The sequence below is a fragment of the Mustela lutreola genome, chromosome 13 (assembly GCF_030435805.1).
Source record: "Mustela lutreola isolate mMusLut2 chromosome 13, mMusLut2.pri, whole genome shotgun sequence".
NCBI lineage: Eukaryota > Metazoa > Chordata > Mammalia > Carnivora > Mustelidae > Mustela > Mustela lutreola.
This window is the reverse complement of record NC_081302.1, coordinates 90068302-90211839: the sequence shown is the minus strand read 5'-3', so window position 1 is coordinate 90211839 and position 143538 is coordinate 90068302.

Below are 143538 nucleotides of genomic sequence, written 5' to 3'. Positions count from 1 at the left end.
AGGCATTTGTCTTGCTCCAACTGATGGGTTTCACTTATGACAGTATCTCTAGCTCCATCCATGCGTCTGCAAATGGCAAGATCTCATTCTTTTTATGGCTGAGTAATTTCCCACTGTGTGTGTGTGTGTGTGTGTGTGTGTGTGTGTGTGTGTGTACATATATCATCTCATTAATCAAATTATCAAGAAATACTTGGATTGCTTCCATATTGTAATATTGTAAATAATGTTGCAAGAAATATAGGGGCTCATGTATCCTTTTGAGTTATTGTTCTCATATTCTTCGGGTAAACACCCGGTAGCGTGATTGCTGGATTACAATGAAGTTCTATATTTAACGTTTTGAGGAACAGTCATACTGTTTTCTAAAGTGGCTGCAGCAGCTTGCATTCTCACCAACAATGTAAGAGGGTCCCCTTTTATCCACATCTTCCCAACATCTGTTTTCTTCTGCTGGTGCTGCCAGCCATTCTGATAGTGTGAGGTAGTATCTCATGGAACTTTTCATTTGGATTTTCCTGTTGATGGGTGATGGTGAACATATTTTCATGTGACTGTTGACATCTGTATTTCTTCCTTGGAGAAATGTCTATTCATGTCTTCTATTTTTTTAACTGGATTATTTGTATTTTGGGCGTTGCGTTGTATCAATTCTACATATTTTGACACTACCCCATTATTGCATATGGTATTCACAAACATCTTCTCCCATTAAGTAGGCTGTCTTCTATTTATTACATTTTCATTGTTCTTCTGCTGTGTGGTAAGCTTTCATATTGATGTAGTTCCAGTAGTTTATTTTTGCTTTTGCTTCCTTTTCCTTAGGAGGCATGTCTAGAAAATGTATGGTTCATGGCAGAGAAGTTGCTTTCTGTGCCCTCTTGTAGGATTTTTATGATTTCAGGTCTCACATTGAAGTATTGAACCTGTTTTGAGTTAATTTGTCCATCTGGTGTAATAAAGCAGATTAATTTCATTCTTTTGTGCATAGCGGTCCAGTTTTCCCAAAACCATTTGTTGTAGAGCCTGTTCTTTTCCCTTTTAATACTTTTGCCTGTTTTGCAGATGACTACTTGGGCACGTGATTGTGGGTTTATGTCTGAGCTTCTATTCTGTTCCCTTGGTCACTGTGTATATTTCTGCACCAGTCCCATACTGTTAGGATGACTGAAGCTTTGTACTATAATTTGAAATATGGAATTGTGACGCCTCAAGCTTTGTTTTCAATCATAACATTGTGTTGGTGCTTCAGTATCTTTTGTGATTTCATAGAAATTTTTAAGGTAGTTTCTTTGAGTTCTTTCATTTTTTAAAAAATTTAAATTCAATTAGCCAACTTATAATACATCATTAGGTTCAGATGTAGTGTTAAATAATATATCAGATGTGTATAACACCAAGTGCTCATTGCATCATGTGCCCACCTTAGTGCCCATCACCCAGGTACCCCCTGCCCCCATCCAGCAACCCTCAGTTTGTTACTACAGTTAGTTACTATTATGTTTTTTTCCCATCTCTGATGACTTCTCATTCTGTTTCCCTTTCCTTTTTCTATGGTTCTCTGCCCTATTTCTGATATTTGACAAATGAGTGAAACCATGTGATAGTTGTGCTTCTTTCATTGCCATATTTTACTCAGCATAATATCTTCCACACCCATCCAGGTTGATGTGATGATAAATAATCAACCTTTCTGATGGCTGAGTAATATTCCATTGAATATATGAACCACATCTTCTTTATCCATCCCTCTGTCCATAGGTATCTGGGTTCTTTCCATAGTTTAGGTATAGTGGATATTGTTACAATGAACACTGGGGTGCAGGTGTCAGTTCTTTTCATTACATCTCTATTTTTGTAGTAAAAGCCCTGTGGTGCAATTGCTGTGTTTTAGGGTAACTTTACTTTTAACTTCTTGAAGAAACCCTGTACTGTTTTCCAGAGCGGATGTAACAGTATGCATTCCCACCAGGAGTGTAGGAAGCTTCCCCATTTTCTGTATCATCACCAACACTTGTGGTTTCATGTCTTGTTAATTTTAGACGTTCTTCCTTGTGTGAAAGGACACCTTAATGTGGTTTAGATTTGCGTTTCCCAGAAGCCATGTGATGTGGAACATTTATGCATATATCTGTTGGTCACATGTGTGTCGTCATTGGAGAAATGTCTGTTCATATTTTCACCTATATCTAGACCTTACATTGGGCTAAGGCCCTGAAGCCTGGAAGATACAATCATCCAGAAATGTGGAGATCTTCACAAGGTCTGAGTTAAAATGGAGTTTTAGGGTGTATATGAAGCTCAGGGATTGTGTTCAGAGTGTGCATGAAAGTGTAGGTTCACTGACATTGTCTCAGGTTTGCATTCAGATTTCTCATGCTCTGAATCCAGTCTGGAGTGAAAAAGGGAATTTCCTTTTGTGTGGCAGGCTGATCCTCTGGTGTTGTTCAAGTGTTCCCAATACCCGGTGCTTGGGAGCCAGGCCTCTACAGATGGTGCTCTCAGAACTCCAACTAGGGTTATGGTTAGGACATAGGAGCATGGAAGGTCCGAACTGCCAACCATGTGGTGAGTGTCCTGGAGGGCTGAGTTGAGGGCATGGGCTAAGGTGAGTGTGCGGCTCAGGGTTTCAATCCATGAGCCATTGAAAGTGGGAGTTCAGTGGGATGGAAAGAGATGGGCCTTCATATTTCTACTGACCTCTATACTTATTGGAGTCCATTATGGAAAGATTTCCTTCTGGGTGGGAGGCTGAGTCCTCTGGTATTGCTCAGCCATCCCCAAATCCTGGGGCTTTGGAGCCCTCCCTTAAGAGACAGTTACCTGAGAGCCCAACATAGGGATAGAGTTAGGGTCAAGGGGCATTGCAGGGCCAAAGAGCTGGCAGTGTGTGTGGAATTAAGAAATGAAAGATGAGTGTTCCCGTTCAGGTCAGGCACAGGGTTTTTAGCCTAGAGGCCACTGAAAGTGGTGGTTTGCTGGGATGGGCTCAGATGGGCAGGCATTTTCTCCTGATTTGAATATTTCTAGAAGTCTACATGGCACACTTTCCTCCTGTGTGTTAGGCTGAGTCCTGTTGTATGGCTAAGGTGACCCCAGTGCCTGGGGCAGGGGGCCAGGCCCCTAGGAATGGAATGCTCAGGACATGTCAGGCTCAAACTGCCACCCTGAGAGGAGCGACCTGGGGAGCAGAGTTGAGGACGTAGGTCAGTGTGAGTGTTAGGATCCAGGTAGTGAATAGGGGGTTGCTGAGAGTGGGATAGTCTCACGGGGCCACGAAATATTCTGGTATAGTTCAGGTGTAACCCATCAGTGGGGCTTTGGTGTGGATCCTCAGAGGACAGAAGACTGAAAGTATAGCCTAGGGCTAGGGATAGAGCACAGGGGCATGGCTGGCCTGATCTGCTGGTGCTGAGGCGGGATGCCTATGGCAATGAGTTGAAGGTCATGGTCAAGTGGTGCATTACACTCTGGGTTTGTGCCTGAGGGGTGGCCGATGGTGGAGGTTGCTTCATGGGCTGTTCAGGTTTCTCCCATTCTGAGGGTTCTGTGCAGCTCCAAACAGAACAGTTTCCTCCTGGGTGGCAGACGGAGTCCTGGTTTGGGGATCAGGGGTCCAAATATGGAGGAAATGGGGGCCCAGCCTCTGGGGAGGAAGACTGAAAACCCAACCTAGCGTTAAGTTTAGGGCCAGGAGCATGGAAGACCTAATTTGCTGGCACTGAGGAGGGATCCCAGGGGGCTGAATTGAGGGCAGGGGTCTGGTGGCATGACAGGGTCCAGGTTTGTGGTCAGGGGACAGCTGACCACAGTAGAGGAGGGTGTGCTCAGGGGGACATGCAGTTTCTCCCACTCTGAGGGTTCTACTCAGCTTCAATTGGCACGGTTTCCTCCTGGGTGTCAGGCTGAGTGTCAGCCCCCGCATTTGTTGACAATGGTGTGCAGAAGGTGGGGATGGCCTCAGGTGGGGCATGCAGGTTTCTCCCGCTCTGAGGATTTGGCACAGCTCCAAACAGCATGGTTTCCTCCTGCATGGTGGGCAGAGTCCTGGGGTGTCACCAGGGGTCTTTAATATTGGGGGCTTGGGGTCAGGCCTCTTGGGATGGAAGCCTGAAAACCCAAATTAGGGATAGGGTTAAGGCCTAGGGGCATGGCAGACCTTATATGCCAGTGCTGAGGCAGGTGCCCTGGTGTGCTGAGTTGAATTTGAGTTTCAGACAGTACGTTACACTCTGGGTTTGTGTCCAGGCATTCACATAACCTGGGAGTGACTTCAGGGCTCCATGGAAGTTTCTCCAGCTCTGAGGGTTCAGCGCAGCTCCAAACAGCACAGCTGTGCCCTGCGTGGCAGGCAGAGTCCCAGCATGAGTATCAGGCATCCTTAATCTGGACTTAAGGACCAGGCCTCTGGGTGCAGAAGCCTGTACACCCCACCTAGGATTAGGATTAGGACCTAGGGACATGGCAGGCTCGATCTGCCAGCACTGAGACACGATCCCCTTGGGGCTGAGTTGAGGGCATATGTCAGGCGGTGCCTCAGAATCCGGGTTTGTGGCCAGGGGGGCTGCAGATGGTGTGTGGGGGGGGGTCACTTTAGTGGGGTATGCGGGTTTCTCCCTCTCTGATGTTTCTGTGAAGCTTCATATGGCACATCTTCCTAGGACATGGGAGGCTGAATTCTGGGATAACACTCAGGGGTCCTTAATGAGGCTGGTTTGGGGGCCAGGTCTTTTGGGATGGAAGCCAGAAAACCCAAACTAGGATTAGGGTTAGGGCCTAGGACCATGGCAGGTTCTCTGGTGGGCTGAGTTGAGGGCACATGTCTGGAGGTGCATCAGATTCCAGGTTTGTGTCAAGGGGTTCCACAGAACCTGGGGAGGTATCTCCCATTCTGAGGGTTCTGTGCAGCTCCAAGCAGCAGAGTTGTGCCCTCAGTGGGAGGCATAATTCTGGTGTGAGTCTCAGGGGTCCCCCGTCTGTCTGGGTTGTGGTCCAGGTCTCTGAGAATGATAACCTGTGCACCTCACCTAGGTTTAGGCTTAGGGCCTCGGGGCATGGCAGGCCTGATCTGCCATTTCTGAGGCATGATCTGCTCAGGGCCAAGTTGAGGATTTGTCAGTCATTGCATCAGAGTCCGTTTTTGTGGCCGGGGGGCCACCGAAGTTGGTGCTGGCTTTACGAGGGAGTGCAGGTTTCTCCCACTCTGAGAGTTTGGCACAGCTCGAAATCGTCTGGTTTGCATCCACATTGTGGACTGAATACTGGGGTGTTAATTGGGGTTCTTAATCTGGGGGGCTTTGGATCCAGGCCTTGAGGGTGGAATCCTGAAAACCCAAACTACGTTAGGGTTAGGGCCTAAGGGCATGGCAGGCCAGATCTACTGGTGCTGAGGCGGGCTCTCTGGTGGGCTGAGTTGAGGGAAGGCATCATGCAGGGCCTCAGTCTCTGGGTTGGTGACCATGGGTGCCACCGAAAGTGGGCGTGGCCTCAGGGAGGCATGGAGATTTCTTCTGCTCTGAGGGTTGGGCACAGCTCTAATGTCACAGTTTCCATCTGGGTAGCAGGTGGATCCTGGGGTGTGGCTCTGGAGTCCTCAATCTGTAGATGGAAGCCTGAAAACCCAACCTAGTGTTAGGTTTAGGGTCTGGGGCATGGCAGGCCTGATCTGAAATCGCTGGGACTGGCACTCCAGGGGTATGAGTAGAGTGAGGGTATGGCCATGTATGCACCAGGATTTTAAACTGCTTTCTCATGGGGTTTGGACCGTGACCACTTGAGATCATGGGCCAGGCCCAGGTGGCCGCCCTGCATGTCCGTGCTGCCAAAAGCCATTTCAGTGGGGGATTTTCTGGATAATTATCATGAGCGAGAGGCTCATGAGAATTGGCCGGCATTGGGAGGCAATTTGGGATGCACTCACACCCATTGTTTAGAGTGCTTTCTTCCTAGATGCTCATTATGACCATCCAGGAACTTGGACTGGTCCCACGGGGCTCCCCTGCGGTCCCCAGCTGATGGGAGATTTCCGGAGGTAGAGTTGTGGGAGGGTCTCGGGCTGAGAATGAGGCTTCATGTTTGTGGTTCCTTTGGGTGCTGAAGGTGGGGGTGGCCTCAGGAGGGTATGAAGGTTTCTCCCCATCTGAGGGGTTTTCTGCAGCTCTAAACAGTAATGTTTCCTGATTTGTGGCAGTGGAGTCCTGGGGTGCAGCTCTGGGGTTTCCAATCTGGAGGGCTTGGGGACCAGGTCTCTGGGAATGTAAGCCTGAACCCCCAACCTAGGCCTAGGTTTAGGTCCTAGGGGCATGCACACCCATTCTGCCAGTGCTGAGGCTGGCCTCCCAGGGGACTGAGTAGAGGCCAGGACTGCCAGCATTCTGGGGCAACTCTGAGCATGTTTGCCTCTGGAGTTTAGAGCTCTTTCTGGCATGGTTTGGGCTGCGAACCCTCAGGAAAATGGTCCAGATCCAGGCAGCTTCTCTGAGGGCTCCCACCTCTGGATGCAATTTCAAAGGAGGTTTCTGGCCATTTCACATGAGATTTCTTCCCAAATCGATATTGATTTGGGCAGAATTTTTGTGGGAATTGGCCGGCAATGTGGAGTGATTTTGGTCACGTGTGCTCCTAACGTCTGGATTGCTTTGTCGCTAGGTTCACGTAGCAGCCACCCGTGACCATGGGCTGGGCCTGCACAGGTCCCTGAGAACTCACACTGATGAGGGCAGAATTGAGTATAGGGGTCAGAGTGAACACCAGGCACTGGTTTTTTGGCCTGTGCAGGCTCTGATTGTGGTGGTCACCTCAGGAGGCATACAGTTTTTTCCTGCTCTGAAGGTTTTGCACATCTCCAAAAGTCACAGTCTCATCCTGGGTGGCAAGTGCAGTTCTGTGGTCTGTCTCAGGGGCCCCCAGTCTGGAGGGACAGTGCCATTGTGGCTTGAGACCTGTGAGGTGTTGTGAGCTGGATTAGGAGACTCGTGCCAGTTCGTGAATCACAGATGAGATTGACTTGGTGTGTGTTTTGAACATAGAATGTGTTCCTTCATCTAACAGTGTTTATCCCATTGGGCCTACACGGTGGGGGTAAGGCAGGCGTCTAGAGTTATGTGGCTGTTTGAGGTCAGATAGTGACTTGGATGATGTCTTTTCCTTTGTCAAAGGTGATGTAAACTTATGGATTCATCTTTCCATCCCAAGAGTTCCAGTGAGGGCAGAGAGCACATTCAAAATGATTCCAAGGAGGCTCGGATGATTTAAAAGGGAAACATGACCTTCTAGTTTTACTAAATAGATACTTGGACAGCTGTATTTTCTCTGCAGTTCATGGGTGGTGAAGTCAGAAGGAGAATCTTTGGGAATTCCCCCAGAGAGAGGCATCCTGGTGGCTTCAAGGGGCTTGGCATCAGGAACCCTGGGGTGAATATCTGGGGCTGCTTGCCTGATACTTACTGAGTCAGGTTATCCCACAGGTTTTCCATTCCCTCCTAGGGAATTGCAGGAAGGTAACGTTCTGCTTAAAGCAGGACCCTCCTGCACTGTCAGTGGGCATGCAGATTTTTGCAGCCTCTTTGGAAAAGAATATGGAGTTTTCTCCAAAAGCTAAAATCTGAACAACACTAGGACCTAGAAATTGTACTCCTAAGTATTTATCCAAAGGACACAAAAGTGCACATTCAATGGGGTACAAGCACCATGATGTTTATAGCAGTATTATCAACAATAGGAAAACAAAGGAGGGAGTCCCTCTGTCCATTTTCTGATGAATGGAGAAAGAAGATGTGAGAGATTGATCGATCTATCTATCTATCTATCTATCCAATAGCATAGGACCCAGCCTCAAAAATAATGAAATCTTGCCATCAGCAAGAATGTGGAAGGATCTAGCGTGGATTTAAGTAAGCAAAACCAGTAAGAAAAGAACAATGGCCTATGATTTGACTCCTATGGAATTTCAGAAAGAAAACAGATGAACATAGTGAGGGGAGAAAGATAGGACAATGAGGGAGCAGTATCAGCCTTAGAGCACAAACTGAGGGTTGCTAGAGGGCAGGGTTTTTGGCAGGAAGGGTTAAATGGGTGACGGCTATTAGGGAGAGTACTTGTTGCGATGAGCTCTGGGTGTTCTATGCAGGTGAGAAATCACAAAATCCGAACTCCTGAAGCAAAAGAATGAACAGTGCATGGAAACGAATTGGAATGGAAGTCAAGGAAGGAAAGAAGAAGACCATGTTCTACTTCATGAGGAGTGGGGCAAAAATGGAGGGGTTATCGCTGTCCTGTTCTACTAATGATCATTTCCAAACATGGTATGGTACAATACACTAGTTTCTGTTTGCATAAGGAACCCTCAGAAAGCTTGCAGGAAGATTCAGATGTCAGAGCATATCCATGATCCATTGATATGTCCCTTCCAGTCTGCCCAGGTACAAAGGTAAATGGAAACAAATATGGCAGAAGAGGTAAGGAGGTGTTAAGCATTCAGGAGGTAGCCTTCCCCTTTCTCATGAATGCCTGGACGAGTGTAAATTAAGAAGAAGGATGGGGGATCCCTGAGCTTTGCCGCAGACAGGGGAATTCTAACTATGCCTAGAGCTGACGGGTTTACCAAGGAGAGACAAGCTATTAGCATGGCAGGCCAGAACTGCTGGTGCTGAGGTGAGTTCCCCGAGGGGCTGAATCGATGATGGGGGTCAGGCCGTACATCAGGCTCCGGGTTTGTAACTAGGGAGCTGCACAATGTGGGGGAGTTCTCATGTGGGCATGCAGGTTTCTCCAGCTCTGAGGGTTCTGCACAGCTCCAAACAGACTGGTTTCCTGCTGGGTGGCAAGCAGACACCTACAGTAGCTCCAGGGCTCCCAATCTAGAGGTCTTGGGGGAAAGACCCCTGGGAACGGAAGCCTGAAAATGCAACATAGAGTTAGGTTTAGGGCCTAGGGGTATGGAAAATCTGATCTGCCAGTGTTGAGGCAGGCTCCATGGTGGGCTGAGTTGATGGTGGGCATAAGGTGACATGTCAGACTCTGGGTTTGTGTCCAGGGGTGCCGCAGAAGCTGAGGGTGCCTCGGGCGACATGCAGGTTTCTCCTGCTCTGAGGGTTCTGGACAACTCCAAAGGGACACGTTTTTCTCTGGGCAGCTGGTGGAGTCCTCGGGTTGAGTCTCAAGGGTCCCCAATCTGGTGGGCCGAGGGGCCAGGCCTCTGGGCATGGAAACCTATACACCATACCTAGGGTTCGGTTTAGGGCCCTGCGGCATGGAAGGCCTGATGATCTGATGAGGAGGTAGGCTCTCAAGTCAGCTGGGCTGACTTGGGGGCGGGCATCAGGCAGCATGACAGAGCCTGGGTTTGTGTCCAGGGGCTGTAGAAGCTGGGATAGCCTCAGGGTGACATGCAGGTTTCTCCTTGTCTGAGGGTAATGCGAAGCTACAATGGCATGGCTTCCTTCCGCGTGGTTGGTGCAGTCCTGAGGTGTCACTCAGGTGTCCTTAATCTGTGGGGCGTCGGGGCCAGGAATTTTTGGTTGGAAGCATGAAAACGCAAACTAGGGTTAGGGTTAGGGCCAGGGGGAATGGCAGGCCCAATCTTCTGGCACTGAGGCGGGATCACTGGGGGGCTGAAACAAAGAAAAGGGTCAGGCAGGGAGTCAGAGTCTAGCTTGAGGGAAGGGGTCCGGCAGAGGGTCAGCCACCGTGTTTGTGACCCACTCGATTGCTGAAAGTGGGGGATGGCCTCGTGGGTGGGGCATGCAGGTTTCTCCTTCTCTGAGGCTTTTGGTCAGGTTGTAATTTCATGGTTTCCTCCTGGTGGCAGGCGGAGGCCTGGGGTGTGGCTCAGGGGTCCTTAATCTGGAGGGATTGGGGGTCAGTTCTAGGGGACAGAAGCCTGAGAGCTCACCTTATGGTTACCGTTAGGGCCTAGGAGAATGACAGGCCTGATCAGCCAACTCTGAGTCGGGATCCCCAGAGGGGGGTGTGTGTTGAGGATGAGGGTAACGCGGCGTGTCAGACTCCAGATTTTATGGATGGGGCGGGCCGCCAAAGCTAAGGGTGGCCTCAGGGGTGCATGCAAGTTTCTCCCAGTCTGAGGGTTCTGCACAGCTCTGAAGGCCACGGTATCCTTCAGGGTGGCAGGTGGACTCCTACAGTGTGGCTCCGGGGCCCCCAATCTGGAGTGCTCAGGGGAGATTTCCCAGGGTCCGAAGCCTAAAAATCCAAAGGAGGCTTAAGGTGAGGGCCTGGGGCCCTGGCAGGCCCAATCCAACAGCCCTGGGGCAGGCACCCCACAGGACTGAATAACAGGAGTAGTAGGCTGTGCATGGCCCTGGCTCATAGAGGGCTATATCACAGGGTTTGTGTCACGACCACTCGGGATTCAAGGGCAGGCACAGGCAGTGGCCTGCGGCGCTGCCAGATAGTTCACTGGGGTTTTTCTGAACAATTCTCATGGGTTTTCTGCCTAAATCAATATTGATCTGAGTAGAAAGCTTATGAGAGTTGGCCAGTGTTGGGTGGCGATTTGGGCTGTGCTGGCGCCCATGGTCTAGGGCAGTTTCTCCCTAGGTGAGTGTCCTGGCCATCCGGGAGCACTGGCTGGGCCCACGTGGCTCCCCCAAGGGCCCCCATCAAGTGGAGCTTTCTGGGGGCTTTGCTGAGTCAGGGTGTCTTGCTGAACATCAGCCTCCATGTTTGTGGCCCCGTGGGGCAATGAATGTTGGGGTGGCCTCAGGGAGTCATGCAGGTTTCTTCTGCTCTGTGGGTTTTGTGCAGCTCTGAATAGCACAGTTTCCTCCTCGGTGGCAGGAGGAGCCCTGGGTTGTGGCTCGGGACTTCCCAATCTGGGGGGCTTGGGGGCCAGGTCTCTGGGGATGGAAGCCTAAAAAGCCAAACGAGGGTTAGGGTTAGGGCCTAGGAGCATGACAGGCCCGATCTTTTGGCACTGAGGCAGGAACCCCAATTGGCTGAATCAAGGATGGGTGACCAGCGTTATGTCAAGCTCTGGGTTTTGTGACTGAGGGGTCCCCAGATGTAGGGGTAGACTCAGGGAAGCATGTGGCTTTACCCCAGTCTGAGGGTTTTGAGCAACTCTGAATAGCATGGTTTCTTCCTGGGTGCCAGGTAGACTTCTGCAGTGTGGCTCAGATATCCCCCATCTTGAGGGCTTGGGGGACAGGCCCCTGGAGATGGAAGTGTCAAAAGCAAACTGAGGGTTAGTACGAGGGCTTAGGGGCCTGGCAGGCCCGAACTGCCAGCGCCAGGGTAGGCACCCCAGAGAAGTGACTAGCAGGAGGGATTGGCCACCCATATGCCGGGCTCGAAGGGTTCAGGCTGCGACATTCGGGACCCTGGACCAGGCCCAGGCACAGCTCTGTGGGCCCATGACACCAGAAGCGAGCTCCTGGGTTTTTTGTGTCCAATTCTTATAAGCTTTCTGCCCAAGTTGATATTGTGGTTGGGCAGCAAGTTGGGCCATGGTGGCACCCACTCTACAGCTCTTTCTAGCTAGGTGGGTGTCTCGGCCATCCAGGAACATGTGTCAGGCCCACCCGGTTCCCCTGAGGGCCCCCGTGCACCGGAGCTTTCCAGGGGTAGAGCTGAGGGAGCGTGTCTGGCTGAGTGTCACCCTCTGTGTTTGTTGCCCATTGGGATGCTGATGGTGAGGGTGGTTTCAGGGGGGTATGCAGGTATCTCCTGCTCTGAGGGTTTTGCACAGCTATTAATGGCATGGTTTCTTCCTGGATGGCAGGTGTACTCCTGGGATGTGGCTCTGGGGTCTCCAATCTTGAGGGCTCAGGGGACAGGCTCCTGGGGATGAAAGTCTGAAAACCAAACTAAGCTATGGGTCCAGGGCCTAGGGGCATGACAGATCTGATCTGCCAGTGCCACCGTGGGCATCCCAGGGGGCTGAGTAGCAGGAGCGGTTGACCCACATGCACCTGCCTTGCAGAGAGCTTTTTCTCAGGGTTTGGTCTGCAACCAATTGGGACTCTGGCCCAGGCCTAGGCCACAGCCTAGTTGCCCAAACAAGGTCTCTTGGCATTTTCCTGACAATTATGACAATTTTTCTGCCCAAATTGATATTGATTTGGGCATAAAGCTTATGAGAATTGGCCAGCATGGGCGGCTTTATGGGCTGCACGTGTGGCTTGGTCTAGAGCACTTTCTCACTAGGTGCATTTCACGGCCATGCGGGAACACGAGCTGGTCCCACGTGGCTCCACCGAGTAGCCCCACCAGGGGAGCATCCCAGGAGCAGAGTTGAGGGAGGGGTAAGGCTGAGCATCACCCTCTTTGTTTGTGGCCTGTTGGGGCAATGGATGTGCGTGGCCTTAGAAGGGCATGCAGGTTTTCTCTCACTCTGAGGGTTTTGGGCAGCTCTGAACAGCAGTTTTATCCTGGGTGGCAGTGGAGTCCTGGGGTGTGGTTCAGGGGTCCGGAATCTGGAGGGCATGGGGGCCCAGGTCTCTGGGAACAGAAGCCTGAAAAACCAAGCTATGGTGAGACTCTCTAGAGGGTGAATTGAGGATGGTGGTTAGGCGGTATTTCTGGCGCCGGGTTTTGTGGCCAGGGGGCTGCCACAGGTGGGTCTTTCCTCAGGTTGGAATGCAGGTTTCTCCCTGTCTGAGTGTTCTGCACAGCTCCAAAAGGCCCGGCTGTCCTTCTGGGTGGCAGGCGGTCTCTTGGGGTGTGTTTTTGGTATCCCTAATCTGGAAGGCTCAGGGGACAGGCCCCTGGGGATGGAAGCCTGAAAACCCAATTGAGCATTAGGTTGAGGGTCTGGGGGCATGGCAGGCCTGATCTGCCAGCACCAGGGTGAGCACACCAGGGGACTGAGTAGCCAGAAGGGTTGGGCATATGTGCACCTGGCTCGTAGATGGCTTTCTTGCGGGGTTCGGGTTGCACTACTCCAGACCCCATGCCAGGCCCAGGCGGTTGCCCTCTGGCTCCGAGTCACTGGCAGCAAGTTTGCTGGGGGTTTTCCAGCCAATTCTCACAAGCTTTCTGTTCAAGTCGATATCAATTTGGCAGAGAGATCATGGGAAATGGTTGTTGTTGGGTGGCAATTCAGGCCACACTGGCACCCGCAGTCTAGAGCAATTTCTCACTAGGTGCTTATAGTGGACATCTTGGAAACATGGGCCAGGACCATGAGACTCCCTCGAGGGCCCCCACATAGAGGGTATTCTGTGGACAGAGTTGAGGCAGGGGTTCTGGCTGAGCATCAGACTCCATGTTTGTGGCTCAGCTGGGCGCCGAAGGTTGGGGTGGCCTTGGGGGGACATGAAGGTTTCTCCCGCTCTGAGGGTTTTGGGAGGCTCCAAAAGGTACAGTTTCCTCCTGGGTGGCAGGCAGAGTCTTGGGGTGTGGCTCAGGGGTCTGCAATCTGGAGGGCTCATGGGCCAGGTCTCTGGGGACAGAAGCCTGAATAGCTACTCAGCCTCCGTTTTTGCAGCCCAGTGGTGAGTCAAGGGTGGGGGTGGACTGGGAGGGCATGCAGGTTTCTCACCTTCTCCCACTCCCACAGCTCCTAACGACCCGGTTTCCTCCTGGGGGCAGGTGTACTCCTGCAGTGTGGCTCTGGGGTCCCTGGTGTGGAGGACTCAGGCTACTGGCCACTGGAGATGGAAACCTGAAAACCCAATCTAGGTTTAGGGCAAGGGCCTAGGGGCATCGCAGGTGTGATCTGCCAGTGCCAGGGCCCGCACCTCAAAGGGAGCAGGAGTGGTTGGCATCACGTGCACCTGCCTCACAGAGGGCTTTTTTGCAGGGCTTGGATTGCAAATATTGGGGCCCCAGGCCAGGCTCAGGCAGTGGACCTGACAGCCCATGCTGATAAATGCAAGTTCGCTGGGTTTTTCTGGCTAAATCTGATGTTTTTCTGCCCAAATTGATATCGATTTGGGCAGAAAGCTGTGAGAATTGGCCAGCATTGGGCAGTGATTCAGGCCATGCTGGCATATGCAATCTAGAGCTCTTTCTCACTCGTTGTTGACGTGGCCATCCGGGAACATGGGTCGGGCCCATGCGGCTCCCCTGAGGGCCCCCAGGAAGGGAGAGGGCCCCGCAGGCAGAGTTGAGGGAGGGGGATCCAGCTGAGCACCAGTCTGCATGTTTGTGGTCTGGTGGGGAGCCAAAAGTGGGGGTGGGTCTCAAGGAGGGTATGCAGGTTTCTCCCACTCTGAGGGTTTTGCACAGCTCCAAGCAGCACGGTTTCCTCCTGGGTGGCAGGCGGAGTCCTGGGCTGTGGCTCAGGGGTCCATAATCTGGAGGGATTGGTGGCTAGTTCTATGGGGACAGAAGCCTGAGAAACTACCCTAGGGTTACTATTAGGGCCTAGGAGTATGACAGGTCCAATATGCCCATATTGAAGCAGATCCCCAGGGGGCTGAGTTGAGGACAGGGGTCCAGTAGTGCATCAGGGGCTTGGTTTTGTGCCCGGGTGGGCTGCTGTAGGTGGGGGTGGTCTGAGGGAATCATGCGGGTTTGTTCTGTTCTGGGGGTTCTGCATGGGTGTGGTTTCCTCCTGAGTGGCAGGCGAACTCCTGGGGTGTGGCCCTGGGGACCCCAATCTGGAGAGATTGGGGGACAGGTCTCTGGGGACAGAAGCCTGAAAAGCCAACGTACGATTAGGGTTAGGGCCTAGGGCCATGGCAGGCCCAAACTGTCAGTGCTGAGGCGGGATCTCCCATGGGCTGAGTCAAGGATGGGGGTCAAGTAGTATGTTAATCTCTGGGTTTTGTTTCCATGTGGGCCATCAGAGGTGATGGCGGCCTCCGGAAGGCATGTGGGCTTCTCCTGGTCTGAGGTTTCTGGGTAGCTCCGAAGGGCACCCAGGAGAACATGGATGGTAGGCGGAGTCCTTGGTTGTGTCTCAGGGGTTCCCAATCTGGAGGGATTTTTGGCCATGTCTCCGGGCATGGAAGCCTGAAAACACAACCTAGGGTTTGGGTTAGGGCTTAAGGGTATTCTGACCCTACCTCCTGGTGCTGAGGCTGGATCCCCAGGGGCTGAGTCAAACATGGGGGTCAGGAAGCACATCAGAATGAGTTTGTGACTGCGGGGACCATCGAAGTTGGGGGTGTCCTTAGGGAGTCATGTGGGTTTGTTCCATTCTGAGGGTTTTGCTCAGCTTCGAATGGTACAGTTTCCTCCTGGGTGGCAGGTGGACATCTGGGGTGTGGCCCAGAGGACCCCAATCTGGAGGGACAGTGCCAGTGTGGTTTTACACCTGTGGAGGGTTTGGGGGCTGCTTTAGGAGTCTGTGGAAAGCCCAACAGTGCCAGTTCATGCCACTGGAGGTGGTGGGTGAGCTGTGGTGTGAGAGAGCACGGTAGGGGTGGCAATGCTGCTTGCGACCACTGGAGGCTGTGGTGAGCTGCCATGGGAAACCCACCTGAAGAAGAGTCAGTGCTGCCTGCTGGCTCTGAGGGCAGTGGGGAGCTGCTGGGTGAGAGACCCTGAATCCTGAGGAACTACAGATTGTTTCTGCAGGACGGAGTGGTGAGCTGTATAGTCTCTGTTTCTCCAGGCTTAAGAGTGGTCATAAGAAACACTGGAGCCGGGCCCCCACTCAGCATTGTGCCCTGTTTCCCCAGGTTTGCTGGTAGTCTGCTGTCAGGATGGCTCAGGAGGGTCCTCCCAACTGGGCTCTGGAGCCGGGGGAAACCAAACCTGACTCATGGTGCATTTGGAACTGAGGAGTTGAATGTTTGTTTGGAAGAGTATGTTTGTTTCTTTAAAAAGGACAAGGGCATTGGTCGGCTTGAGAAGGAAGTGGATGACCACTTAAGAAATAAGCATATGTCTCTCCTTCTCCCAGGAATTGGAGCAGGTGTGAAGACTAGGTGGGAGACGCCTGCTTATCCACACCTGACAACCCTTCTTCACTCTGGCTCCACAAGACCTGAACTTTGAAAATCAGCATCTGAGTTAGACATGCAGCTTGTCCCAGGACGTCAGCATTCAGACAAAACAGCAGGCCGGTGGGGCACAATGTCACATCCATGCCAGGACAGGAGGTAAAACTTCTCTTTCACCCCAAACCTCCTGGGCTTTTCTCTTGTCTCTGGTGGAGTTCACAATTGGCACACTGGACCAGCTGTAAGCAATCTAGTGTGGGTGCTAGAGTTCCCGAGTTTCTCTGCAGGGAACATCTGGCAGGGATATCATTTTCTCTGTTTATTTCTGGATTACAAAGGGATTTGGACCATATCTTTCCTAGGTAATCCCTTGGATTCGAAAGGGAAGATGAGATTGACTGGTGTGCGTTTTGAATATAGAAAGTATTCCTTCATCTAGCAGTGTTTATTCCACTGGGCCTAGGCTGTGGCCGGCATCTAGAGTGAGGTGGATGTTTGGGTCAGATAGAGACTTGGATGATGGCTTCTCCTTTGTCCAAGGTGATGTATCCTAATGGATTGGTCTTTGCATCCAAAGAGTTCCAATGAGGGCTGAGGGAAAATTCAAAATGATTCCAAGGAGCCTTGGACAATTTAAAAGGGATGCTTGTCTTCCTACGTTCACTCAAACAGCTATATATGGTTGGGCATTCTCTATTTTCTGTGCAGTTGGTGGGTTCTGTGGGTGGTGAAGGAGAGTGTTTGGGAATTTCCCTGGATAAAGGCATTCTGGTGGTTTCAAGGGACTTGGCATCAGGAACCCTGGGGTGAATTTCTGTGGCTGCTTGCCTGATGCTCAGTGAGTCAGGTTATCCCTCAGGTTTTACATTTCCTCCATAGGAAATGGCTGGCAGGGAATGTTCTGCTTAAAGTGGAACCCTCAGGAGCACCTGGGTGGCTCAGTGGGTTAAGCACCTCCCTTTGGATCAGGTCATGATCCTAGGTTCCTCTGATGGAACCCTGCCATAATCTCTCTGCTCAGCAGGGAGCCTGCTTCACGCTCTCTCTCTCTGCCTGCTTCTCTGCCTACTTCTGATCTCTCTGTCAAATAAATAAATAAAATCTTTTAAAAAACACCCTAAAATGGAACGCTCCTACACTGTTGGTGGGCATGTGGGTTGCTGCAGCCACTCTGGAAAAGAAAATGGTGTGTCCTCCAAAACCTAAGAACAGAACAACACTAGGATCCAGCAATTGTCCTCCTAGGTATTTGCTTAAAGGGCACAAAAATGTACATTCTGTGTGGTACAAGCACCGTGATATTTACAGCAGCATTATCAACGATCGTAACATTATCAACCACAGCACATTATCAACCATAGTAAAACAATGGAGGGAGTCCAAATGTCCATTCAATGATGAGTGATTTTATATATATGTGTGTGTGTGTATGTGTGTGTGTGTGTGTATTCATTCACCCACATCTTCTTCTTCTTTTTTTAATTAATTAATTTTTTATAGAATAACAGTATTTATTGTTTTTGCACCACACCCATTGCTCCATGCAATCCGTGCCCTCTCCAATACCCACCACCTGGTTCCCACAAACTCCCACCCCGCCCCTTCAAAACCCTCAGATTGTTTTTCAGAGTCCATAGTCTCTCATGGTTCACCTCCCCTTCCAATTTCCCCCAACTCCCTTCTCCTCTCTAACTCTCCTTGTCCTCCATGCTATTTGTTATGATCCACAAATAAGTGAAACCTTATGATAGTTGACTCTCTCTACCTGACTTACTTCATTCAGCATAATATCTTCCCGTCCCATCCATGCTGCTACAAAAGTTGGGTATTCATCCTTTCTGATGGAGGCATAATACTCCATAGTGTATATGGACCACATCTTCCTTATCCATTCGTCTGTTGAAGGGCATCTTGGTTCTTTCCACAGTTAGGCGACCATGGCCATTGCTGCTACAAACATTGTCTCCCACATCTTCTTAATGGAATAAGAGCAAGTTTCAAAAAGGATGAAATCTTATCATCTGTAAGGATGTGGATGGATCTACAGTGGATTTAGCTAAGTAAAATCAGTAAGAAAAGACCAATAGCCTGTAACTTGGATTCTGTAGATTTTCAGAACGAAAACAGATGAACATAGTGAGGGGAGAAGGCCAATGAAGAAACACACTCAAACTTAGAGCACAAACTGATCGTTGCTAGAGGACAGGGGTGTGGGTGGAAGGGTTAAATGGGTGACAACTATTAGGGAGAGTACTTGCTGTGATGAGCTCTGGGTGTTCTATGCAGGTGGGGAATCACAAAATCCTACCCTTGAAGCAAAGGAATGAACACTGCATGGAAACAAATTGGAATGGAAGTCAAGGAAGGAATGAAGAACACCATGTTCTACTTCATGAGGAGTGAGGTAAAAATGGAGGGATTTTTGCTCTACTGTTTTGTCAATGATCACTTTCCAACACACTGTTGTATGATACACTAGTTTCTGTTTGCATAAGGAGCCCTCAAAAAGCTTCCAGGAAGATTCAGATGTCAGAGCATGTTCATGTTCCATAGATATGTTCCTTCCAGTCTGCCCAGGTACAAAGGTAATTGGAGAAAAATATGGCAGAAGAGGAAAGGAGGTATTAAGCCTTCAGGAGGTATCTTTCCCCTTTCTCATGAATTCCTGGGACAGTGTAAATTGAGAAGGAAGAGGGGGGATCCCAGAGCTTTGCCGCAGACAGGGGAGTTCCAGGTCTGCCTAGAGCTGACCAGGGTCTTTGAGGAGAGCTGAGCTAGTGGAATGGTGGGCCCGAACTGTTGGTGCTGAGGTGAGTTCCCCAAGGAGCTGAGTTGATGATGGGGGTCGGGTGGTGCATCAGGCTTTGGGTTTGTAGCAAGGGGGCTGCAGAACATGCAGGGGTCCTGATGGGGGCATGCAGGTTTCTCTGGCTCTGAGGGTTCTGCACAGATCCAAAGGGACTAGTTTCCTGCTGGGTGGCAGGTGAACTCCTACAGTGTGGGTCCAAGGTTACTAATCTAGAGGGCTTAGGGGACAGGCCTCTGGGGAAGGAAGCCTGAAAATGCAACCAAGAGTTAGGGTCTTGGCCTTGGGGCATGGCAGGCCTGATCTGCTGACACTGAGGTGGGATACCCTCGGGATTGAATTGAGGCTATGTGTCCTGCAATGTAGAAGAGTCAGGGTTTCTGGCCAGAGGGATGGCTGATGGTGGGGGTGGCTTTAGAGGGGCATGCTGGTTTCTCCCTCTCTGAGGGAACTGTGGAGCTCCAAATGACATGGCTTCCCCCTGCATGGCAGTCAGGATTCTGGCTTGTTACAGAGGGGTCCTGAATCTGGGGAGTTTGGGGACGAGGCCTCTTGGGGGGAGCATGTATTCAGGAAGCCTGAATTCAGAAACTAGAGTTATGCTAAGGTCCTAGGGGCATGGCATGCTCAATCTGCTGTTGCTGAGATGGGCTCCCTGGTGGGATGACTTCAGGGTGGGTATCAGGGGGCATGTCAGACTCCAACTTTGTGCTCTGGGGGTGAACTCAGGGTTGCATGGAATTTTCTCCCACCCTGAGGGTTCTGCAGAGCTCCAAATGGCATGGTTTCCTCCTGTGTGGCGGACGCAATCCTGGGGTGTCACTGAGGCATCCTTAATCTATACCGGCATGAATCTCAGAAGTGGCCAATCTGGTGGGCTTGGGGGACAGGCATCTGAGCATGAAAGCCTGTACACCCTACCTAGGGTTAGGGTTAATGTGCTGGTGCTGATGTGGGCTCCTCTAAGGGCTGAGTTGAGGGCAGAGATATGGTATCACAGCAGAATCCGGTTTTATGGCCATGGGGGTGACTCATGGTAGGGATGGCGTTAGGGGGGTTTACAGGTTTCTCCTGGTCTGAAGGTTCGGTGCAGCTCCAAACCACAAGGTTTCCTCCCGTGTGGGAGGTGGAGTCCTGTGGTGTCGCTCAGTAGTCCTTAATCTAGGGGATTTGGGGATGGAAGCCTGAAAACCCAAACAGGGGTAATAGTAAGGGCCTAGGGACATGGTGACCCAATCTGCTGATGTTGAGTTGGGGTCCCCTCAGGGCTGAGTTGAGGGCGTGTGTCCAGCAGCTCAGCAGAATCCGATTTTACGACCGGGGGGCCACAGATGGTGGGAGTGTCATTATAGGGGTAGGTTTCTCCCCCTCTGACGGTTCAGCACATCTCCAAATGGCATAGGTTTCTACTGTATGGCGAGCGGAGTCCTAGGGTGTATGTCAAGGTTCCTTAATCCAGGGGGTTTGTTGCCTGGAATCTCAGAATGGAAGCCTGAAAACCCAAACTAGGGTTAGGGTTATGGCCCAGGGGCATGCCAGGTCTGATCTGCCAGTGCGGAGGTGGGCTCCATGGAGGGCTGAGTTGAGGGCGGGTAATAGGTGGCTCGTGTGAATCTGGGTTTTTGTTCAGGAGGGGCTCAGATGCCGAGGCTTGCCTTAGGGGACACGAAGTTATTCCCTGCTCTGAGGTCTGACTAGCTACAAATGGCTCCATAACAAAATAGGCAGCTGGCAGACTGCCAGAGTGAGTCTCAGGCATCTCCAATCTGGCCAGTTTGTGGGCTAGACCTAAGGCTACAGAAGCCTGTACATACAACCTAGGGTTAGGGTTAAGGACTAGTGGCATGGAAGCTCTGATATGCTGGTATTGAGGTGGGCTCCCTCGGGGCTTAGTGGACATGCATCTGGCTTGTGGCAGAATCCGGCATTATGTCCGGGGTGCTGCAGATGATGCGAGTGTGTGTAGGTGCTCATGCATCTTTCTTTCTGGAGGGCAGGCAGAGTCTCCTGGTGTGGATGTTGAATCCCCTGTCTGGAGGGTTAGAGTTAGGGATATAGGTTAGGGATAGGGTTAGGGTTAGGGGTTAGGGTTAGTGTTATGTCTTAGGGACAAGAATTAGGGTTATGTCTTAGGGAAAAAGGTTAGGTTTAGAGTCAGAGTTAGGGATAGGGTGGGGTTAGGGTTTAAGATTAAGGTTAGAGTTAGGGATTAGGGTTACAGTTAGGCTTAGGGTTAGGACTATGTCTTAGGGACAAGGCATGTCGGATCTGGAAACACAGATATAGGCTCACACAAGCACTGAGTTGAGGACGGGACCCAGGAGGCTCCTCAGGCCATGGGTTTTTGGCTTGGAGGGGCAATAATGGCGGGAATGGCATCAGGGGCGCATGCTGGTTTCTAGGGCTCTGAGGGTGTTAGAGAGCACCAAATGAAATCGTCTCCTTCTGTCTGAGACTCTGAATATGGGTATCAGTCTGATGCTCCCATCCATGGAAGGGATTGGGTGTCATGTCTCGGGGTCCTGGTCCTTAGCACCCAACCTAGTGTTAGGGTTTGGTCCTGGGAGAACAGCAGGCCTGATGTGCCAGTGCAGACTTAGGCTCTATGGAGGGCAGAGTTGAGGACATTGGTCTGGCTGTCCATCAGGCTCTGGGATTGTGGTGTGAGGGTCCTCGGAAGGTGGGAATCTTTTAGGGGCCTGGAGTTTTCTCCAGCACAGGAGGTACTGCACAGGGCCATGGGGTCCAGTTTCCTCGGGGTTGGCAGCCAGATCCTGCATTGGGAATATGGGGTCCCCAGTCTGGAGGGGTAGGGAGCCAGACCTCTGGGCGTGGGAAGCCAGAATACGCAAAGGAAGCTTAGGGTTAAGTCATAGAGGCATGTCATCCCCTACCTGCCAGTGCTGTGGTGACCCAGCTCAATGCCTGAGTTGGGGGCGCATGTCTACAGGACCGTGAGACTTGGTTCCTTGTCCTTGGGGCCGCCAGAAGTGGGGATGGCCTCAAGAAGGCATGCAGGTTTCTTCTGCTCCATGGGTTCAGTACATTTCCAAATGGCAGTGTGTCCTCCTGGGATCAGGTGCAATGATGGTGTGCAGCTCAGGGGTCCCCCATCTCGGGGCTTTGGGGACCAGGTATCAGAGGATTGACAGTGGAACACACAACCTGGGCTAGTGTTAGTATTAGGGTTTGGCTTAGGGATAGGGTTATTGTTATGTCTTAGAGACAAGGCAGGTCGGATCTGCCAGCACAGATATCGACACATCCAAGGGCATAGTTGAGGGCGGGCATCAGGAGGCTCTTCAGTCTTTGGTCTGGAGGATCAAAGATGGAAGAAATGGCCTCAGGGGAGCATGCCGAGTTCTAGGGCTCTGAGGGTGTTAGAGAGCACAAAATGAAATGGTCTCCTCCTGACTAAGAGTCTGATTAAGGCCATAAATCTGATCCTCCCATCGATGGGAGGGATTGGGTTTTAGACCTCTGGGGTCCAGAGCCTGAACACTGATGTAGGGTTAGGGTTTGGTCCTTGGAGAATGGCAGGCCGGATATGCCAGTGCAGACCCAGGATCTCCAGATGGCTGAGTAGAGGGCATTGCTCTGGTGGCCCATCAGGCTCCAGGATTGTGGTGCGTGGGTCCTTTTAAGTTGTGGGTGTCTTTAAGAGGCATGGAAGTTTCTCTAGCCAGGAGGGTTTTGCACAGGGCCATGGGGTCCAGTTTCCTCATGGGTGGCAGCCAGAGTCCTGTGTTGGGAATATGGGGTCCCTAGTCTCAAAGTCTAGGGAGCCAGGCCTCTGGGGATGGAAGCTTGAACACCCAAACTAGGGTTAGGGTTAGGTGGTAGGGGCAGGGCAGCACCTATATGCCGACACTGTGGTGACCCACACGGAAGCCTTAGTTGAGGGTTAGGATCAACCCTGTAGAACTGGTGCGCCTAAAGTGAGTTAGCCAATAGGGCCGCCAATTCTCACAAGCATTTTGCCCATATTGTTATCTATTTGAGCAGAATGCTCATCAGAATAGGCCGGCATTGGGCAGCCCTGTGGATGCTATGTCCTCCATGCTGAGGGCCCTTTGTCGGCACCCGAAGCGAGTTCGCCAGGCTTTTACCGGCCAAATCAATACTGAGTTGGGCAGAACGATCGTGAGAATTGGCCAGCATTGGGCAGCCCTGGGGACCACCCTGTTACCCGTGGCTGAGGGCCCTTTCTTGCTTGGGGAATGTCCCGGCCGCCCGGAATATGCGTCAAGACGATGCGGAACACCCGGGGGCCCTGGTGAAGGGGAGCTTTCCAGGAGCAGAGTTGAGGGGTGGGTAGTAGCCGTTCATCTTCCTCCAACTTTTCGGGAGGCTGGGGAGCCCAGGGATGGGTCTGGCCTCTGTGGGGGAATGAATGAGAATGTATCTCTTGTTTGAAGGCTTCCCTAACCCTAACTTTAACCCTAACCCTAACTTTTATGGTTCCTCTGTGAAGTGAGGACAATACCTTGTCCTGGAAGGGGGCTAGAGGTCCCCAATCAAGAAATTCACATCTCTCTTTGCAACCTGACCTGCCCTTCCCTCAGTATTCCTCAGGGAATATCTTCTCACTTCATGAGTTGACAGCTCTGAACTTAAAAACGAATATTGTTTTATATATTTCAATGCCTTAGTTCATTTATGGCATGTCTTTCAAAACTGCCAGTGGGGCGGCACCTGGGTGGCTCAGTGGGATGAAGCCAGGGTCCTTGGCTCAAACCCTGCATTAGGCTCCATGCTCAGTGTGGAGCCTGCTTCCTCCTATCTCTCTCTTTCTGCCTATCTGCCTACTTGTGAGTTCTGTCTGCCAAATAAATAAATAAAATCTTTAAAAAAACTGCCAGTGGATTTTTAGCAGTCCTGGAGGTCTGCCTGCTCATGGAGGGGATGACCTGGGAGAGGCTGCCTTTGTTCCCATCTCCCTCAGCATGTCCCTGAGCCCTGGAGCCATCTGTCCCTCTGAGGGCTGAGGGATCCAAGACAGCCCATCTTTACCCCAGGCGGTGTCAGCTGTGTAGACTGATGTGTACCAGTAGTGGTGGGAAGCTGGTATGGGCCAGGTGCAGACAATTTCTCCTTCTTTTTCCTTCCTCCTTTTCCACCCAGAAGTAGCTCAGAACAGACTTCAAGCCCTGCATCTCAAGATCACTTGACCCAGACACCCTGCTTTCAGCTGGTGACCTTAGGGGTTTCCTGTTGCTTCTGCCTCCCATACCCACTCCCATGGCCATTCCTAGATCAGGGGAGGGATCCAACCCTTGTATGTACTTGGTACTCTACCTGTCCCACACCCAGCACACCCACATTTGTCTTCCAGGTATGTGCTTGGAAGCAAGCCCATCCATAGGAACTTACCATCCAAACAGATCTAGGTAATGACCACTGAATTAGAGATCCAGGATGCATAACAAACCTGCTCTGAAATGTGTCTCATACTGTATGACAATCTCACATGAAAACAGAAACAATAATAGCTTTCTGGACAGTGAAGTGACATCCATCTCTACTTACACTCTTGAAAGCATAGGTTCTCACCCTGTTACAGTTAACAGGAAAAGTATAAGAATTCAGTGAAATTTGAATTCCAAGCATAGAGTGTATAATTATTGTACAGTTATACTCTCACAAGTATGTCTTATGAACATTGCACAGCAAAAGATTTTTCAAATAGTTTACTGAAAGAAAAACTTTTTTATTGTTTATTTTAATTCAGGTAGAGTTAACATACAGTGGTATATTAGTTTCAGGTGTACAATGTAGTGATTCAGTGATTCTATGTATACTCAGCTGTCATCAAGAAAAGTGTACTCTTAGTCCCCATCATCCATTTCACTCATCCCTCCATCCACTTCCACTATGGTAACCACAGATTCAGCATTTTGCTTTGTATCTTCTTTCTCCTTTATTTATGTATGTTCATTTCTTTAATTCCATGTAAGAATGACAACACAAGGCATTTGTCTTTCTCCGACTGATGGATTTCACTTAGGACAGTACTCTCTAGCTCCATCCATGGGTCTGCAAATGGCAAGATTTCATTTTTTTATGGTTGAGTAATTTCCCACTGTGTGTGTGTGTGTGTGCATGTATCATCTCATTTATCAGTTTATCAAGAGATCCTTGGATTGCCTCCATATTGTAATACTGTAAATAATGTTGCAAAAAACATAGGGGCACATGTATCCTTTTGAGTTATTGTTCTCATGTTCATTGGGTAAACACACGGTAGTGTGATTGCTGGATCATAATGTAGTTCTATATTTAACTCTTTGAGGAACAGTCATACTCTTTTCTACAGTGGGTTCAGCAGCTTGCATTCCCCAACAGTGCAGGAGGGTCGCCTTTTATCCACATCCTCCCAACATCTGTTTTCTTGTGCTGGTGCTGTTAGCCAATCTGATAGTGTGAGTTAATATCTCATGGAGATATTTTATTTGGATTTTCCTGTTGATGGTCGATGGTGAACATCTTTCCTAGTTGGTTTTCTGGGGGAGGGGCCTGCCACGTGGGTTTTCAGTCAATGGTGTTCCCTGCGTTAAGTCCTCCAGTCCCCCTCAAGGGGGTGGGCTCTGAGGAAACCGTTTTTTTTTTTTTTTTTTTTCAGACTTTTGTTCTCTGGAGGTTTTTATGTTTGTTCACTTTTTTTTTTTCCCTCTCGCCCTGACCACTTTTGATGGTTTTTGTAGTTTTAGAGGAAAACAGAATGCACCCTAACCTCCCTCTCAGAGAGAAACCTCAGTCTGGCTACAGGGCCCAGATGAGATCCCCCTTGGCCGCCTGCAGAGCAGGTTTTGAGTCACGGTCCCTGGAGACTCAGGATCTTCTGCTTGTACCACAAACCATGGCAGTGGTGGCTGTCTGGACAGCTCCAGACCTCCAGAGAGGTTCCAAGCAGCGATCGCACACTGAGATTTTCCCACTGGCCGGGGCTGGGAGTGCCTGGTCTTTCTGGGTCTAAGAGCGCCAGGCTTGTGCAGGACTCTCTCAGGAGGGCTGTGGGTCCTGCACATGTCTCAGGCTCTGAGAAGGGGCGCAGGTCCGAGAGCACCAGCCTGGCCCTTCACGCACCTCTCTCACAGGAGAGTTTGGTGCGCACGTCTTAGGCTCTGAAACAATGGCGCGGGTCAAAGAGCGCCAGCTGGGCTTTTGTGTACATCTCTCAGGGGAGGATGTGGGGTGCGTGCATCTCAGGCTCCGTAGCAGGGCTCGAGCATTCTGTCCTATGATGTGACTCCTGGCCCCTCCCAGGAGCCAGACCCCAGGCAATAATGCATGATGGTGGCTCAGGTGCCAAGACCTGGTTTCTCAACCGCACTCCATCTGGCTCAGTGCCAGGGGAGGCTGTCCTGGGACCGGGGACTTAAGCCCCTGTCCCTCGCCGCCCCAAATTCCTACAGTTTCCCCCCACCATGATACTTTGCACTTTTGGAGTGCTTTCAACCAGTCTCCAGTTAATGCTGGTCCCCAGACTCAGGGCACTCTCACTCATATTGGGGGTATTAATTTCGAACCAGTCGCCTCTGGTGGCTCCCTCCCCCTTTTGTTTATCTTCCAATATCAGTCTGCATTTCCCACCGCAATTTACCTGCCCACCGGCGTCTTCTGCCATTATAGAGATCCAGACGTGTATAATTCTGACCTCAGGCTGATTTCATGGGTGATTGTAGTTCTTTGGTTGGTAATCAGCTCACTTTAGGGAACAGGTTGAAAAGTCGCCTCCTCCTACTTGCCTGCCATCTTGTCCCCTCCCCCCAATGTTGAGCTCTTTTATCCATTTCGAGTTTCTCTTTGTGTATGGTGGAAGAGAATGGTCGAGTTTCATTCATCTACACAGAGCTGGCCCAATTTTCCCAGCACCATTTATTGAAGAGACTGAATTTTTTCCACTGTATATTTTACCGCTTTGTTGAAGATTATTTGACCATAGAGTTGATGGTCAATATATGAGCTCTCTACTCTATACCACATGTCTATGTGTCTGTTTTTATGCCAGTACCATTCTGTCTTGGTCATCACAGCTTTGTAGTTACCTTTGAAATTGGGCAAAGTGATGCTCCCAATTTTCTTTTTCTTTTTTTTTAATTTATTTTTTATTTATTTCCAGCATAACAGTACCCATTATTTTGCACCACACCCAGTGCTCCATGCAATCCATGCCCTCTGTAATACTCACCACCTGGTACCCCGACCTCCCACCCCCTGCCCCTTCAAAACACTCAGATGGTTTTTCAGAGTCCATAGTCTCTAATGCTTCACCTCTCCTTCCAATTTCCCCCAACTTTTTCTCCCTTCTATCTTCCCATGTCTTCCATGCTATTTGTTATGCTTCACAAATAATTGAAACCATATGATCATTGACTCTCTCTGCTTGACTTATTTCACTAAGGAGAATCTCTTCCAGTCCCATACCTGTTGCTCCAAAAGTTGGGTATTCATCCTTTCTGATGGAGGCATAATACCCCATAGTGTATATGGACCACATCTTCCTGATCCATTCGTCCATTGAAGGGCATCTTGGTTCTTTCCACAGTTTGACGACCATGGCCATTGCTGCTATAAACATTGCGGTAGAGATGGCCCTTCTTTTCACTCCACCTGTATCTTTCGGGTCAATACACAGGAGTGCAATCGAAGGGTCATAGGGAAGTTCTGTTTTTATTTTCGCACAAGTTCTGTTTTAATTTGCACAAGCCAATATTAGTGGCTTCCCAGGACAAACAGGTGCCATCTGATCTCTTCTGAGCACCTACCTGCACTCAGACCCGTAGACAGATATCCCCAGAGGTAAAAAGGAACAGACAGGCCCCTAGCCACATATCGGATCCATTGCTTTGGTTTCCGGACATCTCCTCTCAGAGGCCTGCATTTCAATACCAGCATATGGCTGTTGCCTGACTCACCCTTCAGAACAAACCTCTTCTACACATGGGAAACTTGCACGTAGGAGCTGTGTCAAAGCCTCAGTTTAGGAGTACCCTTCAGGGCCCCCATACCACCGCTTCATTCCAAGGTCTCCATAGACAAAAACACATTAGGACCATCCCCAGGAGAGTCCATTTCAACTCAGCCTCTGCGGTTGCTCACCCAGATCCAGCAGATCTAACCTGTCTTGTTGCTAGGAGACAATTGGAATGAGAGGAGGGTTCCCAGCCATCCATCCTTAGAACCCTGCTCGGAATCATTGGCCTGGAGCCAACCAACAGGTCTCAATTGTCCTGTAGAAGAATCATTGCAGTTTGGAGCTTCTCACAACACCCATCGTGGGAAACCCCCATGGCCTCGTGATCCCCCCCCTTCATGAAGGGTCCAAAAGGGACAGAATCTCCAACCTGAGCGATCGTCTGATCCTGGCCCTGACTTCAGATCCACGAGATCTCTAGTCAGGTCCTTAGATTGTGCCTGCCATGTCCTCACCCAGAAACCTAAGCCTAGCTTGTGTTCTCAGACTTCCGTCCTCAGACTACGGTCCCACAAGCCCTCCAGTTTGGCAATCCAGAACTACAATGCAAAACTCTGCCTGCCCTCCAGAAGATAAACATTGCCCTCTGGGGCTACCCAGAAACCCAAAATGAGGATCAACCTGCACGCCACTTGGCTGTATCCCAAATATATAAGCTGACCTGGGCACTGATGCCCTTGCAGACACAACCTGAGCCTGTACCTCCTGACCCACCAAGACAGCTGGCCGCACTCTGAGCACATCGGACCCGCCATGGCCTTTGGTCGTCATCTCTTCTCAACCTCGATTTTCAGGCTTCAGATCCTATAACTTAGCTCAAACCACTGCCCACGGTTGAAAATGATGCAGAAATCAGAAATCCAAACCCAAGGCAAGAAACCTTGTGGTTGCCATGTTGTCCAACGTTCAGTGTAGTTGAAAGCAGTGTGGCCCATGAGGCCCTGCCCATGCTCGCGGGCCACATTGGTCACAAACACACATTGAGACCCTCAGCCTGAGCCCAGTCCTCAAGAAAGGCCTCTCAGTGGCTGGACCCTGAGCCCGCATATGGGGCCTGCCATGCCCCTGGCCCCAATTTTTAACCATAGTTCGCTTTGTCCCTTCACTCTTCCCTAGGGCTCTGCTTTGGAATTCCTCTTTTGGGGGACCCCTGAGGTAACAAACCTGAACGGAGTCCTCCCATCCCACAGATTGACGAAAAACAATTGGGATCGAGCCAAATCCACAGAGAGGAAGATTCGTCCATGGCCCATGAGGCCTCCCTGACATTCCACGGCCATCGCTGATACAAAATCCAGAGACAAAAGCCTGACAAGCGCCTCAGACTCGCTGTTTCTTCATATCCTGAAGAGTTCTTCTCATGGTTTGTCGACCGGGTCTGCCATACCTACATCCCCAAACTTAAGCATAGTTTGTGTTTTTAGACTTCTGTCCTCAAAGTCCTGGGCCACACACCCTCCAGGCTGGGTCCCCTGGAGTCACACATTAGGACTGCGCCTACGCAATCAATGGGAATTCTGCCCATTCCATTGTACCAACTGTACAAATTAGGAGAACCCTCCAAAGTCCCTGAGGCCATCCCAATAGTATAGGTTGCCCGCCACAAACAAGGGCTGTCTGACACCAGCTGAGCATCTACCTCCACTCATTCCATAGATGGATGTCCCCAGGGAAGAAGATAGAACCAGACAGGACCCTAGGACATAATCAGATCCATACTTTGGTTTCCAGGCATCTCTCCTCAGAGGCCTGGATGTCAATTCCAGAATATGGCTGTTTCTTGACTCACCCATCAGAACAAATTTCCTCTACACATGGGAAACTTGCACGTTGGAGCTTGGTCAAAGCTTCTGTTTAGAAGAACCGTTCAGTGCCCCAGTGCCACCGCTTCATTCCAAGGTCTTCATAGACACAAAAACACATTAGGACCCATCCACAGGAGAGTCCATTTCAACTCAGCCTCTGCAGATGCTCCCCCAGATCCAGCAGATTTACATTGTCTTGTTGCTAGGAGACAATTGGAATGCGAGGTTGGCTACCCAGGCATCCATCCTTAGAAACCTGCTCGGAATCGTTGGCCTGGAGCCAAGCAACAGGTCTCAATTTTCCTGCAGAAGAATCTTTGCAGTTTGGAGCTTCTCACAACTCCCATCGTGGGAAAAATCCCACGGCCTCGTGATCCGCCCCCCCTTCATGAAGGGGCCATCAGGGACAGAAACTCCAACCTGAGCGATCGTCTGATCCTCACCCTGACTTCGATCCACGAAGTCTCGAGTCAGGTCTGTAGATTGTGCCTGCCATGTCCTCACCCAGAAATCTAAGCCTAGCTTCTGTTCTCAGACTTCCGTCCTCAGACTACTGGCCCAAAAGCCCTCCAGTTTGGCAATCCAGAACTACAATGCAACACTCTGCCTGCCCTCCAGAAGAAAAACATTGCCCTCTGGGGCTACCCAGAAACCCCAAATGAGGATCAACCTTCACGCCACTTGGCTGTACCCCTAATATATAGGCTGACCTGGGCACTGATGTCCTTGCAGACACAACCTGTGCCTGGACCTCCTGACCCACCCAGACAGCTGGCCGCACTCTGAGCACATCGGACCCGCCATGGCCTTAGGTCGTCATCTCTTCTCAACCTCGATTTTCAGGCTTCAGAACCTATAACTTATCTCAAACCACTGCCCACGGTTGAAAATAGAGCAGAAATCAGAACTCCAACCTCAAGGCAAGAAACCTTGTGGTTGCCATGTTGTCCAACGTTCAGTGTAGTTGAAACCAGTGTGGCCCATGAGGCCCCGCCCATCTCGTGGGCCACATTGGTCACAAACACACATTGTGACCCTCAGCCTAAGCCCAGTCCTCAAGTAAGGCCTCTCAGTGGCTGGACACTGAGCCCGCATATGGGGCCTGCCATGCCCCGGGCCCCAATTTTTAACCATAGTTCGCTTTGTCCCTTCACACTTCCCTAGGGCTCTGCTTTGGATTTCCTCTTTTGGTGGGACACCTGAGGTAACAAACCTGAAAGGAGTCCTCCCCTCCCACAGATTGACGGAAAACAATTGGGATCGGGCCAAATCCACAGAGAGGAAGATTGGTCCATGGCCCATGAGGCCTCCCGGACCTTCCAGGGCCATCGCTGATACAAAATCCCGAGACAAAAGACTGAGCAGGTGCCTCAGACTCGCTGTTTCTTCATATCCTGAAGAGTTCTTCTTATGGTTTGTCGATCGGGTCTGCCATACCACATCCCCATACCCAAACTGAGTTTGTGTTTTTAACTTCTGTCCTCAAAGTCCTGGGCCACAAACCCTCCAGGCTGGGGCCCCTGTAGTCACACATTAGGACTGCGCCTACCCAATCCATGGGAATTCTGCCCATTCCATTTTCCCAAACCGTACAAATTAGGAGAAACCTCCAAAGTCCCTGAGGCCATCCCAATAGTGTAGGACGCCCAGCACAAACGAGCGCGCTCTGATACCAGCTGAACATCTACCTCCACTCATTCCATACATGGATGTCCCCAGAGAAGAAGATTGACCCGACAGGACACTAGGCCATAAACAGATCCATTGCTTTACTTTACAGGCATGTCTCCTCAAAAGCCTGGATTCCAGTACTAGCATAGGGCATTTCCTGAGGCACCCATCAGAACAAATCTCGTCTCCACAAGGAAACTTGTGCATGGGAGCTATGTCAAAGGCTTAGGAGAATACTTCAGGGTCCGGGGCCACCGCCGAATTCCAAGGCCCTCATGGACACAAACACACATTAGGACCCATCCTCAGGAAATTCCATTTCAACTCAGCCAACGAGGTTGCTCCCACAGAGCCATCAGATCTAAACTCTCTTGTTGCTAGGATCAATTGGAATGCACTGCGTGGTTCCCAGGCATCCATCCTCAAACGGTGCCCTGGAGTCATTCCATATGGGATGTCCTTGATCTGTCCAACAGGTCTCAATTGTCCCGCAGAAGGAATCCTTGAAGGGGGCATCCCACAACTCCCAACGTGGGAAAACCTCCATGGCCTCGAGATTCCGCTCCCTTCATGAAGGGGCCGTCATGCACAGAAACTCCAACCTGAGCCAACGTCTGATCCTCGCCCTGACTTCAGATGAATGACATCTTGGTTCCGATGTGCAGGGGGTACCTGCCGTGCCCTCGCCCTGAAACCCAAGTCTAGCTTGTGTTCTCAGACTTCCGTCCTCACACTCCTGGCCCCGAAGCCCTCAAGTTTGGAAATTCTGGACCCACAATGCAGCACTCTGCCTGCCCTCTAGAAATAAAAAATATTGCCTAATGAGCTGCCCAGGCAGCTTAAATGAGGATCAACGTACACGGCACTCGAATGTACCCAAATTATATAGTCTAACCTGGGCACTTATGCACTTTCTGACACAACCTGAGCCCGGACCTCCTGACCAACACCCAGACAGCTGACCGCACACTGAGCACATCAGAACCACCATGGCCTTAGGTCATCATCTCTTCCCGACCTCAGTTTTCAGGCTTCAGAACCTAGACCTTATCTCCAATCCCTGCCCAGGGGTGAGTGTGATGCAGAAATCAGAACTCCTCCTACCTATGGCAAGAAACCTTGTGGTTGGCATGTTGTCCAACGTTCAGTGTAGGAGAAACCAGCATTCACACTGAGGCCGCGCCCATTCTTGAGTGCGATGAAGGCATAAACATCCATGGTGACCCTAAGCATGATCCTGTCCTCTACTAAGTCCTATTAGTGACTGGCGCATTAGATGTCATAATGGGCTTGACATGTCCCTAGGCCCCAATATTTAACCAGATTTCTCCTTATCCCATCGTACCTCCCTTGGGCTCTATTCTGGAATCCCTCATTTGGTGTGGCACCTGAGGTTAAAAAACAAAACAAAACAAAACAACAACAATGACAAAAAAACAGACTTATTCCATCCAACAGAATGACCCCAAACTCTTTGGATGGGGACACCCCTCCAGAGAGTAAGACTCGCCCATTTCCCATGAAGTCACCCGGAAATTTCATAAACATGGGTGACACGATATCCAGAGACAAAAACGTAAACAAGAGACTCACACTCGCCATTTTTCCATATCCCGAAGAGTTCTCTTCATGGTCTGTAGATCAGTCCTGCCATACCTATGACCGAAACATAAGCCAAGGTTGTGTTTCAGACAACAGTCCAAACAGCCCTGGCCTACACACCGTACAGGCTCAGGCCCCTGGAGCCAAACCTGAGGACTGTCACTTGCCCTCTCCAAAAGATTTCTTTGGGCCCATTCCAATGGCCACAACCCTCCTAAGAGGATAAACCTCCAAAGTCCCTGAGGCCATCTCAATAGTGGTGGCTTCCCAGGACAAACAGGGGCAATCTGAGCCCATCTGAGCACCTACCTGCACTCAGACACGTAGACTGATGTCCCCAGAGGGAAAAAGGAAGGAACAGACTCCTAGGCACTAATCGGATCCATTGCTTTGGTTTCCAGGCATCTCTCCTCAGAGGCCTGGAATGCAATACCAGATTATGGCTGTTTCTTGACTCACCCATCAGAACAAATTTCCTCTACACATGGGAAACTTGCACGTTGGAGCTTGGTCACAGCTTCTCTTTAGGAGAACCCTTCATTGCCCCAGTGCCACCGCTTCAGTCCAAGGTCTTCATAGACTCAAAAACACATTATGACCCATCCCCAGGAGAGTCCATTTCAACTCAGCCTCTGCGGTTGCTCACCCAGATCCAGCAGATCTACATTGTCTTATTGCTAGGAGACAATTGGAATGCGAGGTTGGCTACCCAGGCATCCATCCTTAGAACCCTGCTCGGAATCGTTGGCCTGCAGCCAAACAACAGGTCTCAATTATCCTGCAGAAGAATCTTTGCAGTTTGGAGCTTCTCACAACTCCCATCGTGGGAAAACTCCCATGGCCTCGTGATCCCACCCCCCCTTCATGAAGGGGCCATCAGTGACAGAAACTCCAACCTGAGCGATCGTCTGATCCTCGCCCTGACTTCGATCCACGAGATCTCGAGTCAGGTCTGTAGATTGTGCCTGCCATGTCCTCACCCAGAAACCTAAGCCTAGCTTGTGTTCTCAGACTTCCGTCCTCAGACTACTGGCCCACAAGCCCTCCAGTTTGGCAATCCAGAACTACAATGCAACACTCTGCCTGCCCTCCAGAAGAAAAATATTGCACTCTGGGGCTACACAGAAACCCCAAATGAGGATCAACCTGCACGCCACTTGGCAGTACCCCAAATATATAGGATGACCAGGGCACTGATGCCCTTGCAGACACAACCTGTGCCTGGACCTCCTGGCCCCACCCAGATAGCTGGCCGCTCTCTGAGCACATAGGACCCGCCATGGCCTTAGGTCGTCATCTCTTCTCAACCTCGATTCTCAGGCTTCAGAACCTATAACTTATCTCAAACCACTGCACAATGTTGAAAATGATGCAGAAATCAGAACTCCAACCCCAAGCCAAGAAACCTTGTGGTTGCCATGTTGTCCAACATTCAGTGTAGTTGAAACAAGTGAGGCACATGATGCCCCGCCCATGCTCGCGGGCCACTTTGGTCACAAACACACAATGTGACCCTCAGCCAGAGCCAGTCCTCAAGTAAGGTCTCTCCGTTGCTGGACCCAGAGCACGCATATGGGGCCTGCCATGCCCCGGGCCCCAATTTTTAACCATAGTTCGCTTTGTCCCTTCACTCTTCCCTAGGTGTCTGCTTTGGAATTCCTCTTTTGGTGGGACACCTGAGGTAACAAACCTGAAAGGAGTCCACCCCTCCCACAGATTCACGAAAAACAATTGAGATCGGGCCAAATCCACAGAGAGGAAGATTGGTCCATGGCCCATGAGGCCTCCTCGACATTCCACGGCCATCACTGATACAAAATCCAGAGACAAAATCCTGAGCAAGTGCCTCAGACTCGCTGGTTCTTCATATCCTGAAGAGTTCTTCTCATGGTTTGTCGATCGGGTCTGCCATACCTACATCCCCAAACCTAAGCTGAGTTTGTGTTTTTAGACTTCTGTCCTCAACGTCCTGAGCCACAAACCCTCCAGGCTGGGTCCCCTGGAGTCACACAATAGGACTGCGCCTACCCAATCCATGGGAATTCTGCCCATTTCATTGTCCCAAACCGTACAAATTAGGAGAACCCTCCAAAGTCCCTGAGGCCATCCCAATAGTGTAGGTCGCCAGGCACAAACGAGGGCGGTCTGACACCAGCTGAGCATCTACCTCCACTCATTCCATAGATGGATGTCCCCAGGGAAGAAGATTCAACCAGACAGGACCCTAGGACATAATCAGATCAATTGCTTCGGTTTCCAGGCATCTCTCCTCAGAGGCCTGGATTTCAATTCCAGAATATGGCTGTTTCTTGACTCACCCATCAGAACAAATTTCCTCTACACATGGGAAACTGGCACGTTGGAGCTTGATCAAAGCTTCTGTTTAGGAGAACCCTTCAGGGCCCCAGTGCCGACGCTTCATTCCAAGGTATCCAAGACACAAAAACACATTAGGACCCATCCACAGGAGAGTCCATTTGAACTCAGCCTCCTCGGTGGCTCCCCCAGATCCAGCAGATCTAACATGTCTTGTTGATAGGAGACAATTGGAATGCGAGGTGGGCTACCCAGCCATCCATCCTTAGAACCCTGCTCGGAATCGTTGGACTGGAGCCAACCAACAGGTATCAATTGTCCTGCAGAAGAATCTTTGCAGGTTGGAGCTTCCAACAACTCCCATCGTGGGAAAAACCCCATTGCCTCGTGATCCCCTCTCTTCATTAAGGGGCCGTCAGGGACAGAACCTCCAACTGGAGCGATCGTCTAATCATACCCCTGACTTCATATCCTCGAGATCTCGAGTCAGGTCTGTAGATTGTGCCTGTCATGTCCTCACCCAGAAACCTAAGCCTAGCTTGTGTTCTCAGACTTCCGTTCTCATACTACGGGCCCACAAGCCCTCCAGTTTGGCAATCCAGAACTACAATGCAACACTCTGCCTGCCCTCCAGAAGAAAAACATTGCCCTCTGGGGCTACCCAGAAACCCCAAATGAGGATCAACCTGCACGCAACTTGGCTGTACCCCAAATATATAGGCTGACCTGGGCACTGATGCCCTTGCAGACACAACTTGAGCCTGGACCTCTTGGCCCAAACAGACATCGGGCCTCACTCTGAGAACATTGGACCCGCCATGGCCTTAGGTCCTCATTTCTTCTCAACCTCGATTCTCAGGCTTCAGAACCTATAACAAATCTCAAACCACTGCACAATGTTGAAAATGATGCAGAAATCAGAACTCCAACCCCAAGCCAAGAAACCTTGTGGTTGCCATGTTGTCCAACGTTCAGTGTAGTTGAAACCAGTGTGGCCCATGAGGCCCCGCCCATGCTACGGGCCACATTGGTCACAAACACACATTGTGACCCTCAGCCTGAGCCCAGTTCTCAAGTAAGGCCTCTCAGTGGCTGGACCCCGAGCCCGCATATGGGGCCTGCCATGCCCCTGGCCCCAATTTTTAACAATAGTTCACTTTGTCCCTTCACTCTTCCTTAGGGCTCTGCTTTGAAATTCCTCTTCTGGTGGGACACCTGAGGTAACAAACATGAAAGGAGTCCTCCCATCCAACAGATTGACAAAAAACAATTGGGATCGGGCCAAATCCACAGAGAGGAAGATTCGTCCATGGCCCATGAGGTCTCCCCGACATTCATCGGCCATCGCTGATACAAAATCCAGAGACAAAAGCCTGAGCAAGCGCCGCAGACTTGCTGTTTCTTCATATCCTCAAGAGTTCTTCTCATGGTTTGTCGATCGGGTCTGCCATACCTACATCCCCAACCCTAAGCTGAGTTTGTGTTTTTAGACTTCTGTCCTCAAAGTCCTGGGACACACACCCTCCAGGCTGGGTCCCCTGGGGTCACACATTAGGACTGCGCCTACCCAATCCATGGGAATTCTGCCCATTCCATTGTCCCAAACCGTACAAATTAGGAGAACCCTCCAAAGTCCCTGAGGCCACCCCAATAGTGTAGGTCACCCGGCACAAAGAAGGGTGGTCTGACACCAGCTGAGCAACTACCTCCACTCATTCCATAGAGGGATGTCCCCAGAGAAGAAGATTGAACCAGACAGGACCCTAGGCCATAATCGGATCCATTGCTTTGGTTTACAGGCATGTCTCCTCAAAAGGCTGGATTCCAGTACTAGCAAAAGGGTTTTCCTGAAGCACCCATCAGAACAAATCTCGTCTCCACAAGGAAACTTGTGCATGGGAGCTATGTCAAAAGCTTAGGAGAATACTTCAGGGTCCCGGTGCCACCGCCTCACTCCAAGGCTCTCATGGACACAAACACACATTAGGACCCATCCTCAGGAAAGTCCATTTCAACTCAGACACCCAGGTTTCTCCCGCAGAGCCATCAGATCTAAACTGCCTTGTTGCTAGGAGACAATTGGAATGCGAGGCGCGCGTCCCAGGCAACCAATCTCGAATGGTGCCCTGAAGTCATTCCATATGGGATGCCCTGGACGTCTCCAACAGGTCTCCATTGACCCGCAGAAGGAATTCCTGAAGGGGGCATCCCACAACTCCCAACGTAGGAAAACCTCCATGGCCTCGAGATTCCACTCCCTTCATGAAGGGGCCGTCATGCACAGAAACTCCAACCTGAGCCAACGTCTGATCCTCGCCCTGACTTCAGATGCATGACATCTTGGTTCTGATGTGAAGGGGGTACCTGCCGTGCCCTCGCCCTGAAACCAAATCTAGCTTGTGATCTCAGACTTCCGTCCTCACACTCCTGGCCCCGAAACTCTCAAGTTTGGAAATTCCGGACCCACAATGCAGCACTCTGCCTGCCCTCTAAAAAAAAAACATATTGCCTAATGAGCTGCCCAGGCAGCTTAAATGAGGATCAACCTACACGGCACTCGAATGTACCCAAATTATATAGTCTAACCTGGGCACTAATGAACTTTCTGACACATCCTGAGGCCAGTCCTCCTGACCAACACCCAGATAGCTGACCACACACTGAGCACATCAGACCCGCCATGGCCTTAGGTCATCATCTCTTCCCGACCTCAGTTTTCAGGCTTCAGAACCTAGACCTTAACTCCAATCCCTGCCCAGGGGTGAGTGTGATGCAGAAATCAGAACTCCTCCTACCTATGGCAAGAAACCTTGTGGTTGGCATGTTGTCCAACATTCAGTGTAGGAGAAACTAGCATTCACCCTGAGTCCCCGCCCATTCTTGAGTGCGAAGAGAGTATAAACATGCATTGTGACCTTCAGCGTGAGTCCTGTCCTCGGGTAAGTCCTCTTAGGGACTGGACCATTAGATTTCATAATGGGCTTGACATGTCCTAGGTCCCAATATTTAAGCAGATATCTGGTTGTCCAGTCGCCCCTCCCCAGGGCTCTACTCTGGTGTCCCTCATTTGGTGGGACACCTGAGGTTAAAAAACAAAACAAAACAAAACAACCACAACAACAACAACAACAACAACAACAAAAAAAACAGACTTATACATCCCACAGAATGACCCCAAACTCTTTGGACGCGGCCACACCTCCAGAGAGTAAGACTCGTCCATTTCCCATGAAGTCACCCGGAAATTTCATAAACATGTGTGACACGATATACAGAGACAAAAACTTGAACGAGAGACTCACACTCGCCCTTTTTCCATATCCCGAAGAGTTCTCCTCATGGTCTGTAGATCACTCCTGCCATACCTATGACCCGAAACATAAGCCGAGTTTGTGTTTTCAGACAACGGTCCAAACAGCCCTGGCCTACACACCGTACATGCTCAGGTCCCTGGAGCCAAACCTGAGGACTGTACTTGCCCTCTCCATCGGATTTCTGTGTGCCCATTCCAATGGCCACAACCCTACTAATAGGATAAACCTCTAAGGTCCCTGAGTCCATCTCATTAGTGGAGGCTTCCCAGGACAAATAGGGGCAATCTGAGCCCATCTGAGCGCCTACCTGCACTCAGACCAGTAGACTGAATTCCCCAGAGTGAAAAAGGAACGAACAGACCCGTACGCACTAATCGGATCCATTGCTTTGTTTTCCAGGAATCTCTCCACAGAGGCCTGGATTTCAATACCAGAATATGGCTGTTTCTTGACTCACCCATCAGAACCAATCTCCTCTACACATGGGAAACTTGCACTTTGGTGCTTTGTCAAAGCTTCTGTTTAGGAGAACCCTTCAGGGCCCCAGTGCCACCGCTTCATTCCAAGGTCTCCATAGACACAAAAACTCATTAGGACCCATCCACAGGAGAGTCCATTTCAACTCAGCCTCCTCGGTTGCTCCCCCAGATCCAGCAGATCTAACATATCTTTTGCTAGGAGACAATTGGAATGCGAGGAGGGCTACCTAGGCAAACATCCTTAGAACCCTGCTCGGAATCGTTGGCCTTGAGCCAACCAACAGGTATCAATTTTCCTACAGAAGAATCTTTGCAGTTTGGAGCTTCTCACTACTCCCATCGTGGGAAAACTCCCATGGCCTCGTGATCCCCCCCTTTCATGAAGGGTCCATCAGGGACTGAACCTCCAACCTGAGCGATCGTCTGATCCTCGCCCTGACTTCAGATCCACGAGATTTCGAGTCAGGTCTATAGATTTTGCCTGCCATGTCCTCACGCAGAAACCTAAGCCTGGTTGGTGTTCTCAGACTTCTGTCCTTAGACTACGGGCCCACAAGCCCTCCAGTTTGGCAATCCAGAACTACAATGCAACACTCTGCCTGCCCTCCAGAAGAAAAACATTGCTCTCTGGGGCTACCCAGAAACCCCAAATGAGGATCAACCTGCATGCCACTTGGCTGTACCCCAAATATATAGGCTGACCTGGGCACTGATCCCGTTGCAGACACAACCTGAGCCTGGACCACCTCGCACCACCCAGACAGCTGGCCACACTCTGAGCACATCGGACCCGCCATGGCCTTAGGTCGTCATCTCTTCTCAACCTCGATTTTCAGGCTTCAGATCCTATAACTTATCTTAAACCACAGCCCACGGTTGAAAATGATGCAGAAATCAGAACTCCATCCCCATGGCAAGAAACCTTGTGGTGCCATGTTGTCCAACGTTCAGTGTAGTTGCAACCAGTGTGGCCCATAAGGCGCCGCCTATGCTCGCGGGCCACATTGGTCACAAATACACATTGTGACCCTCAGCCTGAGGCCAGTCCTCAAGTAAGGCCTCTCAGTGGCTGGACCCTGTGCCCGCATATGGGGCCTGCCATGCCCCTGGCCCCAATTTTTAACCATAGTTCGCTTTGTCCCTTCACTCTTCCCTAGGGCTCTGCTTTGGAATTCCTCTTCTGGTGGGACACCTGAGGTAAAAAACCTGAAAGGAGTTCTCCCTTCCCACAGATTGAAGAAAAACAATTGGGATCGGGACAAATCCAAAGAGAGGAAGATTCGTCAATGGCCCATGAGGTCTCACCGACATTCCACGGCCATCGCTGATACAAAATCCAGAGACAAAAGCCTGAGCAAGCGCCTCAGACTCGCTGTTTTTTCATATCCTGAAGAGTTCTTCTCATGGTTTGTCGATCGGGTCTGCCATACCTACATCCCCAAACCTAAGCTGAGTTTGTGTTTTTAGGCATCTGTCCTCAATGTCCTGGTCAAAACACCCTCAAGGCTGGGTCCCGTGGAGTCACACATTAGGAATGCGCCTACCTAATCCATGGGAATTCTGCCCATTCCATTGTCCCAAACCGTACAAATTAGGAGAACCCTCCAAAGTCCCTGAGGCCATCTCAATAGTGTAGGTCACACGGCACAAACAAGGGCGGTCTGACACCAGCTGAGCAACTACCTCAACTCATTCCATAGATGGATGTCCCCAGAGAAGAAGATTGAACCAGACAGGACCCTAGGCCATAATCGGATCCAATGCTTTGGTTCACAGGTATGTCTCCTCAAAAGCCTGGATTCCAATTCTAGCATAGGGGTTTTCCTGAAGCACCCATCAGAACAAATCTCGTCTCCACAAGGAAACTTGTGCATGGGAGCTATTTCAAAAGCTTAGGAGAATACTTCAGGGTCCTGGTGCCACTGCCTCATTCCAAGGCCCTCATGGACACAAACACACATTAGGACCCATCCTCAGGAAAGTCCATTTCAACTCAGCCACCCAGGTTTCTCCCGCAGAGCCATCAGATCTAAACTGCCTTGTGGCTAGGAGACAATTGGATTGCGAGGCGCGCGTCCCAGGCATCCATCCTCGAATGGTGCCCTGAGGTCATTCCATATGGGATGTCCTGGACCTCTCCAACAGGTCTCAATTGTCCCGCAGAAGGAATCCTTGAAGAGGGCATCCCACAACTCCCAACGTGGGAAAATCTCCATGGCCTCGAGATTCCGCTCCCTTCATGAAGGGGCCGTCATGCACAGAAACTCCAACCTGAGCCAAAGTCTGATCCTCGCCCTGACTTCAGATGCATGACATCTTGGTTCTGATGTGAAGTGGGTACCTGCCGTGCCCTCGCCCTGAAACCCAAATCTAGCTTGTGTTCTCAGAATTCCGAACTCACACTCCTGGCCCCGAAATGCTCAAGTTTGGCAATTCAGGACCCACAATGCAGCACTCTGCCTGCACTCTAGAAAAAAAAAAAATTGCCTAATGAGCTGCCTAGGCAGCTTAAATGAGGATCAAACTACACGGCACTCGAATGTACCCAAATTATATAGTCTAACCTGGGCACTAATGCAATTTCTGACACAACCTGAGCCCGGACCTCCTGACCAACATCCAGACAGCTGAGCGCACACTGAGCACATCAGACCCGCCATGGCCTTAGGTCATCATCTCCTCCCGACCTCAGTTTTCAGGCTTCAGAACCTAGACCTTATCTCCAATCCCTGCCCAGGGGTGAGTGTGATGCAGAAATCAGAGCTCCTCCTTACCCATGGCAAGAAACCTTGTGGTTGGCATGTTGTCCAACGTTCAGTGTAGGAGAAACCAGCATTCACCCTGAGTCCCCGCCCATTCTTGAGTGCGACGAGGGCATAAACATGCATTGTGACCCTCAGCGTGAGTCCTGTCGTCTAGTAAATCCTCTTAGTGACTGGCGCATTAGATGTCATAATGGGCTTGACATGTCCCTAGGCCCCAATATTTAACCAGATTTCTGTTTGTCCAGTCCCCCCTCCCCAGGTCTCTACTCTGGAGTCCCTCATGTGGTGGTACACCTGACGTTAAAAAACAAAACAAAACAAAAACAAAACAAAACAACAACAACAACCACAACAATTTGTACGGTTTGGGACAATGGAATGGGCGAAATTCCCATGGATTGGGTAGGCACAGTCCTAATGTGTGACTCCAGGGGACCCAGCCTGGAGGGCATGTGGCTCAGGACTTTGAGGACAGAAGTCTAAAAACACAAACTCAGCTTAGGTTTGGGGATGTAGGTATGGCGGACCCGATCGACAAACCATGAGAAGAACTCTTGAGGATATGAAGAAACAGCGAGTCTGAGACGCTTGCTCAGGCTTTTGTCTCTGGATTTTGTATCAGCGTTGGCCGTGGAATGTCGGGGAGACCTCATGGGCCATGGACGAATCTTCCTCTCTGTGGATTTGGCCCGATCCCAATTGTTTTTCGTCAAACTGTGGGATGGGAGGACTCCTTTCAGGTTTGTTACCTCAGGTGTCCCACCAAAAGAGGAATTCCAAAGCAGAGCCCTAGGGAAGAGTGAAGGGACAAAGCGAACTATGGTTAAAAATTGGGGCCAGGGGCATGGCAGGCCCCATATGCGGGCTCAGGGTCCAACCACTGAGAGGCCTTACTTGAAGACTGGGCTCAGGCTGAGGGTCACAATGTGTGTTTGTGACCAATGTTGCCCGTGAGCATGGGCGGGGCCTCATGGGCCACACTGGTTTCAACTACACTGAACGTTGGACAGACAACATGGCAACCACAAGATTTCTGCCATGGGGATGGAGTTCTGATTTCTGCATCATTTTCAACCCTGGGCAGTGGATTGAGATAAGTTATAGGATCTGATGCCTCAAAATCGAGGTTGAGAAGAGATGAGGACCTAAGGCCAAGGCGGGTACGATGTGCTCAGAGTGTGGCCAGCTGTCTGTTTGGGGCCAGGAGGTCCAGGCTCAGGTTGTGTCTGCAAGGGCATCAGTGCCCAGGTCAGCCTATATATTTGGGGTACAGCCAAGTGGCGTGCAGGTTGATCCTCATTTGGGGTTTCAGGGTAGCCCCAGAGAGCAATGTTTTTCTTCTGGAGGGCAGGCAGAGTGTTGCATTGTAGTTCTGGATTGCCAAACTGGAGGTCTTGTGGGCCCGTAGTCTGAGGACGGAAGTCTGAGAACAGAAGCTAGGCTTAGGTTTCTGGGTGAGGACATGGCAGACAACATCTACAGACCTGACTCGAGATCTCGTGGATCTGAAGTCAGGGTGAGGAACAGACGATCGCTCAGGTTGGAGGTTCTGTCCCTGATGGCCTCTTCATGAAGTGGGGGGATCACGAGGCCATGGGGGTTTTCCCACGATGGGAGTTGTGAGAATCTCCAAACTGCCAAGATTCCTCTGCCGGACAATTGAGACCTGGTGGTTGGCTCCAGTCCAAAGATTCCGAGCAGGGTTCTAAGGATGGATGGCTGGGTAGCCCACCTCGCATTCCAATTGTCTCCTAGCAACAAGACAGTTTAGATCGGCTGGATCTGGGGGAGCAACCGAGGAGGCTGAGTTGAAATGGACTCTCCTATGGATGGGTCCTAATGTGTTTTTGTATCTATGGAGACCTTGGAATGAAGCGTTGGCACTGGGGACCTGAAGGGTTCTCCTAAACAGAAGTTTGCCATAGAACCAACGTGCAAGTTTCCCATGTGTAGAGGAGATTGGTTCTGATGGGTGAGTCAAGAAACAGCCATGTTCTGGTATTGAAATCCAGGCCTCTGAGGAGAGATGTCTGGAAACCAAAGCAATGGATCCGATTAGTGCCTAGGGGTCTGTTCGATCCTTTTTCCCTCTGGGGACATCAGTCTACGCGTCTGAATGCAGGTGGCGCTCAGAAGGGCTAAGATTGCCCCCTCTTTGTCCTGGGAAGCCACCACTATTGAGATGGCCTCAGGGACTTTGGAGGTTTATCCTCTTAGGAGGGTTGTGGCCATTGAAATGGGCACACAAAATCCCTTGGAGAGGGCAAGTACAGTCCTCAAGTTTGGCTCCAGGGTCCTGAGCCTGTACGGTGTGTAGGCCAGGGCTGTTTGGACCGTTGCCTGAAAACACAAAATCGGCTTATGTTTCGGGTCATAGGTATGGCAGGATTGATCTACAGACCATGAGGAGAACTCTTCGGGATATGGAAAAAGGGCGAGTGTGATTCTCTTGTTCAAGTTTTTGTCTCTGGATATCGTGTCACCCATGTTCATGAAATTTCCGGGTGACTTCATGGGAAATGGACAAGTCTTACTCTCTGGAGTTTTGGCCCCATCCAAAGAGTTTGGGGTCATTCTGTGGAATGGAATATGTCTGTTTTTTTGTCGTTGTTGTTGTTTTGTTTTGTTTTGTTTTTTAACCTCAGGTGTCCAACCAAATGAGGGACTCCAGATTAGAGCCCTGGTGGGGGGCGACTGGACAAACAGAAATCTGGTTAAATATTGGGGCCTAGGGACATGTGAAGCCCATTATCACATCTAATGGTCCAGTCCCTAAGAGGACTTACTAGAGGACAGGTCTCACGCTGAGGGTCACAATGCATGTTTATGTCCTCGTCGCACTCAAGAATGGGAGGGGACTCAGGGTGAATGCTGGTATCTCCTACACTGAACGTTGGACAACATGCCAACCACAAGGTTTCTTGCCAGAGGTAAGGAGGAGTTCTGATTTCTGCATCACACTCACCTCTGGGCAGGGATTGGAGATCAGGTCTAGGTTCTGAAGCCTGAAAACTGAAGTCGGGAAGATATGATGAACTAAGGCCATGGTGGGTCTGATGTGCTCAGGGTGTGATCAGCTCTCTGGGTGTTGGTCAGGAGGTCCGGGCTCAGGTTGTGTCAGAAAGTGCATTAGTGTCCAGGTTAAACTATATAATTGGGGTACATTCGAGTGCCGTGTAGCTTGATCCTCATTTAAGCTGCCTGGGAAGCTCAAGGGCAATTTTTTTTTTTCTAGAGGGCAGGCAGAGTGCTGCATTGTGGGTCCGTAATTACCACACTTGAGGGTTTTGGGGCCAGGAGTGTGAGGACGGAAGTCTGAGAACACAAGCTAGATTTGGGTTTCAGGGCGAGGGCACGGCAGGTACCCACTTCACATCAGAACCAAGATGTCATGCATCTGAAGTCAGGGCGAGGATCAGACGTTGGCTCAGGTTGGAGTTTCTGTGCATGACGGCCCCTTCATGAAGGGAGCGGAATCTCGAGGCCATGGAGGTATTCCCACGTTGGGAGTTGTGGGATGCCCCCTTCAAGGATTCCTTCTGCGGGACAATTGAGACCTGTTGGAGAGGTCCAGGACATCCCATATGGAATGACTCCAGTGCACCGTTCGAGGATGGATGCCTGGACGTGCGCTCGCATTCCAAAGGTCTCCTAGCAACAAGGCAGTTTAGATCTGATGGCTCTGCGGGAGAAACCTGGGTGGCTGAGTTGAAATGGACTTTCCTGAGGATGGGTCCTAATGTTTGTTTGTGTACATGAGGGCCTTGAAATGAGGCCGTGGCACCGGGACCCTGAAGTATTCTCCTAAGCTTTTGACATAGCTCCCATGCACAAGTTTCTTGTGGAGACGAGAATTTTTCTCATGGGTGCTTCAGGAAAACCCCTATGGTCGTATTGGAATCCAGGCTTTTGAGGAGACATGCCTGTGAACCAAAGCAATGGATCCGATTATGTCCTAGGGTCCTGTCTGGTTCAATCTTCTTCTCTGGGGACATCCATCTATGGAATGAGTGGAGGTAGTTGCTCAGCTGGTGTCAGACCGCCCTTGTTTTTGCCGGGCGACCTACACTATTGGGATGGCCTCCGGGACTTTGGAGGGTTCTCCTAATTTGTACGGTTTGGGACAATGGAATGGGGAGAATTCCCAGGGATTGGGTAGGAGCAGTACTAATGTGTGACTCCAGGGGAGCCAGCCTGGAGGGTGTGTGGCCCAGGACTTTGAGGATAGAAGTCTAAAAACACAAACTCAGCTTAGGTTTGGGGATGTAGGTAGGGCAGACCCAATCGACAAACCATGAGAAGAACTCTTCAGGATATGAAGAAACAGCGAGTCTGAGGCTTTTGCTCAAGCTTTTGTCTCAGGATTTTGTATCAGCGATGGCCGATGAATGTCGGGGAGACCTCATGGGCCATGGACGAATCTACCTCTCTGTGGATTTAGCCCAATCCCAATTGTTTTTCGTCAATCTGTGGGATGGGAGGGCTCCTTTCAGGTTTGTTACCTCAGGTGTCCCACCAAAAGAGGAGTTCCAAAGCAGAGCCCTAGGGACGAGTGGAGGGACAAAGCGAACTATGGTTAAAAATTGGGGCCAGGGGCATGGCAGGCCCCATATGCGGGCTCAGGGTCAAGCCACTGAGAGGCCTTACTTGAGGACTGGGCTCAGGCTGAGGGTCTCAATGTGTGTTTGTGACCAATGTGGCCCGCGAGCAGGGGCGGGGCCTCATGGGCCACACTGGTTTCAACTACAGGGAACGTTGGACAACATGGCAACCACAAGGTTTCTTGCCATGGGGATGGAGATCTGATTTCTGCATCATTTTCAACCCTGGGCATTGGTTTGAGATAAGTTATAGGATCTGAAGCCTGAAAATCGAGGTTGAGAAGAGATGACGACCTAAGGCCATGGCGGGTCGGATGTGCTCAGAGTGAGGCCAGCAGTCTGGTGGGGCCAGGAGGTCCAGGCTCAGGTTTTGTCTGCAACGGCATCAGTGCCCAGGTCAGCCTATATATTTGGGGTACAGCCAAGTGGCGTGCAGGTTGATCCTCATTTGGGGTTTCTGGGTAGCCCCAGAGGGCAATGTTTTATTCTGGAGGGCAGGCAGAGTGTTGCATTGTAGTTCTGGATTGCCAAACTGGAGGGCTTGTGGGCCCGTAGTCTGAGGACAGAAGTCTGAGAACAGAAGCTAGGCTTAGGTTTCTGGGTGAGGACATGGCAGGCACAATCTACAGACCTGACTCGAGATCCCGTGGATCTGAAGTCAGGGCGAGTATCAGACGATCGCTCAGGTTGTGGTTCTGTCCCTGATGGACACTTCATGAAGGGGGGGGATCACGAGACCATGGGGGTTTTCCCACGATGGGAGTTGTGAGAAGCTCCAAACTGCAAAGATTCTTGCAGGACAATTGAGACCTGTTGGTTGGCTCCAGGCCAACGATAAAGAGCAGGGTTCTAAGGATGGACGGCTGGGTAGCCCACCTCGCATTCCAATTGTCTCCTAGCAACAAGACATGTTAGATCTGCTGGATCTGGGGGAGCAACCGAGGAGGCTGAGTTGTAATGGACTCTCCTGTGGATGGGTCCTAATGTGTTTTTGTGTCTATGGAGACCTTGGAATGAAGCGGTGGCACTGGGGCCCTGAAGGGTTCTCCTAAACAGAAGCTTTGACAAAGCACCAAAGTGCAAGTTTCCCATGTGTAGAGGAGATTGGTTCTGATGGGTGAGTCAAGAAACAGCCATATTCTGGTATTGAAATCCAGGCCTCTGAGGAGAGATGCCTGGAAACCAAAGCAATATATCCGATTAGTGCCTAGGGGTCTCTTCGTTCCTTTTTGCCTCTGCGGACACCAGTCTACGGGTCTGAGTGCAAGTAGGCCCTCAGATGGGCTCAGATTGCCCCTGTTTGTTCTGGGAAGCCACCACTATTGAGATGGCCTCAGGGACTTTGGAGGTTTATCCTCTTAGGAGGGTTGTGGCCATTGGAATGAGCACACAGAAATCCCTTGGAGAGGGCAAGGACAGTCCTCAGGTTTGGCTCCAGGGTCCTGAGCCTGTACGGTGTGTAGGCCAGGGCTGTTTGGACCGTTGTCTGAAAACACAAACTCGGCTTATGTTTCGGGTCAAAGGTATGGCAGGACTGATCTACAGACCAAGAGGAGAACTCTTCGGGATATGGAAAAATGGCGAGTGTGAGTCTCTTGTTCAAGTTTTTGTCTCTGGATATCGTGTCACCCATGTTCATGAAATTTCCGGGTGACTTCATGGAAAATGGACGAGTCTTACTCTCTGGAGGTGTGGCCCCGTCCAAAGAGTTTGGGGTCATTCTGTGGGATCGAATAAGTCTGTTTTGTTGTGGTTGTTGTTTTGTTTTGTTTTGTTTTTTAACCTCAGGTGTCCCACCAAATGAGGGACTCCAGAGTAGAACCCTGGGGAGGGGCGACTGCACAACCAGAAATCTGGTTAAATATTGGGGCCTAGGGACATGTGAAGCCCATTATCACATCTAATGGTCCAGTCCCTAAGAGGACTTACTAGAGGACAGGTCTCACGCTGAGGGTCACAATGCATGTTTATGTCCTCGTCGCACTCAAGAATGGGAGGGGACTCAGGGTGAATGCTGGTATCTCCTACACTGAACGTTGGACAACATGCCAACCACAAGGTTTCTTGCCAGAGGTAAGGAGGAGTTCTGATTTCTGCATCACACTCACCTCTGGGCAGGGATTGGAGATCAGGTCTAGGTTCTGAAGCCTGAAAACTGAAGTCGGGAAGATATGATGAACTAAGGCCATGGTGGGTCTGATGTGCTCAGGGTGTGATCAGCTCTCTGGGTGTTGGTCAGGAGGTCCGGGCTCAGGTTGTGTCAGAAAGTGCATTAGTGTCCAGGTTAAACTATATAATTGGGGTACATTCGAGTGCCGTGTAGCTTGATCCTCATTTAAGCTGCCTGGGAAGCTCAAGGGCAATTTTTTTTTTTCTAGAGGGCAGGCAGAGTGCTGCATTGTGGGTCCGTAATTACCACACTTGAGGGTTTTGGGGCCAGGAGTGTGAGGACGGAAGTCTGAGAACACAAGCTAGATTTGGGTTTCAGGGCGAGGGCACGGCAGGTACCCACTTCACATCAGAACCAAGATGTCATGCATCTGAAGTCAGGGCGAGGATCAGACGTTGGCTCAGGTTGGAGTTTCTGTGCATGACGGCCCCTTCATGAAGGGAGCGGAATCTCGAGGCCATGGAGGTATTCCCACGTTGGGAGTTGTGGGATGCCCCCTTCAAGGATTCCTTCTGCGGGACAATTGAGACCTGTTGGAGAGGTCCAGGACATCCCATATGGAATGACTCCAGTGCACCGTTCGAGGATGGATGCCTGGACGTGCGCTCGCATTCCAAAGGTCTCCTAGCAACAAGGCAGTTTAGATCTGATGGCTCTGCGGGAGAAACCTGGGTGGCTGAGTTGAAATGGACTTTCCTGAGGATGGGTCCTAATGTTTGTTTGTGTACATGAGGGCCTTGAAATGAGGCCGTGGCACCGGGACCCTGAAGTATTCTCCTAAGCTTTTGACATAGCTCCCATGCACAAGTTTCTTGTGGAGACGAGAATTTTTCTCATGGGTGCTTCAGGAAAACCCCTATGGTCGTATTGGAATCCAGGCTTTTGAGGAGACATGCCTGTGAACCAAAGCAATGGATCCGATTATGTCCTAGGGTCCTGTCTGGTTCAATCTTCTTCTCTGGGGACATCCATCTATGGAATGAGTGGAGGTAGTTGCTCAGCTGGTGTCAGACCGCCCTTGTTTTTGCCGGGCGACCTACACTATTGGGATGGCCTCCGGGACTTTGGAGGGTTCTCCTAATTTGTACGGTTTGGGACAATGGAATGGGGAGAATTCCCAGGGATTGGGTAGGAGCAGTACTAATGTGTGACTCCAGGGGAGCCAGCCTGGAGGGTGTGTGGCCCAGGACTTTGAGGATAGAAGTCTAAAAACACAAACTCAGCTTAGGTTTGGGGATGTAGGTAGGGCAGACCCAATCGACAAACCATGAGAAGAACTCTTCAGGATATGAAGAAACAGCGAGTCTGAGGCTTTTGCTCAAGCTTTTGTCTCAGGATTTTGTATCAGCGATGGCCGATGAATGTCGGGGAGACCTCATGGGCCATGGACGAATCTACCTCTCTGTGGATTTAGCCCAATCCCAATTGTTTTTCGTCAATCTGTGGGATGGGAGGGCTCCTTTCAGGTTTGTTACCTCAGGTGTCCCACCAAAAGAGGAGTTCCAAAGCAGAGCCCTAGGGACGAGTGGAGGGACAAAGCGAACTATGGTTAAAAATTGGGGCCAGGGGCATGGCAGGCCCCATATGCGGGCTCAGGGTCAAGCCACTGAGAGGCCTTACTTGAGGACTGGGCTCAGGCTGAGGGTCTCAATGTGTGTTTGTGACCAATGTGGCCCGCGAGCAGGGGCGGGGCCTCATGGGCCACACTGGTTTCAACTACAGGGAACGTTGGACAACATGGCAACCACAAGGTTTCTTGCCATGGGGATGGAGATCTGATTTCTGCATCATTTTCAACCCTGGGCATTGGTTTGAGATAAGTTATAGGATCTGAAGCCTGAAAATCGAGGTTGAGAAGAGATGACGACCTAAGGCCATGGCGGGTCGGATGTGCTCAGAGTGAGGCCAGCAGTCTGGTGGGGCCAGGAGGTCCAGGCTCAGGTTTTGTCTGCAACGGCATCAGTGCCCAGGTCAGCCTATATATTTGGGGTACAGCCAAGTGGCGTGCAGGTTGATCCTCATTTGGGGTTTCTGGGTAGCCCCAGAGGGCAATGTTTTATTCTGGAGGGCAGGCAGAGTGTTGCATTGTAGTTCTGGATTGCCAAACTGGAGGGCTTGTGGGCCCGTAGTCTGAGGACAGAAGTCTGAGAACAGAAGCTAGGCTTAGGTTTCTGGGTGAGGACATGGCAGGCACAATCTACAGACCTGACTCGAGATCCCGTGGATCTGAAGTCAGGGCGAGTATCAGACGATCGCTCAGGTTGTGGTTCTGTCCCTGATGGACACTTCATGAAGGGGGGGGATCACGAGACCATGGGGATTTCCCACGATGGGAGTTGTGAGAAGCTCCAAACTGCAAAGATTCTTGCAGGACAATTGAGACCTGTTGGTTGGCTCCAGGCCAACGATAAAGAGCAGGGTTCTAAGGATGGACGGCTGGGTAGCCCACCTCGCATTCCAATTGTCTCCTAGCAACAAGACATGTTAGATCTGCTGGATCTGGGGGAGCAACCGAGGAGGCTGAGTTGTAATGGACTCTCCTGTGGATGGGTCCTAATGTGTTTTTGTGTCTATGGAGACCTTGGAATGAAGCGGTGGCACTGGGGCCCTGAAGGGTTCTCCTAAACAGAAGCTTTGACAAAGCACCAAAGTGCAAGTTTCCCATGTGTAGAGGAGATTGGTTCTGATGGGTGAGTCAAGAAACAGCCATATTCTGGTATTGAAATCCAGGCCTCTGAGGAGAGATGCCTGGAAACCAAAGCAATATATCCGATTAGTGCCTAGGGGTCTCTTCGTTCCTTTTTGCCTCTGCGGACACCAGTCTACGGGTCTGAGTGCAAGTAGGCCCTCAGATGGGCTCAGATTGCCCCTGTTTGTTCTGGGAAGCCACCACTATTGAGATGGCCTCAGGGACTTTGGAGGTTTATCCTCTTAGGAGGGTTGTGGCCATTGGAATGAGCACACAGAAATCCCTTGGAGAGGGCAAGGACAGTCCTCAGGTTTGGCTCCAGGGTCCTGAGCCTGTACGGTGTGTAGGCCAGGGCTGTTTGGACCGTTGTCTGAAAACACAAACTCGGCTTATGTTTCGGGTCAAAGGTATGGCAGGACTGATCTACAGACCAAGAGGAGAACTCTTCGGGATATGGAAAAATGGCGAGTGTGAGTCTCTTGTTCAAGTTTTTGTCTCTGGATATCGTGTCACCCATGTTCATGAAATTTCCGGGTGACTTCATGGAAAATGGACGAGTCTTACTCTCTGGAGGTGTGGCCCCGTCCAAAGAGTTTGGGGTCATTCTGTGGGATGGAATAAGTCTGTTTTGTTGTTGTTGTTGTTTTGTTTTGTTTTGTTTTTAACCTCAGGTGTCCCACCAAATGAGCGACTCCAGAGTAGAGCCCTGGGGAGGGGCGACTGCACAACCAGAAATCTGGTTAAATATTGGGGCCTAGGGACATGTCAAGCCCATTAGGACATCTAATGGTCCAGTCACTAAGAGGACTTACTAGAGGACAGGACTCACGCTGAGGGTTACAAGGCATGTTTATGCCCTCGTTGCACTCAAGAGTGGGCGGGGACTCAGGGTGAATGCTGGTTTCTCCTACACTGAACGTTGGACAACATGAGAACCACAAGGTTTCTTGCCATAGGTAGGAGGAGTTCTGATTTCTGCATCACACTCACCCCTGGGCAGGGATTGGAGATTAGGTCTAGGTTCTGAAGCCTGAAAACTGAGTTCGGAAAGAGATGATGACCTAAGGCCATGGCGGGTCTGATGTGCTCAGTGTGCGTTCAGCTCTCTGGGTGTTGGTCAAGAGTTCCGGGCTCAGGTTGTGTCAGAAAGTGGTTTAGTGCCCAGGTTAGACTATATAATTGGGGTACATTCGAGTGCCGTGTAGGTTGATCCTCATTTAAGCTGCCTGGGCAGCTCATTAGGCAATTTTTTTTTTTTTTCTAGAGGGCAGGCAGAGTGCTGCATTGTGGGTCCGTAATTACCACACTTGAGGGTTTTGGGGCCAGGAGTGTGAGGACGGAAGTCTGAGAACACAAGCTAGATTTGGGTTTAAGGGCAAGGGCACGGCAGGTACCCACTTCACATCAGAACCAAGATGTCATGCATCTGAAGTCAGCGCGAGGATCAGACGTTGGCTCAGGTTGGAGTTTCTGTGCATGACGGCCCCTTCATGAAGGGAGCGGAATCTCGAGGCCATGGAGGTATTCCCACGTTGGGAGTTGTGGGATGCCCCCTTCAAGGATTCCTTCTGCGGGACAATTGAGACCTGTTGGAGAGGTCCAGGACATCCCATATGGAATGACTCCAGTGCACCGTTCTAGGATGGATGCCTGGACGTGCGCTCGCATTCCAATTGTCTCCTAGCAACAAGGCAGTTTAGATCTGATGGCTCTGCGGGAGAAACCTGGGTGGCTGAGTTGAAATGGACTTTCCTGAGGATGGGTCCTAATGTTTGTTTGTGTACATGAGGGCCTTGAAATGAGGCCGTGGCACCGGGACCCTGAAGTATTCTCCTAAGATTTTGACATAGCTCCCATGCACAAGTTTCTTGTGGAGACGAGAATTTTTCTGATGGGTGCTTCAGGAAAACCCCTATGGTCGTATTGGAATCCAGGCTTTTGAGGAGACATGCCTGTGAACCAAAGCAATGGATCCGATTATGTCCTAGGGTCCTGTCTGGTTCAATCTTCTTCTCTGGGGACATCCATCTATGGAATGAGTGGAGGTAGTTGCTCAGCTGGTGTCAGACCGCCCTTGTTTGTGCCTGGCGACCTACACTATTGGGATGGCCTCCGGGACTTTGGAGGGTTCTCCTAATTTGTACGGTTTGGGACAATGGAATGGGGAGAATTCCCAGGGATTGGGTAGGAGCAGTACTAATGTGTGACTCCAGGGGACCCAGCCTGGAGGGTGTGTGGCCCAGGACTTTGAGGACAGAAGTCTAAAAACACAAACTCAGCTTAGGTTTGGGGATGTAGGTAGGGCAGACCCAATCGACAAACCATGAGAAGAACTCTTCAGGATATGAAGAAACAGCGAGTCTGAGGCTTTTGCTCAAGCTTTTGTCTCAGGATTTTGTATCAGCGATGGCCGATGAATGTCGGGGAGACCTCATGGGCCATGGACGAATCTACCTCTCTGTGGATTTAGCCCGATCCCAATTGTTTTTCGTCAATCTGTGGGATGGGAGGGCTCCTTTCAGGTTTGTTACCTCAGGTGTCCCACCAAAAGAGGAGTTCCAAAGCAGAGCCCTAGGGACGAGTGGAGGGACAAAGCGAACTATGGTTAAAAATTGGGGCCAGGGGCATGGCAGGCCCCATATGCGGGCTCAGGGTCAAGCCACTGAGAGGCCTTACTTGAGGACTGGGCTCAGGCTGAGGGTCTCAATGTGTGTTTGTGACCAATGTGGCCCGCGAGCAGGGGCGGGGCCTCATGGGCCACACTGGTTTCAACTACACGGAACGTTGGACAACATGGCAACCACAAGGTTTCTTGCCATGGGGATGGAGATCTGATTTCTGAATCATTTTCAACCCTGGGCATTGGTTTGAGATAAGTTATAGGATCTGAAGCCTGAAAATCGAGGTTGAGAAGAGATGACGACCTAAGGCCATGGCGGGTCGGATGTGCTCAGAGTGAGGCCAGCTGTCTGGTGGGGCCAGGAGGTCCAGGCTCAGGTTTTGTCTGCAACGGCATCAGTGCCCAGGTCAGCATATATTTGGGGTACAGCCAAGTGGCGTGCAGGTTGATCCTCATTTGGGGTTTCTGGGTAGCCCCCGAGGGCAATGTTTTATTCTGGAGGGCAGGCAGAGTGTTGCATTGTAGTTCTGGATTGCCAAACTGGAGGGCTTGTGGGCCCGTAATCTGAGGACGGAAGTCTGAGAACAGAAGCTAGGCTTAGGTTTCTGGGTGAGGACATGGCAGGCACAATCTACAGACCTGACTCGAGATCCCGTGGATCTGAAGTCAGGGCGAGTATCAGACGATCGCTCAGGTTGTGGTTCTGTCCCTGATGGACACTTCATGAAGGGGGGGGATCACGAGGCCATGGGGGTTTTCCCACGATGGGAGTTGTGAGAAGCTCCAAACTGCAAAGATTCTTGCAGGACAATTGAGACCTGTTGGTTGGCTCCAGGCCAACGATAAAGAGCAGGGTTCTAAGGATGGATGGCTGGGTAGCCCACCTCGCATTCCAATTGTCTCCTAGCAACAAGACATGTTAGATCTGCTGGATCTGGGGGAGCAACCGAGGAGGCTGAGTTGAAATGGACTCTCTTGTGGATGGGTCCTAATGTGTTTTTGTGTCTATGGAGACCTTGGAATGAAGCGGTGGCACTGGGGCCCTGAAGGGTTCTCCTAAACAGAAGCTTTGACAAAGCACCAAAGTGCAAGTTTCCCATGTGTAGAGGAGATTGGTTCTGATGGGTGAGTCAAGAAACAGCCATATTCTGGTATTGAAATCCAGGCCTCTGAGGAGAGATGCCTGGAAACCAAAGCAATATATCCGATTAGTGCCTAGGGGTCTCTTCGTTCCTTTTTGCCTCTGCGGACACCAGTCTACGGGTCTGAGTGCAAGTAGGCCCTCAGATGGGCTCAGATTGCCCCTGTTTGTTCTGGGAAGCCACCACTATTGAGATGGCCTCAGGGACTTTGGAGGTTTATCCTCTTAGGAGGGTTGTGGCCATTGGAATGGGCACACAGAAATCCCTTGGAGAGGGCAAGGACAGTCCTCAGGTTTGGCTCCAGGGTCCTGAGCCTGTACGGTGTGTAGGCCAGGGCTGTTTGGACCGTTGTCTGAAAACACAAACTCGGCTTATGTTTCGGGTCAAAGGTATGGCAGGACTGATCTACAGACCATGAGGAGAACTCTTCGGGATATGGAAAAAGGGCGAGTGTGAGTCTCTTGTTCAAGTTTTTGTCTCTGGATATCGTGTCACCCATGTTCATGAAATTTCCGGGTGACTTCATGGAAAATGGACGAGTCTTACTCTCTGGAGGTGTGGCCCCTTTCAAAGAGTTTGGGGTCATTCTGTGGGATGGAATAAGTCTGTTTTGTTGTTGTTGTTGTTTTGTTTTGTTTTGTTTTTTAACCTCAGGTGTCCCACCAAATGAGCGACTCCAGAGTAGAGCCCTGGGGAGGGGTGACTGGACAACCAGAAGTCTGGTTAAATATTGGGGCCTAGGGACATGTCAACCCCATTAGAACATCTAATGGTCCAGTCACTAAGAGGACTTACTAGAGGACAGGACTCACGCTGAGGGTTACAAGGCATGTTTATGCCCTCGTTGCACTCAAGAGTGGGCGGGGACTCAGGGTGAATGCTGGTTTCTCCTACACTGAACGTTGGACAACATGAGAACCACAAGGTTTCTTGCCATAGGTAGGAGGAGTTCTGATTTCTGCATCACACTCACCCCTGGGCAGGGATTGGAGATTAGGTCTAGGTTCTGAAGCCTGAAAACTGAGTTCGGAAAGAGATAATGACCTAAGGCCATGGCGGGTCTGATGTGCTCAGTGTGCGTTCAGCTCTCTGGGTGTTGGTCAAGAGTTCCGGGCTCAGGTTGTGTCAGAAAGTGGTTTAGTGCCCAGGTTAGACTATATAATTGGGGTACATTCGAGTGCCGTGTAGGTTGATCCTCATTTAAGCTGCCTGGGCAGCTCATTAGGCAATTTTTTTTTTTTTTCTAGAGGGCAGGCAGAGTGCTGCATTGTGGGTCCGTAATTACCACACTTGAGGGTTTTGGGGCCAGGAGTGTGAGGACGGAAGTCTGAGAACACAAGCTAGATTTGGGTTTAAGGGCAAGGGCACGGCAGGTACCCACTTCACATCAGAACCAAGATGTCATGCATCTGAAGTCAGCGCGAGGATCAGACGTTGGCTCAGGTTGGAGTTTCTGTGCATGACGGCCCCTTCATGAAGGGAGCGGAATCTCGAGGCCATGGAGGTATTCCCACGTTGGGAGTTGTGGGATGCCCCCTTCAAGGATTCCTTCTGCGGGACAATTGAGACCTGTTGGAGAGGTCCAGGACATCCCATATGGAATGACTCCAGTGCACCGTTCTAGGATGGATGCCTGGACGTGCGCTCGCATTCCAATTGTCTCCTAGCAACAAGGCAGTTTAGATCTGATGGCTCTGCGGGAGAAACCTGGGTGGCTGAGTTGAAATGGACTTTCCTGAGGATGGGTCCTAATGTTTGTTTGTGTACATGAGGGCCTTGAAATGAGGCCGTGGCACCGGGACCCTGAAGTATTCTCCTAAGATTTTGACATAGCTCCCATGCACAAGTTTCTTGTGGAGACGAGAATTTTTCTGATGGGTGCTTCAGGAAAACCCCTATGGTCGTATTGGAATCCAGGCTTTTGAGGAGACATGCCTGTGAACCAAAGCAATGGATCCGATTATGTCCTAGGGTCCTGTCTGGTTCAATCTTCTTCTCTGGGGACATCCATCTATGGAATGAGTGGAGGTAGTTGCTCAGCTGGTGTCAGACCGCCCTTGTTTGTGCCTGGCGACCTACACTATTGGGATGGCCTCCGGGACTTTGGAGGGTTCTCCTAATTTGTACGGTTTGGGACAATGGAATGGGGCGAATTCCCAGGGATTGGGTAGGAGCAGTACTAATGTGTGACTCCAGGGGACCCAGCCTGGAGGGTGTGTGGCCCAGGACTTTGAGGACAGAAGTCTAAAAACACAAACTCAGCTTAGGTTTGGGGATGTAGGTAGGGCAGACCCAATCGACAAACCATGAGAAGAACTCTTCAGGATATGAAGAAACAGCGAGTCTGAGGCTTTTGCTCAAGCTTTTGTCTCAGGATTTTGTATCAGCGATGGCCGATGAATGTCGGGGAGACCTCATGGGCCATGGACGAATCTACCTCTCTGTGGATTTAGCCCGATCCCAATTGTTTTTCGTCAATCTGTGGGATGGGAGGGCTCCTTTCAGGTTTGTTACCTCAGGTGTCCCACCAAAAGAGGAGTTCCAAAGCAGAGCCCTAGGGACGAGTGGAGGGACAAAGCGAACTATGGTTAAAAATTGGGGCCAGGGGCATGGCAGGCCCCATATGCGGGCTCAGGGTCAAGCCACTGAGAGGCCTTACTTGAGGACTGGGCTCAGGCTGAGGGTCTCAATGTGTGTTTGTGACCAATGTGGCCCGCGAGCAGGGGCGGGGCCTCATGGGCCACACTGGTTTCAACTACACGGAACGTTGGACAACATGGCAACCACAAGGTTTCTTGCCATGGGGATGGAGATCTGATTTCTGAATCATTTTCAACCCTGGGCATTGGTTTGAGATAAGTTATAGGATCTGAAGCCTGAAAATCGAGGTTGAGAAGAGATGACGACCTAAGGCCATGGCGGGTCGGATGTGCTCAGAGTGAGGCCAGCTGTCTGGTGGGGCCAGGAGGTCCAGGCTCAGGTTTTGTCTGCAACGGCATCAGTGCCCAGGTCAGCATATATTTGGGGTACAGCCAAGTGGCGTGCAGGTTGATCCTCATTTGGGGTTTCTGGGTAGCCCCCGAGGGCAATGTTTTATTCTGGAGGGCAGGCAGAGTGTTGCATTGTAGTTCTGGATTGCCAAACTGGAGGGCTTGTGGGCCCGTAATCTGAGGACGGAAGTCTGAGAACAGAAGCTAGGCTTAGGTTTCTGGGTGAGGACATGGCAGGCACAATCTACAGACCTGACTCGAGATCCCGTGGATCTGAAGTCAGGGCGAGTATCAGACGATCGCTCAGGTTGTGGTTCTGTCCCTGATGGACACTTCATGAAGGGGGGGGATCACGAGGCCATGGGGGTTTTCCCACGATGGGAGTTGTGAGAAGCTCCAAACTGCAAAGATTCTTGCAGGACAATTGAGACCTGTTGGTTGGCTCCAGGCCAACGATAAAGAGCAGGGTTCTAAGGATGGATGGCTGGGTAGCCCACCTCGCATTCCAATTGTCTCCTAGCAACAAGACATGTTAGATCTGCTGGATCTGGGGGAGCAACCGAGGAGGCTGAGTTGAAATGGACTCTCTTGTGGATGGGTCCTAATGTGTTTTTGTGTCTATGGAGACCTTGGAATGAAGCGGTGGCACTGGGGCCCTGAAGGGTTCTCCTAAACAGAAGCTTTGACAAAGCACCAAAGTGCAAGTTTCCCATGTGTAGAGGAGATTGGTTCTGATGGGTGAGTCAAGAAACAGCCATATTCTGGTATTGAAATCCAGGCCTCTGAGGAGAGATGCCTGGAAACCAAAGCAATATATCCGATTAGTGCCTAGGGGTCTCTTCGTTCCTTTTTGCCTCTGCGGACACCAGTCTACGGGTCTGAGTGCAAGTAGGCCCTCAGATGGGCTCAGATTGCCCCTGTTTGTTCTGGGAAGCCACCACTATTGAGATGGCCTCAGGGACTTTGGAGGTTTATCCTCTTAGGAGGGTTGTGGCCATTGGAATGGGCACACAGAAATCCCTTGGAGAGGGCAAGGACAGTCCTCAGGTTTGGCTCCAGGGTCCTGAGCCTGTACGGTGTGTAGGCCAGGGCTGTTTGGACCGTTGTCTGAAAACACAAACTCGGCTTATGTTTCGGGTCAAAGGTATGGCAGGACTGATCTACAGACCATGAGGAGAACTCTTCGGGATATGGAAAAAGGGCGAGTGTGAGTCTCTTGTTCAAGTTTTTGTCTCTGGATATCGTGTCACCCATGTTCATGAAATTTCCGGGTGACTTCATGGAAAATGGACGAGTCTTACTCTCTGGAGGTGTGGCCCCTTTCAAAGAGTTTGGGGTCATTCTGTGGGATGGAATAAGTCTGTTTTGTTGTTGTTGTTGTTTTGTTTTGTTTTGTTTTTTAACCTCAGGTGTCCCACCAAATGAGCGACTCCAGAGTAGAGCCCTGGGGAGGGGTGACTGGACAACCAGAAGTCTGGTTAAATATTGGGGCCTAGGGACATGTCAACCCCATTAGAACATCTAATGGTCCAGTCACTAAGAGGACTTACTAGAGGACAGGACTCACGCTGAGGGTTACAAGGCATGTTTATGCCCTCGTTGCACTCAAGAATGGGCGGGGACTAAGGGTGAATGCTGGTTTCTCCTACACTGAACGTTGGACAACATGCCAACCACAAGTTTTCTTGCCATAGGTAGGAGGAGTTCTGATTTCTGCATCACACTCACCCCTGGGCAGGGATTGGAAATAAGGTCTAGGTTCTGAAGCCTGAAAACTGAGGTCGGGAAGAGATGATGACCTAAGGCCATGGCAGGTCTGATGTGCTCAGTGTGCGGTCAGCTCTCTGGGTGTTGGTCAGGAGGTCCGGGCTCAGGTTGTGTCAGAAAGTGGTTTAGTGCCCAGGTTAGACTATATAATTGGGGTACATTCCAGTGCCGTGTTGGTTGATCCTCATTTAAGCTGCCTGGGCAGCTCATTAGGCCTTTTTTTTTTTTTCTAGAGGGCAGGCAGAGTGCTGCATTGTGGGTCCGGAATTACCAAACTTGAGGGTTTTGGGGCCAGGAGTGTGAGGACGGAAGTCTGAGAACACAAGCTAGATTTGGGTTTCAGGGCGAGGGCACGGCATGTACCCACTTCACATCAGAACCAAGATGTCATGCATCTGAAGTCAGGGCGAGGATCAGACGTTGGCTCAGGTTGGAGTTTCTGTGCATGACGGCCCCTTCATGAAGGGAGTGGAATCTCGAGGCCATGGAGGTATTCCCACGTTGGGAGTTGTGGGATGCCCCCTTCAAGGATTCCTTCTGCGGGACAATTGAGACCTGTTGGAGAGGTCCAGGACATCCCATATGGAATGACTCCAGTGCACCGTTCGAGGATGGATGCCTGGACGTGCGCTCGCATTCCAATTGTCTCCTAGCAACAAGGCAGTTTAGATCTGATGGCTCTGCGGGAGAAACCTGGGTGGCTGAGTTGAAATGGACTTTCCTGAGGATGGGTCCTAATGTTTGTTTGTGTACATGAGGGCCTTGAAATGAGGCCGTGGCACCGGGACCCTGAAGTATTCTCCTAAGATTTTGACATAGCTCCCATGCACAAGTTTCTTGTGGAGACGAGAATTTTTCTGATGGGTGCTTCAGGAAAACCCCTATGGTCGTATTGGAATCCAGGCTTTTGAGGAGACATGCCTGTGAACCAAAGCAATGGATCCGATTATGTCCTAGGGTTCTGTCTGGTTCAATCTTCTTCTCTGGGGACATCCATCTATGGAATGAGTGGAGGTAGTTGCTCAGCTGGTGTCAGACCGCCCTTGTTTGTGCCGGGCGACCTACACTATTGGGATGGCCTCCGGGACTTTGGAGGGTTCTCCTAATTTGTACGGTTTGGGACAATGGAATGGGGAGAATTCCCAGGGATTGGGTAGGCGCAGTACTAATGTGTGACTCCAGGGGACCCAGCCTGGAGGGTGTGTGGCCCAGGACTTGGAGGACAGAAGTCTAAAAACACAAACTCAGCTTAGGTTTGGGGATGTAGGTATGGCAGACACAATCGACAAACCATGAGAAGAACTCTTCAGGATATGAAGAAACAGCGAGTCTGAGGCTTTTGCTCAAGCTTTTGTCTCGGGATTTTGTATCAGCGATGACCGATGAATGTCGGGGAGACCTCATGGGCCATGGATGAATCTTCCTCTCTGTGGATTTAGCCCGATCCCAATTGTTTTTCGTCAATCTGTGGGATGGGAGGGCTCCTTTCAGGTTTGTTACCTCAGGTGTCCCACCAAAAGAGGAGTTCCAAAGCAGAGCCCTAGGGACGAGTGAAGGGACAAAGCGAACTATGGTTAAAATTTGGGGCCAGGGGCATGGCAGGCCCCATATGCGGGTTCAGGGTCACGCCACTGAGAGGCCTTACTTGAGGACTGGGCTCAGGCGGAGGGTCTCAATGTGTGTTTGTGACCAATGTGGCCCGCGAGCATGGGCGGGGCCTCATGGGCCACACTGGTTTCAACTACACTGAACGTTGGACAACATGGCAACCACAAGGTTTCTTGCCATGGAGATGGAGATCTGATTTCTGCATCATTTTCAACCCTGGGCATTGGGTTGAGATAAGTTATAGGATCTGAAGCCTGAAAATCGAGGTTGAGAAGAGATGACGACCTAAGGCCATGGCGGGTCGGATGTGCTCAGAGTGAGGCCAGCTGTCTGGAGGGGCCAGGAGGTCCAGGCTCAGGTTGTGTCTGCAACGGCATCAGTGCCCAGGTCAGCCTATATATTTGGGGTACAGCCAAGTGGCGTGCAGGTTGATCCTCATTTGGGGTTTCTGGGTAGCCCCAGAGGGCAATGTTTTTCTTCTGGAGGGCAGGCAGAGTGTTGCATTGTAGTTCTGGATTGCCAAACTGGAGGGCTTGTGGGCCCGTAGTCTGAGGACGGAACTCTGAGAACAGAAGCTAGGCTTAGGTTTCTGGGTGAGGACATGGCAGGCACAATCTACAGACCTGACTCGAGATCCCGTGGATCTGAAGTCAGGGCGAGTATCAGATGATCGCTCAGGTTGTGGTTCTGTCCCTGATGGACATTTCATGAAGGGGGGGGGAATCACGAGGCCATGGGGGTTTTCCCACAATGGGAGTTCTGAGAAGCTCCAAACTGCAAAGATTCTTGTAGGACAATTGAGACCTGTTGGTTGGCTCCAGGCCAACGATAAAGAGCAGGGTTCTAAGGATGGATGGCTGGGTAGCCCACCTCGCATTCCAATTGTCTCCTAGCAACAAGACATGTTAGATCTGCTGGATCTGGGGGAGCAACCGAGGAGGCTGAGTTGAAATGGACTCTCTTGTGGATGGGTCCTAATGTGTTTTTGTGTCTATGGAGACCTTGGAATGAAGCGGTGGCACTGGGGCCCTGAAGGGTTCTCCTAAACAGAAGCTTTGACAAAGCACCAAAGTGCAAGTTTCCCATGTGTAGAGGAGATTGGTTCTGATGGGTGAGTCAAGAAACAGCCATATTCTGGTATTGAAATCCAGGCCTCTGAGGAGAGATGCCTGGACACCAAAGCAATATATCCGATTAGTGCCTAGGGGTCTCTTCGTTCCTTTTTGCCTCTGCGGACACCAGTCTACGGGTCTGAGTGCAAGTAGGCCCTCAGATGGGCTCAGATTGCCCCTGTTTGTTCTTGGAAGCCACCACTATTGAGATGGCCTCAGGGACTTTGAAGGTTTATCCTCTTAGGAGGGTTGTGGCCATTGGAATGGGCACACAGAAATCCCTTGGAGAGGGCAAGGACAGTCCTCAGGTTTGGCTCCAGGGTCCTGAGCCTGTACGGTGTGTAGGCCAGGGCTGTTTGGACCGTTGTCTGAAAACACAAACTCGGCTTATGTTTCGGGTCAAAGGTATGGCAGGACTGATCTACAGACCATGAGGAGAACTCTTCGGGATATGGAAAAAGGGCGAGTGTGAGTCTCTTGTTCAAGTTTTTGTCTCTGGATATCGTGTCACCCATGTTCATGAAATTTCCGGGTGACTTCATGGAAAATGGACGAGTCTTACTCTCTGGAGGTGTGGCCCCGTCCAAAGAGTTTGGGGTCATTCTGTGGGATGGAAAAAGTCTGTTTTGTTGTTGTTGTTGTTTTGTTTTGTTTTGTTTTTTAACCTCAGGTGTCCCACCAAATGAGGGACTCCAGAGTAGAGCCCTGGGGAGGGGTGACTGGACAACCAGAAGTCTGGTTAAATATTGGGGCCTAGGGACATGTCAAGCCCATTAGGACATCTAATGGTCCAGTCACTAAGAGGACTTACTAGAGGACAGGACTCACGCTGAGGGTTACAAGGCATGTTTATGCCCTCGTTGCACTCAAGACTGGGCGGGGACTCAGGGTGAATGCTGGTTTCTCCTACACTGAACGTTGGACAACATGCCAACCACAAGGTTTCTTGCCATAGGTAGGAGGAGTTCTGATTTCTGCATCACACTCACCCCTGGGCAGGGATTGGAGATTAGGTCTACGTTCTGAAGCCTGAAAACTGAGTTCGGAAAGAGATGATGACCTAAGGCCATGGCAGGTCTGATGTGCTCAGTGTGCGTTCAGCTCTCTGGGTGTTGGTCAGGAGTTCCGGGCTCAGGTTGTGTCAGAAAGTGGTTTAGTGCCCAGGTTAGACTGTATAATTGGGGTACATTCGAGTGCCGTGTAGGTTGATCCTCATTTAAGCTGCCTGGGCAGCTCATTAGGCAATTTTTTTTTTCTAGAGGGCAGGCAGAGTGCTGCATTGTGGGTCCGGAATTACCACACTTGAGGGTTTTGGGGCCAGGAGTGTGAGGACGGAAGTCTGAGAACACAAGCTAGATTTGGGTTTCAGGGCGAGGGCACGGCAGGTACCCACTTCACATCAGAACCAAGATGTCAGGACGAGGATCAGACGTTGGCTCAGGTTGGAGTTTCTGTGCATGACGGCCCCTTCATGAAGGGAGCGGAATCTCGAGGCCATGGAGGTATTCCCACGTTGGGAGTTGTGGGATGCCCCCTTCAAGGATTCCTTCTGCGGGACAATTGAGACCTGTTGGAGAGGTCCAGGACATCCCATATGGAATGACTCCAGTGCACCGTTCGAGGATGGATGCCTGGACGTGCGCTCGCATTCCAATTGTCTCCTAGCAACAAGGCAGTTTAGATCTGATGGCTCTGCGGGAGAAACCTGGGTGGCTGAGTTGAAATGGACTTTCCTGAGGATGGGTCCTAATGTTTGTTTGTGTACATGAGGGCCTTGAAATGAGGCCGTGGCACCGGGACCCTGAAGTATTCTCCTAAGCTTTTGACATAGCTCCCATGCACAAGTTTCCTGTGGAGACGAGAATTTTTCTGATGGGTGCTTCAGGAAAACCCCTATGGTCGTATTGGAATCCAGGCTTTTGAGGAGACATGCCTGTGAACCAAAGCAATGGATCCGATTATGTCCTAGGGTCCTGTCTGGTTCAATCTTCTTCTCTGGGGACATCCATCTATGGAATGAGTGGAGGTAGTTGCTCAGCTGGTGTCAGACCGCCCTTGTTTGTGCCGGGCGACCTACACTATTGGGATGGCCTCCGGGATTTTGGAGGGTTCTCCTAATTTGTACGGTTTGGGACAATGGAATGGGGAGAATTCCCAGGGATTGGGTAGGCGCAGTACTAATGTGTGACTCCAGGGGACCCAGCCTGGAGGGTGTGTGGCCCAGGACTTTGAGGACAGAAGTCTAAAAACACAAACTCAGCTTAGGTTTGGGGATGTAGGTATGGCAGACCCAATCGACAAACCATGAGAAGAACTCTTCAGGATATGAAGAAACAGCAAGTCTGAGGCTTTTGCTCAAGCTTTTGTCTCGGGATTTTCTATCAGCGATGGCCGATGAATGTCGGGGAGACCTCATGGGCCATGGACGAATCTTCCTCTCTGTGGATTTAGCCCGATCCCAATTGTTTTTCGTCAATCTGTGGGATGGGAGGGCTCCTTTCAGGTTTGTTACCTCAGGTGTCCCACCAAAAGAGGAGTTCCAAAGCAGAGCCCTAGGGACGAGTGAAGGGACAAAGCGAACTATGGTTAAAAATTGGGGCCAGGGGCATGGCAGGCCCCATATGCGGGCTCAGGGTCAAGCCACTGAGAGGCCTTACTTGAGGACTAGGCTCAGGGTTAGGGTCTCAATGTGTGTTTGTGACCAATGTGGCCCGCGAGCATGGGCGGGGCCTCATGGGCCACACTGGTTTCAACTACACGGAACATTGGACAACATGGCAACCACAAGGTTTCTTGCCATGGGGATGGAGATCTGATTTCTGCATCATTTTCAACCCTGGGCATTGGTTTGAGATAAGTTATCGGATCTGAAGCCTGAAAATCGAGGTTGAGAAGAGATGACGACCTAAGGCCATGGCGGGTCCGATGTGCTCAGAGTGAGGCCAGCTGTCTGGTGGGGCCAGGAGGTCCAGGCTCAGGTTGTGTCTGCAACGGCATCAGTGCCAAGTTCAGCCTATATATTTGGGGTACAGCCAAGTGGCGTGCAGGTTGATCCTCATTTGGGGTTTCTGGGTAGCCCCAGAGGGCAATGTTTTTCTTCTGGAGGGCAGGCAGAGTGTTGCATTGTAGTTCTGGATTGCCAAACTGGAGGGCTTGTGGGCCCGTAGTCTGAGGACGGAAGTCTGAGAACAGAAGCTAGGCTTAGGTTTCTGGGTGAGGACATGGCAGGCACAATCTACAGACCTGACTCGAGATCCCGTGGATCTGAAGTCAGGGCGAGTATCAGACGATCGCTCAAGTTGTGGTTCTGTCCCTGATGGACACTTCATGAAGTGGGGGGATCACGAAGCCATGGGGGTTTTCCCACGATGGGAGTTGTGAGAAGCTTCAAACTGCAAAGATTCTTGTAGGACAATTGAGACCTGTTTGTTGGCTCCAGGCCAACGATAAAGAGCAGGGTTCTAAGGATGGATGGCTGGGTAGCCCACCTCGCATTCCAATTGTCTCCTAGCAACAAGACATGCTAGATCTGCTGGATCTGGGGGAGCAACCGAGGAGGCTGAGTTGAAATGCACTCTCCTGTGGCTGGGTCCTAATGTGTTTTTGTGTCTATGGAGACCTTGGAATGAAGCGGAGGCACTGGGGCCCTGAAGGGTTCTCCTAAACAGAAGCTTTGACAAAGCACCAAAGTGCAAGTTTCCCATGTGTAGAGGAGATTGGTTCTGATGGGTGAGTCAAGAAACAGCCATATTCTGGTATTGAAATTCAGGCCTCTGAGGAGAGATGCCTGGAAACCAAAGCAATATATCCGATTAGTGCCTAGGGGTCTCTTCGTTCCTTTTTGCCTCTGCGGACACCAGTCTACGGGTCTGAGTGCAAGTAGGCCCTCAGATGGGCTCAGATTGCCCCTGTTTGTTCTGGGAAGCCACCACTATTGAGATGGCCTCAGGGACTTTGGAGGTTTATCCTCTTAGGAGGGTTTTGGCCATTGGAATGTGCACACAGAAATCCCTTGGAGAGGGCAAGTACAGTCCTCAGGTTTGGCTCCAGGGTCCTGAGCCTGTACGGTGTGTAGGCCAGGGCTGTTTGGACCGTTGTCTGAAAACACAAACTCGGCTTATGTTTCGGGTCAAAGGTATGGCAGGACTGATCTACAGACCATGAGGAGAACTCTTCGGGATATGGAAAAAGGGCGAGTGTGAGTCTCTTGTTCAAGTTTTTGTCTCTGGATATCGTGTCACCCATGTTCATGAAATTTCCGGGTGACTTCATGGAAAATGGACGAGTCTTACTCTCTGGAGGTGTGGCCCCGTCCAAAGAGTTTGGGGTCATTCTGTGGGATGGAATAAGTCTGTTTTGTTGTTGTTGTTGTTTTGTTTTGTTTTGTTTTTTAACCTCAGGTGTCCCACCAAATTAGGGACTCCAGAGTAGAGCCCTGGGGAGGGGCGACTGCACAACCAGAAATCTGGTTAAATATTGGGGCCTAGGGACATGTCAAGCCCATTAGGACATCTAATGGTTCAGTCACTAAGAGGACTTACTAGAGGACAGGACTCACGCTGAGGGTTACAAGGCATGTTTATGCCCTCGTTGCACTCAAGACTGGGCGGGGACTCAGGGTGAATGCTGGTTTCTCCTACACTGAACGTTGGACAACATGCCAACCACAAGGTTTCTTGCCATAAGTAGGAGGAGTTCTGATTTCTGCATCACACTCACCCTTGGGCAGGGATTGGAGATAAGGTCTAGGTTCTGAAGCCTGAAAACTGAGGTCGGGAAGAGATGATGACCTAAGGCCATGGCAGGTCTGATGTGCTCAGTGTGCGGTCAGCTCTCTGGGTGTTGGTCAGGAGGTCCTGGCTCAGGTTGTGTCAGAAAGTGGTTTAGTGCCCAGGTTAGACTATATAATTGGGGTACATTCGAGTGCCGTGGAGGTTGATCCTCATTTAAGCTGCTTGGGCAGCTCATTAGGCAATTTTTTTTTTTTCTAGAGGTCAGGCAGGGTGCTGCATTGTGGGTCCGGAATTACCAAACTTGAGGGTTTTGGGGCCAGGAGTGTGAGGACGGAAGTCTGAGAACACAAGCTAGATTTGGGTTTCAGGGCGAGGGCACGGCATGTACCCACTTCACATCAGAACCAAGATGTCATGCATCTGAAGTCAGGGCGAGGATCAGACGTTGGCTCAGGTTGGAGTTTCTGTGCATGACGGCCCCTTCATGAAGGGAGCGGAATCTCGAGGCCATGGAGGTATTCCCACGTTGGGAGTTGTGGGATGCCCCCTTCAAGGATTCCTTCTGCGGGACAATTGAGACCTGTTGGAGAGGTCCAGGACATCCCATATGGAATGACTCCAGTGCACCGTTCGAGGATGGATGCCTGAACGTGCGCTCGCATTCCAATTGTCTCCTAGCAACAAGGCAGTTTAGATCTCATGGCTCTGCGGGAGAAACCTGGGTGGCTGAGTTGAAATGGACTTTCCTGAGGATGGGTCCTAATGTTTGTTTGTGTACATGAGGGCCTTGAAATGAGGCCGTGGCACCGGGACCCTGAAGTATTCTCCTAAGCTTTTGACATAGCTCCCATGCACAAGTTTCTTGTGGAGACGAGAATTTTTCTGATGGGTGCTTCAGGAAAACCCCTATGGTCGTATTGGAATCCAGGCTTTTGAGGAGACATGCCTGTGAACCAAAGCAATGGATCCGATTATGTCCTAGGGTCCTGTCTGGTTCAATCTTCTTCTCTGGGGACATCCATCTATGGAATGAGTGGAGGTAGTTGCTCAGCTGGTGTCAGACCGCCCTTGTTTGTGCCTGGCGACCTACACTATTGGGATGGCCTCCGGGACTTTGGAGGGTTCTCCTAATTTGTACGGTTTGGGACAATGGAATGGGGAGAATTCCCAGGGATTGGGTAGGCGCAGTACTAATGTGTAACTCCAGGGGACCCAGCCTGGAGGGTGTGTGGCCCAGGACTTTGAGGACAGAAGTCTAAAAACACAAACTCAGCTTAGGTTTGGGGATGTAGGTATGGCAGACCCAATCGACAAACCATGAGAAGAAATCTTCAGGATATGAAGAAACAGCGAGTCTGAGGCTTTTGCTCAAGCTTTTGTCTCGGGATTTTGTATCAGCGATGGCCGATGAATGTCGGGGAGACCTCATGGGCCATGGATGAATCTTCCTCTCTGTGGATTTAGCCTGATCCCAATTGTTTTTCGTCAATCTGTGGGATGGGAGGGCTCCTTTCAGGTTTGTTACCTCAGGTGTCCCACCAAAAGAGGAGTTCCAAAGCAGAGCCCTAGGGACGAGTGAAGGGACAAAGCGAACTATGGTTAAAAATTGGGGCCAGGGGCATGGCAGGCCCCATATGCGGGCTCAGGGTCAAGCCACTGAGAGGCCTTACTTGAGGACTGGGCTCAGGCGGAGGGTCTCAATGTGTGTTTGTGACCAATGTGGCCCGCGAGCATGGGCGGGGCCTCATGGGCCACACTGGTTTCAACTACACTGAACGTTGGACAACATGGCAACCACAAGGTTTCTTGCCATGGGGATGGAGATCTGATTACTGCATCATTTTCAACCCTGGGCATTGGTTTGAGATAAGTTATCGGATCTGAAGCCTGAAAATCGAGGTTGAGAAGAGATGACGACCTAAGGCCATGGCGGATCCGATGTGCTCAGAGTGAGGCCAGCTGTCTGGAGGGGCCAGGAGGTCCAGGCTCAGGTTGTGTCTGCAAGGGCATCAGTGCCCAGGTCAGCCTATATATTTGGGGTACAGCCAAGTGGCGTGCAGGTTGATCCTCATTTGGGGTTTCTGGGTAGCCCCAGAGGGCAATGTTTTTCTTCTGGAGGGCAGGCAGAGTGTTGCATTGTAGTTCTGGATTGCCAAACTGGAGGGCTTGTGGGCCCGTAGTCTGAGGACGGAAGTCTGAGAACAGAAGCTAGGCTTAGGATTCTGGGTGAGGACATGGCAGGCACAATCTACAGACCTGACTCGAGATCCCGTGGATCTGAAGTCAGGGCGAGTATCAGACGATCGCTCAGGTTGTGGTTCTGTCCCTGATGGACACTTCATGAAGGGGGGGGATCACGAGGCCATGGGGGTTTTCCCACGATGGGAGTTGTGAGAAGCTCCAAACTGCATAGATTCTTGCAGGACAATTGAGACCTCTTGGTTGGCTCCAGGCCAACGATAAAGAGCAGGGTTCTAAGGATGGATGGCTGGGTAGCCCACCTCGTATTCCAATTGTCTCCAAGCAACAAGACATGTTAGATCTGTTGGATCTGGGGGAGCAACCGAGGAGGCTGAGTTGAAATGGCCTCTCCTGTGGATGGGCCCTAATGTGTTTTTGTGTCTATGGAGACCTTGGAATGAAGCGGTGGCACTGGGGCCCTGAAGGGTTCTCCTAAACAGAAGCTTTGACAGAGCACCAAAGTGCAAGTTTCCCATGGTAGAGGAGATTGGTTCTGATGGGTGAGTCAAGAAACAGCCATATTCTGGTATTGAAATCCAGGCCTCTGAGGAGAGATGCCTGGAAACCAAAGCAATATATCCGATTAGTGCCTAGGGGTCTCTTCGTTCCTTTTTGCCTCTGCGGACACCAGTCTACGGCTCTGAGTGCAAGTAGGCCCTCAGATGGGCTCAGATTGCCCCTGTTTGTTCTGGGAAGCCACCACTATTGAGATGGCCTCAGGGACTTTGGAGGTTTATCCTCTTAGGAGGGTTTTGGCCATTGGAATGTGCACACAGAAATCCCTTGGAGAGGGCAAGTACAGTCCTCAGGTTTGGCTCCAGGGTCCTGAGCCTGTACGGTGTGTAGGCCAGGGCTGTTTGGACCGTTGTCTGAAAACACAAACTCGGCTTATGTTTCGGGTCAAAGGTATGGCAGGACTGATCTACAGACCATGAGGAGAACTCTTCGGGATATGGAAAAAGGGCGAGTGTTAGTCTCTTGTTCAAGTTTTTGTCTCTGGATATCGTGTCATCCATGTTCATGAAATTTCCGGGTGACTTCATGGAAAATGGACGAGTCTTACTCTCTGGAGGTGTGGCCCCGTCCAAAGAGTTTGGGGTCATTCTGTGGGATCGAATAAGTCTGTTTTGTTGTTGTTGTTGTTTTGTTTTGTTTTGTTTTTTAACCTCAGGTGTCCCACCAAATGAGGGACTCCAGAGTAGAGCCCTGGGGAGGGGCGACTCCACAACCAGAAATCTGCTTAAATATTGGGGCCTAGGGACATGTCAAGCCCATTAGGACATCTAATGGTCCAGTCACTAAGACGACTTACTAGAGGACAGGACTCACCCTGAGGGTTACAAGGCATGTTTATGCCCTCGTTGCACTCAAGACTGGGCGGGGACTCAGGGTGAATGCTGGTTTCTCCTACACTGAACGTTGGACAACATGCCAACCACAAGGTTTCTTGCCATAAGTAGGAGGAGTTCTGATTTCTGCATCACACTCACCCCTGGGCAGGGATTGGAGATAAGGTCTAGGTTCTGAAGCCTGAAAACTGAGGTCGGGAAGAGATGATGACCTAAGGCCATGGCAGGTCTGATGTGCTCAGTGTGCGGTCAGCTCTCTGGGTGTTGGTCAGGAGGTCCTGGCTCAGGTTGTGTCAGAAAGTGGTTTAGTGCCCAGGTTAGACTATATAATTGGGGTACATTCGAGTGCCGTGGAGGTTGATCCTCATTTAAGCTGCTTGGGCAGCTCATTAGGCAATTTTTTTTTTTTTTTCTAGAGGTCAGGCAGAGTGCTGCATTGTGGGTCCGGAATTACCAAACTTGAGGGTTTTGGGGCCAGGAGTGTGAGGACGGAAGTCTGAGAACACAAGCTAGATTTGGGTTTCAGGGCGAGGGCACGGCATGTACCCACTTCACATCAGAACCAAGATGTCATGCATCTGAAGTCAGGGCGAGGATCAGACGTTGGCTCAGGTTGGAGTTTCTGTGCATGACGGCCCCATCATGAAGGGAGCGGAATCTCGAGGCCATGGAGGTATTCCCACGTTGGGAGTTGTGGGATGCCCCCTTCAAGGATTCCTTCTGCGGGACATTTGAGACCTGTTGGAGAGGTCCAGGACATCCCATATGGAATGACTCCAGTGCACCGTTCGAGGATGGATGCCTGGACGTGCGCTCGCATTCCAATTGTCTCCTAGCAACAAGGCAGTTTAGATCTCATGGCTCTGCGGGAGAAACCTGGGTGGCTGAGTTGAAATGGACTTTCCTGAGGATGGGTCCTAATGTTTGTTTGTGTACATGAGAGCCTTGAAATGAGGCCCTAGCACCGGGACCCTGAAGTATTCTCCTAAGCTTTTGACATAGCTCCAATTCACAAGTTTCTTGTGGAGACGAGAATTTTTCTGATGGGTGCTTCAGGAAAACCCCTATGGTCGTATTAGAATCCAGGCTTTTGAGGAGACATGCATGTGAACCAAAGCAATGGATCCGATTATGTCCTAGGGTCCTGTCTGGTTCAATCTTCTTCTCTGGGGACATCCATCTATGGAATGAGTGGAGGTAGTTGCTCAGCTGGTGTCAGACCGCCCTTGTTTGTGCTGGGCGACCTACACTATAGGGATGGCCTCAGGGACTTTGGAGGGTTCTCCTAATTTGTACGGTTTGGGACAATGGAATGGGGAGAATTCCCAGGGATTGGGTAGGCGCAGTACTAATGTGTGACTCCAGGGGACCCAGCCTGGAGGGTGTGTGGCCCAGGACTTTGAGGACACAAGTCTAAAAACACAAACTCAGCTTAGGTTTGGGGATGTAGGTATGGCAGACCCAATCGACAAACCATGAGAAGAACTCTTCAGGATATGAAGAAACAGGGAGTCTGAGACTTTTGCTCAAGCTTTTGTCTCGGGATTTTGTATCAGCGATGGCCGATGAATGTCGGGGAGACCTCATGGGCCATGGACGAATCATCCTCTCTGTGGATTTAGCCCGATCCCAATTGTTTTTCGTCCATCTGTGGGATGGGAGGGCTCCTTTCAGGTTTGTTACCTCAGGTGTCCCACCAAAAGAGGAGTTCCAAAGCAGAGCCCTAGGGACGAGTGAAGGGACAAAGCGAACTATGGTTAAAAATTGGGGCCAGGGGCATGGCAGGCCCCATATGCGGGCTCAGGGTCAAGCCACTGAGAGGCCTTACTTGAGGACTGGGCTCAGGCTGAGGGTCTCAATGTGTGTTTGTGACCAATGTGGCCCGCGAGCATGGGCGGGGCCACATGGGCCACACTTGTTTCAACTACACGGAACGTTGGACAACATGGCAAGCACAAGGTTTCTTGCCATGGGGATGGAGATCTGATTTCTGCATCATTTTCAACCCTGGGCATTGGTTTGAGATAAGTTATAGGATCTGAAACCTGAAAATCGAGGTTGAGAAGAGATGACGACCTAAGGCCATGGCGGGTCCGATGTGCTCAGAGTGAGGCCAGCTGTCTGGTGGGGCCAGGAGGTCCAGGCTCAGGTTGTGTCTGCAAGGGCATCAGTGCCCAGGTCAGCCTATATATTTGGGGTACAGCCAAGTGGCGTGTAGGTTGATCCTCATTTGGGGTTTCTGGGTAGCCCCAGAGGGCAATGTTTTCCTTCTGGAGGGCAGGCAGAGTGTTGCATTGTAGTTCTGGATTGCCAAACTGGAGGGCTTGTGGGCCCGTAGTCTGAGGACGGAAGTCTGAGAACAGAAGCTAGGCTTAGGTTTCTGGGTGAGGACATGGCAGGCACAATCTACAGACCTGACTCGAGATCCCGTGGATCTGAAGTCAGGGCGAGTATCAGACGATCGCTCAGGTTGTGGTTCTGTCCCTGATGGACACTTCATGAAGGGGGGGGATCACGAGGCCATGGGGGTTTTCCCACGATGGGAGTTGTGAGAAGCTCCAAACTGCATAGATTCTTGCAGGACAATTGAGACCTCTTGGTTGGCTCCAGGCCAACGATAAAGAGCAGGGTTCTAAGGATGGATGGCTGGGTAGCCCACCTCGTATTCCAATTGTCCCCAAGCAACAAGACATGTTAGATCTGTTGGATCTGGGGGAGCAACCGAGGAGGCTGAGTTGAAATGGCCTCTCCTGTGGATGGGTCCTAATGTGTTTTTGTGTCTATGGAGACCTTGGAATGAAGCGGTGGCACTGGGGCCCTGAAGGGTTCTCCTAAACAGAAGCTTTGACAAAGCACCAAAGTGCAAGTTTCCCATGTGTAGAGGAGATTGGTTCTGATGGGTGAGTCAAGAAACAGCCATATTCTGGTATTGAAATCCAGGCCTCAGAGGAGAGATGCCTGGAAACCAAAGCAATATATCCGATTAGTGCCTAGGGGTCTCTTCGTTCCTTTTTGCCTCTGCGGACACCAGTCTACGGGTCTGAGTGCAAGTAGGCCCTCAGATGGGCTCAGATTGCCCCTGTTTGTTCTGGGAAGCCACCACTATTGAGATGGCCTCAGGGACTTTGGAGGTTTATCCTCTTAGGAGGGTTTTGGCCATTGGAATGTGCACACAGAAATCCCTTGTAGAGGGCAAGTACAGTCCTCAGGTTTGGCTCCAGTGTCCTGAGCCTGTACGGTGTGTAGGCCAGGGCTGTTTGGACCGTTGTCTGAAAACACAAACTCGGCTTATGTTTCGGGTCAAAGGTATGGCAGGACTGATCTACAGACCATGAGGAGAACTCTTCGGGATATGGAAAAAGGGCGAGTGTTAGTCTCTTGTTCAAGTTTTTGTCTCTGGATATCGTGTCATCCATGTTCATGAAATTTCCGGGTGACTTCATGGAAAATGGACGAGTCTTACTCTCTGGAGGTGTGGCCCCGTCCAAAGAGTTTGGGGTCATTCTGTGGGATGGAATAAGTCTGTTTTGTTGTTGTTGTTGTTTTGTTTTGTTTTGTTTTTTAACCTCAGGTGTCCCACCAAATTAGGGACTCCAGAGTAGAGCCCTGGGGAGGGGCGACTGCACAACCAGAAATCTGGTTAAATATTGGGGCCTAGGGACATGTCAAGCCCATTAGGACATCTAATGGTCCAGTCACTAAGAGGACTTACTAGAGGACAGGACTCACGCTGAGGGTTACAAGGCATGTTTATGCCCTCGTTGCACTCAAGACTGGGCGGAGACTCAGGGTGAATGCTGCTTTCTCCTACACTGAACGTTGGACAACATGCCAACCACAAGGTTTCTTGCCATAGGTAGGAGGAGTTCTGATTTCTGCATCACACTCACCCCTGGGCAGGGATTGGAGATAAGGTCTAGGTTCTGAAGCCTGAAAACTGAGGTCGGGAAGAGATGATGACCTAAGGCCATGGCAGGTCTGATGTGCTCAGTGTGCGGTCAGCTCTCTGGGTGTTGGTCAGGAGTTCCTGGCTCAGGTTGTGTCAGAAAGTGGTTTAGTGCCCAGGTTAGACTATATAATTGGGGTACATTCGAGTGCCGTGGAGGTTGATCCTCATTTAAGCTGCTTGGGCAGCTCATTAGGCAATTTTTTTTTTTTTTCTAGAGGTCAGGCAGAGTGCTGCATTGTGGGTCCGGAATTACCAAACTTGAGCGTTTTGGGGCCAGGAGTGTGAGGACGGAAGTCTGAGAACACAAGCTAGATTTGGGTTTCAGGGCGAGGGCACGGCATGTACCCACTTCACATCAGAACCAAGATGTCATGCATCTGAAGTCAGGGCGAGGATCAGACGTTGGCTCAGGTTGGAGTTTCTGTGCATGACGGCCCCTTCATGAAGGGAGCGGAATCTCGAGGCCATGGAGGTATTCCCACGTTGGGAGTTGTGGGATGCCCCCTTCAAGGATTCCTTCTGCGGGACAATTGAGACCTGTTGGAGAGGTCCAGGACATCCCATATGGAATGACTCCAGTGCACCGTTCGAGGATGGATGCCTGGACGTGCGCTCGCATTCCAATTGTCTCCTAGCAACAAGGCCGTTTAGATCTCATGGCTCTGCGGGAGAAACCTGGGTGGCTGAGTTGAAATGGACTTTCCTGAGGATGGGTCCTAATGTTTGTTTGTGTACATGAGGGCCTTGAAATGAGGCCGTGGCACCGGGACCCTGAAGTATTCTCCTAAGCTTTTGACATAGCTCCCATGCACAAGTTTCTTGTGGAGACGAGAATTTTTCTGATGGGTGCTTCAGGAAAACCCCTATGGTCGTATTGGAATCCAGGCTTTTGAGGAGACATGCCTGTGAACCAAAGCAATGGATCCGATTATGTCCTAGGGTCCTGTCTGGTTCAATCTTCTTCTCTGGGGACATCCATCTATGGAATGAGTGGAGGTAGTTGCTCAGCTGGTGTCAGACCGCCCTTGTTTGTGCCGGACGACCTACACTATTGGGATGGCCTCCGGGACTTTGGAGGGTTCTCCTAATTTGTACGGTTTGGGACAATGGAATGGGGAGAATTCCCAGGGATTGGGTAGGCGCAGTACTAATGTGTAACTCCAGGGGACCCAGCCTGGAGGGTGTGTGGCCCAGGACTTTGAGGACAGAAGTCTAAAAACACAAACTCAGCTTAGGTTTGGGGATGTAGGTATGGCAGACCCAATCGACAAACCATGAGAAGAACTCTTCAGGATATGAAGAAACAGCGAGTCTGAGGCTTTTGCTCAAGCTTTTGTCTCGGGATTTTGTATCAGCGATGGCCGATGAATGTCGGGGAGACCTCATGGGCCATGGATGAATCTTCCTCTCTGTGGATTTAGCCTGATCCCAATTGTTTTTCGTCAATCTGTGGGATGGGAGGGCTCCTTTCAGGTTTGTTACCTCAGGTGTCCCACCAAAAGAGGAGTTCCAAAGCAGAGCCCTAGGGACGAGTGAAGGGACAAAGCGAACTATGGTTAAAAATTGGGGCCAGGGGCATGGCAGGCCCCATATGCGGGCTCAGGGTCAAGCCACTGAGAGGCCTTACTTGAGGACTGGGCTCAGGCGGAGGGTCTCAATGTGTGTTTGTGACCAATGTGGCCCGCGAGCATGGGCGGGGCCTCATGGGCCACACTGGTTTCAACTACACTGAACGTTGGACAACATGGCAACCACAAGGTTTCTTGCCATGGGGATGGAGATCTGATTTCTGCATCATTTTCAACCCTGGGCATTGGTTTGAGATAAGTTTTCGGATCTGAAGCCTGAAAATCAAGGTTGAGAAGAGATGACGACCTAAGGCCATGGCGGGTCCGATGTGCTCAGAGTGAGGCCAGCTGTCTGGAGGGGCCAGGAGGTCCAGGCTCAGGTTGTGTCTGCAAGGGCATCAGTGCCCAGGTCAGCCTATATATTTGGGGTACAGCCAAGTGGCGTGCAGGTTGATCCTCATTTGGGGTTTCTGGGTAGCCCCAGAGGGCAATGTTTTTCTTCTGGAGGGCAGGCAGAGTGTTTCATTGTAGTTCTGGATTGCCAAACTGGAGGGCTTGTGGGCCCGTAGTCTGAGGACGGAAGTCTGAGAACAGAAGCTAGGCTTAGGTTTCTGGGTGAGGACATGGCAGGCACAATCTACAGACCTGACTCGAGATCCCGTGGATCTGAAGTCAGGGCAAGTATCAGACGATCGCTCAGGTTGTGGTTCTGTCCCTGATGGACACTTCATGAAGGGGGGGGATCACGAGGCCATGGGGGTTTTCCCACGATGGGAGTTGTGAGAAGCTCCAAACTGCATAGATTCTTGCAGGACAATTGAGACCTCTTGGTTGGCTCCAGGCCAACGATAAAGAGCAGGGTTCTAAGGATGGATGGCTGGGTAGCCCACCTCGTATTCCAATTGTCTCCAAGCAACAAGACATGTTAGATCTGTTGGATCTGGGGGAGCAACCGAGGAGGCTGAGTTGAAATGGCCTCTCCTGTGGATGGGCCCTAATGTGTTTTTGTGTCTATGGAGACCTTGGAATGAAGCGGTGGCACTGGGGCCCTGAAGGGTTCTCCTAAACAGAAGCTTTGACAAAGCACCAAAGTGCAAGTTTCCCATGTGTAGAGGAGATTGGTTCTGATGGGTGAGTCAAGAAACAGCCATATTCTGGTATTGAAATCCAGGCCTCAGAGGAGAGATGCCTGGAAACCAAAGCAATATATCCGATTAGTGCCTAGGGGTCTCTTCGTTCCTTTTTGCCTCTGCGGACACCAGTCTACGGGTCTGAGTGCAAGTAGGCCCTCAGATGGGCTCAGATTGCCCCTGTTTGTTCTGGGAAGCCACCACTATTGAGATGGCCTCAGGGACTTTGGAGGTTTATCCTCTTAGGAGGGTTTTGGCCATTGGAATGTGCACACAGAAATCCCTTGTAGAGGGCAAGTACAGTCCTCAGGTTTGGCTCCAGTGTCCTGAGCCTGTACGGTGTGTAGGCCAGGGCTGTTTGGACCGTTGTCTGAAAACACAAACTCGGCTTATGTTTCGGGTCAAAGGTATGGCAGGACTGATCTACAGACCATGAGGAGAACTCTTCGGGATATGGAAAAAGGGCGAGTGTTAGTCTCTTGTTCAAGTTTTTGTCTCTGGATATCGTGTCATCCATGTTCATGAAATTTCCGGGTGACTTCATGGAAAATGGACGAGTCTTACTCTCTGGAGGTGTGGCCCCGTCCAAAGAGTTTGGGGTCATTCTGTGGGATGGAATAAGTCTGTTTTGTTGTTGTTGTTGTTTTGTTTTGTTTTGTTTTTTAACCTCAGGTGTCCCACCAAATTAGGGACTCCAGAGTAGAGCCCTGGGGAGGGGCGACTGCACAACCAGAAATCTGGTTAAATATTGGGGCCTAGGGACATGTCAAGCCCATTAGGACATCTAATGGTCCAGTCACTAAGAGGACTTACTAGAGGACAGGACTCACGCTGAGGGTTACAAGGCATGTTTATGCCCTCGTTGCACTCAAGACTGGGCGGAGACTCAGGGTGAATGCTGCTTTCTCCTACACTGAACGTTGGACAACATGCCAACCACAAGGTTTCTTGCCATAGGTAGGAGGAGTTCTGATTTCTGCATCACACTCACCCCTGGGCAGGGATTGGAGATAAGGTCTAGGTTCTGAAGCCTGAAAACTGAGGTCGGGAAGAGATGATGACCTAAGGCCATGGCAGGTCTGATGTGCTCAGTGTGCGGTCAGCTCTCTGGGTGTTGGTCAGGAGTTCCTGGCTCAGGTTGTGTCAGAAAGTGGTTTAGTGCCCAGGTTAGACTATATAATTGGGGTACATTCGAGTGCCGTGGAGGTTGATCCTCATTTAAGCTGCTTGGGCAGCTCATTAGGCAATTTTTTTTTTTTTTCTAGAGGTCAGGCAGAGTGCTGCATTGTGGGTCCGGAATTACCAAACTTGAGCGTTTTGGGGCCAGGAGTGTGAGGACGGAAGTCTGAGAACACAAGCTAGATTTGGGTTTCAGGGCGAGGGCACGGCATGTACCCACTTCACATCAGAACCAAGATGTCATGCATCTGAAGTCAGGGCGAGGATCAGACGTTGGCTCAGGTTGGAGTTTCTGTGCATGACGGCCCCTTCATGAAGGGAGCGGAATCTCGAGGCCATGGAGGTATTCCCACGTTGGGAGTTGTGGGATGCCCCCTTCAAGGATTCCTTCTGCGGGACAATTGAGACCTGTTGGAGAGGTCCAGGACATCCCATATGGAATGACTCCAGTGCACCGTTCGAGGATGGATGCCTGGACGTGCGCTCGCATTCCAATTGTCTCCTAGCAACAAGGCCGTTTAGATCTCATGGCTCTGCGGGAGAAACCTGGGTGGCTGAGTTGAAATGGACTTTCCTGAGGATGGGTCCTAATGTTTGTTTGTGTACATGAGGGCCTTGAAATGAGGCCGTGGCACCGGGACCCTGAAGTATTCTCCTAAGCTTTTGACATAGCTCCCATGCACAAGTTTCTTGTGGAGACGAGAATTTTTCTGATGGGTGCTTCAGGAAAACCCCTATGGTCGTATTGGAATCCAGGCTTTTGAGGAGACATGCCTGTGAACCAAAGCAATGGATCCGATTATGTCCTAGGGTCCTGTCTGGTTCAATCTTCTTCTCTGGGGACATCCATCTATGGAATGAGTGGAGGTAGTTGCTCAGCTGGTGTCAGACCGCCCTTGTTTGTGCCGGACGACCTACACTATTGGGATGGCCTCCGGGACTTTGGAGGGTTCTCCTAATTTGTACGGTTTGGGACAATGGAATGGGGAGAATTCCCAGGGATTGGGTAGGCGCAGTACTAATGTGTAACTCCAGGGGACCCAGCCTGGAGGGTGTGTGGCCCAGGACTTTGAGGACAGAAGTCTAAAAACACAAACTCAGCTTAGGTTTGGGGATGTAGGTATGGCAGACCCAATCGACAAACCATGAGAAGAACTCTTCAGGATATGAAGAAACAGCGAGTCTGAGGCTTTTGCTCAAGCTTTTGTCTCGGGATTTTGTATCAGCGATGGCCGATGAATGTCGGGGAGACCTCATGGGCCATGGATGAATCTTCCTCTCTGTGGATTTAGCCTGATCCCAATTGTTTTTCGTCAATCTGTGGGATGGGAGGGCTCCTTTCAGGTTTGTTACCTCAGGTGTCCCACCAAAAGAGGAGTTCCAAAGCAGAGCCCTAGGGACGAGTGAAGGGACAAAGCGAACTATGGTTAAAAATTGGGGCCAGGGGCATGGCAGGCCCCATATGCGGGCTCAGGGTCAAGCCACTGAGAGGCCTTACTTGAGGACTGGGCTCAGGCGGAGGGTCTCAATGTGTGTTTGTGACCAATGTGGCCCGCGAGCATGGGCGGGGCCTCATGGGCCACACTGGTTTCAACTACACTGAACGTTGGACAACATGGCAACCACAAGGTTTCTTGCCATGGGGATGGAGATCTGATTTCTGCATCATTTTCAACCCTGGGCATTGGTTTGAGATAAGTTTTCGGATCTGAAGCCTGAAAATCAAGGTTGAGAAGAGATGACGACCTAAGGCCATGGCGGGTCCGATGTGCTCAGAGTGAGGCCAGCTGTCTGGAGGGGCCAGGAGGTCCAGGCTCAGGTTGTGTCTGCAAGGGCATCAGTGCCCAGGTCAGCCTATATATTTGGGGTACAGCCAAGTGGCGTGCAGGTTGATCCTCATTTGGGGTTTCTGGGTAGCCCCAGAGGGCAATGTTTTTCTTCTGGAGGGCAGGCAGAGTGTTTCATTGTAGTTCTGGATTGCCAAACTGGAGGGCTTGTGGGCCCGTAGTCTGAGGACGGAAGTCTGAGAACAGAAGCTAGGCTTAGGTTTCTGGGTGAGGACATGGCAGGCACAATCTACAGACCTGACTCGAGATCCCGTGGATCTGAAGTCAGGGCAAGTATCAGACGATCGCTCAGGTTGTGGTTCTGTCCCTGATGGACACTTCATGAAGGGGGGGGATCACGAGGCCATGGGGGTTTTCCCACGATGGGAGTTGTGAGAAGCTCCAAACTGCATAGATTCTTGCAGGACAATTGAGACCTCTTGGTTGGCTCCAGGCCAACGATAAAGAGCAGGGTTCTAAGGATGGATGGCTGGGTAGCCCACCTCGTATTCCAATTGTCTCCAAGCAACAAGACATGTTAGATCTGTTGGATCTGGGGGAGCAACCGAGGAGGCTGAGTTGAAATGGCCTCTCCTGTGGATGGGCCCTAATGTGTTTTTGTGTCTATGGAGACCTTGGAATGAAGCGGTGGCACTGGGGCCCTGAAGGGTTCTCCTAAACAGAAGCTTTGACAGAGCACCAAAGTGCAAGTTTCCCATGGTAGAGGAGATTGGTTCTGATGGGTGAGTCAAGAAACAGCCATATTCTGGTATTGAAATCCAGGCCTCTGAGGAGAGATGCCTGGAAACCAAAGCAATATATCCGATTAGTGCCTAGGGGTCTCTTCGTTCCTTTTTGCCTCTGCGGACACCAGTCTACGGGTCTGAGTGCAAGTAGGCCCTCAGATGGGCTCAGATTGCCCCTGTTTGTTCTGGGAAGGCACCACTATTGAGATGGCCTCAGGGACTTTGGAGGTTTATCCTCTTAGGAGGGTTTTGGCCATTGGAATGTGCACACAGAAATCCCTTGGAGAGGGCAAGTACAGTCCTCAGGTTTGGCTCCAGGGTCCTGAGCCTGTACGGTGTGTAGGCCAGGGCTGTTTGGACCGTTGTCTGAAAACACATACTCGGCTTATGTTTCGGGTCAAAGGTATGGCAGGACTGATCTACAGACCATGAGGAGAACTCTTCGGGATATGGAAAAAGGGCGAGTGTGAGTCTCTTGTTCAAGTTTTTGTCTGGGGATATCGTGTCACCCATGTTCATGAAATTTCCGGGTGACTTCATGGAAAATGGACGAGTCTTACTCTCTGGAGGTGTGGCCCCGTCCAAAGAGTTTGGGGTCATTCTGTGGGATCGAATAAGTCTGTTTTGTTGTTGTTGTTGTTTTGTTTTGTTTTGTTTTTTAACCTCAGGTGTCCCACCAAATGAGGGACTCCAGAGTAGAGCCCTGGGGAGGGGCGACTGCACAACCAGAAATCTGGTTAAATATTGGGGCCTAGGGACATGTCAAGCCCATTAGGACATCTAATGGTCCAGTCACTAAGAGGACTTACTAGAGGACAGGACTCACGCTGAGGGTTACAAGGCATGTTTATGCCCTCGTTGCACTCAAGACTGGGCGGGGACTCAGGGTGAATGCTGGTTTCTCCTACACTGAACGTTGGACAACATGCCAACCACAAGGTTTCTTGCCATAAGTAGGAGGAGTTCTGATTTCTGCATCACACTCACCCCTGGGCAGGGATTGGAGATAAGGTCTAGGTTCTGAAGCCTGAAAACTGAGGTCGGGAAGAGATGATGACCTAAGGCCATGGCAGGTCTGATGTGCTCAGTGTGCGGTCAGCTCTCTGGGTGTTGGTCAGGAGGTCCTGGCTCAGGTTGTGTCAGAAAGTGGTTTAGTGCCCAGGTTAGACTATATAATTGGGGTACATTCGAGTGCCGTGGAGGTTGATCCTCATTTAAGCTGCTTGGGCAACTCATTAGGCAATTTTTTTTTTTTTTCTAGAGGTCAGGCAGAGTGCTGCATTGTGGGTCCGGAATTACCAAACTTGAGGGTTTTGGGGCCAGGAGTGTGAGGACGGAAGTCTGAGAACACAAGCTAGATTTGGGTTTCAGGGCGAGGGCACGGCATGTACCCACTTCACATCAGAACCAAGATGTCATGCATCTGAAGTCAGGGCGAGGATCAGACGTTGGCTCAGGTTGGAGTTTCTGTGCATGACGGCCCCATCAGGAAGGGAGCGGAATCTCGAGGCCATGGAGGTATTCCCACGTTGGGAGTTGTGGGATGCCCCCTTCAAGGATTCCTTCTGCGGGACATTTGAGACCTGTTGGAGAGGTCCAGGACATCCCATATGGAATGACTCCAGTGCACCGTTCGAGGATGGATGCCTGGACGTGCGCTCGCATTCCAATTGTCTCCTAGCAACAAGGCAGTTTAGATCTCATGGCTCTGCGGGAGAAACCTGGGTGGCTGAGTTGAAATGGACTTTCCTGAGGATGGGTCCTAATGTTTGTTTGTGTACATGAGAGCCTTGAAATGAGGCCCTAGCACCGGGACCCTGAAGTATTCTCCTAAGCTTTTGACATAGCTCCCATGCACAAGTTTCTTGTGGAGACGAGAATTTTTCTGATGGGTGCTTCAGGAAAACCCCTATGGTCGTATTAGAATCCAGGCTTTTGAGGAGACATGCCTGTGAACCAAAGCAATGGATCCGATTATGTCCTAGGGTCCTGTCTGGTTCAATCTTCTTCTCTGGGGACATCCATCTATGGAATGAGTGGAGGTAGTTGCTCAGCTGGTGTCAGACCGCCCTTGTTTGTGCCGGGCGACCTACACTATGGGGATGGCCTCAGGGACTTTGGAGGGTTCTCCTAATTTGTACGGTTTGGGACAATGGAATGGGGAGAATTCCCAGGGATTGGGTAGGCGCAGTACTAATGTGTGACTCCAGGGGACCCAGCCTGGAGGGTGTGTGGCCCAGGACTTTGAGGACAGAAGTCTAAAAACACAAACTCAGCTTAGGTTTGTGGATGTAGGTATGGCAGACCCAATCGAAAAACCATGAGAAGAACTCTTCAGGATATGAAGAAACAGGGAGTCTGAGGCTTTTGCTCAAGCTTTTGTCTCGGGATTTTGTATCAGCGATGGCCGATGAATGTCGGGGAGACCTCATGGGCCATGGACGAATCTTCCTCTCTGTGGATTTAGCCCGATCCCAATTGTTTTTCGTCCATCTGTGGGATGGGAGGGCTCCTTTCTGGTTTGTTACCTCAGGTGTCCCACCAAAAGAGGAGTTCCAAAGCAGAGCCCTAGGGACGAGTGAAGGGACAAAGCGAACTATGGTTAAAAATTGGGGCCAGGGGCATGGCAGGCCCCATATGCGGGCTCAGGGTCAAGCCACTGAGAGGCCTTACTTGAGGACTGGGCTCAGGCTGAGGGTCTCAATGTGTGTTTGTGACCAATGTGGCCCGCGAGCATGGGCGGGGCCACATGGGCCACACTGGTTTCAACTACACGGAACGTTGGACAACATGGCAAGCACAAGATTTCTTGCCATGGGGATGGAGATCTGATTTCTGCATCATTTTCAACCCTGGGCATTGGTTTGAGATAAGTTATAGGATCTGAAACCTGAAAATCGAGGTTGAGAAGAGATGACGACCTAAGGCCATGGCGGGTCCGATGTGCTCAGAGTGAGGCCAGCTGTCTGGTGGGGCCAGGAGGTCCAGGCTCAGGTTGTGTTTGCAAGGGCATCAGTGCCCAGGTCAGCCTATATATTTGGGGTACAGCCAAGTGGCGTGTAGGTTGATCCTCATTTGGGGTTTCTGGGTAGCCCCAGAGGGCAATGTTTTTCTTCTGGAGGGCAGGCAGAGTGTTGCATTGTAGTTCTGGATTGCCAAACTGGAGGGCTTGTGGGCCCGTAGTCTGAGGACGGAAGTCTGAGAACAGAAGCTAGGCTTAGGTTTCTGGGTGAGGACATGGCAGGCACAATCTACAGACCTGACTCGAGATCCCGTGGATCTGAAGTCAGGGCGAGTATCAGACGATCGCTCAGGTTGTGGTTCTGTCCCTGATGGACACTTCATGAAGGGGGGGGATCACGAGGCCATGGGGGTTTTCCCACGATGGGAGTTGTGAGAAGCTCCAAACTGCATATATTCTTGCAGGACAATTGAGACCTCTTGGTTGGCTCCAGGCCAACGATAAAGAGCAGGGTTCTAAGGATGGATGGCTGGGTAGCCCACCTCGTATTCCAATTGTCTCCAAGCAACAAGACATGTTAGATCTGTTGGATCTGGGGGAGCAACCGAGGAGGCTGAGTTGAAATGGCCTCTCCTGTGGATGGGTCCTAATGTGTTTTTGTGTCTATGGAGACCTTGGAATGAAGCGGTGGCACTGGGGCCCTGAAGGGTTCTCCTAAACAGAAGCTTTGACAAAGCACCAAAGTGCAAGTTTCCCATGTGTAGAGGAGATTGGTTCTGATGGGTGAGTCAAGAAACAGCCATATTCTGGTATTGAAATACAGGCCTCAGAGGAGAGATGCCTGGAAACCAAAGCAATATATCCGATTAGTGCCTAGGGGTCTCTTCGTTCCTTTTTGCCTCTGCGGACAGCAGTCTACGGGACTGAGTGCAAGTAGGCCCTCAGATGGGCTCAGATTGCCCCTGTTTGTTCTGGGAAGCCACCACTATTGAGATGGCCTCAGGGACTTTGGAGGTTTATCCTCTTAGGAGGGTTTTGGCCAATGGAATGTGCACACAGAAATCCCTTGGAGAGGGCAAGTACAGTCCTCAGGTTTGGCTCCAGGGTCCTGAGCCTGTACGGTGTGTAGGCCAGGGCTGTTTGGACCGTTGTCTGAAAACACAAACTCGGCTTATGTTTCGGGTCAAAGGTATGGCAGGACTGATCTACAGACCATGAGGAGAACTCTTCGGGATATGGAAAAAGGGCGAGTGTTAGTCTCTTGTTCAAGTTTTTGTCTCTGGATATCGTGTCATCCATGTTCATGAAATTTCCGGGTGACTTCATGGAAAATGGACGAGTCTTACTCTCTGGAGGTGTGGCCCCGTCCAAAGAGTTTGGGGTCATTCTGTGGGATGGAATAAGTCTGTTTTGTTGTTGTTGTTGTTTTGTTTTGTTTTGTTTTTTAACCTCAGGTGTCCCACCAAATTAGGGACTCCAGAGTAGAGCCCTGGGGAGGGGCGACTGCACAACCAGAAATCTGGTTAAATATTGGGGCCTAGGGACATGTCAAGCCCATTAGGACATCTAATGGTCCAGTCACTAAGAGGACTTACTAGAGGACAGGACTCACGCTGAGGGTTACAAGGCATGTTTATGCCCTCGTTGCACTCAAGACTGGGCGGGGACTCAGGGTGAATGCTGGTTTCTCCTACACTGAACGTTGGACAACATGCCAACCACAAGGTTTCTTGCCATAAGTAGGAGGAGTTCTGATTTCTGCATCACACTCACCCCTGGGCAGGGATTGGAGATAAGGTCTAGGTTCTGAAGCCTGAAAACTGAGGTCGGGAAGAGATGATGACCTAAGGCCATGGCAGGTCTGATGTGCTCAGTGTGCGGTCAGCTCTCTGGGTGTTGGTCAGGAGGTCCGGGCTCAGGTTGTGTCAGAAAGTGGTTTAGTGCCCAGGTTAGACTATATAATTGGGGTACATTTGAGTGCCGTGGAGGTTGATCCTCATTTAAGCTGCTTGGGCAGCTCATTAGGCAATTTTTTTTTTTTTCTAGAGGTCAGGCAGAGTGCTGCATTGTGGGTTCGGAATTACCAAACTTGAGCGTTTTGGGGCCAGGAGTGTGAGGACGGAAGTCTGAGAACACAAGCTAGATTTGGGTTTCAGGGCGAGGGCACGGCATGTACCCACTTCACATCAGAACCAAGATGTCATGCATCTGAAGTCAGGGCGAGGATCAGACGTTGGCTCAGGTTGGAGTTTCTGTGCATGACGGCCCCTTCATGAAGGGAGCGGAATCTCGAGGCCATGGAGGTATTCCCACGTTGGGAGTTGTGGGATGCCCCCTTCAAGGATTCCTTCTGCGGGACAATTGAGACCTGTTGGAGAGGTCCAGGACATCCCATATGGAATGACTCCAGTGCACCGTTCGAGGATGGATGCCTGGACGTGCGCTCGCATTCCAATTGTCTCCTAGCAACAAGGCAGTTTAGATCTCATGGCTCTGCGGGAGAAACCTGGGTGGCTGAGTTGAAATGGACTTTCCTGAGGATGGGTCCTAATGTTTGTTTGTGTACATGAGGGCCTTGAAATAAGGCCGTGGCACCGGGACCCTGAAGTATTCTCCTAAGCTTTTGACATAGCTCCCATGCACAAGTTTCTTGTGGAGACGAGAATTTTTCTGATGGGTGCTTCAGGAAAACCCCTATGGTCGTATTGGAATCCAGGCTTTTGAGGAGACATGCCTGTGAACCAAAGCAATGGATCCGATTATGTCCTAGGGTCCTGTCTGGTTCAATCTTCTTCTCTGGGGACATCCATCTATGGAATGAGTGGAGGTAGTTGCTCAGCTGGTGTCAGACCGCCCTTGTTTGTGCCGGACGACCTACACTATTGGGATGGCCTCCGGGACTTTGGAGGGTTCTCCTAATTTGTACGGTTTGGGACAATGGAATGGGGAGAATTCCCAGGGATTGGGTAGGCGCTGTACTAATGTGTAACTCCAGGGGACCCAGCCTGGAGGGTGTGTGGCCCAGGACTTTGAGGACAGAAGTCTAAAAACACAAACTCAGCTTAGGTTTGGGGATGTAGGTATGGCAGACCCAATCGACAAACCATGAGAAGAACTCTTCAGGATATGAAGAAACAGCGAGTCTGAGGCTTTTGCTCAAGCTTTTGTCTCGGGATTTTGTATCAGCGATGGCCGATGAATGTCGGGGAGACCTCATGGGCCATGGATGAATCTTCCTCTCTTTGGATTTAGCCTGATCCCAATTGTTTTTCGTCAATCTGTGGGATGGGAGGGCTCCTTTCAGGTTTGTTACCTCAGGTGTCCCACCAAAAGAGGAGTTCCAAAGCAGAGCCCTAGGGACGAGTGAAGGGACAAAGCGAACTATGGTTAAAAATTGGGGCCAGGGGCATGGCAGCCCCATATGCGGGCTCAGGGTCAAGCCACTGAGAGGCCTTACTTGAGGACTGGGCTCAGGCGGAGGGTCTCAATGTGTGTTTGTGACCAATGTGGCCCGCGAGCATGGGCGGGGCCTCATGGGCCACACTGGTTTCAACTACACTGAACGTTGGACAACATGGCAACCACAAGGTTTCTTGCCATGGGGATGGAGATCTGATTTCTGCATCATTTTCAACCCTGGGCATTGGTTTGAGATAAGTTATCGGATCTGAAGCCTGAAAATCGAGGTTGAGAAGAGATGACGACCTAAGGCCATGGCGGGTCCGATGTGCTCAGAGTGAGGCCAGCTGTCTGGAGGGGCCAGGAGTTCCAGGCTCAGGTTGTGTCTGCAAGGGCATCAGTGCCCAGGTCAGCCTATATATTTGGGGTACAGCCAACGGCGTGCAGGTTGATCCTCATTTGGGGTTTCTGGGTAGCCCCAGAGGGAATGTTTTTCTTCTGGAGGGCAGGCAGAGTGTTGCATTGTAGTTCTGGATTGCCAAACTGGAGGGCTTGTGGGCCCGTAGTCTGAGGACGGAAGTCTGAGAACAGAAGCTAGGCTTAGGTTTCTGGGTGAGGACATGGCAGGCACAATCTACAGACCTGACTCGAGATCCCGTGGATCTGAAGTCAGGGCGAGTATCAGACGATCGCTCAGGTTGTGGTTCTGTCCCTGATGGACACTTCATGAAGGGGGGGGATCACGAGGCCATGGGGGTTTTCCCACGATGGGAGTTGTGAGAAGCTCCAAACTGCAAAGATTCTTGCAGGACAATTGAGACCTGTTGGTTGGCTCCAGGCCAACGATAAAGAGCAGGGTTCTAAGGATGGATGGATGGGTAGCCCACCTCGCATTCCAATTGTCTCCTAGCAACAAGGCATGTTAGATCTGCTTGATCTGGGGGAGCAACCGAGGAGGCTGAGTTGAAATGGACTCTCCTGTGGATGGGTCCTAATGTGTTTTTGTGTCTATGGAGACCTTGGAATGAAGCGGTGGCACTGGGCCCCTGAAGGGTTCTCCTAAACAGAAGCTTTGACAAAGCACCAAAGTGCAAGTTTCCCATGTGTAGAGGAGATTGGTTCTGATGGGTGAGTCAAGAAACAGCCATATTCTGGTATTGAAATCCAGGCCTCTGAGGAGAGATGCCTGGAAACCAAAGCAATATATCTGATTAGTGCCTAGGGGTCTCTTCGTTCCTTTTTGCCTCTGCGGACACCAGTCTACGGGTCTGAGTGCAAGTAGGCCCTCAGATGGGCTCAGATTGCCCCTGTTTGTTCTGGGAAGCCACCACTATTTTGATGGCCTCAGGGACTTTGGAGGTTTATCCTCTTAGGAGGGTTGTGGCCATTGGAATGGGCACACAAAAAATCCCTTGGAGAGGGCAAGTACAGTCCTCAGGTTTGGCTCCAGGGTCCTGAGCCTGTACGGTGTTTAGGCCAGGGCTGTTTGGACCGTTGTCTGAAAACACAAACTCGGCTTATGTTTCGGGTCAAAGGTATGGCAGGACTGATCTACAGACCATGAGGAGAACTCTTCGGGATATGGAAAAAGGGCGAGTGTGAGTCTCTTGTTCAAGTTTTTGTCTCTGGATATCGTGTCACCCATGTTCATGAAATTTCCGGGTGACTTCATGGAAAATGGACGAGTCTTACTCTCTGGAGGTGTGGCCCCGTCCAAAGAGTTTGGGGTCATTCTGTGGGATGGAATAAGTCTGTTTTGTTGTTGTTGTTTTGTTTTGTTTTGTTTTTTAACCTCAGGTGTCCCACCAAATGAGGGACTCCAGAGTAGAGCCCTGGGGAGGGGCGACTGGACAACCAGAAATCTGGTTAAATATTGGGGCCTAGGGACATGTCAAGCCCATTAGGACATCTAATGGTTCAGTCACTAAGAGGACTTACTAGAGGACAGGACTCACGCTGAGGGTTACAAGGCATGTTTATGCCCTCGTTGCACTCAAGACTGGGCGGGGACTCAGGGTGAATGCTGGTTTCTCCTACACTGAACGTTGGACAACATGCCAACCACAAGGTTTCTTGCCATAGGTAGGAGGAGTTCTGATTTCTGCATCACACTCACCCCTGGGCAGGGATTGGAGATTAGGTCTAGGTTCTGAAGCCTGAAAACTGAGGTCGGAAAGAGATGATGACCTAAGGCCATGGCGGGTCTGATGTGCTCAGTGTGCGGTCAGCTCTCTGGGTGTTGGTCAGGAGGTCCGGGCTCAGGTTGTGTCAGAAAGTGGTTTAGTGCCCAGGTTAGACTATGTAATTGGGGTACATTCGAGTGCCGTGTAGTTTGATCCTCATTGAAGCTGCCTGGGCAGCTCATTAGGCAATTTTTTTTTTTTCTAGAGGGCAGGCAGAGTGCTGCATTGTGGGTCCGGAATTACAAAACTTGAGGGTTTTGGGGCCAGGAGTGTGAGGACGGAAGTCTGAGAACACAAGCTAGATTTGGGTTTCAGGGCGAGGGCACGGCAGGTACCCACTTCACATCAGAACCAAGATGTCATGCATCTTAAGTCTGGGCGAGGATCAGACGTTGGCTCAGGTTGGAGTTTCTGTGCATGACGGCCCCTTCATGAAGGGAGCGGAATCTCGAGGCCATGGAGGTATTCCCACGTTGGGAGTTGTGGGATGCCCCCTTCAAGGATTCCTTCTGCGGGGACATTTGAGACCTGTTGGAGAGGTCCAGGACATCCCATATGGAATGACTCCAGTGCACCGTTCGAGGATGGATGCCTGGACGTGCGCTCGCATTCCAATTGTCTCCTAGCAACAAGGCAGTTTAGATCTCATGACTCTGCGGGAGAAACCTGGGTGGCTGAGTTGAAATGGACTTTCCTGAGGATGGGTCCTAATGTTTGTTTGTGTACATGAGGGCCTTGAAATGAGGCCCTGGCACCGGGACCCTGAAGTATTCTCCTAAGCTTTTGACATAGCTCCCATGCACAAGTTTCTTGTGGAGACGAGAATTTTTCTGATGGGTGCTTCAGGAAAACCCCTATGGTCGTATTAGAATCCAGGCTTTTGAGGAGACATGCCTGTGAACCAAAGCAATGGATCCGATTATGTCCTAGGGTCCTGTCTGGTTCAATCTTCTTCTCTGGGGACATCCATCTATGGAATGAGTGGAGGTAGTTGCTCAGCTGGTGTCAGACCGCCCTTGTTTGTGCCGGACCACCTACACTATTGGGATGGCCTCAGGGACTTTGGAGGGTTCTCCTAATTTGTACGGTTTGGGACAATGGAATGGGGAGAATTCCCAGGGATTGGGTAGGCGCAGTACTAATGTGTGACTCCAGGGGACCCAGCCTGGAGCGTGTGTGGCCCAGGACTTTGAGGACAGAAGTCTAAAAACACAAACTCAGCTTAGGTTTGGGGATGTAGGTATGGCAGACCCAATCGACAAACCATGAGAAGAACTCTTCAGGATATGAAGAAACAGGGAGTCTGAGGCTTTTGCTCAAGCTTTTGTCTCGGGATTTTGTATCAGCGATGGCCGATGAATGTCGGGGAGACCTCATGGGCCATGGACGAATCTTCCTCTCTGTGGATTTAGCCCGATCCCAATTGTTTTTCGTCCATCTGTGGGATGGGAGGGCTCCTTTCTGGTTTGTTACCTCAGGTGTCCCACCAAAAGAGGAGTTCCAAAGCAGAGCCCTAGGGACGAGTGAAGGGACAAAGCGAACTATGGTTAAAAATTGGGGCCAGGGGCATGGCAGGCCCCATATGCGGGCTCAGGGTCAAGCCACTGAGAGGCCTTACTTGAGGACTGGGCTCAGGCTGAGGGTCTCAATGTGTGTTTGTGACCAATGTGGCCCTCGAGCATGGGCGGGGCCTCATGGGCCACACTGGTTTCAACTACACGGAACGTTGGACAACATGGCATCCACAAGGTTTCTTGCCATGGGGATGGAGATCTGATTTCTGCATCATTTTCAACCCTGGGCATTGGTTTGAGATAAGTTATCGGATCTGAAGCCTGATAATCGAGGTTGAGAAGAGATGACGACCTAAGGCCATGGCGGGTCCGATGTGCTCAGAGTGAGGCCAGCTGTCTGGAGGGGCCAGGAGTTCCAGGCTCAGGTTGTGTCTGCAAGGGCATCAGTGCCCAGGTCAGCCTATATATTTGGGGTACAGCCAACGGCGTGCAGGTTGATCCTCATTTGGGGTTTCTGGGTAGCCCCAGAGGGCAATGTTTTTCTTCTGGAGGGCAGGCAGAGTGTTGCATTGTAGTTCTGGATTGCCAAACTGGAGGGCTTGTGGGCCCGTAGTCTGAGGACGGAAGTCTGAGAACAGAAGCTAGGCTTAGGTTTCTGGGTGAGGACATGGCAGGCACAATCTACAGACCTGACTCGAGATCCCGTGGATCTGAAGTCAGGGCGAGTATCAGACGATCGCTCAGGTTGTGGTTCTGTCCCTGATGGACACTTCATGAAGGGGGGGGATCACGAGGCCATGGGGGTTTTCCCACGATGGGAGTTGTGAGAAGCTCCAAACTGCAAAGATTCTTGCAGGACAATTGAGACCTGTTGGTTGGCTCCAGGCCAACGATAAAGAGCAGGGTTCTAAGGATGGATGGATGGGTAGCCCACCTCGCATTCCAATTGTCTCCTAGCAACAAGGCATGTTAGATCTGCTTGATCTGGGGGAGCAACCGAGGAGGCTGAGTTGAAATGGACTCTCCTGTGGATGGGTCCTAATGTGTTTTTGTGTCTATGGAGACCTTGGAATGAAGCGGTGGCACTGGGCCCCTGAAGGGTTCTCCTAAACAGAAGCTTTGACAAAGCACCAAAGTGCAAGTTTCCCATGTGTAGAGGAGATTGGTTCTGATGGGTGAGTCAAGAAACAGCCATATTCTGGTATTGAAATCCAGGCCTCTGAGGAGAGATGCCTGGAAACCAAAGCAATATATCTGATTAGTGCCTAGGGGTCTCTTCGTTCCTTTTTGCCTCTGCGGACACCAGTCTACGGGTCTGAGTGCAAGTAGGCCCTCAGATGGGCTCAGATTGCCCCTGTTTGTTCTGGGAAGCCACCACTATTTTGATGGCCTCAGGGACTTTGGAGGTTTATCCTCTTAGGAGGGTTGTGGCCATTGGAATGGGCACACAAAAAATCCCTTGGAGAGGGCAAGTACAGTCCTCAGGTTTGGCTCCAGGGTCCTGAGCCTGTACGGTGTTTAGGCCAGGGCTGTTTGGACCGTTGTCTGAAAACACAAACTCGGCTTATGTTTCGGGTCAAAGGTATGGCAGGACTGATCTACAGACCATGAGGAGAACTCTTCGGGATATGGAAAAAGGGCGAGTGTGAGTCTCTTGTTCAAGTTTTTGTCTCTGGATATCGTGTCACCCATGTTCATGAAATTTCCGGGTGACTTCATGGAAAATGGACGAGTCTTACTCTCTGGAGGTGTGGCCCCGTCCAAAGAGTTTGGGGTCATTCTGTGGGATGGAATAAGTCTGTTTTGTTGTTGTTGTTTTGTTTTGTTTTGTTTTTTAACCTCAGGTGTCCCACCAAATGAGGGACTCCAGAGTAGAGCCCTGGGGAGGGGCGACTGGACAACCAGAAATCTGGTTAAATATTGGGGCCTAGGGACATGTCAAGCCCATTAGGACATCTAATGGTTCAGTCACTAAGAGGACTTACTAGAGGACAGGACTCACGCTGAGGGTTACAAGGCATGTTTATGCCCTCGTTGCACTCAAGACTGGGCGGGGACTCAGGGTGAATGCTGGTTTCTCCTACACTGAACGTTGGACAACATGCCAACCACAAGGTTTCTTGCCATAGGTAGGAGGAGTTCTGATTTCTGCATCACACTCACCCCTGGGCAGGGATTGGAGATTAGGTCTAGGTTCTGAAGCCTGAAAACTGAGGTCGGAAAGAGATGATGACCTAAGGCCATGGCGGGTCTGATGTGCTCAGTGTGCGGTCAGCTCTCTGGGTGTTGGTCAGGAGGTCCGGGCTCAGGTTGTGTCAGAAAGTGGTTTAGTGCCCAGGTTAGACTATGTAATTGGGGTACATTCGAGTGCCGTGTAGTTTGATCCTCATTGAAGCTGCCTGGGCAGCTCATTAGGCAATTTTTTTTTTTTCTAGAGGGCAGGCAGAGTGCTGCATTGTGGGTCCGGAATTACAAAACTTGAGGGTTTTGGGGCCAGGAGTGTGAGGACGGAAGTCTGAGAACACAAGCTAGATTTGGGTTTCAGGGCGAGGGCACGGCAGGTACCCACTTCACATCAGAACCAAGATGTCATGCATCTTAAGTCTGGGCGAGGATCAGACGTTGGCTCAGGTTGGAGTTTCTGTGCATGACGGCCCCTTCATGAAGGGAGCGGAATCTCGAGGCCATGGAGGTATTCCCACGTTGGGAGTTGTGGGATGCCCCCTTCAAGGATTCCTTCTGCGGGGACATTTGAGACCTGTTGGAGAGGTCCAGGACATCCCATATGGAATGACTCCAGTGCACCGTTCGAGGATGGATGCCTGGACGGGCGCTCGCATTCCAATTGTCTCCTAGCAACAAGGCAGTTTAGATCTCATGACTCTGCGGGAGAAACCTGGGTGGCTGAGTTGAAATGGACTTTCCTGAGGATGGGTCCTAATGTTTGTTTGTGTACATGAGGGCCTTGAAATGAGGCCCTGGCACCGGGACCCTGAAGTATTCTCCTAAGCTTTTGACATAGCTCCCATGCACAAGTTTCTTGTGGAGACGAGAATTTTTCTGATGGGTGCTTCAGGAAAACCCCTATGGTCGTATTAGAATCCAGGCTTTTGAGGAGACATGCCTGTGAACCAAAGCAATGGATCCGATTATGTCCTAGGGTCCTGTCTGGTTCAATCTTCTTCTCTGGGGACATCCATCTATGGAATGAGTGGAGGTAGTTGCTCAGCTGGTGTCAGACCGCCCTTGTTTGTGCCGGACCACCTACACTATTGGGATGGCCTCAGGGACTTTGGAGGGTTCTCCTAATTTGTACGGTTTGGGACAATGGAATGGGGAGAATTCCCAGGGATTGGGTAGGCGCAGTACAAATGTGTGACTCCAGGGGACCCAGCCTGGAGCGTGTGTGGCCCAGGACTTTGAGGACAGAAGTCTAAAAACACAAACTCAGCTTTGGTTTGGGGATGTAGGTTTGGCAGACCCAATCGACAAACCATGAGAAGAACTCTTCAGGATATGAAGAAACAGGGAGTCTGAGGCTTTTGCTCAAGCTTTTGTCTCGGGATTTTGTATCAGCGATGGCCGATGAATGTCGGGGAGACCTCATGGGCCATGGACGAATCTTCCTCTCTGTGGATTTAGCCCGATCCCAATTGTTTTTCGTCCATCTGTGGGATGGGAGGGCTCCTTTCTGGTTTGTTACCTCAGGTGTCCCACCAAAAGAGGAGTTCCAAAGCAGAGCCCTAGGGACGAGTGAAGGGACAAAGCGAACTATGGTTAAAAATTGGGGCCAGGGGCATGGCAGGCCCCATATGCGGGCTCAGGGTCAAGCCACTGAGAGGCCTTACTTGAGGACTGGGCTCAGGCTGAGGGTCTCAATGTGTGTTTGTGACCAATGTGGCCCTCGAGCATGGGCGGGGCCTCATGGGCCACACTGGTTTCAACTACACGGAACGTTGGACAACATGGCATCCACAAGGTTTCTTGCCATGGGGATGGAGATCTGATTTCTGCATCATTTTCAACCCTGGGCATTGGTTTGAGATAAGTTATCGGATCTGAAGCCTGATAATCGAGGTTGAGAAGAGATGACGACCTAAGGCCATGGCGGGTCCGATGTGCTCAGAGTGAGGCCAGCTGTCTGGTGGGGCCAGGAGGTCCAGGCTCAGGTTGTGTCTGCAACGGCATCAGTGCCAAGGTCAGCCTATATAATTGGGGTACAGCAAAGTGGCGTGCAGGCTGATCCTCATTTGGGGTTTCTGGGTAGGCCCAGAGGGCAATGTTTTTCTTCTGGAGGGCAGGCAGAGTGTTGCATTGTAGTTCTGGATTGCCAAACTGGAGGGCTTGTGGGCCCGTAGTCTGAGGACGGAAGTCTGAGAACAGAAGCTAGGCTTAGGTTTCTGGGTGAGGACATGGCAGGCACAATCCACAGACCTGACTCGAGATCCCGTGGATCTGAAGTCAGGGCGAGATTCAGACGATCGCTCAGGTTGTGGTTCTGTCCCTGATGGACACTTCATGAAGGGGGGTGATCACGAGGCCATGGGGCTTTTCCCACGATGGGAGTTGTGAGAAGCTCCAAACTGCAAAGATTCTTGCAGGACAATTGAGACCTGTTGGTTGGCTCCAGGCCAACGATAAAGAGCAGGGTTCTAAGGATGGATGGCTGGGTAGCCCACCTCGTATTCCAATTGTCTCCAAGCAACAAGACATGTTAGATCTGTTGGATCTGGGGGAGCAACCGAGGAGGCTGAGTTGAAATGGCCTCTCCTGTGGATGGGTCATAATGTGTTTTTGTGTCTATGGAGACCTTGGAATGAAGCGGTGGCACTGGGCCCCTGAAGGGTTCTCCTAAACAGAAGCTTTGACAAAGCACCAAAGTGCAAGTTTCCCATGTGTAGAGGAGATTGGTTCTGATGGGTGAGTCAAGAAACAGCCATATTCTGGTATTGAAATCCAGGCCTCTGAGGAGAGATGCCTGGAAACCAAAGAAATATATCTGATTAGTGCCTAGGGGTCTCTTCGTTCCTTTTTGCCTCTGCGGACACCAGTCTACGGGTCTGAGTGCAAGTAGGCCCTCAGATGGGCTCAGATTGCCCCTGTTTGTTCTGGGAAGCCACCACTATTTTGATGGCCTCAGGGACTTTGGAGGTTTATCCTCTTAGGAGGGTTGTGGCCATTGGAATGGGCACACAAAAAATCCCTTGGAGAGGGCAAGTACAGTCCTCAGGTTTGGCTCCAGGGTCCTGAGCCTGTACGGTGTTTAGGCCAGGGCTGTTTGGACCGTTGTCTGAAAACACAAACTCGGCTTATGTTTCGGGTCAAAGGTATGGCAGGACTGATCTACAGACCATGAGGAGAACTCTTCGGGATATGGAAAAAGGGCGAGTGTGAGTCTCTTGTTCAAGTTTTTGTCTCTGGATATCGTGTCACCCATGTTCATGAAATTTCCGGGTGACTTCATGGAAAATGGACGAGTCTTACTCTCTGGAGGTGTGGCCCCGTCCAAAGAGTTTGGGGTCATTCTGTGGGATGGAATAAGTCTGTTTTGTTGTTGTTGTTTTGTTTTGTTTTGTTTTTTAACCTCAGGTGTCCCACCAAATGAGGGACTCCAGAGTAGAGCCCTGGGGAGGGGCGACTGGACAACCAGAAATCTGGTTAAATATTGGGGCCTAGGGACATGTCAAGCCCATTAGGACATCTAATGGTTCAGTCACTAAGAGGACTTACTAGAGGACAGGACTCACGCTGAGGGTTACAAGGCATGTTTATGCCCTCGTTGCACTCAAGACTGGGCGGGGACTCAGGGTGAATGCTGGTTTCTCCTACACTGAACGTTGGACAACATGCCAACCACAAGGTTTCTTGCCATAGGTAGGAGGAGTTCTGATTTCTGCATCACACTCACCCCTGGGCAGGGATTGGAGATTAGGTCTAGGTTCTGAAGCCTGAAAACTGAGGTCGGAAAGAGATGATGACCTAAGGCCATGGCGGGTCTGATGTGCTCAGTGTGCGGTCAGCTCTCTGGGTGTTGGTCAGGAGGTCCGGGCTCAGGTTGTGTCAGAAAGTGGTTTAGTGCCCAGGTTAGACTATGTAATTGGGGTACATTCGAGTGCCGTGTAGTTTGATCCTCATTGAAGCTGCCTGGGCAGCTCATTAGGCAATTTTTTTTTTTTTTTCTAGAGGGCAGGCAGAGTGCTGCATTGTGGGTCCGGAATTACCAAACTTGAGGGTTTTGGGGCCAGGAGTGTGAGGACGGAAGTCTGAGAACACAAGCTAGATTTGGGTTTCAGGGCGAGGGCACGGCAGGTACCCACTTCACATCAGAACCAAGATGTCATGCATCTTAAGTCTGGGCGAGGATCAGACGTTGGCTCAGGTTGGAGTTTCTGTGCATGACGGCCCCTTCATGAAGGGAGCGGAATCTCGAGGCCATGGAGGTATTCCCACGTTGGGAGTTGTGGGATGCCCCCTTCAAGGATTCCTTCTGCGGGGACATTTGAGACCTGTTGGAGAGGTCCAGGACATCCCATATGGAATGACTCCAGTGCACCGTTCGAGGATGGATGCCTGGACGTGCGCTCGCATTCCAATTGTCTCCTAGCAACAAGGCAGTTTAGATCTCATGACTCTGCGGGAGAAACCTGGGTGGCTGAGTTGAAATGGACTTTCCTGAGGATGGGTCCTAATGTTTGTTTGTGTACATGAGGGCCTTGAAATGAGGCCCTGGCACCGGGACCCTGAAGTATTCTCCTAAGCTTTTGACATAGCTCCCATGCACAAGTTTCTTGTGGAGACGAGAATTTTTCTGATGGGTGCTTCAGGAAAACCCCTATGGTCGTATTAGAATCCAGGCTTTTGAGGAGACATGCCTGTGAACCAAAGCAATGGATCCGATTATGTCCTAGGGTCCTGTCTGGTTCAATCTTCTTCTCTGGGGACATCCATCTATGGAATGAGTGGAGGTAGTTGCTCAGCTGGTGTCAGACCGCCCTTGTTTGTGCCGGACCACCTACACTATTGGGATGGCCTCAGGGACTTTGGAGGGTTCTCCTAATTTGTACGGTTTGGGACAATGGAATGGGGAGAATTCCCAGGGATTGGGTAGGCGCAGTACTAATGTGTGACTCCAGGGGACCCAGCCTGGAGCGTGTGTGGCCCAGGACTTTGAGGACAGAAGTCTAAAAACACAAACTCAGCTTAGGTTTGGGGATGTAGGTATGGCAGACCCAATCGACAAACCATGAGAAGAACTCTTCAGGATATGAAGAAACAGGGAGTCTGAGGCTTTTGCTCAAGCTTTTGTCTCGGGATTTTGTATCAGCGATGGCCGATGAATGTCGGGGAGACCTCATGGGCCATGGACGAATCTTCCTCTCTGTGGATTTAGCCCGATCCCAATTGTTTTTCGTCCATCTGTGGGATGGGAGGGCTCCTTTCTGGTTTGTTACCTCAGGTGTCCCACCAAAAGAGGAGTTCCAAAGCAGAGCCCTAGGGACGAGTGAAGGGACAAAGCGAACTATGGTTAAAAATTGGGGCCAGGGGCATGGCAGGCCCCATATGCGGGCTCAGGGTCAAGCCACTGAGAGGCCTTACTTGAGGACTGGGCTCAGGCTGAGGGTCTCAATGTGTGTTTGTGACCAATGTGGCCCTCGAGCATGGGCGGGGCCTCATGGGCCACACTGGTTTCAACTACACGGAACGTTGGACAACATGGCATCCACAAGGTTTCTTGCCATGGGGATGGAGATCTGATTTCTGCATCATTTTCAACCCTGGGCATTGGTTTGAGATAAGTTATCGGATCTGAAGCCTGATAATCGAGGTTGAGAAGAGATGACGACCTAAGGCCATGGCGGGTCCGATGTGCTCAGAGTGAGGCCAGCTGTCTGGTGGGGCCAGGAGGTCCAGGCTCAGGTTGTGTCTGCAACGGCATCAGTGCCAAGGTCAGCCTATATAATTGGGGTACAGCAAAGTGGCGTGCAGGCTGATCCTCATTTGGGGTTTCTGGGTAGGCCCAGAGGGCAATGTTTTTCTTCTGGAGGGCAGGCAGAGTGTTGCATTGTAGTTCTGGATTGCCAAACTGGAGTGCTTGTGGGCCCGTAGTCTGAGGACGGAAGTCTGAGAACAGAAGCTAGGCTTAGGTTTCTGGGTGAGGACATGGCAGGCACAATCCACAGACCTGACTCGAGATCCCGTGGATCTGAAGTCAGGGCGAGATTCAGACGATCGCTCAGGTTGTGGTTCTGTCCCTGATGGACACTTCATGAAGGGGGGTGATCACGAGGCCATGGGGCTTTTCCCACGATGGGAGTTGTGAGAAGCTCCAAACTGCAAAGATTCTTGCAGGACAATTGAGACCTGTTGGTTGGCTCCAGGCCAACGATAAAGAGCAGGGTTCTAAGGATGGATGGCTGGGTAGCCCACCTCGTATTCCAATTGTCTCCAAGCAACAAGACATGTTAGATCTGTTGGATATGGGGGAGCAACCGAGGAGGCTGAGTTAAAATGGCCTCTCCTGTGGATGGGTCATAATGTGTTTTTGTGTCTATGGAGACCTTGGAATGAAGCGGTGGCACTGGGGCCCTGAAGGGTTCTCCTAAACAGAAGCTTTGACAAAGCACCAAAGTGCAAGTTTCCCATGTGTAGAGGAGATTGGTTCTGATGGGTGAGTCAAGAAACAGCCATATTCTGGTATTGAAATCCAGGCCTCTGAGGAGAGATGCCTGGAAACCAAAGCAATATATCCGATTAGTGCCTAGGGGTCTCTTCGTTCCTTTTTGCCTCTGCGGACACCAGTCTACGGGTCTGAGTGCAAGTAGTCCCTCAGATGGGCTCAGATTGCCCCTGTTTGTTCTGGGAAGCCACCACTATTGAGATGGCCTCAGGGACTTTGGAGGTTTATCCTCTTAGGAGGGTTGTGGCCATTGGAATGGGCACACAGAAATCCCTTGGAGAGGGCAAGTACAGTCCTCAGGTTTGGCTCCAGGGTCCTGAGCCTGTACGGTGTGTAGGCCAGGGCTGTTTGGACCGTTGTCTGAAAACACAAACTCGGCTTATGTTTCGGGTCAAAGGTATGGCAGGACTGATCTACAGACCATGAGGAGAACTCTTCGGGATATGGAAAAAGGGCGAGTGTGAGTCTCTTGTTCAAGTTTTTGTCTCTGGATATCGTGTCACCCATGTTCATGAAATTTCCGGGTGACTTCATGGAAAATGGACGAGTCTTACTCTCTGGAGGTGTGGCCCCGGCAAAGAGTTTGGGGTCATTCTGTGGGATCGAATAAGTCTGTTTTGTTGTGGTTGTTGTTTTGTTTTGTTTTGTTTTTTAACCTCAGGTGTCCCACCAAATGAGGGACTCCAGAGTAGAACCCTGGGGAGGGGCGACTGCACAACCAGAAATCTGGTTAAATATTGGGGCCTAGGGACATGTCAAGCCCATTAGGACATCTAATGGTCCAGTCACTAAGAGGACTTACTAGAGGACAGGACTCACGCTGAGGGTTACAAGGCATGTTTATGCCCTCGTTGCACTCAAGACTGGGCGGGGACTCAGGGTGAATGCTGGTTTCTCCTACACTGAACGTTGGACAACATGCCAACCACAAGGTTTCTTGCCATAGGTAGGAGGAGTTCTGATTTCTGCATCACACTCACCCCTGGGCAGGGATTGGAGATTAGGTCTAGGTTCTGAAGCCTGAAAACTGAGGTCGGAAAGAGATGATGACCTAAGGCCATGGCGGGTCTGATGTGCTCAGTGTGCGGTCAGCTCTCTGGGTGTTGGTCAGGAGGTCCGGGCTCAGGTTGTGTCAGAAAGTGGTTTAGTGCCCAGGTTAGACTATGTAATTGAGGTACATTCGAGTGCCGTGTAGGTTGATCCTCATTTAAGCTGCCTGGGCAACTCATTAGGCAATTTTTTTTTTTTTTTCTAGAGGGCAGGCAGAGTGCTGCATTTTGGGTCCGGAATTACCAAACTTGAGGGTTTTGGGGCCAGGAGTGTGTGGACGGAAGTCTGAGAACACAAGCTAGATTTGGGTTTCAGGGCGAGGGCACGGCAGGTACCCACTTCACATCAGAACCAAGATGTCATGCATCTGAAGTCTGGGCGAGGATCAGACGTTGGCTCAGGTTGGAGTTTCTGTGCATGACGGCCCCGTCATGAAGGGAGCGGAATCTCGAGGCCATGGAGGTATTCCCACGTTGGGAGTTGTGGGATGCCCCCTTCAAGGATTCCATCTGCGGGTCATTTGAGACCTGTTGGAGAGGTCCAGGACATCCCATATGGAATGACTCCAGTGCACCGTTCGAGGATGGATGCCTGGACGTGCGCTCACATTCCAATTGTCTCCTAGCAACAAGGCAGTTTAGATCTCATGGCTCTGCGGGAGAAACCTGGGTGGCTGAGTTGAAATGGACTTTCCTGAGGATGGGTCCTAATGTTTGTTTGTGTACATGAGGGCCTTGAAATGAGGCCGTGGCACCGGGACCCTGAAGTATTCTCCTAAGCTTTTGACATAGCTCCCATGCACAAGTTTCTTGTGGAGACGAGAATTTTTCTGATGGGTGCTTCAGGAAAACCCCTATGGTCGTATTAGAATCCAGGCTTTTGAGGAGACATGCCTGTGAACCAAAGCAATGGATACGATTACGTCCTAGGGTCTTGTCTGGTTCAATCTTCTTCACTGGGGACATCCATCTATGGAATGATTGGAGGTAGTTGCTCAGCTGGTGTCAGACCGCCCTTGTTTGTGCCGGGCGACCTACACTATTGGGATGGCCTCAGGGACTTTGGAGGGTTCTCCTAATTTGTACGGTTTGGGACAATGGAATGGGGAGAATTCCCAGGGATTGGGTAGGCGCAGTACTAATGTGTGACTCCAGGGGACCCAGCCTGGAGGGTGTGTGGCCCAGGACTTTGAGGACAGAATTCTAAAAACACAAACTCAGCTTAGGTTTGGGGATGTAGGTTTGGCAGACCCAATCGACAAACCATGAGAAGAACTCTTCAGGATATGAAGAAACAGCGAGTCTGAGGCTTTTGCTCAAGCTTTTGTCTCGGGATTTTGTATCAGCGATGGCCGATGAATGTCGGGGAGACCTCATGGGCCATGGACGAATCTTCCTCTCTGTGGATTTAGCCCGATCCCAATTGTTTTTCGTCAATCTGTGGGATGGGAGGGCTCCTTTCAGGTTTGTTACCTCAGGTGTCCCACCAAAAGAGGAGTTCCAAAGCAGAGCCCTAGGGACGAGTGAAGGGACAAAGCGAACTATGGTTAAAAATTGGGGCCAGGGGCATGGCAGGCCCCATATGCGGGCTCAGGGTCAAGCCACTGATAGGCCTTACTTGAGGACTGGGCTCAGGCTGAGGGTCTCAATGTGTGTTTGTGACCAATGTGGCCCGCGAGCATGGGCGGGGCCACATGGGCCACACTGGTTTCAACTACACGGAACGTTGGACAACATGGCAACCACAAGGTTTCTTGCCATGGGGATGGAGATCTGATTTCTGCATCATTTTCAACCCTGCGCATTGGTTTGAGATAAGTTATAGGATCTGAAACCTGAAAATCGAGGTTGAGAAGAGATGACGACCTAAGGCCATGGCGGGTCCGATGTGCTCAGAGTGAGGCCAGCTGTCTGGTGGGGCCAGGAGGTCCAGGCTCAGGTTGTGTCTGCAAGGGCATCAGTGCCCAGGTCAGCCTATATATTTGGGGTACAGCCAAGTGGCGTGCAGGTTGATCCTCATTTGGGGTTTCTGGGTAGCCCCAGAGGGCAATGTTTTTCTTCTGGAGGGCAGGCAGAGTGTTGCATTGTAGTTCTGGATTGCCAAACTGGAGGGCTTGTGGGCCCGTAGTCTGAGGACGGAAGTCTGAGAACAGAAGCTAGGCTTAGGTTTCTGGGTGAGGACATGGCAGGCACAATCTACAGACCTGACTCGAGATCCCGTGGATCTGAAGTCAGGGCGAGTATCAGACGATCGCTCAGGTTGTGGTTCTGTCCCTGATGGACACTTCATGAAGGGGGGGGATCACGAGGCCATGGGGGTTTTCCCACGATGGGAGTTGTGAGAAGCTCCAAACTGCAAAGATTCTTGCAGGACAATTGAGACCTGTTGGTTGGCTCCAGGCCAACGATAAAGAGCAGGGTTCTAAGGATGGATGGCTGGGTAGCCCACTTCGCATTCCAATTGTCTCCTAGCAACAAGACATGTTAGATCTGTTGGATCTGGGGGAGCAACCGAGGAGGCTGAGTTGAAATGCACTCTCCTGTGGATGGGACCTAATGTGTTTTTGTGTCTATGGAGACCTTGGAATGAAGCGGTGGCACTGGGCCCCTGAAGGGTTCTCCTAAACAGAAGCTTTGACAAAGCACCAAAGTGCAAGTTTCCCATGTGTAGAGGAGATTGGTTCTGATGGGTGAGTCAAGAAACAGCCATATTCTGGTATTGAAATCCAGGCCTCTGAGGAGAGATGCCTGGAAACCAAAGCAATATATCCGATTAGTGCCTAGGGGTCTCTTCTTTCCTTTTTGCCTCTGCGGACACCAGTCTACGGGTCTGAGTGCAAGTAGGCCCTCAGATGGGCTCAGATTGCCCCTGTTTGTTCTGGGAAGCCACCACTATTGAGATGGCCTCAGGGACTTTGGAGGTTTATCCTCTTAGGAGGGTTGTGGCCATTGGAATGGGCACACAGAAATCCCTTGGAGAGGGCAAGTACAGTCCTCAGGTTTGGCTCCAGGGTCCTGAGCCTGTACGGTGTGTAGGCCAGGGCTGTTTGGACCGTTGTCTGAAAACACAAACTCGGCTTATGTTTCGGGTCAAAGGTATGGCAGGACTGATCTACAGACCATGAGGAGAACTCTTCGGGATATGGAAAAAGGGCGAGTGTGAGTCTCTTGTTCAAGTTTTTGTCTCTGGATATCGTGTCACCCATGTTCATGAAATTCCCGGGTGACTTCATGGAAAATGGACGAGTCTTACTCTCTGGAGGTGTGGCCCCGTCCAAAGAGTTTGGGGTCATTCTGTGGGATGGAATAAGTCTGTTTTGTTGTGGTTGTTGTTTTGTTTTGTTTTGTTTTTTAACCTCAGGTGTCCCACCAAATGAGGGACTCCAGAGTAGAGCCCTGGGGAGGGGCGACTGCACAACCAGAAATCTGGTTAAATATTGGGGCCTAGGGACATGTCAAGCCCATTAGGACATCTAATGGTCCAGTCACTAAGACGACTTACTAGAGGACAGGACTCACGCTGAGGGTTACAAGGCATGTTTATGCCCTCGTTGCACTCAAGAATGGGCGGGGACTCAGGTTGAATGCAGGTTTCTCCTACATTGAACGTTGGACAACATGCCAACCACAAGGTTTCTTGCCATAGGTAGGAGGAGTTCTGATTTCTGCATCACACTCACCCCTGGGCAGGGATTGGAGATTAGGTCTAGGTTCTGAAGCCTGAAAACTGAGGTCGGAAAGAGATGATGACCTAAGGCCATGGCGGGTCTGATGTGCTCAGTGTGCGGTCAGCTCTCTGGGTGTTGGTCAGGAGGTCCGGGCTCAGGTTGTGTCAGAAAGTGGTTTAGTGCCCAGGTTAGACTATGTAATTGGGGTACATTCGAGTGCCGTGTAGGTTGATCCTCATTTAAGCTGCCTGGGCAACTCATTAGGCAATTTTTTTTTTTTTTCTAGAGGGCAGGCAGAGTGCTGCATTGTGGGTCCGGAATTACCAAACTTGAGGGTTTTGGGGCCAGGAGTGTGAGGACGGAAGTCTGAGAACACAAGCTAGATTTGGGTTTCAGGGCGAGGGCACGGCAGGTACCCACTTCACATCAGAACCAAGATGTCATGCATCTGAAGTCTGGGCGAGGATCAGACGTTGGCTCAGGTTGGAGTTTCTGTGCATACGGCCCCGTCATGAAGGGAGCGGAATCTCGAGGCCATGGAGGTATTCCCACGTTGGGAGTTGTGGGATGCCCCCTTCAAGGATTCCATCTGCGGGACATTTGAGACCTGTTGGAGTGGTCCAGGACATCCCATATGGAATGACTCCAGTGCACCGTTCGAGGATGGATGCCTGGACGTGCGCTCACATTCCAATTGTCTCCTAGCAACAAGGCAGTTTAGATCTCATGTCTCTGCGGGAGAAACCTGGTTGGCTGAGTTGAAATGGACTTTCCTGAGGATGGGTCCTAATGTTTGTTTGTGTACATGAGGGCCTTGAATTGAGGCCCTGGCACCGGGACCCTGAAGTATTCTCCTAAGCTTTTGACATAGCTCCCATGCACAAGTTTCTTGTGGAGACGAGAATTTTTCTGATGGGTGCTTCAGGAAAACCCCTATGGTCGTATTAGAATCCAGGCTTTTGAGGAGACATGCCTGTGAACCAAAGCAATGGATCCGATTACGTCCTAGGGTCTTGTCTGGTTCAATCTTCTTCACTGGGGACATCCATCTATGGAATGAGTGGAGGTAGTTGCTCAGCTGGTGTCAGACCGCCCTTGTTTGTGCTGGGCGACCTACACTATTGGGATGGCCTCAGGGACTTTGGAGGGTTCTCCTAATTTGTACGGTTTGGGACAATGGAATGGGGAGAATTCCCAGGGATTGGGTAGGCGCAGTACTAATGTGTGACTCCAGGGGACCCAGCCTGGAGGGTGTGTGGCCCAGGACTTTGAGGACAGAATTCTAAAAACACAAACTCAGCTTAGGTTTGTGGATGTAGGTTTGGCAGACCCAATCGACAAACCATGAGAAGAACTCTTCAGGATATGAAGAAGCAGCGAGTCTGAGGCTTTTGCTCAAGCTTTTGTCTCGGGATTTTGTATCAGCGATGGCCGATGAATGTCGGGGAGACCTCATGGGCCATGGACGAATCTTCCTCTCTGTGGATTTAGCCCGATCCCAATTGTTTTTCATCAATCTGTGGGATGGGAGGGCTCCTTTCAGGTTTGTTACCTCAGGTGTCCCACCAAAAGAGGAGTTCCAAAGCAGAGCCCTAGGGACGAGTGAAGGGACAAAGCGAACTATGGTTAAAAATTGGGGCCAGGGGCATGGCAGGCCCCATATGCGGGCTCAGGGTCAAGCCACTGACAGGCCTTACTTGAGGACTGGGCTCAGGCTGAGGGTCTCAATATGTGTTTGTGACCAATGTGGCCCGCGAGCATGGGCGGGGCCACATGGGCCACACTGGTTTCAACTACACGGAACGTTGGACAACATGGCAACCACAAGGTTTCTTGCCATGGGGATGGAGATCTGATTTCTGCATCATTTTCAACCCTGCGCATTGGTTTGAGATAAGTTATAGGATCTGAAACCTGAAAATCGTGGTTGAGAAGAGATGACGACCTAAGGCCATGGCGGGTCCGATGTGCTCAGAGTGAGGCCAGCTGTCTGGTGGGGCCAGGAGGTCCAGGCTCAGGTTGTGTCTGCAAGGGCATCAGTGCCCAGGTCAGCCTATATATTTGGGGTACAGCCAAGTGTTTTTGCAGGTTGATCCTCATTTGGGGTTTCTGGGTAGCCCCAGAGGGCAATGTTTTTCTTCTGGAGGGCAGGCTGAGTGTTGCATTGTAGTTCTGGATTGCCAAACTGGAGGGCTTGTGGGCCCGTAGTCTGAGGACGGAAGTCTGAGAACAGAAGCTAGGCTTAGGTTTCTGGGTGAGGACATGGCAGGCACAATCTACAGACCTGACTCGAGATCCCGTGGATCTGAAGTCAGGGCGAGTATCAGACGATCGCTCAGGTTGTGGTTCTGTCCCTGATGGAAACTTCATGAAGGGGGGGGATCACGAGGCCATGGGGGTTTTCCCACGATGGGAGTTGTGAGAAGCTCCAAACTGCAAAGATTCTTGCAGGACAATTGAGACCTGTTGGTTGGCTCCAGGCCAACGATAAAGAGCAGGGTTCTAAGGATGGATGGCTGGGTAGCCCACCTCGCATTCCAATTGTCTCCTAGCAACAAGACATGTTAGATCTGCTGGATCTGGGGGAGCAACCGAGGAGGCTGAGTTGAAATGCACTCTCCTGTGGATGGGACCTAATGTGTTTTTGTGTCTATGGAGACCTTGGAATGAAGCGGTGGCACTGGGCCCCGAAGGGTTCTCCTAAACAGAAGCTTTGACAAAGCACCAAAGTGCAAGTTTCCCATGTGTAGAGGAGATTGGTTCTGATGGGTGAGTCAAGAAACACCCATATTCTGGTATTGAAATCCAGGCCTCTGAGGAGAGATGCCTGGAAACCAAAGCAATATATCCGATTAGTGCCTAGGGGTCTCTTCTTTCCTTTTTGCCTCTGCGGACACCAGTCTACGGGTCTGAGTGCAAGTAGGCCCTCAGATGGGCTCAGATTGCCCCTGTTTGTTCTGGGAAGCCACCACTATTGAGATGGCCTCAGGGACTTTGGAGGTTTATCCTCTTAGGAGGGTTGTGGCCATTGGAATGGGCACACAGAAATCCCTTGGAGAGGGCAAGTACAGTCCTCAGGTTTGGCTCCAGGGTCCTGAGCCTGTACGGTGTGTAGGCCAGGGCTGTTTGGACCGTTGTCTGAAAACACAAACTCGGCTTATGTTTCGGGTCAAAGGTATGGCAGGACTGATCTACAGACCATGAGGAGAACTCTTCGGGATATGGAAAAAGGGCGAGTGTGAGTCTCTTGTTCAAGTTTTTGTCTCTGGATATCGTGTCACCCATGTTCATGAAATTCCCGGGTGACTTCATGGAAAATGGACGAGTCTTACTCTCTGGAGGTGTGGCCCCGTCCAAAGAGTTTGGGGTCATTCTGTGGGATGGAATAAGTCTGTTTTGTTGTGTTTGTTGTTTTGTTTTGTTTTGTTTTTTAACCTCAGGTGTCCCACCAAATGAGGGACTCCAGAGTAGAGCCCTGGGGAGGGGCGACTGCACAACCAGAAATCTGGTTAAATATTGGGGCCTAGGGACATGTCAAGCCCATTAGGACATCTAATGGTCCAGTCACTAAGACGACTTACTAGAGGACAGGACTCACGCTGAGGGTTACAAGGCATGTTTATGCCCTCGTTGCACTCAAGAATGGGCGGGGACTCAGGGTGAATGCAGGTTTCTCCTACATTGAACGTTGGACAACATGCCAACCACAAGGTTTCTTGCCATAGGTAGGAGGAGTTCTGATTTCTGCATCACACTCACCCCTGGGCAGGGATTGGAGATTAGGTCTAGGTTCTGAAGCCTGAAAACTGAGGTCGGAAAGAGATGATGACCTAAGGCCATGGCGGGTCTGATGTGCTCAGTGTGCGGTCAGCTCTCTGGGTGTTGGTCAGGAGGTCCGGGCTCAGGTTGTGTCAGAAAGTGGTTTAGTGCCCAGGTTAGACTATGTATTTGGGGTACATTCGAGTGCCGTGTAGGTTGATCCTCATTTAAGCTGCCTGGGCAACTCATTAGGCAATTTTTTTTTTTTTTCTAGAGGGCAGGCAGAGTGCTGCATTGTGGGTCCGGAATTACCAAACTTGAGGGTTTTGGGGCCAGGAGTGTGAGGACGGAAGTCTGAGAACACAAGCTAGATTTGGGTTTCAGGGCGAGGGCACGGCAGGTACCCACTTCACATCAGAACCAAGATGTCATGCATCTGAAGTCTGGGCGAGGATCAGACGTTGGCTCAGGTTGGAGTTTCTGTGCATACGGCCCCGTCATGAAGGGAGCGGAATCTCGAGGCCATGGAGGTATTCCCACGTTGGGAGTTGTGGGATGCCCCCTTCAAGGATTCCATCTGCGGGACATTTGAGACCTGTTGGAGAGGTCCAGGACATCCCATATGGAATGACTCCAGTGCACCGTTCGAGGATGGATGCCTGGACGTGCGCTCGCATTCCAATTGTCTCCTAGCAACAAGGCATTTTAGATCTCATGGCTCTGCGGGAGAAACCTGGGTGGCTGAGTTGAAATGGACTTTCATGAGGATGGGTCCTAATGTTTGTTTGTGTACATGAGTGCCTTGAAATGAGGCCCTGGCACCGGGACCCTGAAGTATTCTCCTAAGCTTTTGACATAGCTCCCATGCACAAGTTTCTTGTGGAGACGAGAATTTTTCTGATGGATGCTTCAGGAAAACACCTATGGTCGTATTGGAATCCAGACTTTTGAGGAGACATGCCTGTGAACCAAAGCAATGGATCCGATTACGTCCTAGGGTCTTGTCTGGTTCAATCTTCTTCTCCGGGGACATCCATCTATGGAATGAGTGGAGGTAGTTGCTCAGCTGGTGTCAGACCGCCCTTGTTTGTGCGGGGCGACCTACACTATTGGGATGGCCTCAGGGACTTTGGAGGGTTCTCCTAATTTGTACCGTTTGGGACAATGGAATGGGGAGAATTCCCAGGGATTGGGTAGGCGCAGTACTAATATGTGACTCCAGGGGACCCAGCCTGGAGGGTGTGTGGCCCAGGACTTTGAGGACAGAAGTGTAAAAACACTAACTCAGCTTAGGTTTGGGGATGTAGGTATGGCAGACCCAATCGACAAACCAGGAGAAGAACTCTTCAGGATATGAAGAAGCAGCGAGTCTGAGGCTTTTGCTCAAGCTTTTGTCTCGGGATTTTGTATCAGCGATGGCCGATGAATGTCGGGGAGACCTCATGGGCCATGGACGAATCTTCCTCTCTGTGGATTTAGCCCGATCCCAATTGTTTTTCGTCAATCTGTGGGATGGGAGGGCTCCTTTCAGGTTTGTTACCTCAGGTGTCCCACCAAAAGAGGAGTTCCAAAGCAGAGCCCTAGGGACGAGTGAAGGGACAAAGCGAACTATGGTTAAAAATTGGGGCCAGGGGCATGGCAGGCCCCATATGCGGGCTCAGGGTCAAGCTACTGAGAGGCCTTACTGAGGACTGGGCTCAGGCTGAGGGTCTCAATGTGTGTTTGTGACCAATGTGGCCCGCGAGCATGGGCGGGGCCACATGGGCCACACTGGTTTCAACTACACGGAACGTTGGACAACATGGCAACCACAAGGTTTCTTGCCATGGGGATGGAGATCTGATTTCTGCATCATTTTCAACCCTGGGCATTGGTTTGAGATAAGTTATCGGATCTGAAGCCTGAAAATCGAGGTTGAGAAGAGATGACGACCTAAGGCCATGGCGGGTCCGATGTGCTCAGAGTGAGGCCAGCTGTCTGGTGGGGCCAGGAGGTCCAGGCTCAGGTTGTGTCTGCAAGGGCATCAGTGCCCAGGTCAGCCTATATATTTGGGGTACAGCCAAGTGGCGTGCAGGTTGATCCTCATTTGGGGTTTCTGGGTAGCCCCAGAGGGCAATGTTTTTCTTCTGGAGGGCAGGCAGAGTGTTGCATTGTAGTTCTGGATTGCCAAACTGGAGGGCTTGTGGGCCCGTAGTCTGAGGACGGAAGTCTGAGAACAGAAGCTAGGCTTAGGTTTCTGGGTGAGGACATGGCAGGCACAATCTACAGACCTGACTCGAGATCCCGTGGATCTGAAGTCAGGGCGAGTATCAGACGATCGCTCAGGTTGTGGTTCTGTCCCTGATGGACACTTCATGAAGGGGGGGGATCACGAGGCCATGGGGGTTTTCGCAGGATGGGAGTTGTGAGAAGCTCCAAACTGCAAAGATTCTTGCAGGACAATTGAGACCTGTTGGTTGGCTCCAGGCCAACGATAAAGAGCAGGGTTCTAAGGATGGATGGCTGGGTAGCCCACCTCGCATTCCAATTGTCTCCTAGCAACAAGACATGTTAGATCTGCTGGATCTGGGGGAGCAACCGAGGAGGCTGAGTTGAAATGCACTCTCCTGTGGATGGGTCCTAATGTGTTTTTGTGTCTCTGGAGACCTTGGAATGAAGCGGTGGCACTGGGGCCCTGAAGGGTTATCCTAAACAGAAGCTTTGACAAAGCACCAAAGTGCAAGTTTCCCATGTGTAGAGGAGATTGGTTCTGATGGGTGAGTCAAGAAACAGCCATATTCTGGTATTGAAATCCAGGCCTCTGAGGAGAGATGCCTGGAAACGAAAGCAATATATCCGATTAGTGCCTAGGGGTCTCTTCGTTCCTTTTTGCCTCTGCGGACACCAGTCTACGGGTCTGAGTGCAAATAGGCCCTCAGATGGGCTCAGATTGCCCCTGTTTGTTCTGGGAAGCCACCACTACTGTGATGGCCTCAGGGACTTTGGAGGTTTATCCTCTTAGGAGGGTTGTGGCCATTGGAATGGGCACACAGAAATCCCTTGGAGAGGGCAAGTACAGTCCTCAGGTTTGGCTCCAGGGTCCTGAGCCTGTACGGTGTGTAGGCCAGGGCTGTTTGGACCGTTGTCTGAAAACACAAACTCGGCTTATGTTTGGGTCAAAGGTATGGCAGGACTGAACTACAGACCATGAGGAGAACTCTTCGGGATATGGAAAAAGGGCGAGTGTGAGTCTCTTGTTCAAGTTTTTGTCTCTGGATATCGTGTCACCCATGTTCATGAAATTTCCGGGTGACTTCATGGAAAATGGACGAGTCTTACTATCTGGAGGTGTGGCCCCGTCCAAAGAGTTTGGGGTCATTCTGTGGGATGGAATAAGTCTGTTTTGTTGTTGTTGTTGTTTTGTTTTGTTTTGTTTTTTAACCTCAGGAGTCCCACCAAATGAGGGACTCCAGAGTAGAGCCCTGGGGAGGGGCGACTGCACAACCAGAAATCTGGTTAAATATTGGGGCCTAGGGACATGTCAAGCCCATTAGGACATCTAATAGTCCAGTCACTAAGAGGACTTACTAGAGGACAGGACTCACGCTGAGGGTTACAACGCATGTTTATGCCCTCGTTGCACTCAAGAATGGGCGGGGACTCAGGGTGAATGCTTGTTTCTCCTACACTGAACGTTGGACAACATGCCAACCACAAGGTTTCTTGCCATAGGTAGGAGGAGTTCTGATTTCTGCATCACACTCACCCCTGGGCAGGGATTGGAGATTAGGTCTAGGTTCTGAAGCCTGAAAACTGAGGTCGGAAAGAGATGATGACCTAAGGCCATGGCGGGTCTGATGTGCTCAGTGAGCGGTCAGCTCTCTGGGTGTTAGTCAGGAGGTCCGGGCTCAGGTTGTGTCAGAAAGTGGTTTAGTGCCCAGGTTAGACTATGTAATTGGGGTACATTCGAGTGCCGTGTAGGTTGATCCTCATTTAAGCTGCCTGGGCAGCTCATTAGGCAATTTTTTTTTTTTTTCTAGAGGGCAGGCATAGTGCTGCATTGTGGGTCCGGAATTACCAAACTTGAGGGTTTTGGGGCCAGGAGTGTGAGGACGGAAGTCTGAGAACACAAGCTAGATTTGGGTTTCAGGGCGAGGGCACGGCAGGTACCCACTTCACATCAGAACCAAGATGTCATGCATCTGAAGTCAGGGCGAGGATCAGACGTTGGCTCAGGTGGAGTTTCTGTGCATGACGGCCCCTTCATGAAGGGAGCGGAATCTCGAGGCCATGGAGGTATTTCCACGTTGGGAGTTGTGGGATGCCCCCTTCAAGGATTCCTTCTGCGGGACAATTGAGACCTGTTGGAGAGGTCCAGGACATCCCATATGGAATGACTCCAGTGCACCGTTCGAGGATGGATGCCTGGACGTGCGCTCGCATTCCAATTGTCTCCTAGCAACAAGGCAGTTTAGATCTCATGGCTCTGCGGGAGAAACCTGGGTGGCTGAGTTGAAATGGACTTTCCTGAGGATGGGTCCTAATGTTTGTTTGTGTACATGAGGGCCTTGAAATGAGGCCATGGCACCGGGACCCTGAAGTATTCTCCTAAGCTTTTGACATAGCTCCCATGCACAAGTTTCTTGTGGAGACGAGAATTTTTCTGATGGGTGCTTCAGGAAAACCCCTATGGTCGTATTGGAATCCAGGCTTTTGAGGAGACATGCCTGTGAACCAAAACAATGGATCCGATTATGTCCTAGGGTCCTGTCTGGTTCAATCTTCTTCTCCGGGGACATCCATCTATGGAATGAGTGGAGGTAGTTGCTCAGCTGGTGTCAGACCGCCCTTGTTTGTGCCGGGCGACCTACACTATTGGGATGGCCTCAGGGACTTTGGAGGGTTCTCCTAATTTGTACGGTTTGGGACAATGGAATGGGGAGAATTCCCAGGGATTGGGTAGGCGCAGTACTAATGTGTGACTCCAGGGGACCCAGCCTGGAGGGTGTGTGGCCCAGGACTTTGAGGACAGAAGTCTAAAAACACAAACTCAGCTTAGGTTTGGGGATGTAGGTATGGCAGACCCAATCGACAAACCATGAGAAGAACTCTTCAGGATATGAAGAAACAGCGAGTCTGAGGCTTTTGCTCAAGCTTTTGTCTCGGGATTTTGTATCAGCGATGGCCGATGAATGTCGGGGAGACCTCATGGGCCATGGACGAATCTTCCTCTCTGTGGATTTAGCCCGATCCCAATTGTTTTTCGTCAATCTGTGGGATGGGAGGGCTCTTTCAGGTTTGTTACCTCAGGTGTCCCACCCAAAGAGGAGTTCCAAAGCAGAGCCCTAGGGACGAGTGAAGGGACAAAGCGAACTATGGTTAAAAATTGGGGCCAGGGGCATGGCAGGCCCCATATGCGGGCTCAGGGTCAAGCCACTGACAGGCCTTACTTGAGGACTGGGCTCAGGCTGAGGGTCTCAATGTGTGTTTGTGACCAATGTGGCCCGCGAGCATGGGCGGGGCCACATGGGCCACACTGGTTTCAACTACACGGAACGTTGGACAACATGGCAACCACAAGGTTTCTTGCCATGGGGATGGAGATCTGATTTCTGCATCATTTTCAACCCTGGGCATTGGTTTGAGATAAGTTATCGGATCTGAAGCCTGAAAATCGAGGTTGAGAAGAGATGACGACCTAAGGCCATGGCGGGTCCGATGTGCTCAGAGTGAGGCCAGCTGTCTGGTGGGGCCAGGAGGTCCAGGCTCAGGTTGTGTCTGCAAGGGCATCAGTGCCCAGGTCAGCCTATATATTTGGGGTACAGCCAAGTGGCGTGCAGGTTGATCCTCATTTGGGGTTACTGGGTAGCCCCAGAGGGCAATGTTTTTCTTCTGGATGGCAGGCAGAGTGTTGCATTGTAGTTCTGGATTGCCAAACTGGAGGGCTTGTGGGCCCGTAGTCTGAGGACGGAAGTCTGAGAACAGAAGCTAGGCTTAGGTTTCTGGGTGAGGACATGGCAGGCACAATCTACAGACCTGACTCGAGATCCCGTGGATCTGAAGTCAGGGCGAGTATCAGACGATCGCTCAGGTTGTGGTTCTGTCCCTGATGGACACTTCATGAAGGGGGTGGATCACGAGGCCATGGGGGTTTTCCCACGATGGGAGTTGTGAGAAGCTCCAAACTGCAAAGATTCTTGCAGGACAATTGAGACCTGTTGGTTGGCTCCAGGCCAACGATAAAGAGCAGGGTTCTAAGGATGGATGGCTGGGTAGCCCACCTCGCATTCCAATTGTCTCCTAGCAACAAGACATGTTAGATCTGCTGGATCTGGGGGAGCAACCGAGGAGGCTGAGTTGAAATGGACTCTCCTGTGGATGGGTGCTAATGTGTTTTTGTGTCTATGGAGACCTTGGAATGAAGCGGTGGCACTGGGGCCCTGAAGGGTTCTCCTAAACAGAAGCTTTGACAAAGCACCAAAGTGCAAGTTTCCCATGTGTAGAGGAGATTGGTTCTGATGGGTGAGTCAAGAAACAGCCATATTCTGGTATTGAAATCCAGGCCTCTGAGGAGAGATGCCTGGAAACCAAAGCAATATATCCGATTAGTGCCTAGGGGTCTCTTCGTTCCTTTTTCCCTCTGCGGACACCAGTCTACGGGTCTGAGTGCAAGTAGGCCCTCAGATGGGCTCAGATTGCCCCTGTTTGTTCTGGGAAGCCACCACTATTGAGTTGGCCTCAAGGACTTTGGAGGTTTATCCTCTTGGGAGGGTTGTGGCCATTGGAATGGGCACACAGAAATCCCTTGGAGAGGGCAAGTACAGTCCTCAGGTTTGGCTCCAGGGTCCTGAGCCTGTACGGTGTGTAGGCCAGGGCTGTTTGGACCGTTGTCTGAAAACACAAACTCGGCTTATGTTTCGGGTCAAAGGTATGGCAGGACTGATCTACAGACCATGAGGAGAACTCTTCGGGATATGGAAAAAGGGCGAGTGTGAGTCTCTTGTTCAAGTTTTTGTCTCTGGATATCGTGTCACCCATGTTCATGAAATTTCCGGGTGACTTCATGGAAAATGGACGAGTCTTACTCTCTGGAGGTGTGGCCCCGTCCAAAGAGTTTGGGGTCATTCTGTGGGATGGAATAAGTCTGTTTTGTTGTTGTTGTTGTTTTGTTTTGTTTTGTTCTTTAACCTCAGGTGTCCCACCAAATGAGGGACTCCAGAGTAGAGCCCTGGGGAGGGGCGACTGCACAACCAGAAATCTGGTTAAATATTGGGGCCTAGGGACATGTCAAGCCCATTAGGACATCTAATGGTCCAGTCACTAAGAGGACTTACTAGAGGACAGGACTCACGCTGAGGGTTACAAGGCATGTTTATGCCCTCGTTGCACTCAAGACTGGGCGGGGACTCAGGGTGAATGCTTGTTTCTCCTACACTGAACGTTGGACAACATGCCAACCACAAGGTTTCTTGCCATAGGTAGGAGGAGTTCTGATTTCTGCATCACACTCACCCCTGGGCAGGGATTGGAGGTTAGGTCTAGGTTCTGAAGCCTGAAAACTGAGGTCGGAAAGAGATGATGACCTAAGGCCATGGCGGGTCTGATGTGCTCAGTGAGCGGTCAGCTCTCTGGGTGTTGGTCAGGAGGTCCGGGCTCAGGTTGTGTCAGAAAGTGGTTTAGTGCCCAGGTTAGACTATGTAATTGGGGAACATTCGAGTGCCGTGTAGGTTGATCCTCATTTAAGCTGCCTGGGCAGCTCATTAGGCAATTTTTTTTTTTTTTTCTAGAGGGCAGGCTGAGTGCTGCATTGTGGGTCCGGAATTACCAAACTTGAGGGTTTTGGGGCCAGGAGTGTGAGGACGGAAGTCTGAGAACACAAGCTAGATTTGGGTTTCAGGGCGAGGGCACGGCAGGTACCCACTTCACATCAGAACCAAGATGTCATGCATCTGAAGTCTGGGCGAGGATCAGACGTTGGCTCAGGTTGGAGTTTCTGTGCATGACGGCCCCTTCATGAAGGGAGCGGAATCTCGAGGCCATGGAGGTATTCCCACGTTGGGAGTTGTGGGATGCCCCCTTCAAGGATTCCTTCTGCGGGACAATTGAGACCTGTTGGAGAGGACAAGGACATCCCATATGGAATGACTCCAGTGCGACCTTCGAGGATGGATGCCTGGACGTGCGCTCGCATTCCTATTGTCTCCTAGCAACAAGGCAGTTTAGATCTGATGGCTCTGCGGGAGAAACCTGGGTGGCTGAGTTGAAATGGACTTTCCTGAGGATGGGTCCTAATGTTTGTTTGTGTACATGAGGGCCTTGAAATGAGGCAGAGGCACCGGGACTCTGAAGTGTTCTCCTAAGCTTTTGACATAGCTCCCATGCACAAGCTTCTTGTGGAGACGAGAATTTTTCTGATGGGTGCTTCAGGAAAACCCCTATGGTCGTATTGGAATCCAGGCTTTTGAGGAGACATGCCTGTGAACCAAAGCAATGGATCCGATTATGTCCTAGGGTCCTGTCTGGTTCAATCTTCTTCTCCGAGGACATCCATCTATGGAATGAGTGGAGGTAGTTGCTCAACTGGTGTCAGACCGCCCTTTTTTGTGCCGGGTGACCTACACTATTGGGATGGCCTCAGGGACTTTGGAGGGTTCTCCTAATTTGTACGGTTTGGGAAAATGGAATGGGGAGAATTCCCAGGGATTGGGTAGGCGCAGTACTAATGTGTGACTCCAGGGGACCCAGCCTGGAGCGTGTGTGGCCCAGGACTTTGAGGACAGAAGTCTAAAAACACAAACTCAGCTTAGGTTTGGGGATGTAGGTTTGGCAGACCCATTCGACAAACCATGAGAAGAACTCTTCGGGATATGAAGAAGCAGCGAGTCTGAGGCTTTTGCTCAAGCTTTTGTCTCGGGATTTTGTATCAGCGATGGCCGATGAATGTCGGGGAGACCTCATGGGCCATGGACGAATCTTCCTCTCTGTGGATTTAGCCCGATCCCAATTGTTTTTCGTCCATCTGTGGGATGGGAGGGCTCCTTTCAGGTTTGTTACCTCAGGTGTCCCACCAAAAGAGGAGTTCCAAAGCAGAGCCCTAGGGACGAGTGAAGGGACAAAGCGAACTATGGTTAAAAATTGGGGCCAGGGGCATGGCAGGCCCCATATGCGGGCTCAGGGTCAAGCCACTGAGAGGCCTTACTTGAGGACTGGGCTCAGGCTGAGGGTCTCAATGTGTGTTTGTGACCAATGTGGCCCGCGAGCATGGGCGGGGCCACATGGGCCACACTTGTTTCAACTACATGGAACGTTGGACAACATGGCAACCACAAGGTTTCTTGCCATGGGGATGGAGATCTGATTTCTGCATAATTATCAACCCTGGGCATTGGTTTGAGATAAGTTATAGGATCTGAAGCCTGAAAATCGAGGTTGAGAAGAGATGACGACATAAGGCCATGGCGGGTCCGATGAGCTCAGAGTGAGGCCAGCTTTCTGGTGGGGCCAGGAGGTCCAGGCTCAGGTTGTGTCTGCAAGGGCATCAGTGCCCAGGTCAGCCTATATATTTGGGGTACAGCCAAGTGGCGTGCAGGTTGATCCTCATTTGGGGTTTCTGGGTAGCCCCAGAGGGCAATGTTTTTCTTCTGGAGGGCAGGCAGAGTGTTGCATTGTAGTTCTGGATTGCCAAACTGGAGGGCTTGTGGGCCCGAAGTCTGAGGACGGAAGTCTGAGAATAGAAGCTAGGCTTATGTTTCTGGGTGAGGACCTGGCAGGCACAATCTACAGACCTGACTCGAGATCCCGTGGATCTGAATTCAGGGCGAGTATCAGACGATCGCTCAGGTTGTGGTTCTGTCCCTGATGGACACTTCATGAAGGGGGGGGATCACGAGGCCATGGGGGTTTTCCCACGATGGGAGTTGTGAGAAGCTCCAAACTGCAAAGATTCTTGCAGGACAATTGAGACCTGTTGGTTGGCTCCAGGCCAACGATAAAGAGCAGGGTTCTAAGGATGGATGGCTGGGTAGCCCACCTCGCATTCCAATTGTCTCCTAGCAACAAGACATGTTAGATCTGCTGGATCTGGGGGAGCAACCGAGGAGGCTGAGTTGAAATGGACTCTCCTGTGGATGGGTCCTAATGTGTTTTTGTGTCTATGGAGACCTTGGAATGAAGCGGTGGCACTGGGGCCCTGAAGGGTTCTCCTAAACAGAAGCTTGACAAAGCACCAAAGTGCAAGTTTCCCATGTGTAGAGGAGATTGGTTCTGATGGGTGAGTCAAGAAACAGCCATATTCTGGTATTGAAATCCAGGCCTCTGAGGAGAGATGCCTGGAAACCAAAGCAATATATCCGATTAGTGCCTAGGGGTCTCTTCTTTCCTTTTTGCCTCTGCGGACACCAGTCTACGGGTCTGAGTGCAAGTAGGCCCTCAGATGGGCTCAGATTGCCCCTGTTTGTTCTGGGAAGCCACCACTATTGAGATGGCCTCAGGGACTTTGGAGGTTTATCCTCTTAGGAGGGTTGTGGCTACTGGAATGGGCACACAGAAATCCCTTGGAGAGGGCAAGTACAGTCCTCAGGTTTGGCTCCAGGGTCCTGAGCCTGTACGGTGTGTAGGCCAGGGCTGTTTGGACCGTTGTCTGAAAACACAAACTCGGCTTATGTTTCGGGTCAAAGGTATGGCAGGACTGATCTACAGACCATGAGGAGAACTCTTCGGGATATAGAAAAAGGGCGAGTGTGAGTCTCTTGTTCAAGTTTTTGTCTCTGGATATCGTGTCACCCATGTTCATGAAATTTCCGGGTGACTTCATGGAAAATGGACGAGTCTTACTCTCTGGAGGTGTGGCCCCGTCCAAAGAGTTTGGGGTCATTCTGTGGGATGGAATAAGTCTGTTTTGTTGTTGTTGTTTTGTTTTGTTTTGTTTTTTAACCTCAGGTTTCCCACCAAATGAGGGACTCCAGAGTAGAGCCCTGGGGAGGGGCGACTGGACAACCTGAAATCTGGTTAAATATTGGGGCCTAGTGACATGTCAAGCCCATTAGGACATCTAATGGTCCAGTCTCTAAGAGGACTTACTAGAGGACAGGACTCACGCTGAGGGTTACAAGGCATGTTTATGCCCTCGTTGCACTCAAGACTGGGCGGGGAATCAGGGTGAATGCTTGTTTCTCCTACACTGAACGTTGGACAACATGCCAACCACAAGGTTTCTTGCCATATGTAGGAGGAGTTCTGATTTCTGCATCACACTCACCCCTGGGCAGGGATTGGAGGTTAGGTCTAGGTTCTGAAGCCTGAAAACTGAGGTCGGAAAGAGATGATGACCTAAGGCCATGGCGGGTCTGATGTGCTCAGTGAGCGGTCAGCTCTCTGGGTGTTGGTCAGGAGGTCCGGGCTCAGGTTGTGTCAGAAAGTGGTTTAGTGCCCAGGTTAGACTATGTAATTGGGGAACATTCGAGTGCCGTGTAGGTTGATCCTCATTTAAGCTGCCTGGGCAGCTCATTAGGCAATTTTTTTTTTTTTTTTCTAGAGGGCAGGCAGAGTGCTGCATTGTGGGTCCGGAATTACCAAACTTGCGGGTTTTGGGGCCAGGAGTGTGAGGACGGAAGTCTGAGAACACAAGCTAGATTTGGGTTTCAGGGCGAGGGCACGGCAGGTACCCACTTCACATCAGAACCAAGATGTCATGCATCTGAAGTCTGGGCGAGGATCAGACGTTGGCTCAGGTTGGAGTTTCTGTGCATGACGGCCCCTTCATGAAGGGAGCGGAATCTCGAGGCCATGGAGGTATTCCCACGTTGGGAGTTGTGGGATGCCTCCTTCAAGGATTCCTTCTGCGGGACATTTGAGACCTGTTGGAGAGGTCCAGGACATCCCATATGGAATGACTCCAGTGCACCGTTCGAGGATGGATGCCTGGACGAGCGCTCGCATTCCAATTGTCTCCTAGCAACAAGGCAGTTTAGATCAGATGGCTCTGCGGGAGAAACCTGGGTGGCTGAGTTGAAATGGACTTTCCTGAGGATGGGTCCTAATGTTTGTTTGTGTACATGAGGGCCTTGAAATGAGGCCGTGGCACCGGGACCCTGAAGTATTCTCCTAAGCTTTTGACATAGCTCCCATAAACAAGTTTCTTGTGGAGACGAGAATTTTTCTGATGGGTGCTTCAGGAAAACCCCTATGGTCGTATTGGAATCCAGGCTTTTGAGGAGACATGCCTGTGAACCAAAGCAATGGATCCGATTATGTCCTAGGGTCCTGTCTGGTTCAATCTTCTTCTCCGGGGACATTCATCTACGGAATGAGTGGAGGTAGTTGCTCAGCTGGTGTCAGACCGCCCTTTTTTGTGCCGGGCGACCTACACTATTGGGATGGCCTCAGGGACTTTGGAGGGTTCTCCTAATTTGTACGGTTTGGGACAATGGAATGGGGAGAATTCCCAGGGATTGGGTAGGCGCAGTACTAATGTGTGACTCCAGGGGACCCAGCCTGGAGGGTGTGTGGCCCAGGACTTTGAGGACAGAAGTCTAAAAACACAAACTCAGCTTAGGTTTGGGGATGTAGGTATGGCAGACCCAATCGACAAACCATGAGAAGAACTCTTCGGGATATGAAGAAGCAGCGAGTCTGAGGCTTTTGCTCAAGCTTTTGTCTCGTGATTTTGTATCAGCGATGGCCTATGAATGTCGGGGAGACCTCATGGGCCATGGACGAATCTTCCTCTCTGTGGATTTGGCCCGATCCCAATTGTTTTTCCTCAATCTGTGGGATGGGAGGGCTCCTTTCAGGTTTGTTACCTCAGGTGTCCCACCAAAAGAGGAGTTCCAAAGCAGAGCCCTAGGGACGAGTGAAGGGACAAAGCGAACTATGGTTAAAAATTGGGGCCAGGGGCATGGCAGGCCCCATATGCGGGCTCAGGGTCAAGCCACTGAGTGGCCTTACTTGAGGACTGGGCTCAGGCTGAGGGTCTCAATGTGTGTTTGTGACCAATGTGGCCCGCGAGCATGGGCGGGGCCACATGGGCCACACTTGTTTCAACTACATGGAACGTTGGACAACATGGCAACCACAAGGTTTCTTGCCATGGGGATGGAGATCTGATTTCTGCATAATTTTCAACCCTGGGCATTGGTTTGAGATAAGTTATAGGATCTGAAGCCTGAAAATCGAGGTTGAGAAGAGATGACGACCTAAGGCCATGGCGGGTCCGATGTGCTCAGAGTGAGGCCAGGTGTCTGGTGGGGCCAGGAGGTCCAGGCTCAGGTTGTGTCTGCAACGGCATCAGTGCCCAGGTCAGCCTATATATTTGGGGTACAGCCAAGTGGCGTGCAGGTTGATCCTCATTTGGGGTTTCTGGGTAGCCCCAGAGGGCAATGTTTTTCTTCTGGACGGCAGGCAGAGTGTTGCATTGTAGTTCTGGATTGCCAAACTGGAGGGCTTGTGGGCCCGTAGTCTGAGGACGGAAGTCTGAGAACAGAAGCTAGGCTTAGGTTTCTGGGTGAGGACATGGCAGGCACAATCTACAGACCTGACTCGAGATCCCGTGGATCTGAAGTCAGGGCGAGCATCAGACGATCGCTCAGGTTGTGGTTCTGTCCCTGATGGACCCTTAATGAAGGGGGGGGATCACGAGGCCATGGGGGTTTTCCCACGATGGGAGTTGTGAGAAGCTCCAAACTGCAAAGATTCTTGCAGGACAATTGAGACCTGTTGGTTGGCTCCAGGCCAACGATAAAGAGCAGGGTTCTAAGGATGGATGGCTGGGTAGCCCACCTCGCATTCCAATTGTCTCCTAGCAACAAGACATGTTAGATCTGCTGGATCTGGGGGAGCAACCGAGGAGGCTGAGTTGAAATGGACTCTCCTGTGGATGGGTCCTAATGTGTTTTTGTGTCTATGGAGACCTTGGAATGAAGCGGTGGCACTGGGGCCCTGAAGGGTTCTCCTAAACAGAAGCTTTGACAAAGCACCAAAGTGCAAGTTTCCCATGTGTAGAGGAGATTGGTTCTGATGGGTGAGTCAAGAAACAGCCATATTCTGGTATTGAAATCCAGGCCTCTGAGGAGAGATGCCTGGAAACCAAAGCAATATATCCGATTAGTGCCTAGGGGTCTCTTCGTTCCTTTTTGCCTCTGCGGACACCAGTCTACGGGTCTGAGTGCAAGTAGGCCCTCAGATGGGCTCAGATTGCTCCTGTTTGTTCTGGGAAGCCACCACTATTGAGATGGCCTCAGGGACTTTGGAGATTTATCCTCTTAGGAGGGTTGTGGCCATTGGAATGGGCACACAGAAATCCCTTGGAGAGGGCAAGTACAGTCCTCAGGTTTGGCTCCAGGGTCCTGAGCCTGTACGGTGTGTAGGCCAGGGCTGTTTGGACCGTTGTCTGAAAACACAAACTCGGCTTATGTTTCGGGTCAAAGGTATGGCAGGACTGAACTACAGACCATGAGGAGAACTCTTCGGGATATGGAAAAAGGGCGAGTGTGAGTCTCTTGTTCAAGTTTTTGTCTCTGGATATCGTGTCACCCATGTTCATGAAATTTCCGGGTGACTTCATGGAAAATGGACGAGTCTTACTCTCTGGAGGTGTGGCCCCGTCCAAAGAGTTTGGGGTCATTCTGTGGGATGGAATAAGTCTGTTTTGTTGTTGTTGTTGTTTTGTTTTGTTTTGTTTTGTTTTTTAAACTCAGGTGTCCCACCAAATGAGGGACTCCAGAGTAGAGCCCTGGGGAGGGGCGACTGGACAACCAGAAATCTGGTTAAATATTGGGGCCTAGGGACATGTCAAGCCCATTAGGACATCTAATGGTCCAGTCACTAAGAGGACTTACTAGAGGACAGGACTCACGCTGAGGGTTACAAGCATGTTTATGCCCTCGTTGCACTCAAGAATGGGCGGGGACTCAGGGTGAATGCTGGTTTCTCCTACACTGAACGTTGTACAACATGCCAACCACAAGGTTTCTTGCCATAGGTAGGAGGAGTTCTGATTTCTGCATCACACTCACCCCTGGGCAGGGATTGGAGATAAGGTCTAGGTTCTGAAGCCTGAAAACTGAGGTAGGGAAGAGATGATGACCTAAGGCCATGGCAGGTCTGATGTGCTCAGTGTGCGGTCAGCTCTCTGGGTGTTGGTCAGGAGGTCCGGGCTCAGGTTGTGTCAGAAAGTGGTTTAGTGCCCAGGTTAGACTATATAATTGGGGTACATTCGAGTGCCGTGGAGGTTGATCCTCATTTAAGCTGCCTGGGCAGCTCATTAGGCAATATTTTTTTTTTTTTCTAGAGGGCAGGCTGAGTGCTGCATTGTAGGTCCGGAATTACCAAACTTGCGGGTTTTGGGGCCAGGAGTGTGAGGACGGAAGTCTGAGAACACAAGCTAGATTTGGGTTTCAGGGCGAGGGCACGGCAGGTACCCACTTCACATCAGAACCAAGATGTCATGCATCTGAAGTCAGGGCGAGGATCAGACGTTGGCTCAGGTTGGAGTTTCTGTGCATGACCGCCCCTTCATGAAGGGAGCGGAATCTCGAGGCCATGGAGGTATTCCCACGTTGGGAGTTGTGGGATGCCCCCTTCAAGGATTCCTTCTGCGGGACAATTGAGACCTGTTGGAGAGGTCCAGGACATCCCATATGGAATGACTCCAGTGCACCGTTCGAGGATGGATGCCTGGACGTGCGCTCGCATTCCAATTGTCTCCTAGCAACAAGGCAGTTTAGATCTGATGGCTCTGCGGGAGCAACCTGGGTGGCTGAGTTGAAATGGACTTTCCTGAGGATGGGTCCTAATGTTTGTTTGTGTACATGAGGGCCTTGAAATGAGGCCGTGGCACCGGGACCCTGAAGTATTCTCCTAAGCTTTTGACATAGCTCCCATGCACAAGTTTCTTGTGGGGACGAGAATTTTTCTGATGGGTGCTTCAGGAAAACCCCTATGGTCGTATTGGAATCCAGGCTTTTGAGGAGACATGCCTGTGAACCAAAGCAATGGATCCGATTATGTCCTAGGGTCCTGTCTGGTTCAATCTTCTTCTCTGGGGACATCCATCTATGGAATGAGTGGAGGTAGTTGCTCAGCTGGTGTCAGACCGCCTTTGTTTGTGCCGGGCGACCTACACTATTGGGATGGCCTCAGGGAATTTGGAGGGTTCTCCTAATTTGTACGGTTTGGGTCAATGGAATGGGGAGAATTCCCAGGGATTGGGTAGGCGCAGTACTAATGTGTGACTCCAGGGGACCCAGCCTGGAGGGTGTGTGGCCCAGGACTTTGAGGACAGAAGTCTAAAAACACAAACTCAGCTTAGGTTTGGGAATGTAGGTATGGCAGACCCAATCGACAAACCATGAGAAGAACTCTTCAGGATATGAAGAAAGAGCGAGTCTGAGGCTTTTGCTCAAGCATTTGTCTCGGGATTTTGTATCAGCGATGGCAGATGAATGTCGGGGAGACCTCATGGGCCATGGACGAATCTTCCTCTCTGTGGATTTAGCCCGATCCCAATTGTTTTTCGTCAATCTGTGGGATGGGAGGGCTCCTTTCAGGTTTGTTACCTCAGGTGTCCCACCCATAGAGGAGTTCCAAAGCAGAGCCCTAGGGACGAGTGAAGGGACAAAGCGAACTATGGTTAAAAATTGGGGCCAGGGGCATGGCAGGCCCCATATGCGGGCTCAGGGTCAAGCCACTGAGAGGCCTTACTTGAGGACTGGGCTCAGGCTGAGGGTCTCAATGTGTGTTTGTGACCAATGTGGCCCGCGAGCATGGGCGGGGCCTCATGGGCCACACTGGTTTCAACTACACGGAACGTTGGACAACATGGCAACCACAAGGTTTCTTGCCATGGGGATGGAGATCTGATTTCTGCATCATTTTCAACCCTGGGCATTGGTTTGAGATAAGTTATAGGATCTGAAGCCTGAAAATCGAGGTTGAGAAGAGATGACGACCTAAGGCCATGGCGGGTCCGATGTGCTCAGAGTGAGGCCAGGTGTCTGGTGGGGCCAGGAGGTCCAGGCTCAGGTTGTGTCTGCAACGGCATCAGTGCCCAGGTCAGCCTATATATTTGGGGTACAGCCAAGTGGCGTGCAGGTTGATCCTCATTTGGGGTTTCTGGGTAGCCCCAGAGGGCAATGTTTTTCTTCTGGACGGCAGGCAGAGTGTTGCATTGTAGTTCTGGATTGCCAAACTGGAGGGCTTGTGGGCCCGTAGTCTGAGGACGGAAGTCTGAGAACAGAAGCTAGGCTTAGATTTCTGGGTGAGGACATGGCAGGCACAATCTACAGACCTGACTCGAGATCCCGTGGATCTGAAGTCAGGGCGAGCATCAGACGATCGCTCAGGTTGTGGTTCTGTCCCTGATGGACACTTCATGAAGGGGGGGGGATCACGAGGCCATGGGGGTTTTCCCACGATGGGAGTTGTGAGAAGCTCCAAACTGCAAAGATTCTTGCAGGACAATTGAGACCTGTTGGTTGGCTCCAGGCCAACGATAAAGAGCAGGGTTCTAAGGATGGCTGGCTGGGTAGCCCACCTCGCATTCCAATTGTCTCCTAGCAACAAGACATGTTAGATCTACTGGATCTGGGGGAGCAACCGAGGAGGCTGAGTTGAAATGGACTCTCCTGTGGATGGGTCCTAATGTGTTTTTGTGTCTATGGAGACCTTGGAATGAAGCGGTGGCACTGGGGCCCTGAAGGGTTCTCCTAAACAGAAGCTTTGACAAAGCACCAAAGTGCAAGTTTCCCATGTGTAGAGGAGATTGGTTCTGATGGGTGAGTCAAGAAACAGCCATATTCTGGTATTGAAAACCAGGCCTCTGAGGAGAGATGCCTGGAAACCAAAGCAATATATCCGATTAGTGCCTAGGGGTCTCTTCGTTCCTTTTTCCCTCTGCGGACACCAGTCTACGGGTCTGAGTGCAAGTAGGCCCTCAGATGGGCTCAGATTGCCCCTGTTTGTTCTGGGAAGCCACCACTATTGAGATGGCCTCAGGGTCTTTGGAGATTTATCCTCTTAGGAGGGTTGTGGCCATTGGAATGGGCACACAGAAATCCCTTGGAGAGGGCAAGTACAGTCCTCAGGTTTGGCTCCAGGGTCCTGAGCCTGTACGGTGTGTAGGCCAGGGCTGTTTGGACCGTTGTCTGAAAACACAAACTCGGCTTATGTTTCGGGTCAAAGGTATGGCAGGACTGAACTACAGACCATGAGGAGAACTCTTCGGGATATGGAAAAAGGGCGAGTGTGAGTCTCTTGTTCAAGTTTTTGTCTCTGGATATCGTGTCACCCATGTTCATGAAATTTCCGGGTGACTTCATGGAAAATGGACGAGTCTTACTATCTGGAGGTGTGGCCCCGTCCAAAGAGTTTGGGGTCATTCTGTGGGATGGAATAAGTCTGTTTTGTTGTTGTTGTTGTTTTGTTTTGTTTTGTTTTTTAACCTCAGGTGTCCCACCAAATGAGGGACTCCAGAGTAGTGCCCTGGGGAGGGGTGACTGGACAACCAGAAATCTGGTTAAATATTGGGGCCTAGGGACATGTCAAGCCCATTAGGACATCTAATGGTCCAGTCACTAAGACGACTTACTAGAGGACAGGACTCACGCTGAGGGTTACAAGGCATGTTTATGCCCTCGTTGCACTCAAGAATGGGCGGGGACTCAGGGTGAATGCTGGTTTCTCCTACACTGAACGTTGGACAACATGCCAACCACAAGGTTTCTTGCCATAGGTAGGAGGAGTTCTGATTTCTGCATCACACTCACCCCTGGGCAGGGATTGGAGATAAGGTCTAGGTTCTGAAGCCTGAAAACTGAGGTCGGGAAGAGATGATGACCTAAGGCCATGGCAGTTCTGATGTGCTCAGTGTGCGGTCAGTCTCTGGGTGTTGGTCAGGAGGTCCGGGCTCAGGTTGTGTCAGAATGTGGTTTAGTGCCCAGGTTAGACTACATACTTGGGGTACATTCGAGTGCCGTGTAGGTTGATCCTCATTTAAGCTGCCTGGGCAGCTCATTAGGCAATATATTTTTCTTTTTTCTAGAGGGCAGGCAGAGTGCTGCATTGTGGGTCCGGAATTACCAAACTTGAGGGTTTTGGGGCCAGGAGTGTGAGGACGGAAGTCTGAGAACACAAGCTAGATTTGGGTTTCAGGGCGAGGGCACGGCAGGTACCCACTTCACATCAGAACCAAGATGTCATGCATCTGAAGTCAGGGCGAGGATCAGACGTTGGCTCAGGTGGAGTTTCTGTGCATGACGGCCCCTTCATGAAGGGAGCGGAATCTCGAGGCCATGGAGGTATTCCCACGTTGGGAGTTTTGGGATGCCCCCTTCAAAGATTCCTTCTGCGGGACAATTGAAACCTGTTGGAGAGGTCCAGGACATCCCATATGGAATGACTCCAGTGCACCGTTCGAGGATGGATGCCTGGACGTGTGCTCGCATTCCAATTGTCTCCTAGCAACAAGGCAGTTTAGATCTGATGGCTCTGAGGGAGAAACCTGGGTGGCTGAGTTGAAATGGACTTTCCTGAGGATGGGTCCTAATGTTTGTTTGTGTACATGAGGGACTTGAAATGAGGCCGTGGCACCGGGACCCTAAAGTATTCTCCTAAGCTTTTGACATAGCTCCCATGCACAAGTTTCTTGTGGGGACGAGAATTTTTCTGATGGGTGCTTAGGAAAACCCCTATGGTCGTATTGGAATCCAGGCTTTTGAGGAGACATGCCTGTGAACCAAAGCAATGGATCCGTTTATGTCCTAGGGTCCTGTCTGGTTCAATCTTCTTCTCTGGGGACATCCATCTATGGAATGAGTGGAGGTAGTTGCTCAGCTGGTGTCAGACCGCCATTGTTTGTGCCGGGCGACCTACACTATTGGGATGGCCTCAGGGACTTTGGAGGGTTCTCCTAATTTGTACGGTTTGGGACAATGGAATGGGGAGAATTCCCAGGGATTGGGTAGGCGCAGTACTAATGTGTGACTCCAGGGGACCCAGCCTGGAGGGTGTGTGGCCCAGGACTTTGAGGACAGAAGTCTAAAAACACAAACTCAGCTTAGGTTTGGGGATGTAGGTATGGCAGACCCAATCGACAAAGCATGAGAAGAACTCTTCAGGATATGAAGAAACAGCGAGTCTGCGGCTTTTGCTCAAGCTTTTGTCTCGGGATTTTGTATCAGCGATGGCCGATGAATGTCGGGGAGACCTCATGGGCCATGGACGAATCTTCCTCTCTGTGGATTTAGCCCGATCCCAATTGTTTTTCGTCAATCTGTGGGATGGGAGGGCTCCTTCCAGGTTTGTTACCTCAGGTGTCCCACCAAAAGAGGAGCTCCAAAGCAGAGCCCTAGGGACGAGTGAAGGGACAAAGCGAACTATGGTTAAAAATTGGGGCCAGGGGCATGGCAGGCCCCATATGCGGGCTCAGGGTCAAGCCACTGAGAGGCCTTACTTGAGGACTGGGGTCAGGATGAGGGTCTCAATGTGTGTTTGTGACCAATGTGGCCCGCGAGCATGGGCGGGGCCTCATGGGCCACACTGGTTACAACTACACGGAACGTTGGACAACATGGCAACCACAAGGTTTCTTGCCATGGGGATGGAGATCTGATTTCTGCATAATTTTCAACCCTGGGCATTGGTTTGAGATAAGTTATAGGATCTGAAGCCTGAAAATCGAGGTTGAGAAGAGATGACGACCTAAGGCCATGGCGGGTCCGATGTGCTCAGAGTGAGGCCAGCTGTCTGGTTGGGCCAGGAGGTGCAGGCTCAGGTTGTGTCTGCAACGGCATCAGTGCCCAGGTCAGCCTATATATTTGGGGTACAGCCAAGTGGCGTGCAGGTTGATCCTCATTTGGGGTTTCTGGGTAGCCCCAGAGGGCAATGTTTTTCTTCTGGACGGCAGGCAGAGTGTTGCATTGTAGTTCTGGATTGCCAAACTGGAGGGCTTGTGGGCCCGTAGTCTGAGGACGGAAGTCTGAGAACAGAAGCTAGGCTTAGGTTTCTGGGTGAGGACATGGCAGGCACAATCTACAGACCTGACTCGAGATCCCGTGGATCTGAAGTCAGGGCGAGCATCAGACGATCGCTCAGGTTGTGGTTCTGTCCCTGATGGACACTTCATGAAGGGGGGGGGATCACGAGGCCATGGGGGTTTTCCCACGATGGGAGTTGTGAGAAGCTCCAAACTGCAAAGATTCTTACAGGACAATTGAGACCTTTTGGTTGGCTCCAGGCCAACGATAAAGAGCAGGGTTCTAAGGATGGCTGGCTGGGTAGCCCACCTCGCATTCCAATTGTCTCCTAGCAACAAGACATGTTAGATCTGCTGGATCTGGGGGAGCAACCGAGGAGGCTGAGTTGAAATGGACTCTCCAGTGGATGGGTCCTAATGTGTTTTTGTGTCTATGGAGACCTTGGAATGAAGCGGTGGCACTGGGGCCCTGAAGGGTTCTCCTAAACAGAAGCTTTGACAAAGCACCAAAGTGCAAGTTTCCCATGTGTAGAGGAGATTTGTTCTGATGGGTGAGTCAAGAAACAGCCATATTCTGGTATTGAAAACCAGGCCTCTGAGGAGAGATGCCTGGAAACCAAAGCAATATATCCGATTAGTGACTAGGGGTCTCTTCGTTCCTTTTTGCCTCTGCGGACACCAGTCTACGGGTCTGAGTGCAAGTAGGCCCTCAGATGGGCTCAGATTGCCCCTGTTTGTTCTGGGAAGCCACCACTATTGAGATGGCCTCAGGGACTTTGGAGATTTATCCTCTTAGGAGGGTTGTGGCCATTGGAATGGGCACACAGAAATCCCTTGGAGAGGGCAAGTACAGTCCTCAGGTTTGGCTCCAGGGTCCTGAGCCTGTACGATGTGTAGGCCAGGGCTGTTTGGACCGTTGTCTGAAAACACAAACTCGGCTTATGTTTCGGGTCAAAGGTATGGCAGGACTGAACTACAGACCATGAGGAGAACTCTTTGGGATATGGAAAAAGGTCGAGTGTGAGTCTCTTGTTCAAGTTTTTGTCTCTGGATATCGTGTCACCCATGTTCATGAAATTTCCGGGTGACTTCATGGAAAATGGACGAGTCTTACTCTCTGGAGGTGTGGCCCCGTCCAAAGAGTTTGGGGTCATTCTGTGGGATGGAATAAGTCTGTTTTGTTGTTGTTGTTGTTTTGTTTTGTTTTGTTTTTTAACCTCAGGTGTCCCACCAAATGAGGGACTCCAGAGTAGAGCCCTGGGGAGGGGCGACTGGACAACCAGAAATCTGGTTAAATATTGGGGCCTAGGGACATGTCAAGCCCATTAGGACATCTAATGGTCCAGTCACTAAGAGGACTTACTAGAGGACAGGACTCACGCTGAGGGTTACAAGGCATGTTTATGCCCTCGTTGCACTCAAGAATGGGCGGGTACTCAGGGTGAATGCTGGTTTCTCCTACACTGAACGTTGGACAACATGCCAACCACAAGGTTTCTTGCCATAGGTAGGAGGAGTTCTGATTTCTGCATCACACTCACCCCTGGGCAGGGATTGGAGATAAGGTCTAGGTTCTGAAGCCTGAAAACTGAGGTCGGGAAGAGATGATGACCTAAGGCCATGGCATGTCTGATGTGCTCAGTGTGCGGTCAGCTCTCTGGGTGTTGGTAAGGAGGTCCGGGCTCAGGTTGTGTCAGAAAGTGGTTTAGTGCCCAGGTTAGACTATATAATTGGGGTACATTCGAGTGCCGTGTAGGTTGATCCTCATTTAAGCTGCCTGGGCAGCTCATTAGGCAATATTTTTTTTTTTTTTTTCTAGAGGGCAGGCTGAGTGCTGCATTGTGGGTCCGGAATTACCAAACTTGCGGGTTTTGGGGCCAGGAGTGTGAGGACGGAAGTCTGAGAACACAAGCTAGATTTGGGTTTCAGGGCGAGGGCACGGCAGGTACCCACTTCACATCAGAACCAAGATGTCATGCATCTGAAGTCAGGGCGAGGATCAGACGTTGGCTCAGGTTGGAGTTTCTGTGCATGACCGCCCCTTCATGAAGGGAGCGGAATCTCGAGGCCATGGAGGTATTCCCACGTTGGGAGTTGTGGGATGCCCCCTTCAAGGATTCCTTCTGCGGGACAATTGAGACCTGTTGGAGAGGTCCAGGACAACCCATATGGAATGACTCCAGTGCACCGTTCGAGGATGGATGCCTGGACGTGCGCTCGCATTCCAATTGTCTCCTAGCAACAAGGCAGTTTAGATCCGATGGCTCTGCGGGAGCAACCTGGGTGGCTGAGTTGAAATGGACTTTCCTGAGGATGGGTCCTAATGTTTGTTTGTGTACATGAGGGCCTTGAAATGAGGTCGTGGCACCGGGACCCTGAAGTATTCTCCTAAGCTTTTGACATAGGTCCCATGCACAAGTTTCTTGTGGGGACGAGAATTTTTCTGATGGGTGCTTCAGGAAAACCCCTATGGTCGTATTGGAATCCAGGCTTTTGAGGAGACATGCCTGTGAACCAAAGCAATGGATCCGATTATGTCCTAGGGTCCTGTCTGGTTCAATCTTCTTCTCTGGGGACATCCATCTATGGAATGAGTGGAGGTAGTTGCTCAGCTGGTGTCAGACCGCCCTTGTTTGTGCCGGGCGACCTACACTATTGGGATGGCCTCAGGGACTTTGGAGGGTTCTCCTAATTTGTACGGTTTGGGACAATGGAATGGGGAGAATTCCCAGGGATTGGGTAGGCGCAGTACTAATGTGTGACTCCAGGGGACCCAGCCTGGAGGGTGTGTGGCCCAGGACTTTGAGGACAGAAGTCTAAAAACACAAACTCAGCTTAGGTTTGGGGATGTAGGTATGGCAGACCCAATCGACAAACCATGAGAAGAACTCTTCAGGATATGAAGAAATAGCGAGTCTGAGGCTTTTGCTCAAGCTTTTGTCTCGGGATTTTGTATCAGCGATGGCCGATGAATGTCGGGGAGACCTCATGGGCCATGGACGAATCTTCCTCTCGGTGGATTTAGCCCGATCCCAATTGTTTTTCGTCAATCTGTGGGATGGGAGGGCCCCTTTCAGGTTTGTTACCTCAGGTGTCCCACCAAAAGAGGAGTTCCAAAGCAGAGCCCTAGGGACGAGTGAAGGGACAAAGCGATCTATGGTTAAAAATTGGGGCCAGGGGCCTGGCAGACCCCATATGCGGGCTCAGGGTCAAGCCACTGAGAGGCCTTACTTGAGGACTGGGCTCAGGCTGAGGGTCTCAATGTGTGTTTGTGACCAATGTGGCCCGCGAGCATGGGCGGGGCCTCATGGGCCACACTGGTTTCAACTACACGGAACGTTGGACAACATGGCAACCACAAGGTTTCTTGCCATGGGGATGGAGATCTGATTTCTGCATCATTTTCAACCCTGGGCATTGGTTTCAGATAAATTATAGGATCTGAAGCCTGAAAATCGAGGTTGAGAAGAGATGACGACCTAAGGCCATGGCGGGTCCGATGTGCTCAGAGTGAGGCCAGCTGTCTGGTGGGGCCAGGAGGTGCAGGCTCAGGTTGTGTCTGCAAGGGCATCAGTGCCCAGGTCAGCCTATATATTTGGGGTACAGCCAAGTGGCGTGCAGGTTGATCCTCATTTGGGGTTTCTGGGTAGCCCCAGAGGGCAATGTTTTTCTTCTGGACGGCAGGCAGAGTGTTGCATTGTAGTTCTGGATTGCCAAACTGGAGGGCTTGTGGGCCCGTAGTCTGAGGACGGAAGTCTGAGAACAGAAGCTAGGCTTAGGTTTCTGGGTGAGGACATGGCAGGCACAATCTACAGACCTGACTCGAGATCCCGGGGATCTGAAGTCAGGGCGAGTATCAGACGATCGCTCAGGTTGTGGTTCTGTCCCTGATGGACACTTCATGAAGGGGGGGGATCACGAGGCCATGGGGGTTTTCGCAGGATGGGAGCTGTGAGAAGCTCCAAACTGCAAAGATTCTTGCAGGACAATTGAGACCTGTTGGTTGGCTCCAGGCCAACGATAAAGAGCAGGGTTCTAAGGATGGATGGCTGGGTAGCCCACCTCGCATTCCAATTGTCTCCTAGCAACAAGACATGTTAGATCTGCTGGATCTGGGGGAGCAACCGAGGAGGCTGAGTTGATATGGACACTCCTGTGGATGGGTCCTAATGTGTTTTTGTGTCTATGGAGACCTTGGAATGAAGCGGTGGCACTGGGGACCTGAAGGGTTCTCCTAAACAGAAGCTTTGACAAAGCACCAAAGTGCAAGTTTCCCATGTATAGAGGAGATTGGTTCTGATGGGTGAGTCAAGAAACAGCCATATTCTGGTATTGAAATCCAGGCCTCTGAGGAGAGATGCCTGGAAACCAAAGCAATATATCCGATTAGTGCCTAGGGGTCTCTTCGTTCCTTTTTCCCTCTGCGGACACCAGTCTACGGGTCTGAGTGCAAGTAGGCCCTCAGATGGACTCAGATTGCCCCTGTTTGTTCTGGGAAGCCACCACTATTTACATGGCCTCAGGGACTTTGGTGGTTTATTCTCTTAGGAGGGTTGTGGCCATTTGAATGGGCACACAGAAATCCCTTGGAGAGGGCAAGTACAGTCCTCAGGTTTGGCTCCAGGGTCCTGAGCCTGTACGGTGTGTAGGCCAGGGCTGTTTGGACCGTTGTCTGAAAAACACAAACTCGGCTTATGTTTCGGGTCAAAGGTATGGCAGGACTGATCTACAGACCATGAGGAGAACTCTTCGGGATATGGAAAAAGGGCGAGTGTGAGTCTCTTGTTCAAGTTTTTGTCTCTGGATATCGTGTCACCCATGTTCATGAAATTTCCGGGTGACTTCATGGAAAATGGACGAGTCTTACTCTCTGGAGGTGTGGCCCCGTCCAAAGAGTTTGGGGTCATTCTGTGGGATGGAATAAGTCTGTTTTGTTGTTGTTGTTGTTTTGTTTTGTTTTGTTTTTTAACCTCAGGTGTCCCACCAAATGAGGGACTCCAGAGTAGTGCCCTGGGGAGGGGTGACTGGACAACCAGAAATCTGGTTAAATATTGGGGCCTAGGGACATGTCAAGCCCATTAGGACATCTAATGGTCCAGTCACTAAGACGACTTACTAGAGGAAAGGACTCACGCTGAGGGTTACAAGGCATGTTTATGCCCTCGTTGCACTCAAGAATAGGCTGGGACTCAGGGTGAATGCTGGTTTCTCCTACACTGAACGTTGGACAACATGCCAACCACAAGGTTTCTTGCCATAGGTAGGAGGAGTTCTGATTTCTGCATCACACTCACCCCTGGGCAGGGATTGGAGGTTAGGTCTAGGTTCTGAAGCCTGAAAACTGAGGTCGGAAAGAGATGATGACCTAAGGCCATGGCGGGTCTGATGTGCTCAGTGAGCGGTCAGCTCTCTGGGTGTTGGTAAGGAGGTCCGGGCTCAGGTTGTGTCAGAAAGTGGTTTAGTGCCCAGGTTAGACTATATAATTGGGGTACATTCGAGTGCCGTGTAGGTTGATCCTCATTTAAGCTGCCTGGGCAGCTCATTAGGCAATATTTTTTTTTTTTTTCTAGAAGGCAGGCAGAGTGCTGCATTGTGGGTCCGGAATTACCAAACTTGAGGGTTTTGGGGCCAGGAGTGTGAGGACGGAAGTCTGAGAACACAAGCTAGATTTGGGTTTCAGGGCGAGGGCACGGCAGGTACCCACTTCACATCAGAACCAAGATGTAATGCATCTGAAGTCAGGGCGAGGATCAGACGTTGGCTCAGGTTGGAGTTTCTGAGCATGACGGCCCCTTCATGAAGGGAGCGGAATCTCGAGGCCATGGAGGTATTCCCACGTTGGGAGTTGTGGGATGCCCCCTTCAAAGATTCCTTCTGCGGGACAATTGAGACCTGTTGGAGAGGTCCAGGACATCCCATATGGAATGACTCCAGTGCACCGTTCGAGGATGGATGCCTGGACGTGCGCTCGCATTCCAATTGTCTCCTAGCAACAAGGCAGTTTAGATCTGATGGCTCTGAGGGAGAAACCTGAGTGGCTGAGTTGAAATGGACTTTCCTGAGGATGGTCCTAATGTTTGTTTTTGTACATGAGGGCCTTGAAATGAGGCCGTGGCACCGGGACCCTGATGTATTCTCCGAAGCTTTTGACATAGCTCCCATGCACAAGTTTCTTGTGGGGACGAGAATTTTTCTGATGGGTGCTTCAGGAAAACCCCTATGGTCCTATTGGAATCCAGGCTTTAGAGGAGACATGCCTGTGAACCAAAGCAATGGATCCGATTATGTCCTAGGGTCCTGTCTGGTTCAATCTTCTTCTCTGGGGACATCCATCTATGGAATGAGTGGAGGTAGTTGCTCAGCTGGTGTCAGACCGCCCTTGTTTGTGCCGGGCGACCTACACTATTGGGATGGCCTCAGGGACTTTGGAGGGTTCTCCTAATTTGTACGGTTTGGGACAATGGAATGGGGAGAATTCCCAGGGATTGGGTAGGCGCAGTACTAATGTGTGACTCCAGGGGACCCAGCCTGGAGGGTGTGTGGCCCAGGACTTTGAGGACAGAAGTCTAAAAACACAAACTCAGCTTAGGTTTGGGGATGTAGGTATGGCAGACCCAATCGACAAACCATGAGAAGAACTCTTCAGGATATGAAGAAATAGCGAGTCTGAGGCTTTTGCTCAAGCATTTGTCTCGGGATTTTGTATCAGCGATGGCCGATGAATGTCGGGGAGACCTCATGGGCCATGGACGAATCTTCCTCTCTGTGGATTTAGCCCGATCCCAATTGTTTTTCGTCAATCTGTGGGATGGGAGGGCTCCTTTCAGGTTTGTTACCTCAGGTGTCCCACCCAAAGAGGAGTTCCAAAGCAGAGCCCTAGGGACGAGTGAAGGGACAAAGCGAACTATGGTTAAAAATTGGGGCCAGGGGCATGGCAGGCCCCATATGCGGGCTCAGGGTCAAGCCACTGAGAGGCCTTACTTGAGGACTGGGGTCAGGCTGAGGGTCTCAATGTGTGTTTGTGACCAATGTGGCCCGCGAGCATGGGCGGGGCCTCATGGGCCACACTGGTTTCAACTACACGGAACGTTGGACAACATGGCAACCACAAGGTTTCTTGCCATGGGGATGGAGATCTGATTTCTGCATCATTTTCAACCCTGGGCATTGGTTTGAGATAAGTTATAGGATCTGAAGCCTGAAAATCGAGGTTGAGAAGAGATGACGACCTAAGGCCATGGCGGGTCCGATGTGCTCAGAGTGAGGCCAGCTGTCTGGTGGGGCCAGGAGGTCCAGGCTCAGGTTGTGTCTGCAACGGCATCAGTGCCTAGGTCAGCCTATATATTTGGGGTACAGCCAAGTGGCGTGCAGGTTGATCCTCATTTGGGGTTTCTGGGTAGCCCCAGAGGGCAATGTTTTTCTTCTGGACGGCAGGCAGAGTGTTGCACTGTAGTTCTGGATTGCCAAACTGGAGGGCTTGTGGGCCCGTAGTCTGAGGACGGAAGTCTGAGAACATAAGCTAGGCTTAGGTTTCTGGGTGAGGACATGGCAGGCACAATCTACAGACCTGACTCGAGATCCCCTGGATCTGAAGTCAGGGCGAGTATCAGACGATCGCTCAGGTTGTGGTTCTGTCCCTGATGGACACTTCATGAAGGGGGGGGATCACGAGGCCATGGGGGTTTTCGCAGGATGGGAGCTGTGAGAAGCTCCAAACTGCAAAGATTCTTGCAGGACAATTGAGACCTGTTGGTTGGCTCCAGGCCAACGATAAAGAGCAGGGTTCTAAGGATGGATGGCTGGGTAGCCCACCTCGCATTCCAATTGTATCCTAGCAACAAGACATGTTAGATCTGCTGGATCTGGGGGAGCAACCGAGGAGGCTGAGTTGAAATGGCCTCTCCTGTGGATGGGTCCTAATGTGTTTTTGTGTCTATGGAGACCTTGGAATGAAGCGGTGGCACTGGGGCCCTGAAGGGTTCTCCTAAACAGAAGCTTTGATAAAGCACCAAAGTGCAAGTTTCCCATGTGTAGAGGAGATTGGTTCTGATGGGTGAGTCAAGAAACAGCCATATTCTGGTAGTGAAATCCAGGCCTCTGAGGAGAGATGCCTGGAAACCAAAGCAATATATCCGATTAGTGCCTAGGGGTCTCTTCGTTCCTTTTTCCCTCTGCGGACACCAGTCTACGGGTCTGAGTGCAAGTAGGCCCTCAGATGGGCTCAGATTGCCCCTGTTTGTTCTGGGAAGCCACCACTATTTACATGGCCTCAGGGACTTTGGAGGTTTATTCTCTTAGGAGGGTTGTGGCCATTTGAATGGGCACACAGATATCCCTTGGAGAGGGCAAGTACAGTCCTCAGGTTTGGCTCCAGGGTCCTGAGCCTGTACGGTGTGTAGGCCAGGGCTGTTTGGACCGTTGTCTGAAAAACACAAACTCGGCTTATGTTTCGGGTCAAAGGTATGGCAGGACTGATCTACAGACCATGAGGAGAACTCTTCGGGATATGGAAAAAGGGCGAGTGTGAGTCTCTTGTTCAAGTTTTTGTGTCTGGATATCGTGTCACCCATGTTCATGAAATTTCCGGGTGACTTCATGGAAAATGGACGAGTCTTACTCTCTGGAGTTGTGGCCCCGTCCAAAGAGTTTGGGGTCATTCTGTGGGATGGAATAAGTCTGTTTTGTTGTTGTTGTTGTTTTGTTTTGTTTTGTTTTTTAACCTCAGGTGTCCCACCAAATGAGGGACTCCAGAGTAGAGCCCTGGGGAGTGGTGACTGGACAACCAGAAATCTGGTTAAATATTGGGGCCTAGGGACATGTCAAGCCCATTAGGACATCTAATGGTCCAGTCACTAAGACGACTTACTAGAGGACAGGACTCACGCTGAGGGTTACAAGGCATGTTTATGCCCTCGTTGCACTCAAGAATGGGCGGGGACTCAGGGTGAATGCTGGTTTCTCCTACACTGAACGTTGGACAACATACCAACCACAAGGTTTCTTGCCATAGGTTGGAGGAGTTCTGATTTCTGCATCACACTCACCCCTGGGCAGGGATTGGAGATAAGGTCTAGGTTCTGAAGCCTGAAAACTGAGGTCGGGAAGAGATGATGACCTAAGGCCATGGCAGGTCTGATGTGCTCAGTGTGCGGTCAGCTCTCTGGGTGTTGGTCAGGAGGTCCGGGCTCAGGTTGTGCCAGAAAGTGGTTTAGTGCCCAGGTTAGACTACATAATTGGGGTACATTCGAGTGCCGTGTAGGTTGATCCTCATTTAAGCTGCCTGGGCAGCTCATTAGGCAATATTTTTTTTTTTTCTAGAGGGCAGGCAGAGTGCTGCATTGTGGGTCCGGAATTCCCAAACTTGAGGGTTTTGGGGCCAGGAGTGTGAGGACGGAGGTCTGAGAACACAAGCTAGATTTGGGTTTCAGGGCGAGGGCACGGCAGGTACCCACTTCACATCAGAACCAAGATGTCATGCATCTGAAGTCAGGGCGAGGATCAGACGTTGGCTCAGGTTGGAGTTTCTGTGCATGACGGCCCCTTCATGAAGGGAGCGGAATCTCGAGGCCATGGAGGTATTCCGACGTTGGGAGTTGTGGGATGCCCCCTTCAAGGATTCCTTCTGCGGGACAATTGAGACCTGTTGGAGAGGTCCAGGACATCCCATATGGAATGACTCCAGTGCACCGTTCGAGGATGGATGCCTGGACGTGTGCTCGCATTCAAATTGTCTCCTAGCAACAAGGCAGTTTAGATCTGATGGCTCTGCGGGAGAAACTTGGGTGGCTGAGTTGAAATGGACTTTCCTGAGGATGGGTCCTAATGTTTGTTTGTGTACATGAGGGCCTTGAAATGAGGCCGTGGCACTGGGACCCTGAAGTATTCTCCGAAGCTTTTGACATAGCCCCCATGCACAAGTTTCTTGTGGGGACGAGAATTTTTCTGATGGGTGCTTCAGGAAAACCCCTATGGTCCTATTGGAATGCAGGCTTTTGAGGAGACATGCCTGTGAACCAAAGCAATGGATCCGATTATGTCCTAGGGTCATGTCTGGTTCAATCTTCTTCTCTGGGGACATCCATCTATAGAATGAGTGGAGGTAGTTGCTCAGCTGGTGTCAGACTGCCCTTGTTTGTGCCGGGCGACCTACACTATTGGGATGTCCTCAGGGACTTTGGAGGGTTCTCCTAATTTGTACGGTTTGCGACAATGGAATGGGGAGAATTCCCAGGGATTGGGTAGGCGCAGTACTAATGTGTGACTCCAGGGGACCCAGCCTGGAGGGTGTGTGGCCCAGGACTTTGAGGACAGAAGTCTAAAAACACAAACTCAGCTTAGGTTTGGGGATGTAGGTATGGCAGACCCAATCGACAAACCATGAGAGGAACTCTTCAGGATATGAAGAAACAGCGGGTCTGAGGCTTTTGCTCAAGCTTTTGTCTCGGGATTTTGTATCAGCGATGGCCGATGAATATCGGGGAGAACTCATGGGCCATGGACGAATCTTCCTCTCTGTGGATTTAGCCCGATCCCAATTGTTTTTCGTCAATCTGTGGGATGGGAGGGCTCCTTTCAGGTTTGTTACCTCAGGTGTCCCACCAAAAGAGGTGTTCCAAAGCAGAGCCCTAGGGACGAGTGAAGGGACAAAGCGAACTATGGTTAAAAATTGGGGCCAGGGGCATGGCAGGCCCCATATGCGGGCTTAGGGTCAAGCCACTGAGAGGCCTTACTTGAGGACTGGGCTCAGGCTGAGGGTCTCAATGTGTGTTTGTGACCAATGTGGCCCGCGAGCATGGGCGGGGCCTCATGGGCCACACTGATTTCAACCACACGGAACGTTGGACAACATGGCAACCACAAGGTTTCTTGCCATGGGGATGGAGATCTGATTTCTGCATCATTTTCAACCCTGGGCATTGGTTTGAGATAAGTTATAGGATCTGAAGCCTGAAAATCGAGGTTGAGAAGAGATGACGACCTAAGGCCATGGCGGGTCCGATGTGCTCAGAGTGAGGCCAGCTGTCTGGTGGGGCCAGGAGGTGCAGGCTCAGGTTGTGTCTGCAACGGCATCAGTGCCCAGGTCAGCCTATATATTTGGGGTACAGCCAAGTGGCGTGCAGGTTGATCCTCATTTGGGGTTTCTGGGTAGCCCCAGAGGGCAATGTTTTTCTTCTGGACGGCAGGCAGAGTGTTGCATTGTAGTTCTGGATTGCCAAACTGGAGGGCTTGTGGGCCCGTAGTCTGAGGACGGAAGTCTGAGAACAGAAGCTAGGCTTAGGTTTCTGGGTGAGGACATGGCAGGCACAATCTACAGACCTGACTCGAGATCCCGGGGATCTGAAGTCAGGGCGAGTATCAGACGATCGCTCAGGTTGTGGTTCTGTCCCTGATGGACACTTCATGAAGGGGGGGGATCACGAGGCCATGGGGGTTTTCGCAGGATGGGAGTTGTGAGAAGCTCCAAACTGCAAAGATTCTTGCAGGACAATTGAGACCTGTTGGTTGGCTCCAGGCCAACGATAAAGAGCAGGGTTCTAAGGATGGATGGCTGGGTAGCCCACCTCGCATTCCAATTGTCTCCTAGCAACAAGACATGTTAGATCTGCTGGATCTGGGGGAGCAACCGAGGAGGCTGAGTTGAAATGGACTCTCCTGTGGATGGGTCCTAATGTGTTTTTGTGTCTATGGAGACCTTGGAATGAAGCGGTGGCACTGGGGCCCTGAAGGGTTCTCCTAAACAGAAGCTTTGACAAAGCACCAAAGTGCAAGTTTCCCATGTGTAGAGGAGATTGGTTCTGATGGGTGAGTCAAGAAACAGCCATATTCTGGTAGTGAAATCCAGGCCTCTGAGGAGAGATGCCTGGAAACGAAAGCAATATATCCGATTAGTGCCTAGGGGTCTCTTCGTTCCTTTTTCCCTCTGCGGACACCAGTCTACGGGTCTGAGTGCAAGTAGGCCCTCAGATGGGCTCAGATTGCCCCTGTTTGTTCTGGGAAGCCACCACTATTTACATGGCCTCAGGGACTTTGGAGGTTTATTCTCTTAGGAGGGTTGTGGCCATTTGAATGGGCACACAGATATCCCTTGGAGAGGGCAAGTACAGTCCTCAGGTTTGGCTCCAGGGTCCTGAGCCTGTACGGTGTGTAGGCCAGGGCTGTTTGGACCGTTGTCTGAAAAACACAAACTCGGCTTATGTTTCGGGTCAAAGTTATGGCAGGACTGATCTACAGACCATGAGGAGAACTCTTCGGGATATGGAAAAAGGGCGAGTGTGAGTCTCTTGTTCAAGTTTTTGTGTCTGGATATCGTGTCACCCATGTTCATGAAATTTCCGGTGACTTCATGGAAAATGGATGAGTCTTACTATCTGGAGGTGTGGCCCCGTCCAAAGACTTTGGGGTCATTCTGTGGGATGGAATAAGTCTGTTTTGTTGTTGTTGTTGTTTTGTTTTGTTTTGTTTTTTAACCTCAGGTGTCCCACCAAATGAGGGACTCCAGAGTAGAGCCCTGGGGAGGGGTGACTGGACAACCAGAAATCTGGTTAAATATTGGGGCCTAGGGACATGTCAAGCCCATTAGGACATCTAATGGTCCAGTCACTAAGACGACTTACTAGAGGACAGGACTCACGCTGAGGGTTACAAGGCATGTTTATGCCCTCGTTGCACTCAAGAATGGGCGGGGACTCAGGGTGAATGCTGGTTTCTCCTACACTGAACGTTGGACAACATGCCAACCACAAGGTTTCTTGCCATAGGTAGGAGGAGTTCTGATTTCTGCATCACACTCACCCCTGGGCAGGGATTGGAGATAAGGTCTAGGTTCTGAAGCATGAAAACTGAGGTCGGGAAGAGATGATGACCTAAGGCCATGGCAGGTCTGATGTGCTCAGTGTGCGGTCAGCTCTCTGGGTGTTGGTCAGGAGGTCCGGGCTCAGGTTGTGTCAGAAAGTGGTTTAGTGCCCAGGTTAGACTACATAATTGGGGTACATTCGAGTGCCGTGTAGGTTGATCCTCATTTAAGCTGCCTGGGCAGCTCATTAGGCAATATATATTTTTTTTTTCCTAGAGGGCAGGCAGAGTGCTGCATTGTGGGTCCGGAATTACCAAACTTGAGGGTTTTGGGGCCAGGAGTGTGAGGACGGAAGTCTGAGAACACAAGCTAGATTTGGGTTTCAGGGCGAGGGCACGGCAGGTACCCACTTCACATCAGAACCAAGATGTCATGCATCTGAAGTCAGGGCGAGGATCAGACGTTGGCTCAGGTGGAATTTCTGTGCATGACGGCCCCTTCATGAAGGGAGTGGAATCTCGAGGCCATGGAGGTATTCCCACGTTGGGAGTTGTGGGATGCCCCCTTCAAAGATTCCTTCTGCGGGACAATTGAGACCTGTTGGAGAGGTCCAGGACATCCCATATGGAATGACTCCAGTGCACCGTTCGAGGATGGATGCCTGGACGTGCGCTCGCATTCCAATTGTCTCCTAGCAACAAGTCAGTTTAGATGTGATGGCTCTGAGGGAGAAACTTGGGTGGCTGAGTTGAAATGGACTTTCCTGAGGATGGGTCCTAATGTTTGTTTGTGTACATGAGGGCCTTGAAATGAGGCCGTGGCACCGGGACCCTAAAGTATTCTCCTAAGCTTTTGACATAGGTCCCATGCACAAGTTTCTTGTGGGGACGAGAATTTTTCTGATGGGTGCTTCAGGAAAACCCCTATGGTCGTATTGGAATCCAGGCTTTTGAGGAGACATGCCTGTGAACCAAAGCAATGGATCCGATTATGTCCTAGGGTCCTGTCTGGTTCAATCTTCTTCTCTGGGGACATCCATCTATGGAATGAGTGGAGGTAGTTGCTCAGCTGGTGTCAGACCACCTTTGTTTGTGCCGGGCGACCTACACTATTGGGATGGCCTCAGGGACTTTGGAGGGTTCTCCTAATTTGTACGGTTTGGGACAATGGAATGGGGAGAATTCCCAGGGATTGGGTAGGCGCAGTACTAATGTGTGACTCCAGGGGACCCAGCCTGGAGGGTGTGTGGCCCAGGACTTTGAGGACAGAAGTCTAAAAACACAAACTCAGCTTAGGTTTGGGGATGTAGGTATGGCAGACCCAATCGACAAACCATGAGAAGAACTCTTCAGGATATGAAGAAACAGCGAGTCTGAGGCTTTTGCTCAAGCTTTTGTCTCGGGATTTTGTATCAGCGATGGCCGATGAATGTCGGGGAGAACTCATGGGCCATGGACGAATCTTCCTCTCTGTGGATTTAGCCCGATCCCAATTGTTTTTCGTCAATCTGTGGGATGGGAGGGCTCCTTTCAGGTTTGTTACCTCAGGTGTCCCACCAAAAGAGGAGCTCCAAAGCAG